Source organism: Vulpes vulpes, chromosome 13 (assembly GCF_048418805.1).
Source record: "Vulpes vulpes isolate BD-2025 chromosome 13, VulVul3, whole genome shotgun sequence".
Classification (NCBI taxonomy): Eukaryota; Metazoa; Chordata; class Mammalia; order Carnivora; family Canidae; genus Vulpes; species Vulpes vulpes.
In genome coordinates, this window is record NC_132792.1 from 100,800,654 (window position 1) to 100,944,832 (window position 144,179).

The following is a 144,179-nucleotide window of genomic DNA, read 5'->3' on the forward strand; positions in this document are numbered from 1 at the left end:
CAATAAGCACAGAGCACTATACAAGGCCCAAACGACATATCAGAGTTTCTGAACAAGATTCTTCCTCCAATTATTTTGAACATTAAACATTTACAAAAGAGTTGGAGATGTGATCAAACTATTTATTATTCATTCATGAAATATGTAATTGATTTTAAGGTGAGAAATTTCCGTTCAAATAGCTTTTGGAATATTCACTCTTCGACGAAGTGATATTATGTCTTCTACAATGCCTTGAATATTATCCAGATAATTAACATATTAAACATGCCTTATGAGCATTATATGAAATTGAAGTGAAACTTTTGAATGTACTCCCTAATTCACTTGAAATTTAATGATATAATGCATTGGGAAGTACTTTGCAAAAAGTTATCTTTATGTCTCATCTCTCTAGCATAGCTATTACACATGGCAAAGACAACACGTTTGTAGAACATTTTTATTTTTTAAATGTTGAGTACAATTCCATCATAAATGCATGCATTCAGAAATTGTAAATCCTCTTACATTAGTGAAATTCCCCTTCTCTCTCCATACCTATTCATGCTTCAGTTTTAGTGTGCACCAACTATGACCCTTCTACCTACTATTCTAGCCTCTCTGTCTCGTGTGTGTGTGTGTGTGTGTGTGTGTGTGTGTGTGAATATATAATATTCAAAGCACAACTTATGAAGCCTGGTACAACCAGATTTTAATAACAGATATGTACTTTAATAGTTGTATGTCCCTTAACAAGTCACTTTTCTGAATTTGAGTTTCTACATCTGGTACAAAGCAGATAATGATAATTATCAATATGATCTTTGTGAGGTTTAAGTTAGCTTTGCTAAGTGCACATCACATAATATAAGTAAATATTCAATAAATGTTTGGGATTATTTTTTCTATTGGCATCATCATGGTTTACCATAAAAGCCCAATTCAGAATGGAGAATGAAGAATGGAGAAGCCTGTAGGGAAGATATTATTTAGAAGAGTTTAACCTGAAGAGATTCACAGCCACTATTACTAGCAGGTGCTTGAGGGTGGCTGCAGACTATGAAAGGAAACCTAGTGAGAGGGATAACATATATTACTCTTATATTTAGTAGCAGTATATAGTGGCTGTCTTGATCACACGAAAGTATCACCAAAGTACTGCCCATGAGTCTAGTATCCCAGAATTTAAATTCTAGAGTACCAATCTAGAATATTGTTTGCCTACATGGGCCACAACAGTCTTCTGCCTTTTTCTTGTGGTAGTGTTCTGGCTCAAGGTGGGTTACTGTGGCCATGATGATAGAAATTTTTTAAAGATAGGTTGCAGGTAGAATTTTTAAAAGAAAATCAATTCTATTTACTTTTTTAAAAAGATTTTATTTATTGATTAGAGACACACAGAGAGGGGTAGAGACATAGACAGAGGGAGAAGCAGGCTCCCTGTGGGGAGCCCGATGTAGGACTCGATCCCAGGACTCCAGGATCACATCCTGAGTGAAAGGCAGACACTCAACCACTGAGCCACCCAGGTGCCTCAACCAATTCTATTTTAAAGGGTTTAGATTTCAACTAACTTAATGGAAATTCAATACAGTATTTTCAAATTGATAAAGGACCAGAAAGGATACAATTTTAGAATGATTTGTCTGGCAGTAGTGTGGAAAAAGACCAGAGGACAGAAGGAAGCGATGAATGGACTATATCAGCAATCTGAGTGAAAATTTTAGTTTGGATGGAATAAAAATATTTAAGGATAACAAGTATGTATTTAAGGATAACAAGAAGCTAGATTTACCAGGAGGTAGTCTGTTGAGGACTAGGGCTTCAAGCAGCAGGTTAGGATGGAGTGGGGAGGTGGCTTCAGATGTTAGGTGGATTAGGATAGGGCAAAACATCTGAATGTAATAGAATGGGCAACAGCAAATATGGAGCTCCAGCTAAAGACTAACTTGAATTTGTGCAGTAAATCAAGAGGGGACTTAGGCACAGTGCAACAAGATCAGGATGAAGTTAGGGTCCATTGTGGAATCTTAAACACTAAGATAAGGCCATAAGACCCAAGGCATAAATCACATTTATGGTTGCAGCAAGTGGTTTAATTACTACATTCTATGCTAATTAACAAAATTGATTGGGTGTCTATGTGCTTGGTCAAGTTACACACAGGTGTATATATAAGAAATGATACAGGGATCCCTGGGTGGCGCAGCAGTTTGGCGCCTGCCTTTGGCCCAGGGCGCGATCCTGGAGACCCAGGATCGAATCTCACATCGGGCTCCCGGTGCATGGAGCCTGCTTCTCCCTCTGCCTGTGTCTCTGCCTCTCTCTCTCTCTCTGTGACTATCATAAATAAATAAAAATTTAAAAAAAATTTAAAAAAAAAGAAATGATACAGAGGCACCTGGGTGGTTCAGTTGGTTAAGCATCCAACTCATGATTTCAGCTCAGGTCATCATCTCACAGTCATGGGATTGATTCTCATGATGTTGGGCTCAGTGCTCAGTGGGGGGGCTGCTTGAGATTCTCTCTCTCCTCTTTCTCCCCCTCTGCTCCTCCCCCTTGTTCCCCACTTGCATGCATAGGCGTAGCAACTTTGGAAATAGCCTGGTTGTTCTTCAAAAGGTTAAACTTAAATAGGCCTTATGATTCAGTGAACATTTTTCTTTTGTATATATCTAAGAGTAATTAAAACATTTTTCCACATAAAATCTTGAGCACAAATATTCAGAGCATTATTAGTCCTAATAGCCAAAAAGTAAAAAGAGCCTCAATGTCCATGAACCGATGAATAGATACATAAAATGCAGTATTATCTAAACCATGGACTATTGTTAAGCAATAAAAAGTAATAAAGTACTTATATTTGCTACAATCTGGATAAACCCTGAAAACATCCCACAAAATAAAAGAAGCCAGTAAGTAAATAACATACACTTCATAATTCCATTTATATGAAATGTCCAGAACTGACAAATATATAGAGACAGAAGATATATTCATGATTTTCTAGAACTGGGTTAGGGAGGATTCAGAAGAAATGGAGAGTGACTGCTAGTGGTCACAGGGTTTTTCTCTGGTATGTTGAAATTGTTCTAAAATTGATTGTTGTGATGCTCATACAAGTCTGTGAATATAGTAAAATATCCACTGAATTGTATACTTTGTGTGAGCTGTATAGTGAATTATATATCAATAAAATTGGTAAAAATAATCAACAGTAACCTATGTACTATACTATTGTATTGCTCTTAGTATGGACACTAAATCTGAACAAACTGGATTTTAAAGATATAGAAAATTCTCCATTTTTCTTTAGAAAGTATTACTTATTATAGTGATATTGGTCTGTTGAAGTACTCTTTATACCAAATTATCCTAATAAAATATTTCCCCTGAGACCCATATATATATTGGCAAGCTGCAAAAGGGGATTATGACTAAAAATTCATGTAGGAAAAAAAAAAGAGGAAACACGGCTTGAATAACTATCCTTATCCCTGACTTTCTTATGTTCAAAGGTACAAAAACACTGGCTCTCAGGACAGAAACTGGCCCTGGAGCTCCAGAGAGGGGAAGGGAATACATTATGAAACATGCCTGACTAAACAGAACAAAGCTGGCTGCGTTATGCCTAGCTGGATTTCAGTGATAACAATAGTGATAATTAATTACATGTGCAGTATTCAGTGCTTTCCTTCCTGAAGAGAGAACAGCAACATTATTATACCTTACAGAGAGAAATAAAGGCCAAGAAAGCTCACCCTTGAATCACCTCTGTAACAGATCATGTGTAGTCTGTGCTCTTTGTAATAAGGCCAACCAGAATAGGGCAGGGTTTCAACATAGAACAAATGTACACATAAACAAACTATAGAATACATTCAAATATATTTTAAAAAATAGACATAATCTTATAACCCTGATAATTATCTCTTTTCTAGGGAGGCTGTGTTGTGTTATTTAGATATGTATTTTCTCCTTGAATTCTGGGAGATTTTGTAAACTAGAAATGGCATTGTTGCATATCCTCAGGCCATTGAAAGATTAAAATATTTAAGATGAAATAAAACTGAAATAATTTTATACTAGAATACTTGGAATTAAATTCCTTAGACCTGTAACATTCTGATTTGCAAAATAATTATATATTATTTAAAACATAGTGAGAAATGAAATTCGCAAATTGTAGCTTTGAAGTTTTTAATAGTCATTATTATTATCAAAGACTTTCTTCTTTCTATGATGAACATAATGTAGTTCTAAATGTAAGTGCAATAGGTTAAAGCCAATAATTCTGATTTTGTATCCTTGTTCTGTCATTTACCTTTTTCACCAAGTTATGGCACCTCTGAGTTTTGGTTATTAATTTGGATATCATGTTCTAGTATCTAATTTATAAGGTTATCCTGAGGATCAAAAACATATTTCAAGTTTGAAATACTGCGATTTTGCATAAACTAGGAGGTATTATTTTCATTGGCATGAAAAAGCAAGGTTGGAAAGTAAGATTTTAATGACAAATTGACTAAATTAAATGTAAGTATTCTTTAAAAGATTATATTGATAAGAACATTACTGTAGCCCTGTTAGATGCTAATGATGACATTCACTCTAGGATTTGGCAAGGGCCAGTATGCTAATAAGTAAATATCAAGTTGTTTATTTTTGGCACCTGTGTTTCTCTCTTTTTACTTTCTATTCCTGAGACAGTACAACTGAAGGAAATCATTCAAGGATGTCAGCTGTACTCTTACTGCTCACCTAAGCCAGATGTTATTCTGGCCCATCTGTTCATGCTTTCTCTGCCACAATATGAAAAACAACTGGGGACTGTGAGGTGACACAGTAATTAACCTTGCAAATGACATTAGTATCACAAGTGAAACCAACACTTGGTTTTGTGACTTTTGTCAATTAGCAGCAATTAATCTTGGTTGTTTTGCCTAATCTCCCTGTAATATTTTATAATTTGTTTAATGGTGGATGCTATAAAATCATTGTGCTTTCCCCCCTTTTGTTGATATTTAGATTTTTCTTTGTATTATACTGAGCTTTGCAAATACTACTCTTCAAATTTGGAACAATTCTTTGTATTCCCTTATGAATTGTTGAGTTGCTTAAAAAGACATGATGGCTACTCAGGATCCAATAAATAATACTTTAAGATAGTTCATTTTTGATAGCAATATATTAATTTGAGTCCTTCAGAAAAACCTAGAAAAAATTCTTTAGAAAGAGCCTGGAATAATACTTAAGGGAAAGATTTAAGTTAAAGAAGTGAAAGAAAAATTTTAACTGAATGAAGACCCAAAGTGATTTAAGAACATATTAAACACAGAAGAGAAAATTAATGAATAAGAATTAGTAAATTTGAATATGAATCAGAGAAATTATGTTTGAAAATTCATAAAATAAAAATATAAATAAAAGATGAAAAGAAGTATTTCAGTTAAACCTCAAAAATAAGAAAAAAAAGGAAAAACAAAAATATGTTTAAAATACTAGGGAATTTTCTGATCAGGAGATCCATATCAAGAGAAACATTAAAAGCTGTTTTTCAGACTGAATAAGATATCTCAGATACAGAAAACAGGATTTTCTTTTAAAAAGAAAGAAATACATGTAAAAATGTGTAGGCATCAAGGTAATAAGGCAATATTGATGGTCTTCTTTATTTTATTTTTATTTTTTAATAAATTTATTTTTTATTGGTGTTCAATTTACCAACATACACAATAACACCCAGTGCTCATCCCGTCAATTGCCCCCCTCAGTGCCCGTCACCCATTCACCCCCACCCCCCGCCCTCCTCCCCTTCCACCACCCCTAGTTCGTTTCCCAGAGTAAGGAGTCATTATGTTGTCTCCCTTTCTGATATTTCCCACACATTTCTTCTCCCTTCCCTTATATTCCCTTTCACTATTATTTGTATTCCCCAAATGAATGAGAACATATAATGTTTGTCCTTCTCCGATTGACTTACTTCGCTCAGCATAATACCCTCTAGTTCCATCCACGTGGAAGCAAATGGTGGGTATTTGTCATTTCTAATGGCTGAGTAATATTCCATTGTATACATAAACCACATCTTTATCCATTCATCTTTCGATGGACACCGAGGCTCCTTCCACAGTTTGGCTATTGTGGCCATTGCTGCTATAAACATTGGGGTGTAGGTGTCGTGGCGTTTCATTCCATCTGTATCTTTGGGGTAAATCCCCAGCAGTGCAATTGCTGGGTCATAGGGCAGGTCTATTTTTAACTCTTTGAAGAACCTCCACACAGTTTTCCAGAGTGGCTGCACCAGTTCACATTCCCACCAACAATGTAAGAGGGTTCCCTTTTCTCTGCATCCTCTCCAACATTTGTGGTTTCCTGCCTTGTTAATTTTCCTCATTCTCACTGGTGTGAGGTGGTATCTCATTGAGGTTTTGATTTGTATTTCCCTGATGGCAAGTGATGCAGAGCATTTTCTCATGTGCATGTTGGCCATGTCTATGTCTTCCTCTGTGAGATTTCTCTTCATGTCTTTTGCCCATTTCATGATTGGATTGTTTGTTTCTTTGCTGTTGAGTTTAAGAAGTTCTTTTAAGATCTGGATACTAGCCCTTTCTCTGATATGTCATTTGCAAATATCTTCTCCCATTCTGTAGGTTGTCTTTAGTTTTGTTGACTGTATCCTTTGCTGTGCAAAAGCTTCTTATCTTGATGAAGTCCCAATAGTTCATTTTTGCTTTTGTTTCTTTTGCCTTCGTGGATGTTTCTTGCAAGAAGTTACTGTGGCTGAGTTCAAAAAGGGTGTTGCCTGTGTTCTCCTCTAGGATTTTGATGGAATCTTGTCTCATATTTAGATCTTTCATCCATTTTGAGTTTTTCTTTGTGTATGGTGAAAGAGAGTGGTCTAGTTTCATTCTTCTGCATGTGGATGTCCAATTTTCCCAGCACCATTTATTGAAGAGACTGTCTTTCTTCCAATGGATAGTCTTTCCTCCTTATCGAATATTAGTTGACCATAAAGTTCAGGGTCCACTTCTGGGTTCTCTATTCTGTTCCATTGATCTATGTGTCTGTTTTTGTGCCAGTACCACACTGTCTTGATGACCACAGCTTTGTAGTACAACCTGAAATCTGGCATTGTGAAGCCCCCAGATATGGTTTCCTTTTTTAAAATTCCCCTGGCTATTCGGGGTCTTTTCTGATTCCACACAAATCTTAAAATAATTTGTTCTAACTCTCTGAAGAAAGTCCATGGTATTTTGTTTTTTTTTTAATTAATTTTTATTGGTGTTCAATTTACCAACATACAGAAAAACACCCAGTGCTCATCCCGTCAAGTGTCTGCCTCAGTGCCCGTCACCCATTCCCCTCCAACACCCGCCCTCCTCCCCTTCCACCACCCCTAGTTCGTTTCCCAGAGTTAGGAGTCTTTATCTTTTGTCTCCCTTCCTGATATTTCCCAACATTTCTTTTCCCTTCCTTTATATTCCCTTTCACTATTATTTATATTCCCCAAATGAATGAGGACATACACTGTCCTTCTCCGATTGACTTATTTCACTCAGTATAATACCCTCCAGTTCCATCCACGTTGAAGCAAATGGTGGGTATTTGCTGAGTAATATTCCATTGTATACATAAACCACATCTTCTTTGATAGGGATTGCATTAAACATGTAAATTGCCCTGGGTAACATTGACATTTTCACAATATTAATTCTTCCAACCCATGAGCATGGAATATTTTTCCATCTCTTTGTGTCTTCCTCAATTTCTTTCAGAAGTGTTCTATAGTTTTTAGGGTATAGATCCTTAACCTCTTGGTTAGTTTTATTCCTAGGTATCTTATGCTTTGGGGTGCAATGGTAAATGGGATTGACTCCTTAATTTCTCTTTCTTCAGTCTCATTGTTAGTGTATAGAAATGCCACTGATTTCTGGGCATTGATTTTGTATCCTGCCATGCTACCAAATTGCTGTATGAGTTCTAGCAATCTTGGGGTGGAGGCTTTTGGGTTTTCTATGTAGAGTATCATGTCATCGGCGAAGAGGGAGAGTTTGACTTCTTCTTTGCCAATTTGAATGCCTTTAATGTCTTTTTGTTGTCTTAAGGATAAAAATATTAATTGTTCTAAGTAAAAGCAAAGGCAATAATATAGTATATAGTAAAATGTAGGATAACAAGAGAACAGAATATGGGAGGAGGAAATGTAAAATACTATTGTAAGATAATTACATGTTTATAACAGTATTTATTTCCATGCAGAATTATATAACCTAAAGATGAACATTTTAATTCCTAGAGCAACCAATGAAAATGAACAAAATGAGGCATAACCAAAAAGGGAAGGGCAGGGGATAAAATGAATTCCTAACACTACAAAATTAACAAAAATGAAATTAGGAAAAATGTGTAAAGGAACAAAATACTTAATACGAAATGGAACTTTAAACTGAAACATATCAATAAATATACTAAAAATAAATTAAATAAAAACTCCATTTAAAAGCTAGATAATCATAGTTGTACAGAAAAGCAAGCCACTATTTACACTCTTTTGATAAATACATTCTACATAACAGTGTAAAAATAAGTGTGTAAAAAAAGGATATAGCTGCAAAAACTAAATATAAAATAGAGTGGCTACATTAATGTCAGAAACAGTAGACTTCACCATGAAGAATTTTGAAGAGAGAAAAGGAAATATTGTAGAATTGTAAATATCAAAAAATTTATAATGATACTAATATGTATGAGCACCTAAAATTGCATTTAAATATATGAATTAAAAATTGACTGAGCTAAAGAGAATAGGCAAACTCAGAATGAAAATAGGAGATTTTAATATTTCTCTTCCAGCAACTGATAAATAAGAGAACAAAAACATCAAGAAAAAATGTCGAGTATTTGAATATAATTATCAAACAATTTTTTACTGATAATTGTACTTTTTAGAACATTTTACAAAAATTATTTTCAAGTACACATGGAACCTTTCCCAAAACAGACCAGATGCTGGACCATAAAACTAGTGGCACTAAAAACCAAATAATTAAATTCTTACAAAGCACAAAGGTCTGACCACAATGGTATTAAACTAGAGAACAATAAAAGTAAGAATCTAGAAAACTATAAGTATTTTGAAATTAAACAAGACAAATTTAAATAAACCACAGCTGGAAGGTAAAAATTAATAAGGGTTATAAAATATTTTGAGTTACATTATAATTAAAATATGAAAATGTATGATGCAACAAAAATTGTTCTTAGATTTAATTTTATTTATTTATTTATTTATTTTTAAATTTTTATTTATTTATGATAGTCACAGAGAGAGAGAGAGAGAGGCAGAGACACAGGCAGAGGGAGAAGCAGGCTCCATGCACCAGGAGCCTGATGTGGGATTCGATCCCGGGTCTCCAGGATCGCGCCCTGGGCCAAAGGCAAGCGCCAAACCACTGCGCCACCCAGGGATCCCTAGATTTAATTTTAAAGTTTTTTTTAAAGCTTTTCTTATTTACATAGGAGAGACACAGAGAGAAGGCAGAGACATAGGCAGAGGGAGAGGCAGGTTCCATGCAGGGAGCCTGATGTGGGACTCAATCCTGGAACTCCAGTATCATGCCCTGAGCCAAAAGCAGATGCTCAACTGCTGAGCCACCCAGGCACCCCTAATTTTAAAGTTTTTAATGTATATATTAGAAAACTAGATCTGTGATAAATAATCCAAACTTTCACCTTAGGGATCTAAAAAATAAAGAGCAAACTAAACACAAGGTAAGAAGAAAGGATATAATAATTATTAGATTGAAAATCAATGAGTAGAAAACAGAAAAAATCAATTAAATCAAAATCTGATTCTTTGAAAATTTATAATCCCTTATCTAGACTGACTTAAGGAAAGAAGATAAAAAAAAAAAAAAAACAGATCAATGGTTTGGGCAACCTATTGTTGTACACAAGGATGGCAAATTTCTTTTAAAAAAATATTGATTGAAAGAAGTTAGCTATAAAAGGAATATATATTATGATTCCAACTATAGTTTTAAAAATTAAAATTATTATTTCAAGAATGCATACTTAGGTGATAAATTTATAAAGAAATCCAATTGAGAATAGTTGTTATCTTTGTGGAAAGGAATAAAGAGTGACTAAAGTATGGAATGAGGGTCACATCAAGGGGTTCAATAATACTCTATTGTTGTTTTAGGTTATGATCACATGGATATTTACTTTTTGAAAAATCACTGGGCCATACATTTAAAAAACATTTCTTATCTATATATACAGATTTCATAATAATAAAAACATGATTTTAAAAGAAAGTCTATAGTTCTTATTAGACAAATACAAGTGGTCTTCCACAATAAATACTTTAAACAGGCTCTATAGTTGAAAAACCAATAACTGTTGTGTACATATTGACTCCAAATCATCAATCTCTTCCACCTAGCCACATTTAAAACAAAACCTGTAGTTGGAATGTGAACAAACATACGATATTTGATCAAAGTTAAGTTGTGTGTTTTTGTGCATGTATTTGGAACCAGTCTTGGTTCAATATTCTTTTCTAAACTAATGACTGTAGACAATTTGACCATTAAGAGAATACTTTAATGAATGGATTTGAACCTATAAATGTAATTATTTACAAGTATTAACTGTAGTGAGACCCTTACATGTGTGTGTTGGTATGTGTATATGAATAAATTATTGTCAGAAATCCAACAAAGTCTAAAGAGCTAAAGACTGCTTCTTACTGGAAGTGCAGTGTTACAGGAGGATAATTTAAAACAAACGAATAAAAAAAAGTAACTGGGGATCCCTGAGTGGCTCCGCGGGTTTAGCGCCCGCCTTCCGCCCAGGGCATGATCCTGGAGTCCCAGGATCGGGTCCCATGTCAGGCTCCCTGCATGGAGCCTGCTTCTCCCTCTGCCTCTGTCTCTGCCTCTCTCTCTCTCTCTCTGTGTCTCTCCTTAATAAATAAATTTAAAAAAAAATCTTTTTTTTAAAAAGTAACTGTTTACATTAAGGATAAATATGACCAATATTGCTGGAAATGCCTGAACGTTAGCTGAGTGCTTAGCTATCAGAATATAGAAAGCAAGCAAAATTACGCGAATAAATCTATTGAATAGTACACATCCTAACGTCTAGTACCTTCCACATACTGAGTGTCAGACACTATTCTTGGTGTTGAATGTTCACTATTATACAAAATTAAAATTTCACGAGAGAATTTGTAATCTTCCTTTAGATACAAGTTAACAAAGACTCAGAGGAAAGTTACCAAATCCATAATTCACATAAACTAAGAGTCAGAACTGAAATTTAAATTTAAGTCTAGGGCAGCCCGGGTGGCTCAGCGGTTTAGTGCTGCCTTCAGGCCAGGGCCTGATCCTGGAGACGGGGGATCGAGTCCCACATCAGGCTCCCTGCATGGAGCCTGCTTCTCCCTCTGCCTGTGTCTCTGCCTCTCTCTCTCTCTCTCTCTCTCTCTCTCTGTCTCTCATGAATAAATAAATAAAATCTTAAAAAAATAAATTTAAGTCTATATCCAAAGGCTTATTACTATCTATCCCACCTTTATCATTATTTTCCACACTATTTTTTTCATCTATATCTATATATAGTTGAGGCATTTTCACCCTTTGGGTTGACAGATATTTTGCAATATAAAATGGAAATCCACAGCAACCTCCAAGGTCCCAACATGCACTTAATTTCTTCTTCCATAAATATCTTGAATAAGGAAAAACACATTTCTCCTCCTCTTGAATAACCAGTGGAATAATTTATATCTGCACATCTATACTAGAACAGTCTGAGGTTATTATTATTTTTCTAGGGGTGACTTGATAATACTTCACTTGTATACTCAAGCCAACAGAGATTCGTGGAGCTCTGTATCCATTCTAGCATCTTCTACTTTTAACAATTGAATTGCCAGTTGGGTAAATCACTCTTATTCCTCAACAAGACAAAAGAAAAGAGAATTTGTTTAAAAAGCTCACAGCGTCCCTTGTCGTTTATAAAGACACTGCAGAATATAACACCTTTAATGGAGAAAAATGTAACTTAATTCACAATGAACCTCTTCTTGTGAAAGAAGAACTTGAATAGGAATAATCTGTTGTTTTCGTCTACTTTTTAAAAAAAAATAATTTTTGAAAAAATTTAGGAAATACACATCCAGCTGGACAACGTGGAGTTTGCAACAAGTTTTATTTTATAGTTATCTGAAAAATGCAATAACTATAAGATAGAAAATTCTCTAATTCACTTCCTTATTCCTTCACTTTAGTAAAGACTTAGTCTTCTTTAAGGGTATTGAAAAAATAGCTTATTTAAACTGCATTACACCTTTACTGGTCATCTTTGAGAATATAATATAATTCATCTAGTCTCCAATGATGGGAATGGCTTTCTTAGGCTCTATTTGGTTACCTGACCTTTCTCTCCTAAAAATAGCTCTTGGCTATCTTTCACATCATAGCTCTTAGCTCCGAGGCAGTCTTGGAAAGGCTTTATACATTGCTCCCTGACTTGGTCATGGCCATTTGCATCAAAAGAAAGAAAACTGGACCCAAAGACACCCAATTATGGACTCCATTAAGCAATCAAAGAAAAGGGTTATGTGAGAGTTTTGCCTCACAAATCTGATTCCCTATCTTGGTGAACTTGAATAATAGATAAACTACATACCATCAAATGGAGAAACAAAGACATTCAGAAACAAGGGAAGATGGAATTGACAGATGAGTCACATTATTGGTCACATATTATAGTTGGAAGAATGAGATAAAAGACCTCTGAAAGTTTTACCACTGAAATTTCAGTCAAATCATCAGTTACTGTTAAGTTACCAGAGCATTTGATTTGTCCAAAAGATATATTAAAACTTCATAAATTCTCTTCCCACAAGCAGATATAGAATGTCATATTATGTTTAGTGAAATGAAGGGAACACCAAGAGCAAAATTATGGAGAATGTGTAACTGGAGAGTTGGGGATTGGGCTAGTTTTGATACGACAGCAAAGGAAGCCTCTCTGCAGAGATGATTTTTGAGATTACATTGATAGGAAACACTGAGATATATGCTGGCAGAGGGAAGAAAAGTATAAACTCTAGGATTTGAGTCTGGAATATGCAAGGGACAATAAAAGAGAGCAATATGTCTGGAGAGTGGTGCTCAAAGGAGACAGTATCAAAGAAAGTTGAAATGGTGAGCAGAAGTTAGATAATACTGACCTCAGAAATCCATGCTAACATGAAATTGGCCACAAACTTCTTGCAAGATACATCCATGAAGGCAAGAGAAACAAAGGCAAAAATGAACTATTGGGACTTCATCAAGATAAGAAGCTTTTGCACAGCAAAGGATACAGTCAACAAAACTCAAAGACAACCTACAGAATGGGAGAAGATACTTGCAAATGACGTATCAGAGAAAGGGCTAGTTTCCAAGATCTACAAAGAACTTATTGAACTCAACACCAAAGAAACAAACAATCCAATCATGAAATGGGCAAAAGACATGAACAGAAATCTCACAGAGGAAGACATAGACATGGCCAACATGCACATAAGAAAATGCTCTGCATCACTTGCCATCAGGGAAATACAAATCAAAACCTCAATGAGATACCACCTCACACCAGTGAGAATGGGGAAAATTAACAAGGCAGGAAACCACAAATGTTGGAGAGGATGTGGAGAAAGGGGAACCCTCTTGCACTGTTGATGGGAATGTGAACTGGTGCAGCCACTCTGGAAAACTGTGGAGGTTCCTCAAAGAGTTAAAAATAGACCTGCCCTACGACCCAGCAATTGCTCTGCTGGGGATTTACCCCAAAGATACGGATGCAATGAAACGCCACGACACCTGCATCCCAATGTTTCTAGCAGCAATGTCCACAATAGCCAAACTGTGGAAGGAGCCTCGGTGTCCATCGAAAGATGGATGAATAAAAAGATGTGGTCTATGTATACAATGGAATATTACTCAGCCATTAGAAACGACAAATGCCCACCATTTGCTTCGACGTGGATGGAACTGGAGGGTATTATGCTGAGTGAAATAAGTCAATCGGAGAAGGACAAACATTATATGGTCTCATTCATTTGGGGAATAAAAAATAGTGAAAGGGAATAAAGGGGAAAGGAGAAAAAAGTGAATGGGAAATATCAGAAAGGGAGGCAGAACATGAGAGACTCGTAACTCTGGGAAACGAACTGGGGGGGTGGAAGGGGAGGTGGGTGGTGGGTGGGGGTGACTGGGTGACGGGCACTGAGGGGGGCACTTGATGGGATGAGCACTGGGTGTTATTGTTGGCAAATTTTTTGGCAAATTGAATACCAATAAAAAATAAATTTATATAAAAAGAAATCCATGCTAACAGGTTTCTATTTTATTTTAAGAACAATGAGAAGCCACTGAAAGATTTTAAGGAAAAAAAAGTAGCAAAAACACGTCTAGTTTCTATATATATGCTTAAAGACTTTCCCCCTCTATTTATATAGCTTCATTTCTATACCTAAATTGACTCTTTATAAACAAAATATACATAAAATAACAGTATGGCTCTGGCATTGTATTCTAATTTATTAGAGTATTGGTAAAACTTTTTGTTATAAGAGGCTTGGAAATAAGTCTGTTTTGGTTCTGGGAAAACTGTCTACAGAATCCAGAGCAGTAAAAACAGTTCTTAAATTCCATTGATCTATGCCCAATATATACCGAAGTGCTGCCATGGAACACAATATTTCCCTGGTCATTTTCTTTCCAGGATTCTGCTTGTGACAAATTCTCATTGTATCTGTACATTTTCAAATTTTAGTTTTTAAGTTTTAATCATTGCATTTCTAATGCTCTAAGTATTTATATTGTCATTTACCTTCTTGTAAAATTGTGAAATTGTTAAAATCTGGATATGTGATTATGGTCTAACTCAAATGCTCTCTCCCACTGTCTTCTGCAAAATTCTGATGTTAAAAGCTTTAGAACTAAAATACATCCAGAAATATACCATGAGAAAAATTCAATAAAAAGAAATATACTATGAACTCCAATCAAAAATTCCAGGGATTTTTGTAATAATATGGAAAAATCACTTTTATAAGTTATCTAGACAAATGAAGAAAGCAAACTTGAAAAAATTGGCAAGAAGATTACATTATTCTAATGGGATTGACAGGATAATATATGCCCACAAGAATGAAAATATAGTTGAATACCTGTCAGATTCATTGATGGAGAGAAATACTCTATTAGTTCACACAGCAAAAGAAGTCATAGGAAAAGAATAATACAAAATTTAACATTCATCCACAAATATTTATTGATCAACAGTTAAGTGTTGTTATCATTGCTTAGAATGCATCAATAAATAAGCTAGACAATGGTCACTACCCTTATGGAAACTACATTATGGAACAAATGGAGAGAGACAGATAAAATATTATTTTGTCTTTTACTGATGCCTTCTGGCTGAAACTTTCTCTGCTCCATATGCCCTAAATTGATCTGGGAGGACTGGAGAGGATGTTCTTGGTCTATGCCCCACCTATATCCCTTCATTCCCCAGGGCCTGCAGCCTCTCAATCCCTGGACCCTTCTCTGCCCTTCTGACCTCAGCTCACCCTCTTTTTATTGCCCAATTTACTAATTGTTTATATAGATGACTGAGAGGCCCTGCACCACACCTAGACTCCTGGTTCTTCTTTCCCTGGTTTCCTGTGCCTATGACCCACCCTGGAAAATTAACTCTATTTAGCAACACTTTATAGCAAAATCAGTACAAATAAAAATCCCTCAGTGGAAAAATACAGATATGGGATCCCTGGGTGGCGCAGCGGTTTGGCGCCTGCCTTTGGCCCGGGGCGCGATCCTGGAGACCCGGGATCGAATCCCACATCAGGCTCCCGGTGCATGGAGCCTGCTTCTTCCTCCGCCTGTGTCTCTGCCTCTCTCTCTCTCTCTCTGTGACTATCATAAAAAAAAAAAGGAAAAATACAGATATATATTTACATAATTATGTGAATTATATTGTATTTTTGATGATGATAAGCGCTATAGGGAAAAAGAAAAGGGTAAGAGTGTCAGATGTATCACAATGCAGAGTAGTATAGATTAGACTTGAAAAAAAGAGGTTTGAGTTAGGAATTGACAAAATGTGTACTAAAAACAATATGCATAAAATCAAAAGGCATCTGGAATTCTAAAAAAAATTATCACAAATAAAAATGTTTTGTTAATACCATAAAATTATATAATTTTACTAGACAGAGCTCTTGTAATATTTCATAATGTGTATTAGAATATACACATAAATAAAATAATGATGTTTTTAAACCTTAAAGCCTAACAAAATGGACATTCAATACTATGATATATTTTCTTATTGAATTTAGGACAATGCACATCACCATACTTTTTCTGGAAAACAAGTAATCAGTATATGCTAACATATATTTAAAATATCAATACTCTTTTACCAGTGATTTCACGTATAGAAGTTTATCCTAGAAAATAATCAGGCAGGTTGTCAAAGATTTATGTATACAGAGTTGCTGCGGTCTTAAGTAATAAAAGTAGAAATGTGGGGAAAAAAAAAACAAATATCTAAAAGCAAATAAATATTAAAATATTTTTGGAGATATCCTATTATTCTAACCTTCTCTGTAATCAATCATCACCATATGGATTCCATACTACTACCACCTTTTCCCATTGCCAGTATTTGATAACAAGTAATTATCTCCCAGATTTTCTTTTTGAATGTATTGTGCAAAAATCTTTCTGACCAATGTATTCTTAAGAGGGAGGAAGAGGAATCTTTACAAAAATTAAATCCCATATACATCCTTGTCTAAAATACGTAAGGGTTTTGTGTTACTTTTAGAATAAGGAGCAAGTCATTAATGTATCCAATAGTATCCTTAATATATCCTATAGCTCTTTGGAGGTCTGAGACCTAACCTAGTATTCAAACTTCACTCACACCAGGTTTCCTCCTCCTGTTATCAGTTCTGATCAACCCTACCTTATTTCAGTTTCTTTAAAGTACCATGCAGGGGCATCTGGATGGCTCAGTGGTTCATCATCTGCCTTTGTCTTAGGGTCCTGATCCTGGGGTCCTAGGATTGAGTCCCACATCAAGCTCCCTGCAGGGATTCTTCTTCTCCCTCTGTCTATGTCTCTGCCTCTCTCTCTCTGTCTCTTATGAATGAATAAATAAAATCTTTAAAAAAATAATAAATAAATTACCATGCATACCCTTGTAACATGGCCTTTGCACATACTGCTCACTCTGCCAAACAGCAGGCACTTAAATATTTGATGGTTGAAAGTAATCAAATTGATGTATGAGAAGTTAAAAGAATGAATAAAAAACAGTGTAATTTATAATGGAAAAATATACTCTCATATTTTAAACCATAGTCTCTGGGATAATATAACTGATTACTTAAAAGACTAGATTTAAAATGATGAGTAAATATTGTGGGAAATTATAGACATAATGAAATTGGTGAAACAATATGATACTCAATAGACACCACTTACCAGGTAATTTTTTAATAAAAAAAATAGGATTGAGGTATGAGATAAGGATTACATATACAGATGTTGGAGTTCTCTGCTCAGATGAGATTAAACTGTCAGCAGTTTAACTCAAGATGTCTTTTTTATGTACTGATTATGTTGAAAGCATTTTATTTGGTGATGAGAAAATAAAGAAGTCACATTTCCTAATATATTTTAGCCTTAATAAGGAGGTTACATCATAGTAAAAGAATATTAGAATACATAAAATGAGTGCAGTGCATGAACAAAGAAATAAGGTCTCTGAAAATAGAAACGGTTTTAAAAATAGGACCAGAAATACATATTTACTTTCCCAATTTAGGTACACTCAATTTACAGAAGTCTTGCTAAATGTAAGTAGTTTCCACCATATGGAAAAAAAAACCAACAAAATATAAGGGTTGTGAATATATAGCTATAGCTCTTAACTTGTTTTGAAAAGTCAAAATGAAGTGATGGTGATTTGACTGTAGAATTTTTTTTCTTTATGTATCTAGTCACCGGAGGGATTTCTTAAATGTAGATGACAAGGGTAAAATGAAAGCTAAGAAGTACCAAAGAAATTCTCTGTGCTTGATGTCAGAACACTTACTGATCCTTCTTGCCCAGATGAATATGTTGACACATTTCAGTGAGGTGCTAGAAGTCCAGGACTACAAATGAGGAAGAATGTGAAAGTTCTTTTAAGATTGATCTTTCCTTTAAGGCACAATCAATCTATCACATAGTTGACACCATTTTGTATTTTTGTGTCATTATCTGAAGCAATGATCTTATGAAAAACACATGGATCACTAGCCTAGTCAGTGAATGTGAACAGATTCACCAAAACTAGCTGAGTGACCTTGCACAGACCACTTAGCCTCTCTGTGCCTCAGTTAGCCAGCTGTGAAAAGCCGTTTCTATAAATGTCTTTGCAATTCATTCTGTCTCTACAAATAAATCTGGAATAGCACTTTAAAAGACATAAATAATGAAATATGCAACATATAAAATGACTAAATATGAAAATATTATATCCTAAAAATTGAGAAAACCAAATAGATATTCTGCGTAAGAAACTGGTTCCTCAAAAAGGTAAGAATAAGAATAAGAAAATCTAAAAGAACAAGAGCTATTATTGTTAAAATAGTAAAAAAAAAACCTAAATAAATATATATTCACTCATAAATATAACCTATAATTTTTCCCATTTGATTGCATTTGTAAATCACATTCACTTTAAGCATGTTAAACCTCTCTCCAACACATTACCATTGTAGAAAAGAAATCAAACACTAAAAAGAAAAAAAGGAAAAAAAAAAAAGAGGACCTGAATGAATAATGTTTCTTTAGACTAAGTCATTTATTTTTTAAAATATTTTATTTAGTTATTTTAGAGACAGTGAGAGAGAGGCAGAGGGGTGGATGGAGAGGGAAAGAAATCCAAACTGACTGCACTGAGCCTGATGTGAGGCTCAATCTCACAACCCTGAGATCATGACGTGAGCTAAAACCAAGAGTACAATGCTTAATTAACTAATACAGCCATCCAGGTGTCCCTAGACCAAGTCATTTAAGTCATTCTTTATTAATATTCAGATTTAAAAATTTATTTCTTTACAGTTTATAAAATATACCCACATATATTACAAAAGACAAACCTGAGATTCATAGTAGTCAAATGACTCTTCTACTATCAACTAGTAAGTGGAAAAACATAAATATTGAGTCCACATTTTCTAATTACAAATCTAAATTTTCTCTTGAATAAAGATTTTCACTTAATATTTGTATTTCCTAGAGGAAGGAAGGAAGGAAGTTTTGTGGTTATTAATATAGTCAAGGATGTTTGTTTTGAAACAAATATATATCCACTGATGTAGTAAGTCAAATAGAGAACTGTTAGCAACCACTGAAAGCTTTCATAAATTAATTCCATGTCCCATTAAGAGGAGCAGGACACTTAATCAAAGGCAGTGACCTTGGCATTTGCTTTACCACACATGCACAGACTGGTATCCTGTGCACTCTGCCCCTCATCCTGCAAAATGCAGCCTGGACTACTATATGATATTTGATCAGATTATAACATAATGTAATAATGCAACATTCTATGATTTTATTAGCTGTATCTTGAAATAAGATTCAATGGGCATTGTTGGTAAGGCTTACTACATAAATGAATGAAGAGAAACAAATCATAGAGTGTTGTGTGGCCTTCACGAAAGTAGGTTTCCTGTGCCATATAGCCCCACCCTCCACCTTGATGAAGTCAAGAATGTTTAGTTCTGTAAGATAGTGACAAAATGTATGATGCCACCTAAAAATGGCTGCCTAGAGCTGAAACACTGTTAAAATAGCTCTCTCTATATTTCAATCTAGTCAACACAAGAAAGGAAACAAATATCTTTGATAAGGGATTATAATATGAGAATCATCACTGGTCTATGAGTAAGTTATACACATCCCTGGAAACAATGGCAGTGACAATTAATCAATAGTTATTAGTTATGATTACTAGGGGATGTTGTGCCAACAACTTGCTAAACAATCATATGTAACCACTGTATTTCTGTTTTAGGTGCTTCCTCATACTATGTGATCAAATGGAGATTTGGTAACTCACTAGACTTTTTCAAATGTGCCATGTCATTAAGAGGAAACTGATATACTAAATATAAGATCACCCTGAAAATTATTATACTCTATATATTTCAATATGAATTACTACTATTATTTCTTCCTTCTAAGAACTCAACACTATTATGATTGCAAAATGGTATAGCCACTTTTTTATTTTTATTTTTATTTTTTTGGTATAACCACTTTAGAAGATGGTTTTGCAGTATCTAAAAAAACTAAACATACTCACAAAACTAAATATACAATCCAACAATTGCACTCCTTGGTATTTACCCAAAGAAGCTGAAAACCTGTCCACACAAAAACCTGAACTCAGATGTTTCTAGCACCTTATACATAATTTTCAAAAATTGCCAGCAACGAAGATATCCTTCAGTAAGTGAATGGATAAACTGTGGGTGATCCAGACAATGGAATATTATTCAGCACTTAAAGCAAATGAACTACCAAGCCATGAAAAGACATGGAGAAACCTCAAGTGCATATTAATAAATGAAAGAGGCCAATCTGAAAAGACTATGTACTGTTTGACATTCTGGGAAAGGAAAAACTATAGAGACAATAAAAAGATCAGTGGTTGCCAGGGGGATGGGGATGGGACAAGAATAATAAGCACATAAGATTATTAGGGCATAAAAATGTATGATTTTTAAATCATGAATATGTGTCGCTGTGTATTCATCCAAATTCATAGAGTATATAGCACCAGGAGTGAAACTTAATGTAAACTATGGACTTTGGATAATTATGATGCGTCAATGTATGTTTTATTCTGGGGAAAAAAGTTCCATTTTGATGAGCAATCTTGATAATGGAGAGGTTATGCAGGTGTAGAGCAGGCGGTATGTGGGAAATATCTATACTTTCCTCTCAATTTTATTATAAACCTAAAATTGCTATAAATAATAAAGTCTTTTAAAAAATACATTAAATGAATGAAAACACCATTGCAACATATGATTTGGGCACATTCTAAAAGTTCATCTTTTAAATGATAGAAGGTATACAAACAATTCTAGATCTAACCACTAATAATACAAATTTTTATAAAAGTCAACCAAAAGGGGCACCTGGGTGGGTCAGTTGGTGAAGAGTCTGCCTTTTGCTTATTAGGTCATGATCCCAGGGTTCTGGGATCAAGCCCCATGTCTGGCTTCCTGCTCATTAGGGAGTCTGCTTCTCCCTCTGCCCTACTGCCTACTCTCTCTTTCATTCTTCAATCAATCAATCAGTCAACTATAAGATTTATGAAAAAATCAAAAAACATTATCAAGTTCTACACTGGAATCAGAAAAACATATTTTCTTCCTTTCTCCTTACTCACCAGTCACTGTTGTTGAAGTCTGGTCTTCTCAAAGTCAGCAAGGATTCCTGTTATTTCATAAGGAGTAGGAAGGAGTTAGAGGCTGAGACTCAGAGGTTACAAAGTTTGGCTGATGTAAATCTTCAAAGACATTCTCATGTCCTGATCATCATTTTCTTAATTTATCTAGAATTTTCATCTCTGCTTTCTTATCCAAATATACCACTTGCTTATTTAAATGCTTAAATAAGATTTCCCTCCTCTTTCCTAATTCACTGTAGAATAGCCATAAATATGTAGGATAGAAATAAGATTTCCCTCCTCTTTCCTAATTCACTGTAGAATAGCCATAAATATGTAGGTTTTCTATCTTTTAACCTCCAAGACTTTGGAAATTTTCTTAGAGCTTAGTAACAAGAGGGGAAAGTGAAATAATTGTGTTTTAAAGGTGAAAAGATTCTCCTGCAAGGAAACTAGCAATACTGTATGCCTCTGGCATTTCCTGGAGTGTAAATGGAGTTAAGCTACCCTCCTTACATGATCATGTTTAATTTTGAGTGTTTCTCAAGTGTATGGATTTCAAAAATATCAACAATTTAGAACATTAATCCCTGAGTGAAATAAAGTGTAAAATGTCCTTTAATGATAAATCTTTGCCTAATACACAACAGAACACTGATTCATTCAAAAGAGTCCTTGTACTGCTTACTTCCTAAGCTCCTATGAATTGTTATGATGAGCATCCTTCAGTCATAAATACACCATTCATCAAATTTGATAAATGTGCCCTCACTGAACTGCTTCAGTAACATTTATTATTATTTCTGACATACATATAATTTTTAAATGGTCTTGCATTTTAATGATGAGAAAATAAGTATTTTTTCAGTATATAGACTGTTAAGAATGATCTTTTGCCTGTAGGAACTTCTAAATATTTTTTCACATTTTCCAGAAAAATAGTACACCTTTTGACTTAAAGCAAATATTTGTTTTGTGGCCAATTAAATAAACAATGGGAATATTATTTTCATTTAATGAATAGTGACATATTTAGATTCATATCTATCATTTTGTAACTGTTTTCTATTTTTTTTGTTTCGCTTTTCCCCTATTTTTCAATGGCATGTTTTTTTTTATAATAAATTTATTTTATATTGGTGTTCAATTTACCAACATACAGAATAACACACAGTGCTCATCCCGTCACCAATTCATCCCCACACCCCGCCCTCCTCCCCTTCCACCACCCCTAGTTCGTTTCTCAGAGTTAGGAGTCTTTATATTCTGTCTCCCTTTCTGATATTTCCCACACATTTCTTCTCCCTTCCCTTATATTCCCTTTCACTATTATTTATATTCCCCAAATGAATGAGAACATAGTGTTTGTCCTTCTCCGATTGACTTACTTCACTCAGCATACTACCCTCCACACGTTGAAGCAAATGGTGGGTATTTGTCGTTTCTAATGGCTGAGTAATATTCCATTGTATACATAGACCACAGCTTCTTTATCCATTCATCTTCCGATGGACACCGAGGCTCCTTCCACAGTTTGGCTATTGTGGACATTGCTGCTAGAAACATTGGGATGCAGGTGTCATGGCGTTTCATTGCATCTGTATCTTTAGGGTAAATCCCCAGCAGTGCAATTGCTGGGTCTTAGGGCAGGTCTATTTTTTAACTCTTTGAGGAACCTCCACAGTTTTCCAGAGTGGCTGCACCAGTTCACATTCCCATCAACAGTGCAAGAGGGTTCCCCTTTCTCCACATCCTCTCCAACATTTGTGGTTTCCTGCCTTGTTAATTTTCCCCATTCTCACTGGTGTGAGGTGGTATCTCATTGTGGTTTTGATTTGTATTTCCCTGATGGCAAGTGAAGCGGAGCATTTCCTCATGTGCATGTTGGCCATGTCTATGTCTTCCTCTGTGAGATTTCTCTTCATGTCTTTTGCCCATTTCATGATTGGATTGTTTGTTTCTTTGCTGTTGAGTTCAATAAGTTCTTTATAGATCTTAGAAAGTAGCCCTTTATCTGTTACGTCATTTGCAAATATCTTCTCCCATTCTGTGGTTGTCTTTTCGTTTTGTTGACTGTATCCTTTGCTGTGCAAAAGCTTCTTATCTTGATGAAGTCCCAATAGTTCATTTTTGCTTTTGTTTCTTTTGCTTTCGTGGATGTTTCTTGCAAGAAGTTACTGTGGCTGAGTTCAAAAGAGTGTTGCCTGTGTTCTCCTCTAGGATTTTGATGGAATCTTGTCTCACATTTAGATCTCTCATCCATTTTGAGTTTTTCTTTGTGTATGGTGAAAGAGAGTGGTCTAACTTCATTCTTCTGCATGTGGATGTCCAATTTTCCCAGCACCATTTATTGAAGAGACTGTCTTTCTTCCAATGGATAGTCTTTCCGCCTTTATCAAATATTAGTTGACCATAAAGTTGAGGGTCCAATTCTGGGTTCTCTATTCTGTTCCATTGATCTATGTGTCTGTTTTTGTGCCAGTACCACACTGTCTTGATGACCACAGCTTTGTAGTACAACCTGAAATCTGGCATTGTGGTGCCCCCAGCTATGGTTTTCTTTTTTAAGATTCCCCTGGCTATTCGGGGTCTTTTCTGATTCCACACAAATCTTAAAATAATTTGTTCTAACGCTCTGAAGAAAGTCCATGGTATTTTGATAGGGATTGCATTAAATGTGTAAATTGCCCTGGGTAACACTGACATTTTCACAATATTAATTCTGCCAATCCATGAGCATGGAATATTTTTCCATCTCTTTGTGTCTTCCTCAATTTCTTTCAGAAGTGTTCTATAGTTTTTATAGGGTATAGATCCTTTACTTCTTTGGTTAGGTTTATTCCTAGGTATCTTATGCTTTTGGGTGCAATTGTAATTGGGATTGACTCCGTAATTTCTCTTTCTTCAGTCTCATTGTTGGTGTATAGAAATGCCACTGATTTCTGGGCATTGATTTTGTATCCTGCCACGCTACCAAACTGCTGTATGAGTTCTAGCAATCTTGGGGTGGAGGCTTTTGGGTTTTCTATGTAGAGTATCATGTCATCGGCAAAAAGGGAGAGTTTGACTTCTTCTTTGCCAATTTGAATGCCTTTAATATCTTTCTGTTGTCTGCTGAGGCGAGGACTTCCAGTACTATGTTGAATAGCAGTGGTGAGAGTGGACATCCCTGTCTTGTTCCTGATCTTAGGGGAAAGGCTCCCAGTGCTTCCCCATTGAGAATAATATTTGTTGTGGGCTTTTCGTAGATGGCTTTTAAGATGTTGAGGAATGTTCCCTCTATTCCTACATTCTGAAGAGTTTTGATCAGGAATGGATGCTGTATTTTGTCAAATGCTTTCTCTGCATCTAATGAGAGGATCATATGGTTCTTGGTTTTTCTCTTGCTGATATGATGAATCACATTGATTGTTTTACGAGCATTGAACCAGCCTTGTGTCCCGGGGATAAATCCTACTTGGTCATGGTGAATAATTATCTTAATGTACTGTTGGATCCTATTGTCTAGTATCTTGTTGAGAATTTTTGCATCCATGTTCATCGGGGATATTGGTCTGTAATTCTCCTTTTTGGTGGAGTCTTTGTCTGGTTTCAGAATTAAGGTGATGCTGGCCTCATAGAACGAATTTGGAAGTACTCCATCTCTTTCTATCTTTCCAAACAGCTTTAGTAGACTAGGTATGATTTCTTCTTTAAACGTTTGATAGAATTCCCCTGGGAAGCCATCTGGCCCTGGACTCTTGTGTCTTGGGAGGTTTTTGATGACTGCTTCAATTTCCTCCCTGGTTATTGGCCTGTTCAGGTTTTCTATTTCTTCCTGCTCCAGTTTTGGTAGTTTGTGGCTTTCCAGGAATGCGTCCATTTCTTCTAGATTTCCTAATTTATTGGCGTACAGCTGTTCATAATATGTTTTTAAAATCGTTTGTATTTCCTTGGTGTTGGTAGTGATGTCCCCTTTCTCATTCATGATTTTATTAATTTGAGTCTTCTCTCCCTTCTTTTTAATAAGGCTGGCTAATTGTTTATCTATCTTATTAATTCTTTCAAAGAACCAACTCCTGGTTCTGTTGATCTGTTCCACAGTTCTTCTGGTCTCGATTTCGTTGAGTTCTGCTCGAATTTTTATTAATGCTCTTCTTCTGCTGGGTGTAGGATCTATTTGCTGTTGTTTCTCTAGTTCCTTTATGTGAAAGGTTTGCTTTTGTATTTGAGTTCTTTCCAGTTTTTGAATGGATGCTTGTATTGCGATGTATTTCCCCCTTAGGACTGCTTTTGCTGCATCCCAAAGATTTTGAACGGTTGTATCTTCATTCTCATTAGTTTCCATGAATCTTTTTAATTCTTCCTTAATTTCCTGGTTGACCCTTTCATCTTTTAGCAGGATGGTCCTTAACCTCCACGTGTTTGAGGTCCTTCCAAACTTCTCTTTGTGATTTAGTTCTAATTTCAAGGCATTATGGTCTGAGAATATGCAGGGGATGATCCCAATATTTTGGTATCTGTTCAGACCTGATTTGTGACCCAGTATGTGGTCTATTCTGGAGAACGTTCCATGTGCACTTGAGAAGAATGTGTATTCAGTTGAGTTTGGATGTAAAGTTCTGTAGATATCTGTGAAATCCATCTGGTCCAGTGTATCATTTAAAGCTCTTCTTTCTTTGTAGATGTTGTGCTTAGAAGACCTATCAAGGATAGAAAGAGCTAGATTGAAGTCACCAATTATAAGTGTCTTATTATCTAAGTATTTCTTCACTTTGGTTATTAATTGATTTATATATCTGGAAGCTCCCACATTTGGGGCATATATATTGAGGATTGTTAAGTCTTCTTGTTGGATAGATCCTTTAAGTATGATATAGTGTCCCTCTTCATCTCTCACTACAGTCTTCGGGGTAAATTTTAGTTTATCTGATATAAGGATGGCTACCCCTGCTTTCTTTTGAGGACCATTTGAATGGTAAATGGTTCTCCAACCTTTTATTTTCAGTCTGTAGGTGTCCTTCTGTCGAAAATGAGTCTCTTGTAGACAGCAAATCGACGGGTCCTGCTTTTTTACCCAGTCTGAAACCCTGTGCCTTTTGATGGGGTCATTAAGGCCGTTCACATTCAGAGTTACTATTGAAAGGTATGAGTTTCGTGTCATCATGATATCTATTCAGTCCTTGTTTTTGTGGATTGTTCCACTGGACTTCTTCTTAAAGGGGAATTTTAAGAGTCCCCCCTAAATATTCTTGCAGAGCTGGTTTGGAGGTCACATATTCTTTCAGTTCCTGCCTGTCTTGGAAGCTCTTTATCTCTCCTTCCATTTTGAATGAGAGCCTTGCTGGATATAGTGTTCTCGGCTGCAAACATATTCTTCTCATTTAGGATCCTGAATATATCCTGCCAGCCCTTTCTGGCCTGCCAGGTCTCTGTGGAGAGGTCTGCTGTTACCCTAATACTCCTCCCCATAAAAGTCAGGGTTTTCTTGTCTCTTGCTGTTTTAAGGATCTTCTCTTTATCTTTGGAATTTGCAAGCTTTACTATTAAATGTCGAGGTGTTGAACGGTTTTTATTGAGTTTGGGGAGGGGGGAATCTCTCTATTTCCTGGATCTGAATGCTTGTTTCTCTCCAAAGATGAGGAAAGTTTTCAGCTATGATTTGTTCAAATACATATTCTGGCCCTCTGTCCCTTTCGGCACCCTCGGGAACCCCAATTAAATGTAAGTTTTTCTTTCCCAGGCTGTCGTTTATTTCCCTTAATATATCTTCATGGTCTTTTAATTGTTTGTCTCTTTTTTCCTCAGTTTCCCTGTTTGCCATCAACTTGTCTTCTATGTCACTCATTGGTTCTTCCACCTCGTTAACCCTTGTCGTTAGGACTTCTAGTTTGGATTGCGTCTCATTCAATGGATTTTTAATTTCTGCCTGATTGGATCTGAATTCTGCAGTCATGAAGTCTCTTGAGTCCTTTATGCTTTTTTCTAGAGCCACCAGTAGCTGTATAATAGTGCTTCTGAATTGGCTTTCTGACAGTGAATTGTAATCCAGATTTTGTAACTCTGTGGGAGAGAGGACTGTTTCTGATTCTTTCTTTTGAGGTGAGGTTATCCTTCTAGTCGTTTTGTTCAGTGCAGAGTGGCCAAAAACCAGTTGTATTGGGAAAAGGAGAAAAAGAGAGTAGAGAAAGAAGGAAACAAAAGAGAAAAAGAAAAAAGAAAAAAAAGAGATGAGAAAGAAAGAAAGAAAGAAAGAAAGAAAGAAAGAAAGAAAGAAAGAAAAAAGGGTGGGGGAAGCAAACAGAAATCAGAAAGCAAACAAACAGACAAACAAACAATCAAAAAAACCATGGGAACACGGGGGAGTATCTTCTGTTTCTGTATACTTTAAGTCCCTTGACTTCCCCTGGAACTTGTCTGTCTAGTTGATCTTCTGGGGGAAGCACCAACTCTTGAATTAGGTTCTGGTCATGATCTCAGGGTCCTGAGACGGAGCCCCGAATTAGGTTCTGTACTCAGAAAGGAATCTGATTGAGATTCTCTCTCTCCTTCTCCATCTACCCCTCCCTCCAGCCCCCATGCTCTCTCCTCTCCCTCTCTCTCTATCAAATAAATAAATCTTAAAAAAAATTTTAGTCCACATCCAATTAACACAATATTACTTCATGTTTAGTGGGGCTCCGTTATTTAAAAAAGTATTCTCAATTCCTCCTTCTTGTCACTTGTTATACTTCTGTTATTCATTTTATGTGATATAATGGCCTAGTATCTTGTTACCATTATGCTTTAGTTATCTTTTAGATCAATAATGAACAAGATAAATAAATGATTTTGTCTTCCTTTTACAGATGCCCTCAGAGACAGTTTCTATGTAGATGCAAGTTTCTTGAGCTATCCTTTTCATTTCCTTCTGCTTGAAAACTTTCTATTAACACTAACTTTCTATTAACACTATTTTCAGGGCAGGTCTGCTAGCAAATAATCCCCTCATTTTTTTTCTTTCTAAGAAAGTGTTTATTTCTTCTTCACTTTTAAAGTATAATTTTGCTGGATACTCAATTCTGGGATGACAGTTTTGTTCTTTCCATTTTTAAAATATTTCATTCCACACTCTTTTTGCTTGTATGCTTTGTGAAAAGAAACACAGTGCAATTACTATTCTTGCTTCTCCATAGGATGTCCCCCTTTCCCCAACTCTGTCTGGTTTCATTGATATTTCTCATTGTCTTTGATTTTCTGTAGTTTAATGTGATATGCTTAGGGAAAGAAAGTTTGATATTTATCTGCTTAAGTGTTGTCTTACTTGCTGCATTTGGTTTGTGTCTAGCATTAATTTTGGAATGTTCTTTGCAATTACTACTTCAATTATTACTTCTGTTCTATGATGCTCCTTATCCATATGGTATCCCAGTTATGCATGCTATACCTTTTGAAATTGTCCTACAGTTGTTGGATTATTGGATATTCTAGGGGGTATTTTCCCCATTGTTCTCTTTTTTTTCTGCCTCATTACACTTCAGTTGTGGAGTTTCCATTGACATATCTTCAAGTTCACTGATTTTTTTTTTCAGCTGTGTTCATTCTACCAATGAGCCCATCAAAAATATCTTTTCTTTTTGTTACAGTACTTTTTATTTCTAACATTTTCTTTATATTTTTTAGAGTTTCAATCTCGTTTTATATTACCTATTTGTTCTTATACACATTGTCTCCTTTTCTTTTCTTTTTTTCCATTAGAGCCTTTAACCATCAGAAATATTTCTTCTGTATATAGCTTTTGAAGTCCTAACCCCTTTTGACTGTAATTTTTCTCTCTTGGTAAGACAAGGAAGCTGGAAGGCCTGAGGTGAGGAGAGATTACCTTCCATGAGCTGTGATAAAACTGCCAAAATTATTTCCCATAGACTGTAATCCTCTCTTATATGAGTGACTGGTGGGACTCCTGGAGGTAAATCTCATGAAAATAATGGGGTTTCCTTAAAACTATACCCCAGGATTTTTTACACTCATACTATGCCATAGTCAACCTCTACCAATTTATCAAAATGTCAGTTAAGTATTCATACCAATTTATGTCTCTAGCAGCTTTTGTTCGATGTAAGCACATATTAGTTTCATCTCTCTGAATGCCCCTGTCTCTTCCAATTTTTGGTGATGGTTTTTTCTATGACTTCAGTTTAATGACAGGCCCAAAGTAAAGTTGTAGATTTTTTCCGTTTTCTCATAGTAAGAACATGAGTGACCACTACCTATCTGTTTACATGTTAGAACTGAAATCAGAAGTCTTTGTTAATATTTTTTAGTGACTTTTAACACTATAAAGCCTATGCATTGCAATTACATCTTTATAATAAATAACTTCCTGTAGTACCATAGTTCTATAATAGGCAGTACATTTTCACTAGGTAATTCATATCATAAATTATTGCCTCATAGGTTAGATTTAATCTCCTATTGCTTGCTGCTTGTAGTAATGTCTAAAGTACTGGTCCAGCACTTTTTTTTTCATAATCTTAGACCAAGAGGCAGAATTAAAGGAAAATGCTACACATCATCTACTTTGCTGTGTAGTATATAACCAATACAGAATATAAGAAACTCTAGGTAGTCTCTTTTTGTAAATGTATCAACATTTCTGATATAAGCATGCTTGCATACATACATATATATAGTATATAGGCATGGTATATACATATATGTGTATGTGTATATAGGCATGCATATATGTTTGTGTCTGTGTGTAGGCATGTATATGTGTGTATGTGTGTATATATATATTTTTTGACATTATTCACCCAACTTCATATATATATATATATATATATATATATATATATATATATATATATATATGTTAATGAAAGATCCTGAGGTACATTCACTCTGTGATCTACCTCCCCAATTTTCTGGACAGTTTATACAAATGTTGATTCTTGGAAAACCTATAGGGAATCTATTTTGAGGTCCATTTTCATTCAATTATCGTGTCTTACCTTATAGACTGTAGCTCAAGTTATAATTCTCTGCAAAGGCCTATGAAGTTTTCCCTTCTGACCTTTCATGAAGCAAACATCTGGCTATAATTTCTGCCTATTTATTCAACTCTCCAGCCTAGACACTTAAGATACTATGACCTTATCAATGTCACTAGAGTAATGGAAATTAATCCATTAACTGACCAAAGCCATCCTGTCTCCATTTTTATTCTTTTATTTTTTTTTTTCTTATTTTCTCATCTCTCTTATTCATAGCATTTCTTCCCTTCACTATTTCCAAATTCAGTTATTTGGTTTACCTATGCTTCTGTCTCTCAGTATTTCCTTATAGAATGATAACATCAAGCATACATTATTCTTTGATATTCTATAACAGTAGCATATTAAAAAAAAAAAAAACAAGGAGAAACTGAGAGAAGATAAAGTGATTAAAAATAGAAAAGTTGGAAAGGGATCCCCTGAGTGGCTCTGCAGTTTGGCGCCTGCCTTAGGCCCAGGGCATGATCCTGGGGTCCTGGGATTGAGTCCCATATCAGGCTTCCTGAATGGAGCCAGCTTCTCCCTCTGCCTATGTCTTTGCCTCTCTCTGTGTGTGTGTCTCTCATGAGTAAATAAATAAAATCTTAAAAAAAAGAAAAAAGAAAAGTTGGAAAAGATAACTTTACAAATCTTGTACAAAAATGTCATTTAAATGAGAATTTTTCTATTTCCTGAAGTATTAATAATATATATGTATGCACACATACATATATATACATATAACTATTATTAGATGCAGCATTTTCTCATGTTTCACTCTTTGGTCTTCTCATTTAGTACTCTCTTCTGATATGATGTCATCATTATTCACAAATTTGAATATCATTTAGGAGTCATTATCCAAAAGATATAAACCAAGAATGCAGTTTGATATAATCTAAGTACCAGACATTCCAATAGCCTATTCAGTCCTATGTGGGTACTTCAAAAGCATGTTTAATTAAAATGTTAAAACCTGAATTTATCACATTTTCTAACCAAGAGAAAAAATACAAAACCATGTTACAACAATACAAAAGAGAAAGAGAGAAAATGAAAAAGGAAGGAAGGAAGGAGGGAAGGAAAGAAGGAAGGAAGGAAGGAAGGAAGGAAGAAAGGAAGCAAGCAAGCAAGCAAAGCAAGCAAAGTAAAGCAAAGCAAAGGCTGCTTTGGTAGCTTAGTCAGTTCAGTGGCTGCCTTCAGCTCAGGTGATCTCAGGGCCTTGGGATCAAGCTCTCAGTTGGGCTCCCTGCCAGGCTTCTCTCTCTTTCTGCTTTCACCCCTCCCCATGCTCGTGCTCTTTCTCTTGCTTGCTCTCTCTCTCTCAAATGAATAAATAAAATCTTTTATTTTAAAAAAAAAGGAAGAATACAAATATCCAAATACTGTGGATAGTGACATTATTCACCCAACTTCACAAGGCGGAAATCTCTAAGTTTTTCTTGAGTCCTTTCTCACAAACCTCCCTATCTGGCTATCCACTGTGTTTTATAGACTCAACTTCTAAATAAACCTCAACTTCATCCCATGTCAATGATCTCTACTCTACACCAAGCTTCCATCACATCTTGTCTAAAGAATCTCCAATAGTAGCTCATTGTTCTTTACCTAAATCCAAACCTTGTAACTTAGACATGAAGAACCAGAAGAATCTAAATATTGCCAATTTTGTGCCACTCATATTATACCATTTTCTCCTTTGCTTTCTTCTTTCTAATCAAACTCCCCATGTCTTTTTCTTTCAATTAATATGGTATTTTTTGTTTTGTATCCTTCTTAGAAGTCATTCCATCTTCCAGAATATTCTTTCTATTTTCTTTTTTTTTAGTTAAGACTAAATATTTACAACTTACCTAAAACAACTTTGTCTCATATGCCAGTATAGCACTCTACTATTATTCACAATTGCTTTAAATATCTAATTATGTAGTTATTTTATACCTGCATTCCCTATTAATATTCCTTTCCAATAAAACAGGGATTTTATATTTCTTTTTCATTGGCTTAATATTAGTAAGCAGCACAGTCTTGACTTATGGTAGATGCTGTGTTAATAGTTGTTAAACAAATAATGATTTTACTAAAAAGCCAAAGTAAAACATAGTTCAAAATTCATTTTTGCATAGACAATTTCCAACATATACCAAAATGTCATATATTCTATCCAGGATCCTAATAGTTAGATATAGAAAGATGAAACTTTAAGTTATTTAGGATGGCTATACAGGGTTTGCAATATGTCATTAATAATAAATAAAATAAGTTCTATTTACATGTATAGTCATTTTAACCAATATTAATAAGTATATTAATATTTACTTATGTTTGCACAGGAACATGTATGTTGAGAAACCTTTATTACAAATATATAATATGTATATTTATGCTTCTTGTAACCCAATGCCTTATATTTTACATAATACAATATAACATCTGCATACACTGTAATACATAAACATAGAAGTTAAACAAACTATACATATAAATATGCCATGTTAGTATTACATAACTAATATATATTTATATATAAATATGCATCACAATTTATATTATATGCTAATGCAGTTAATAGAATATGCTATAATATATTGCTATATATGACACACAAAATTTTATTATACAAATATATATGCTTAGTAGAACATATATGGTGGATTGAGAATATACTACATAAATTTAACATATTTTCCCATTTCCATGAGCTATGACTTATCCTAATTTTTTTGAGGATTTCCTTAAGACTTCTAACAAATTGCTGCTTTTCTCTAGTTCTTTTATTTCCATGTGCAAGTTTATTAAAAGATCTGATGTTTTAAAGATAATTATTAAAGCCATTTTATAACATCTACAGTAAATTTTAACTTGGCAAGAAAGAGTAAACCTATTTAATCCCACTGTTTCAAAATGTAGTGTGTTTCAACTATTATCGGCCCACTTAATTCTATTTTCAATCTTTAAGGTGACAAATGTACATGTATAAGGCATCCTGGACATTTAGCTGATGCCACTTCCAGAAATACTCCTTCAAAGTTTTTAAATCTCCCAGGATAAAAGTGACTTTCTCAAGAATCACCACTAAAAAATAACAAGGATTTTATCTTTTGAATTTTTAAATTAGGTTCCAATTGAACTTTCATAACTGCTTGATTTCAGGCCTCAGGTTCTGAATTCATTTTTTCTTGGGAAATGAAACACCATTGAACTGTCACTAGAACAGAACACCTGATCTTTTGGTTCCTTCTTACTGAAAGCAGAAGAGGTTAAATAATATTACATTTCTTTTGGATATCATTTGATCTTCTTCCTTCAGTCATCTCTGTGAAATTCTTAAATTATTATTATTTATTTCTCATTCTCTTATTTTGAATACAGATTTTAAATAAATAACTTGATTTTTTGAAGTTATTTTTTGAGATCTTTTGTTAATTTCAATGAAATGAGAAAGAGCAAACCTACATGAGCAAAAGGGGCATTCACTAATTTTAAATAATTGAGGAAAATATGATCTAAATTAGTTACACACAAGTCTAATCACAGCTTTTCTTTTAAAATATATGGTTTAATTTATGTTAACTGCAATTAGTAACAAATAATTTATTAACAAATTTTCAAATAAAGACACCATTCAGCCTGCTTTAATAAATGAGTATTTAAAAATGTCTGTCTTAATTCAAACACATGAGATTGATAAAATGATTTTAACTGTTATTAGAAATTGCTTTCTTAAGCAGCTTAATCAACCTTTTTCACAAGTTATCAGCTTTTTTGTTTTTGTTTAAATAAACGTAAGAGTAGATTGAAGATGCTAATTCTTGTCTACTCTTCCCATTGAGGAATTCTCTCTGCTGGAAATGAACCTGCATGTGAGGAATCCAGCTACACTGAAATGATAAATTTGTTGCTTAACAAGTACCTAGAAATATGGAAGTGGCTTTGGAGTAGGGTAGTGGGAGTGAGCTGGGCGAATTTTGAGAAGCCTAACAGTAAAAGGCTAGACTCCCCTGAACAGACTGTAAAAAAGAAATATGTTGATGGAAGTGGTATTAGAGAGAACTCAGAAAAAAAGTAAAGAAAATGCTACTGGACAAAGTAGGAGACAGGATTCTTGTTATGCAGCTTCAGAATGCTTAGCAAATTGTGTCCTGGAGTTATATGGAAAACAGACCTTGTAAGCAATGAATACGATTTTCAAAATGTTGAAGATACTGCTTATAGTAAAATAGGAGGAGGGGAAGATAAATTGAGGAGAAATCTACTAACCAAAAATGAACCAGAACTTGATGATAAGGAAAATTCTCAGCCTTTCCAGATGACAGAAGTCACTAAAATTAAGAGATTTCTCTGGGAAGTATAACATAGAGAAAGCCAGTAATGTGGTGAAATAATGATTTTTCAATAGATCAGAGTATTCAGTCACACAAAATCAAATCAGAGTCACTGAATCAATTCAGAGGCTCTCTAGACATTTTAAGGATATTGTCCATCACCCATCTCAGTAGAAGCCAAAAGTAAGGAAGGGATTATTTCAGAAAGATCTGTGGAAGAGCTTTGTTCCAATGGAGTGATCCCCTGATAAATCTACACAAAACCCACCAGTTTCTTGAGAATTTTATATCAGCATAAAATTAATGCCAACTTAGATTGAAAGGAAAGGGACAAGAAGAATATGAGAAGAAAGAAGGCTGCTAGACCCTTAAACTTCTACTGGTGGAAAGCAGTGTAAAAAATTACTTAGCTGCAAACCTGTACCCAGTTTTATGAAAACTGAAGCATGCCTCCTGGGAGTGTAGAACCACAGACCAAGAGGACTGAACACAGAATAGAGACAAGAGAGTGGAATGAGGAGAGACAGGAGGACTCTCCCCAGCTCTGGAAATTTAATGCAGGTTGCCTGGCTGATTTTCAGAATGGCTCTGAACCAGTGCTTCCTTCTTCCTTGCATTTTTCCCAGTTTTGAACTCGAATGTCTATTGTTATTTGATGCTTGTCTACCATTGTATGTTGGGAGTGTTATAGGCAGATCTTTTGTTCCATTACTTCACAGGCCTACAGAGGGTGAAAAGTTGTGATGGGGAAACTCATCTGCACTTGATTTCTATTACTGAGATGATGAGCTTTTGAACCTGTGAGCTGATGAAATTTATTTTTATTTTTTTAAACATTTCATTTATTTATTCTTGAGAGACACACAGAGAGAGGCAGAGGCATGGGCAGAGGAAGAAGCAGGGTCCCTGCAGGGAGCCTGATGTGGGACCAGATCCGGGACTCCTGGACCATGCCCTGAGCTGAAGGCAGATGCTCAACCACTGAGCCATCCAGGCATCCCTCGCTCATGAAATTTAGATGAGATTTGTTGGGATTAGGATGAAATTTTAGACTTTGAGTTAATGCTCTAATGAGGACTTGGGGAGGAATAAATATATACCTTGCATTTAAGAGGGATGTGGATTGTATGGCCCAATGATAGGCAAAATTTTGGCACCATAATCTTCAACCCCAGTGTCATGCTCATGAATATATTGTATTACATGGCAAATTAGATTGCAGATGTAATTAAGATTATCATATTAGTTTTCTAGATCTGATGTTACTAAATATAATAAACTTAGTAACTTAAAACATAAAACTTTATTCTCTCAAAATCCTAGAAGCTAGAAGTCTGAAGTCAAGGTTTTGGCAGGAACTTGTTGTCTCTGAAAGCTCTAGAGAACAATCCCTTCTTGTCTTCCTAGGTTCTGGTGGTTGCTGGCAATCCTTGGTATTCTTTGTCTTGTAGCTATATTCATCCAATTTCTGCCTTGGTTATCACATAACCTTCTCTTTTCTGCGTCTGGGTGCATCTTTATCTCCTCCACTTTTCTCTACCAGTCATGTTGGAATTAAAGCCCACCCTAATTCAGTATGACCTTGAATCTTAACCTTACTAATATATATCTGCAAAAGCCTTGTTTCCAAATAAGTTCACACTCGGAAGTTCTGGATAGACATGACACTTGGAGGGATACCATTCAATTTAATACAGTTACTGACCAGTTGACCTTAAAATAGGGAGGTTATGCTGGATTATCTGGGTGGGCCCAGTGTAATCACAGAAGCCCATAAAAGTAGAGCTTACTCTCAGGTGAGAACAGAAGACCGAGTCAGATTTATCAGATGGGAAAGTTGGAGATTCCAAGTGCATTTGCTAGTTTAGGGACAAGTGGAAAGCATGAGGAAAAGTATTCTTCCAAAAAAGCTGGAATAAGTATGAAAGTGAATTTCCCCTTCAGCCTCCAAATAAGAATCCAGGCCAAATGACACCTTGATTTTGGCCTTGTTAGACTGTAAACATAATTCTGATCAAGACTGCTTAGAGGTTTGGCTGACAGAACAGTGAGATAATATGTGTGTGATTATACTGCTAAATTTGTGAGATTTGTTATGGTAGCAATATAAAACAAATACACTCTTCTTCACAGAATTATTATTTTTGAAATAAACACTGCACTAGATTAAAAATGGCAACACATCCTTTGTTGTTCTTATTGAGAAACTCTCAGTGGAAGAGAGTTCTCATAGCTGAACCTTCCTGAATTTCTGACTTTAAAAATCCCAAGCAAAGCTAATCAGTTTTTTAGGGTACTAAATTTTGGAAGAGTTTGTTATGCTCTAATTGATAACTGAAACAAACTCTATTTTCAGGCAACTAATACTTATCTGAGGATGTGCTCATGGTCTTTATTACCATAAGCCATCCATGTCTGTCGTAAGCCATCCATGTCTCATGTCTGTCTTGCTCTTTCTCAGAGGTCTACATTATTTGAGATTACTCAAGTAAGCTTTCACTTATATAAATCTCTTTATCTAATTCCTGTTAGGAGAAAATTCTTCATAATTCTAGTAGTTTTGCAAATCTTCTGAGTAAAAGAGACCAAAAGAATAACTGCATAACAGGCAGCCTTCGAAGTTAAAGGTAGTGTTATCTCCATAAAGATAGAAACAGTGGGAACATTTTGAGCTATGAGACCTTATTTTTCTCTCCCTAGAAACATTTGCTTACTTTCCATAAGAAAATATATAAAGGAACTTCCTCTTTTTTTCTGTAAGAGATCTGCTTAATATGTAATTTCTCTGAGGAGAAGGATGAACAGAAGTGCTAGGTGACCTATAGCTACTCTGAGTCTTCTAAATTCAGCGTTCCTTTCCTGCACTACATGCAACCTACTGCACATGTGGGGTCATATCTGGCTCTCATCATGTTGCCCCATGAGCATTCTACGTGACCCATGTTGCCTCATTCCCACTTGGGGAATCCACACCAAGGTACTTTTCTAGCAGTGCATTTTGCCATGAGTAATAGACTGCATGCCTGTCTGATCCAGGAAGCCTCATGTCATCTGTCAGAAAAAAATCTATGAAACTGTGCAGGCTAACTTGTTAGCTTGCAGGAAGCTATGCCTTTCACAGTTTTTGACTTAATACCAACATAACCCAGACTATCATCACTGACAAAGTCAATATATTTTTAACTGCACTACCCCATCCATTCTGACCCCCATGAAATCTACTTTCCTCACAATAGAGTAAAACAAAGAAATAATAAAACAGACTACAATTTTTAACATCTTGTTTAATATTTTTAATAATGAACACCATGAGCCTGAACTGTACCTGCCTGTCAAAGATAATCTTCCAGAATACTTCTCCTCATCCTCCATTTAGATCATCACATGGATATTTTTCTAGTTCTTAGTGTACAGAATGCCCCTGCCCTCTACCCAAGACCAAGTCCTTTCATAAGCTAATAATATTTTGAAATATTCCCTCCTCCTCTCCCTTCTTATTTAATTTTACTCATCAAAAACTTCTTAAATTCTTCCATCATTATTTATGTTCTCCATCACTTTTTCAGGAAACCATTACTAATCCTTGCAAAAGTATACAGACTCTCATTATTTGTTCTCACTACTTTACATCCTTTCCAGAACCTACCATTGGTTAGGAGCTTACATTTAATTCTGTGATTACTTGGTCCCTGTCTCTCTGCAGTGGATACTCTCAGAGCCAGCACATTTTTCTTATGACATTTTACTTATATTCTACCAAAAATTTGACACCTTTAGATTCTTTTATATAAGTATGTTAAGTGAGTGAATAAATAAATTAATGAGTGGCAACTCTACCCTAATAATATAAATTGGAACTTCCATTTATGTCCACAATCAAGTAGATGAAAAATACAAAATAAAACTGATGTAACATATCAATATAAGAGAAAGGTACAACAAAATACGTACCCTGTCACTTTTTATTATATATTAGGTAATTAAAGTGCCCAGAAAACGACAAAGAAAGATATCAATGAAATGTGCCCTGATATCCTACCTCTCTACTCGATTAGGATTTCCAGAATAGGCCTCCTCTACCAGTGAATGCCAACAAACATACAGATAATAACAAAATAGCATGAAGATCATAAGGAAAAGTATCAAAAGACCTTCTTTCAAATTCTTTCCTGTAAGCTGTGTGACCTTCAAGCCTCTTCTTTATGACTCTATTTTCTCATTTATATATGGGGAGTAATTCCTTTACAAATCCATGGTAAGAATCAAGTTATATAACATATACTAATGTCACGAATACAGTGTCTCATGCCTACTAGGTATTCAACAAGAGTTCATACGTATAAAGTGAGAGTTATATGGTATACAGAGTAATTAGTTCTACCAGAGTTAAGCAAAGAAGTCCTCTCCTGGGACGCCTGGGTGGCTCAGCGGTTGAACGTCTGTCTTCGGCTCAGAGCATGATCCCGGAATCCCGGGATCAAATCCCACATCGGGATCCTTGCATGCAGCCTTGCTTCTCTCTCTGCCTAATTCTCTGCCTCTCCTTCTGTGTGTCTCATGAATAAATAAATAAAATCTTTAAAAATAAGGAAAAAAGAAGTTGTTTCCTAACAGAAGTTGGTAGGATTGATAAGCGACAAAAATGTTTCCCCCAGTCATGCAGGCCATCTCTCCAGAGTACTAGAAGCTAGGGTTCTATTTCTGTTACCAATGTGCTACTTGCCCCAGTTTCTTGACCTCCTAAGTAGAAATGAATGGCTGACACTAAAACCTTCTAAGTTCAATTCTATTGTGTTGAACTTGATTATCTCTCCTATCTCATGAGAAATTTACTGTTGAACAGAGACTCTGTAGTATTATTTTTAAAAAGTAACATTTGAATAGTAAATGACATTTTCAAGATATTATTATATTCTTGTATAAGACTTTGACATTGTAGTTATTTTTATTTTATTTTATTTAGTTTTTTGTAGCTATCTTCTTGAAAACCTTCTACTTTTTTTTTTTTTTTTTTTTTCTACTTTGGATTAGACTTGGGCTTTTAAGTTTCCTGAGATCTCTGTACATCAGAGTTGACAGAATATTAGATAGGTTAAATGAAGTCATGTTATAATCCAGTTTAGTTTCTTTTTTTTTTTTTAAGATTTTATTTATTGATTGAGAGAGAGAGAGAGAGAGAAAGAGAGAGAGAGAGCCTGCATGAACAGGGAAGGAGCAGAGGGAGAGGGACAAGCAGACTCGGTGCTGAGCATAGAGCCCTACGTGGGGCTGGATCTCATGACCCTGAGATCATGACCTGAGCTGAATTCAAGAGTCACTTAACTGACTGAGCCACCCAGGCACCCCTCCCGTTCAGTTTCTTATGATTCAATTCTGTAGGATGGATTTATGTCACATGTGCCTGAATGAAGGAATCTATCTTGTTTTTATTTCTTCATTTATTGACTCCCTTCATTTTCTGCTATTGTCATACATCTTGCCAAGGTGTAATTATTTTGTTTGCATGTAGTTTATAAAAATGTACATGCATGCAGTGAACACACACACAACTTAGGAATAAAATACAAACTGAATTTAAAAGAAGACAGATGTCTTAAAAATATTTTCTAAAGGTAGTAAGAAATATCAATAGAAAATGAATTTGGGGATCCCTGGGTGGCGCAGCGGTTTGGCGCCTGCCTTTGGCCCAGGGCGCGATCCTGGAGATCCGGGATCGAATCCCACGTCGGGCTCCCGGTGCATGGAGCTTGCTTCTCCCTCTGCCTGTGTCTCTGCCTCTCTCTCTCACTGTGTTCCTATCATAAATAAATAAAAATTTAAAAAAAAAAAAAAAGAAAATGAATTTGTATCCTTCTATATTTTTAATAATAACATTTCCCAATATTATTTGATATTGTATTCACTTATTTTGAGCCATAGTCTGAATCACTGATTCTAGGTTTCAGAAAGCATTAATAGGCAAAAATCTTCAACTAGTTGTAGAATATTTCCTTGTCAATCTATGCTTTCTAAACAATTTTATAAAAAATAAAGTCAGTTAATAGAAAATGCTTTAACAAACTCATATAATAATTTTCATATCTTTGCATAGTTTTAAAGTAAAAGGTAGCATACTACCATTCTTCATATTTATAATCGTTGTCTAAAGACTTCTAAAGGAAATATTTATTTATCAATATCAATATAATAAAAAATCTGAAACCTCAGGACATAATGAAAAGTTTCAGAAAGTACTTAGCCAATAACAATATGCATACTTCGCCATCCACCTTCATCTCTTTTCTTTGTGTCAATATATGCAAAGATTTTTTTAATGACATCTATGACATTTGTGAGTTTTGAATTGGATGAAAATTAAAAATTAAGACTGAGAAAATAAATACAACTAAATCAAAGAAATATAAGTCATATTTTAGAACCTAATACCTCATATTCAACTTCTGTCCATTTCTCTTTGCTTACTACTTATATAATGGGTGTCTGTCGAATTCTGTCTATAGTTTTTATCTGTTTTATGTTCTACCAGTCTCTCCTGGTGTTCACATGCACTCAATGACCTCCTTTCACATGTTGATGATGCTTAAATCTTCCTTTCTGAATCAGTCAAGCCTTGAGATTGAGCTGTTCCTTTCTAAAAGCCTATGGGAAATCACTCTATGAAACAACTTATAGATACCTCAAAGTCAATATATCAGTGTTCTGATTATCTTTCTCCTTCCTCAGTAGTTACCTTCCCTTTTTGTGCCCTCTTTAATGAAGAGTACAGCTTGTCTACCATTTGATCAATCTAGAAAGCAGAAAGTTTTATTGAATTGTGCCTCACTTTTATTATCTTCATAACAATTTTTCTTTGATGTTTTAACAAATGGGCAATTCAGTATCAATTATCTCATTCAGTAATTCATTTAATAAATATGCACCAATCACTTACCAAATCTGAGGCACTGTTCTACATTCTGAAGTTATAGCATCATGAGTTTACATTTAAGTGGGGGTAAAGAGACAATAAACAAATCTACAATATGTTAGAAAATTCTTTCCCCAAGTATAATCTTGAATGTTTTGTAAAATCCAGCTTGAAGAGAGCAACCATGGAATTTTCTGCAAAGAGGCTGGTGCTGTGAGGTCAAATAATAGGGAGACTGATGTACTTTTATGAGGATCAAGAAGATGTGCCAAAAAAAAGCTATGAAAGAATTCAGAATGAAGAAGATTTGAAGAGATTTTATTTATTTTTAAAGATTTTATTTATTTATTCATAGAGACACACACACAGAGAGAGAGAGGGAGAGGCAGAGACACAGTCAGAGGGAGAAGCAGGCTCCATGCAGGGAGCCTGATGTGGGACTCAATCCCCGGTCTCCAGGATCAGGCCCTGGACTGAAGGCGGCGCTAAACCGCTGAGCCATCCAGGCTGCCCATTGAAGAGATTTTAGATGAGTATTAGTTAAATCACTTAAGATGGGAGAAAGTAATTACTATCACTCAATTTCTTCATCTTTAAAATGGGCACATAATAATAACTGTGTAGTTAGGATAAAATGAATTAAAATATATTAAGTACACGAAAAATGTGTGGTATGTGTAAGCATTAGTTATTGTCAATTTAATATCAATATATTATTATTCAACATATAGTATGGGAAAGCCACTATGTAACATATAGTATGGGAAAGCCACTATCATGAAAAAATGTGCATGTGTGTGTAACTTCAGTAGTTCCTCTGCAAGGTAAATAGATTTACATATTTTTGAATGCTCTTTGAGTCAATCACAAAGGAGTTTTAATTTTAAGAGTGGAAAATTCTAATCTTTAGTCAAAGCCACAATAACCTAAAAAGTAGGGCAAGAAAATTTCTGAAAAGTTAATTTTTTTTTAAGATTCTAAACTGACATTTCTAAGACTTAAAGTTAAATCACACACACGCACACACACACACACACACACACACACACTTTTTTTTTTTTCCTATCTGGTATTACTTACAATTCTGCTTCTGAAATAAGATCTTACCCCAAGGCTTTCTTTTTAAATAATAGTTATGTTCTTGGCCTGTCCATCCATTGGTCTGCCTGTCTATTGTATTAAAGGCCTGGATGAATTTATTTATAGCCATAATCTTTTCTTTGGGTAATAGCTAAAGCTAATGGTTTATCATCTGTACAACCCCGACAGTCTATCTTCCCTGATTCCTTAGGGTAGCTATCCCCTCTACCTCATCACTCCATTAGATCTCTGAACAGACATCATCCTTAAAATCCCATTTGTACCATTTGGATCAGGTCAGGAAGAGTAATAGCTCTAATCTTCTTGGAGTGATATTATTAATCTTGAGCAGGTGAGCTCCAAGGTACTTTCTCTAACCTACACATTTAGAAAGCAGAAGCTTTAGGGCTGTAATGAATAAAGCTAAAATGGAAGCCTGCAGCATAAGGGGAAATGATTGTAAGATTAAGCTGTCCTTTAGGTTTGTAACTGAACCTTGTTTACTCTGTTAAATCAAGAGCTTTGAAAAAACTAAAGAGAAATACTAAATGGCTTCCCATGTGAAGTAACTCAGAATATTATTCTATTATTAAAGTTCTTTTTTAATGGAGACTATACAAAAATCATAGATTAAATTTAAGTAGTCTAATATTCTAAGATAATTGCAACAGCTTTCCAAAGCATCTGTTTTTAATCCGTTCATAAACCTGTTCCTATAACTGACCAATAAATAAATACATTTACAAGCCAAAAAAATATAAGTGACTCTTATATTCCCCCCTCTCCCCTTCTATTAAAAAAACCAAATGTTTGCTGATGCAAATCCATTTCTTCTGTATTTAACAGAAAAGAGAGTGTCCTTTTTCTGTTCTATACACTCACCTAGCTCTCCCATTTTCACTTGATAATAACTCAGATTGTTTTTCTTTGCAGATTGTATACATTAAATATTTTCTCTTTAAATTTCAGTTCTTATTTTTCAAATCCTATCTCCACCTTTGCTAAAAAGTCTTTATTTTTCCATCACCTTTCCGTGAGTCATAAGAGGATATGATGATGAAGCAGATCCAAGTAAATCAGGTGTTGTTCCAATGTTTAAAGGTTTCAAAGTACTTCTTTTTACTGGGTTTGTATATTTAAAGGTAATTGAAAATGAATCTTTTACCTTGCCTTTTTTTTCTTTTCATTGAAATGTCACACAATTATTTTGCTCACTGACAGAAATATATGTATATAGTGTTCCCATGATTCACTAATCCCATTACCATGTTTCCATATTTTATTAGCAACAGTTATTATGTATATTTTGTAAACTGTAAATAACAACTTTAAAACTTAAATTATTTATTTTGTTAGGCACAACTATCATGGATTATTTTAAGAAATGATAGAAGAATCTAATATGTGCCATCTTATATTAATTATAATGACCATAAACAATTTAATTATTCTCTCTGTGCCTTAAGTTTTCTCCACTGTAAAATATGAATATGTATCTCTTTTTACATATAGTTGACACACAATAGTACATTACTTTCAGGTGTACAGCCTAGTTAACACATATCTTTTAGGCAACAATACAACACATTAATGTTATAGGCATTGCTTTTAAAGTTCACATTAATCCCCCTATCAACTCTATCTGCACCATTTTACCTTTGAAGAAACTATGGCACAGAAAGGTTAAGTAATTTTCCACAATTATAAAGATTTTAAGTCATAGAGCCAATATTCAAACTTGACTGGGTAAAGTCTCAAGTATAACATAATGCTAGTTTTGCTCTATTACATAAGGTTTTACAGAGATAAAGTAATTCACAAAACGGTTCTTAGAACATTGAAGGGGTCTTTCTAGTATGAGCTGCCCTAATTCTGGTCATAATTAGTATAATCTTATTTAATCAATAGTTTTTTAATATCTACTCTGGTCAGGCATTATGCCAGTCATTGTTCACTATTATTATTATTATTATTATTATTATTAGTTATACTAGCTGCATTTTGCAGAGGAAAATATGGGGGTTCTATCATTTAAAGTGCTGTATTATACAAAGAACAGATGGTAGATCTAGAAAAGGATTTTTTATTAAAAAATGTAGATTTAAAAGTGTAAGGCTCGATTTTCTAATAACTTTATCAATGATCATGAATGAAGCTAATTAGTTTTTATTATTTTAGAAACATTACAACATAATTTCTAAATCCTCAAAGCAGAAAAGTGGTATGATTAAAGCTAAGGAAGTCCAGGAAGACCAAAAGAAAAAAAAAAAAAAAAGGAATGTTTTTTTCTAGAAAAATTAGGCCATAGAGATTATAAAAAAAGAAACTGGGGGAGGGGCAAGATGGCGGAGGAGTAGGGTCCCCAAGTCACCTGTCCCCAACAAATTACCTAGAAAACCATCCAATCATCCTGAAAATCTACGAATTCGGCCTGAGATTTAAAGAGAGACCAGCTGGAACGCTACAGTGAGAGGAGTTCGCGCTTCTATCAAGGTAGGAAGACGGGGGAAAAAGGAATAAAGACACAAAAGGCCTCCGAGGGGGAGGGGCCCGCGAGGAGCCGGGCTGAGGCCGGGGCGAGTGTCCCCAGGACAGGAGAGCCCCGTCCCGGAGGAGCAGGAGCTGCACCGACCTTCCCGGGCGGAAAGGGGCTCGCAGGGAGTTGGAGCAGGATCCCCAGAAAGGCGGGGATGCCCTCGGGCTCCCTGGGACAGTAACAGGCACCTGCGCCCCGGGAGATGCGCCGAGCTCCCTAAGGGCTGCAGCGCTCGGCGGGACCCGGAGCAGCTCGGAGGGGCTCGGGCGGCGGCTCCGCGGAGGGGGCTGCGCGGCTCCGGGAACAGCTCGGAGGGGCTCGGGCGGCGGCTCCGCGGAGGGGGCTGCGCGGCTCCGGGAACAGCTCGGCGGCAGCGGCTCGGGCGGAAGAAGAAGCTCCGCGGAGGGGGCGGCGCGGCTCCGGGAACAGCTCGGCGGAGGCGGCTCGGGCGGAGGAAGAAGCTCCGCGGAGGGGGCGGCGTGGCTCCGGGAGCAGCTCGGAGGGACTCGGGCGGCGGCTCCGCGGAGGGGGCTGCGGGGCGGGAGCGCGAATCCAACAGCGCAGGCCCCGGAGCACAGGGCGCCGGGACACAGCCCAGGATGCGGCCTCCCCGGGACAGGCAGAGGCCGGGAGGGCCCAGGACAGCGAGGACGCTCCTGCCTGGAACTGAGCAGATCAGCGGCCCCGCCCGGGAGCCCCCAGGCCCTGCAGACGGAGAGCCCCGGAGAAACTGCGGAGCTGACTCCAGGGTCCCAGAGCTGCCCCCGCCACTGTGGCTTCCTCCCAGGGCCTCACGGAGTGAACACCCCCCACTGAGCCCTGCACCAGGCAGGGGCAGAGCAGCTCCCCCAAGTGCTAACACCTGAGAATCAGCACAGCAGGCCCCTCCCCCAGAAGACCAGCGAGACGGACCAGTTCCAAGGGAAGTCAAGGGACTTAAAGTATACAGAATCAGAAGATACTCCCCGTGGTTTTTGGTTTTGGTTTTTTTTGTTTTTGTTTTTGGTTTTTTTTGTGGTTTTTTTTTGTTTGTTTGTTTGTTTTGTTTTGTGCTTTTTTTTTTCTTTCTTTCTTCTTGATTTCTGATTGCTTACCCCACCCCACCCCTTTTTTTTCTTTTTTCTCCTTTCTTTCTTTTTCTTCCTTTTTCTTCTCTTTCCCCCCTTTTTTTTCTTCTTTCTCTTTTTTCTTTTTCTCTTTTCTTTCCTTCTCTCTCTTTTTCTCCTTTTCCCAATACAACTTGTTTTTGGCCACTCTGCACTGAGCAAAATAACTAGAAGGAAAACCTCACCTCAAAAAAAAAGAATCAGAAACAGCCCTCTCTCCCACAGAGTTGCAAAATATGGATTACAATTCAATGTCAGAAAGCCAATTCAGAAGCACTATTTTACAGCTACTGGTGGCTCTAGAAAAAACCATAAAGGACTCAAGAGACTTCATGACTGCAGAATTTAGATCCAATCAGACAGAAATTAAAAATCAATTAAATGAGATGCAATCCAAGCTAGAAGTCCTAACGACGAGGGTTAACGAGGTGGAAGAACGAGTGAGTGACATAGAAGACAAGTTGATGGCAAAGAGGGAAACTGAGGAAAAAAGAGACAAGCAATTAAAAGACCATGAGGATAGATTAAGGGAAATAAATGACAGCCTGAGGAAGAAAAACCTACGTTTAATTGGGGTTCCTGAGGGCGCCGAAAGGGACAGAGGGCCAGAATATGTATTTGAAAAAATCCTAGCTGAAAACTTCCCGAATCTGGGAAGGGAAACAGGCATTCAGATCCAGGAAATAGAGAGATCCCCCCCTAAAATCAACAAAAACCGTTCAACACCTCGACATTTAATAGTGAAGCTTGCAAATTCCAAAGATAAGGAGAAGATCCTTAAAGCAGCAAGAGAAAAAAAGTCCCTGACTTTTATGGGGAGGAATATTAGGGTAACAGCAGACCTCTCCACAGAGACCTGGCAGGCCAGAAAGGGCTGGCAGGATATATTCAGGGTCCTAAATGAAAAGAACATGCAACCAAGAATACTTTATCCAGCAAGGCTTTCATTCAAAATGGAAGGAGAGATAAAGAGCTTCCAAGACAGGCAGCAACTGAAAGAATATGTGACCTCCAAACCAGCTCTGCAAGAAATTTTAAGGGGGACTCTTAAAATTCCCCTTTAAGAAGAAGTTCAGTGGACCAATCCACAAAAACAAGGACTGAATAGACATGATGACACTAAACTCATATCTATCAATAGTAATTCTGAACGTGAATGGGCTTAATGACCCCATCAAAAGGCGCAGGGTTTCAGACTGGATAAAAAAGCAGGACCCATCTATTTGCTGTCTACAAGAGACTCATTTTAGACAGAAGGACACCTACAACCTGAAAATAAAAGGTTGGAGAACCATTTACCATTCAAATGGCCCTCAAAAGAAAGCAGGGGTTGCCATCCTTATATCAGATAAACTAAAATTTACCCCAAAGACTATAGTGAGAGATGAAGAGGGACACTATCTCATACTCAAAGGATCTATCCAACAAGAGGACTTAACAATCCTCAATATATATGCCCCGAATGTGGGAGCTGCCAAATATTTAAACCAATTAATAACCAAACTGAAGAAATACCTTGATAATAATACACTTATACTTGGTGACTTCAATCTAGCTCTTTCTACCCTGGATAGGTCTTCTAAGCACAACATATCCAAAGAAACGAGAGCTTTAAATGATACACTGGACCAGATGGATTTCACAGATATCTACAGAACTTTACATCCAAACTCAACTGAATACACATTCTTCTCAAGTGCACATGGAACTTTCTCCAGAATAGACCACATACTGGGTCACAAATCGGGTCTGAACCGATACCAAAAGATCGGGATAGTCCCCTGTATATTCTCAGACCATAATGCCTTGAAATTAGAACTTAATCACAACAAGAAGTATGGAAGGACCACAAACACGTGGAGGTTAAGGACCATCCTGCTAAAAGATGAAAAGGTCAACCAGGAAATTAAGGAAGAATTAAAAAGATTCATGGAAACTAATGAGAATGAAGATACAACCATTCAAAATCTTTGGGATGCGGCAAAAGCAGTCCTGAGGGGGAAATACATCGCAATACAAGCATCCATTCAAAAACTGGAAAGATCTCAAATTCAAAAGCTCACCTTACACATAAAGGAACTAGAGAAAAAGCAACAAATAGACCCCACCCCCAGCAGAAGAAGACAGTTAATTAAAATTCGAGCAGAACTCAATGATATCGAGACCAAAAGAACTGTGGAACAGATCAACAGAACCAGGAGTTGGTTCTTTGAAAGAATTAATAAGATAGATAAACCATTAGCCAACCTTATTAAAAAGAAGAGAGAGAAGACTCAAATTAATAAAATCATCAATGAGAAAGGAGAGATCACTACCAAAACCAAGGAAATACAAACGATTTTAAAAACATATTATGAACAGCTGTACGCCAATAAATTAGACAATCTAGAAGAAATGGACGCATTCCTGGAAAGCCACAAACTACCAAAACTGGAGCAGGAAGAAATAGAAAACCTGAACAGGCCAATAACCAGGGAGGAAATTGAAGCAGTCATCAAAAACCTCCCAAGACACAAGAGTCCAGGGCCAGATGGCTTCCCAGGGGAATTCTATCAAACGTTTAAAGAAGAAATCATACCTATTCTACTAAAGCTGTTTGGAAAGATAGAAAGAGATGGAGTACTTCCAAATTCATTCTACGAGGCCAGCATCACCTTAATTCCGAAACCAGACAAAGACCCCACCAAAAAGGAGAATTACAGACCAATATCCCTGATGAACATGGATGCAAAAATTCTCAACAAGATACTAGACAATAGGATCCAACAACACATTAAGAAAATTATTCACCATGACCAAGTAGGATTTATCCCTGGGACACAAGGCTGGTTCAACACTCGTAAAACCATCAATGTGATTCATCATATCAGCAAGAGAAAAACCAAGAACCATATGATCCTCTCATTAGATGCAGAGAAAGCATTTGACAAAATACAGCATCCATTCCTGATCAAAACCCTTCAGAGTGTTGGGATAGAGGGAACTTTCCTCGACATCTTAAAAGCCATCTACGAAAAGCCCACAGCAAATATCATTCTCAATGGGGAAGCACTGGGAGCCTTTCCCCTAAGATCAGGAACAAGACAGGGATGTCCACTCTCACCACTGCTGTTCAACATAGTTCTGGAAGTCCTCACCTCAGCAATCAGACAACAAAAAGACATTAAAGGCATTCAAATTGGCAAAGAAGAAGTCAAACTCTCCCTTTTTGCTGATGACATGATACTCTACATAGAAAACCCAAAAGCCTCCACCCCAAGATTGCTAGAATTCATACAGCAATTTGGTAGCGTGGCAGGATACAAAATCAATGCCCAGAAATCAATGGCATTTCTATACACTAACAATGAGACTGAAGAAAGAGAAATTAAGGAGTCAATCCCATTTACAATTGCACCCAAAAGCATAAGATACCTAGGAATAAACCTAACCAAAGAGGTAAAAGATCTATACCCTAAAAACTATAGAACACTTCTGAAAGAAATTGAGGAAGACACAAAGAGATGGAAAAATATTCCATGCTCATGGATTGGCAGAATTAATATTGTAAAAATGTCAATGTTACCCAGGGCAATTTATACGTTTAATGCAATCCCTATCAAAATACCATGGACTTCTTCAGAGCGTTAGAACAAATTATTTTAAGATTTGTGTGGAATCAGAAAAGACCCCGAATAGCCAGGGGGATTTTAAAAAAGAAAGCCATAGCTGGGGGCATCACAATGCCAGATTTCAGGTTGTACTACAAAGCTGTGGTCATCAAGACAGTGTGGTACTGGCACAAAAACAGACACATAGATCAATGGAACAGAATAGAGAACCCAGAAGTGGACCCTGAAATGTACGGTCATCTAATATTCGATAAAGAAGGAAAGACTATCCATTGGAAGAAAGACAGTCTCTTCAATAAATGGTGCTGGGAAAATTGGACATCCACATGCAGAAGAATGAAACTGGACCACTCTCTTTCACCATACACAAAGATAAACTCAAAATGGATGAGAGATCTAAATGTGAGACAAGATTCCATCAAAATCCTAGAGGAGAACACAGGCAACACCCTTTTTGAACTTGGCCACAGTAATTTCTTGCAAGATACATCCACAAAGGCAAAAGAAACAAAAGCAAAAATGAACTATTGGGACTTCATCAAGATAAGAAGCTTTTGCACAGCAAAGGATACAGTCAACAAAACTAAAAGACAACCTACAGAATGGGAGAAGATATTTGCAAATGACATATCAGAGAAAGGGCTAGTTTCCAAGATCTATAAAGAACTTATTAAACTCAACAGCAAAGAAACAAACAATCCAATCATGAAATGGGCAAAAGACATGAAGAGAAATCTCACAGAGGAAGACATGGACATGGCCAACAAGCACATGAGAAAATGCTCTGCATCACTTGCCATCAGGGAAATACAAATCAAAACCTCAATGAGATACCACCTCACACCAGTGAGAATGGGGAAAATTAACAAGGCAGGAAACAACAAATGTTGGAGAGGATGCGGAGAAAAGGGAACCCTCTTACACTCTTGGTGGGAATGTGAACTGGTGCAGCCACTCTGGAAAACTGTGTGGAGGTTCCTCAAAGAGTTAAAAATAGACCTGCCCTACGACCCAGCAATTGCACTGTTGGGGATTTACCCCAAAGATTCAGATGCAATGAAACGTCGGGACACCTGCACCCCGATGTTTCTATCAGCAATGGCCACAATAGCCAAACTGTGGAAGGAGCCTCGGTGTCCATCGAAAGATGAATGGATAAAGAAGATGTGGTTTATGTATACAATGGAATATTACTCAGCAATTAGAAACGACAAATACCCACCATTTGCATCAACGTGGATGGAACTGGAGGGTAATATGCTGAGTGAAATAAGTCAATCGGAGAAGGACAAACAGTGTATGTTCTCATTCATTTGGGGAATATGAATAATAGTGAAAGGGAATATAAAGGAAGGGAGAAGAAATGTTGGGAAATATCAGGAAGGGAGACAGAACATAAAGACTCCTAACTCTGGGAAACGAACTAGGGGTGGTGGAAGGGGAGGAGGGCGGGTGTTGGAGGGGAATGGGTGACGGGCACTGAGGTGGACACTTGACGCGATGAGCACTGGGTGTTTTTCTGTATGTTGGTAAATTGAACACCAATAAAAATTAATTAAAAAAAAACTGGTCATAATTATTATCATAAATATTTTTAAAGTATGATTTATGCAATTAGTACATGAGCTGCAGTAAAGAAAACCTAAAATGATCCAAAGAAAGAAAGAAACATAAGATAAAATAAGGCAATCATTTATACCTTAAACTATTAATATGATAAATTATATAAATAACTTCTAATACTAAATATATTTTCCCTTCCTGGGATAACTCAAGTTGTTCATGATATTTCTTATTTTGTTTTATAAATTGCAAAGTTAATTTCCTCCAAAACATATGTAGCAGGACAAAAGAACAAGAACAGTCAAGGCACTAAAGGGAGAATAAAATATGGAAGTATTTTCTTTTTTTTTAATAATAAATTTATTTTTTATTGGTGTTCAACTTGCCAACATACAGTATAACACCCAGTGCACATCCCGTCAAGTGCCCCCCTCAGTGCCCGTCACCCATTCACCCCCACCCCCCGCCCTCCTCCCTTTCCACCACCCCTTGTTCATTTCCCAGAGTTAGGAGTCTTTATGTTCTGTCTCCCTTTCTGATATTTCCTACCCATTTCTTCTCCCTTCCCTTCTATTCCCTTTCACTATTATTTATATTCCCCAAATGAATGAGAACATACACTGTTTGTCCTTCTCTGATTGACTTATTTCACTCAGCATATTACCCTCCAGTTCCATCCACGTTGAAGCAAATGGTGGGTATTTGTCGTTTCTAATGGCTGAGTAATATTCCATTGTATACATAGACCACATCTTCTTTATCCACTCATCTTTCGATGGACACCGAGGCTCCTTCCAGTTTGGCTATTGTGGACATTGCTGCTAGAAACATTGATTTTCTAATAAACTAAGAAGGTATGTAGTACCCCGTTAAGACAATATAACATTTGCATAGAGATACTAAAACTACCAATGAAACTAAAGAGAAGAAAAAAGAGAGTCATCTATATTTACAAAAATGGTATCTAAATTCTGTTGGAAATGTATGACTCCTTTAGTTAATATTACTGGTAAAAGATTGTATGGAAAACTTCATTTTATTTTACATTGTAAAATACATTTCCAATGATTCACACAAAAAAATAGATCTTTATAAATTTAGAAAGATTAAATAAGAATATATTATTTTAGAGTAAATAGGTTTCTTTAAATATATTAAGAAAATATATTGAAGAAAATGTAGATAAATGGAATTAGTTTAAAAATAAGAAAAAGTACTTATCAAAAGACACTATAAGAGCAAAATATAAATCACAAAGAAGATTTTTGAGGAAAAATTGTTATATTTCTTTAGCTAGTTAGTAAATAGGTGTTTCTACTGTTCTTCTTACATATTTTATGCTATAAACATAATATTTAAAGTATGCCAAAATTATTTTTATATTTTAGGCATCTTTGATGTTAACTAATTAAAATATTCCATTAATATAAATATTATTTCTCTATTTTTTCAGGGAATATATTTTCATTATTCTACACTGGAAAATTTACCAAAACATCACAGATTCTTATTATCTGCATGAAAATTATGACTTTTTTGTTTAGACTATTTATCAATGGTCACACGTATTTTTTAAATAAATAATAACACTCTAAAAAGAGCATGATTTTAAATTAATCCCAATACAACTTATTTTTTTAAGGTTTTATTTATTTATTCATGAGAGACACAGATTGAGAGAGAGAGAGATTCGCAGAAACACAGGCAGAGGGAGAAGCAGGCTCCATGCAGGGAGACAACGTGGGTCTCTATCCCGGGTCAACAGGACGATGCCCTGGGCCGAAGGCAGTGCTAAACCCCTGCACCACCCAGGCTTCCCCCAATAACAATTTCTATATAGGATGTCTATCAAAATCTATTTCTAATCCATCCTTCCTGGATCAATAGAGTAAAAATCAAACATTTAAAACTATGTACAACTAATAAATACATATCAGAACAGACAACTTTCATAAATTGTCTAAATATAAGTGATTTATTTTTGTTGTACATTTTCATGATCCATTGCTTTTTATTATTTTTAATTATATAAAATTTCTTCTATCCTTTATGTTTCTTTATATCAATCTGAAGTATTTCCGTCTTTTGTATTTCAAAACTCTAAATCAGGTTGGGCCATATCACAACAAATTATCATGCTAGCATATAAAAGTTTACATTGGCAAGAAATACATTTTTGGAAATATTCTTTGTTCAAATATAATCTTTTTTAGAAAAATTGTTTCCACATATGAGGTCAAATAGTTTCTCTCTCCCCTATTTATTGTGTTATGAAAAATCTTTGATCCTCAGTGTTCTCATTTGTTAAATAGGATTATGTATCCCTCTATTGAATTCTTCAAAACAATCTAGTAAAATATGCCATAGAAATGTACAAATGATGTTTAGTATGTAATTTCAGGAAGCAGTAACATGGACAAATGCTTCAACCTTCTTACAGGTAAAATCTTATGGGTATGGAGCAGGCATGTTCCATGCTATAATAGTTTATTTTATTTAAATACATAATTCAAGGTAAAATGCCATAATTATTTAGAAAACTCTAGTGACAAGTATTCGTCAAACAAGCATAAATTTTTCTGGATTTGCTCATCCAGTCAAGTTCAGATTGATAAGGCTAAGCTCAAAAGCACTAAACCCTTTGATAATGGAAGACATTAATAGTATTGCATAGATATTTTTTTGAATCTAGATATAGAGTATGTTATTCTGTCTTCTTAGGTGGAGATCTTAACATATTTTATGCATTTATATTCAGCAAGAACTACAGCTAAGTGAAATTAGCAAAGAAATCCTAAGGTTATCCAGCAGAATGTCATTGGCTTAGTGTAATTGTTCTTCATTAAGTGTCAATACTTAGTGTGCTTTGGGGAACTATCAAGGCTAGGTGGTTATAACCACAGGATCAAGATATTCATACTACTCTAAACAGTTTAATCACTAGAGTTATAAAAGATGATATAAAACAGACCATATTACCTGGGAGGTAAAATCCCATTTAAGACACTTTGACACAATGTAAAAAAATCAAAATAAGTAGTAATATCAACCAGTCTAAAAATAGATGTATCTTAAAAATGCGTATTTCCATGTTTACATCATTTTTGTTCTTGCATTATTGGGAAAAATCTTGTATGCTCTTAGAGGAAACAAAAATAAGTCATTAATAAGTGGGATATAATTCTAGCCTATGGATAATTTTTAAAGGCAGTTAAACCACATTGATTCTAATGTGATTACAAAGGATTATCAAATGGCTATATACAATGCTGGTGAGAGTATTGTGACATGAGTTTTTTCATTCACTTTTGACAGAATCATGAAATGCTGTGAAAAACTTTGTAAATATTCATTATCTAAATTGGACATATTTCAAATCAATTTGAAATTCAAAAAAGGATGATTAATTCCTAAAGATGTTAATGTATTATTAACAAAGAAAAAATAATCTAAATGTCTATATGTGAGGGAAAGCTTATGCCAATTTTTTGCATATCTGTTAGAATATTATGTATCAGTCAAGATGTCTTCATATTATACAGAAGAAGGTGAGAATAATAACACTGGGTACACTGCATAATCTTAACCATGTAATACATGCACAAGATATCTGGAAATAAATTTAAAATAGTTTCCAAAAAAGCTGCCAGTATATATAGAAGATGAGAAGTATTCAATTTCTTCTTAAGCTTATTGGTTTTCTATGTTTACTACATTAAACAAAGGTTTAGAATCAGAATAAAAAAAAAAAAAGAATCGCCGCAAAAATACCTCTACACTTTTCCTCCTTCCCCATATTGAGTTACAGAGCCCATGCCCAAAGTCAGGAATTAGTCTTTATTCCTGTCTTTCCTTGAAACCCCATACCTAACCCAATAGTAAATTCTACACTCTCTGAAAGCCGTACTGCTAATTAAACTACCCTCTTCACATCTGTTGCCATTTTGTAGTCCAATCTACTTTTCTCTCAAGACAGTATGTTCTTTGGTCTCCCTGTTTTGAGTTTATTCACATCTAATTTTTTCTTTACACAGAAGTCAGAACTACAATAATATTGATGGAATAACAGCACTCCCTTGATTCAAATTCTATAATCCCTTCTTTAAAACTCAAAGCTTTTTATCTTGGTCTGGAAGTTCTGGAAGTTCTGGAATGTAAATCCAGCCTATTTCCTGTCATCATATCAGTAGTCTTCCTCACATGTACTACTGTTTGGTCCTGCCAGCCTTCTTTATGTTCCTAATATGTTATCTCCCTTTTTCCACTGCAATGCCATGTATCCTTTTTACCAAAAAATTCTGTCTCCTGGCTGGCTTTTGGGAGCAGCTATGAAAATTCATCTGTCATATAGCCAACCACGAAGAATGAAATTTATTTTATTATTCATTAAGATTTTATTTATTTATTCATGAGAGACAGAGACACAGAGACACAGGCAGAGGGAGAAGCAGGCTCCATGCAGTGAGCCATATGTGAGACTTGATCCCAGGACTCCGGGATCACACCCTGAGCTGAAGGCAGATGTGCAATCTGAATCACCTAGGTATCCCAAGAATGAAATTTATATTGGCCTCAGCTACTGTTCCCTGAAATTCATCTCTGGTTCCAACAAGGCCTATGCTTCCCACAGACTACTTCTGGTCGAGAGATGGACATGGCCAAGATACTAAGGCAGACTCCTCCTTAGGAAGTACAGTAATCCTCGGTTGGATGACTGGTCTTAGGACTCCTCTTGGCCTTAACAAACTTTTCTTAGACTGCAAGGACAGCAGAACAATTTTACTTTCAACCTTCCCTTCCCTCTCTGACTCAGGATCATACTTGTAATGCAGACCTAGGGCTCTTCTACACTTGCTCAGACTTGTCCTAGTTTCTCACAGATTTTCCCTAAGAAAATTATTTTTTTTTAAGATTTATTCATTTATTCATGAGAGACACAGACTGAGAGAGAAAGGCAGCAACATAGGTAGAGGCATAAGCTCCTCTCAGGGAGCCCGATGTGGGACTTTATCTCAATCCCGGGATCACGACCTGAGCCGAAGGCAGGTGCCCAACCACTGAGCCACTCAGGTGTCCCTCTCTAAGAAAATTCTTAAAAACAAGACCATCAGGGCATCTACTTCTAAGGGAATCTGGACACATGGATTCTCTCCTCCATGTCTTAATTTCTCTTCAGACAGAAGTTACCTAACGTATAACATCACTGGTTATTCTGTGTCTTGTTTTCTTGCTTATTATTATTATTATTATTATTATTATTAAAATAGCACTTTTCAAAATACAAAATTGTCAGGTTTATATATTTATTTTTCTATTGAATTTTCCACCACTACAATTTCAGTTCCATGAGAGTAGGAATCTTTCCATCTCAGTTACCATTACATCCCTTTAGTATCTGAGACATATTAGGCACTCAATAAAATTTGTTAAAATAATTTATCCCAAGCCTTTAACTAATCTGTAACCCAGGCTATAAAATGGACCAAATGAAAAAAAAAAGTGGACTAAATATAGTTAAAGATTACGGAGCAGTTGACTAGATCAACAAAATATCCCTATCCATTCTGCCATATTGTTGACTTGCTTATATCAACAAAGAATTGATCTCATGACACTGATTCATAGGAACATGTGTGAATGGTTTGGCAGTTTCTAAGCCATTTCTCCAAGCTAGAGTTACATTTTTAAAATGAAAAGGGAAAATTAAATTCTCTCAGGCTTCAGTTTTCTAACCTACCTGGAACATTTCACACTAATTACTGCTACTTTCTCCTTTAGAAAAGTGCCTCTCTTATCCTCATCGACTTTACATTTTCATCTATTCAGGTTTATAAACTCCATTACTGGCTCTGTTTCACTGTGTGCATGTGGCATAGTGAAACTTAGGTTTAGGTATTACTGATGAGCAACAGAAGCAGAAAAAATGTTCCCCTGTAACCCAGAAGGCTGACATAGGGCCTCCATAGTTTAAATAAAAATCAAATGCGTGCTGGTTTCTACATTCTTTTATTTTTTTTTTTAATTTTATTTATTTATTCATGAGAGATGCAGAGAGAGGTAGAGGCAAAGGCAGAGGGAGAAGCAGGCTCCCATGCAGGGAACCTGATGCGGGACTTGCTCCTGGAACTCCAGGATCACGACCTGAGCCAAAGGCAGACGCTCAACCACTGAGCCACCCAGGTGCCCCGGTTTGCTACATTCTTAAAAGATCTGATGACTGCCTATAAATCTCACTGATGTATAATATCAAACTGAATGATATCCATCAGAGAAGTCTTGAGAATGTAGTTTCATGAGTAGAAATTCAAAGACATTTATGATTTAATACTCCCTGCAAGTCCCCTCCCCCTTGGGCACTACCCATAGAATTTCCAGCTTCATACAACAAAAACAGAAGCTCTGTTTGCCCCCACATCCCAATCTGTGCTACTTAAATAAACTGACTAGCTTGCACCATAAAACGTTTCAAGAATTCTTTCTTGACCATTGTGCTCAGTGATTCTGCAAAATTTTCTCTCAGTTAGGTCATCGGTTCTTACAGCTTCTACTATCATATTTACACAGGTGATTACAAATTTTATATCCTGACAATATCTCACATCAACTAAATATAAATATTTAATATAAATATAAATATTTAATATAAATATAAATATTTAATATAAATATAAATATTTAATAAAATATATAGTGTTTGATATAATTTTTGAAATCATATTTTAATTTAAGTAATAATTAACAAATGACTTAATGTAATAATATTTAAGTACAAAATATGTAACATTTTCAGGTTTGTACTATAGAAAGAGTCTGAGCTCTTAAAGGTTATAAAGACTTCAGTAAAAATTATGTGTCTACAACTCATTCATTATAGAAATTTGGACAACTTATTTAAAGTTGTTTGAAGTGCTAGTTTAATCATTTAACAAATTGAGGAAATGAAAATTAAGTCATTAAAATGATTTCTGGCATGCGTTACAAGCTTATTAGTATGTTGTAGTTAATGATGTTTTAAAAAACACCAATACTTTCACCAATATTTGCCTAATTTTGTAATCTAAAATGTTAGATTTTTACTTTTAAATGCCAAATACATAAATGAAATAAATCATACTAAGTACATAAAAGGTCAAATATATGAGTTAATTTGTTAATAAAATTAGCTATTTTTTCATAATATGAAAAATATTACCAAAAGAAACTTAATAAATGGGGGTAGGGTGGGTGGCACCTAGGTGGCTCAGTCAGTTAAACATCTGTCTTCTGCTTACGTCATGATCTCCGGGTTCTGAGACCAAGTCTTGTACTTGGCCTCCTGCTCTGCGGGGAGTCTGCTTCTCTCTCAGCTCTGTCTCTCTGTCTTTCTGTCTCTGTCTCTCTCTCAGTCTCTCATGAATATATAAATAAAATATTAAAAAAAAGAAACAGTAAATTCACTATATTCGGGTCATAATCCAAATCCCTAGCAGTCTTACTGACATTTATCATAGAGTACCTCATAGTACCTCATAGTACCTCAAATGATACACAAATGGTTTGACCTGTTGAGGAAAAGTTGATGAAGTAACATTATAACAATTTTCATCAACAAAAGAACCAAAAGGTTTTCCAGGAACTGCATTTTTCCCTTGCCCTCTTTCTTTACTACTCTCTTCTTAGACTCCTAAAAGCATATAAACCACATGTTTCGTACAGAAAGAGTATAATATAGAGTTACTACTTAGCTCTGTTGTTACCTATTGTTGAAGGTTAGTAAAACCATGGTTTCCTCCACTCTTTTCTCTCTCCCTTTGGCCATCCCCTGGCACCAATGTGAGAGAAGTTGCTTTACAAAATAGCTAGAATAGAAAAGAGAAAGATAAATGTGCATAACTTCAATGAAACATTGTTTTTAAAAATATACAAAAGCTTTGCTAATTTAGTAAGCTATTAAAATGCATAAACAAACATATTTTATCATTTGATTTAAGCACACTTAATTAAACATTAAGTTACTTTAGAATATAAAGTGATTTATATTCCAGTGGCCCTTTCTTTAAAAGTAATCATATAGAACAAATTCTGGTCAATGTAGCTCTGAGAGAAATGCTCTAAAAACAGATTGCACTTTGTATACCATCCACAAATAGCACTAAGCATTATTAATAAATACAATTCTGTGTTCTCCCCTCTTTATTAATAAGGCAATGATGATGTTTCATAGGGTCAAGGTAAATGTATAATGCAATTATACTGTTAGGTTCCATATAAGAAATTTATTTAATATATTTAAATTAAAAATGATTTATTTTCAACATTTTCCCCCTTAGATCTTTATTTGAAGTATCCAGAATTTTCAAAACATAAGTAAAATGCCAGATTCAGAAAGGATACATTATTTTTTTCTAACCTGGATTATGTTGAAAGTTTGTTTTCTTTCCAATAAAAGGTTCAAGTTATATATGGGAATATTAGATGTATAATGTCATGCATATTGGACTGAAAAAAAGGAAGTTAATGTGATTCTTTTTGAGCACTATACATGAAGAAATCATTGAGGGGTAATAAAATTTTATTTCCGCATGTTTTTAAAATAGACCTAAGCATTTTTCTTCATTTAAATGTAATGATATAATCTTGCAAAATTAATATGCTATAAACACAAACTGGCTTAATTATTTTTATTGATGACCAGTCCCATAACTTTAAAAATGTGAAACACATAATTTTCACATACATGTGAAAATGCACAGTGAGAATGCATCAAAATTTTAGTTCATTGATAAGAGAACAGGAAGATGAAATAGCTGATCAAAAACAGTATGAAAAACTCTTTTGATTTAGATATATATAAAGATATACATATATGATTCCTGCAATGAAATTGCCAAATTAAATCTAAAACAGATTAGTGCACCATAAGATAATGAAACAAAAACTTTGTGATTATTTTGTCTAATACTAGACAAAAAATTGTGGATCTGATTAATATGCATAAGTCAATATCTAACTTTATAAATGCCAAGCCTTAGTAAATAATACATCATTACATTTTTCTAAATGGATTATTCTTGAATGGATCGATTCAAGAATTTTCGTGAATGTTCTACTATATATCACAGAGATATTTATGTATTTATTGCCTATTTAAAGATTGTGTACATTTTTTGATTATTTGGTTATTGATTATTTAATAAAGCTTAATTTACTAATTTATTTATAAGTAGCTACTTCTGTTGAGCTGTCTGTTGACAGTTTTACAGATAATAGTTTCACTACTGGTGTACATAGTTAAACATATCTAAATCCTAGTAGTAACATAACTTTTAACTCAATATTACAGTGATCATTAATAAACCAAAACTCTTTTAATCTTAAAGACTTCAAATTCTTCTGCAGAGATTAATTTCTACCTAGGATATATTTTCATGTTCTATGAAACATGGCTCCCATCATTTGAGCCATAATTTTATTAAATCACAATAAGTGAGTGATAATATATAGTGATAATATAATATATAGCTATGTATTAAATATACATGGTTTTAAATAAAACAGACAAGTATTAAAGTGAAATAAGTTTGTTGAATAAATGATCCTATACACCAAATGCTTAAAATCTATATATGAAAAACTTTAAGCATATAAATAATAAAAATTAAAAGTAATATATCAGAATGCTGATAAAAATAAAATTAGGATCATGAGTTTAAGGAATAAAATATCTCTTGCTAAGTTGAAAGGAAAAATCCTTAGCAAAAGTTAGGAAATAAACAGAAGCTTGAGAAAATAGTAGGTTACCGATGCTGTAGAAAAGAATAATTTCATTGCGCTTCGAATTATCGACATTGCATAGGTTGGCATTTAGCTCTGTTATTAGTTAACTAATACCCAGAGATCAGCAAAAACAAATAGGGAAAGACAAAATGGTAAAGACAAAAGGTTACATCTTTTAATTGAAGCCAGAATAAAAAGACAAAATTGAAGAAACTGATGACTGTTCATACTGATGCCCAGCTCATATTTAAACACTTGGGAATTTAAATGTTGCCTTGGGAAGGAAAGAAAAAGAAAAGAAAACCCTTGTCTTGTTCTAAGAGACAATCAAGAAAGTTCTGTAACTTAATTGGTATCCTACCTCCTGGTTTTAGGGAACAAAGAATCAAGCAACTAGATTGTTTTGGAAGGATTTGTCAGTATGTTGTACATTCTGCCCTTATCTACATGGAAGAGGGAGGAGGAGAGTGTTTCTTCTAACCATAAGTTAAAGATATATCCTTCAAGAAGGTCTACTACACAGAAAGTTTTAGTTTGGGGATCATAAAGATGACAGGGGAGGCTGTGGGTAAGCTGGACTGAGAGGCAAAGCAGAGAGTGAAGAGAGGTAATGCATTGGGAAAAAGCAATTATTTTCACCAACTTGGAGACACAGGTACCTGATTAAGGGGATCACATAGTCTGGAGTCATCTTGAGAGGAAATACTTCTAAGAATATCATCTGAGAATTTAAAAAAAAATGGAACAAATAACTGATTTCCAAGGAATAGTAGGTTCTTAGGAAATCATGGGACCATCTGGAGAAGACATATTTGGATCTGAGGAATTGCAATTGGAAGATACAAGAATTTCCAGGGGAAAAAAATTGTGTGTTCCAAGAGAGTGTTAGCTGTGTCTTAACACCAGATTATAAACATCACTAGCGAAAAGAGTGTTCCACTTTTTTTTCTCTTTAATGTTGCTTCCCTGTTATCCTGACAGAGAAGAGATCAGAAGCAGGAGCTAGGTAACAGCCTAGGAGTTGAGTAAGGGAAATTGAATTCATTCCCATTCTGCACTAAAGCTTCCAAGACTTGAAGATACCCAATCTGGAGAACAGATAAATCTTTTACTTAAGTGAAGTTTAGAGTTCTGATGGTTATACTGGACTCAAATTTAAGGGAAAAAAATTAAAAGAGAATATATGTTAAATGTATAAGCATTATGGAAAAAGTTATGGATCCTGCTCCAGTTTTGCCAAAGAGAGGTAAACAAGTAATTCACAAAATAGAATAGAGGTCCTATGGAAGGAAAAATGAACAAGGTTGAAATATAGTTTTGACTTACTGAGTTTAAATCATATAATAATAAGAAAAGGTTTATATCAGTTAGGAAACAGATGCATAACTACAGTTATTAGTCTCAAGAAAATAATTCTTACATTTCTCTCATTTTTTTCACCCTCTCAGAATCTGTTTTCTGAAAACCACAACTGGAAACAGATGTGCAACGTGGTCCTCTGAACAACAAAAATAAATTATTAGCACAGGTATTTAAATTTCTTTTTGGTCTAAATGTTGGAGGACATTACATTTCTCTAATTGTTAATATGCAGATTGTCACTGGTGCTCACACTCTTACTTATGGCTATGCATCATACAAAATATGAGAGATAACCTGAAAAAAGAATGAGGGTTCCAGACCTAGAAGGATTTTACTGAGGTCTTCACTCATTGGCAGGCTCTTAGCATTCTAGTACCGATTTTCCCCTATATGTTCCATGTTGAGTCAGTTTTTAGATTAAATTATATAGCTTTAGTTAAACAAATGCTTATAAAATGGAAAGATGACTAGCAAAGATACTTGTAAAGAAAATGAGCTGATAATCCTAGGAATGCAAGTAAAAGCAAATAATATTGAAGTCACAGAGATGTCATGTCTGACAACTCTTGCAGAAGTTTTTTATTTATTATTTTTTGACAGTAACATGGGTAAAAGAAAGTCTAAATAAATGTGTCGATAATTTAGGTGATTAAATAATACACTAATAAATAATCAATAAGTCAAAGAGAATATTTTAGTACTAGAAGTTCTTACATAATTATTCCCATACCAAACAACCATACGGAGAGTGTGGCAGATTCATTCTATGCAGTGACACACTAAGACTTTCATCATGTGACTTGCTCTTATTAATTGCTACTATGTTATGCCAACCTTAACAATGCTTCCTTGAAATTCCACCTTTAACTTTCACTCAAGAACCTGAGTAATTTATGTGCAGTTATTAGCAGGTTGCCTCAGAATCTCCATCAAGATTCCATTCTCGTAACTTCTGCCATTGATTTTTGTGAAGTTATAATTAATGCTCCCTTAAGCACTATTTTCATCATAATACTAAGGACAGAGAAGTAAATGCCCATATTACCTAACATAAAATCTAAAATTCCCAGTCCATACCACAAAGTTTCTCTACTTTAATCACTTACTATACAATTTAAATAAACATATTCCATCAACTAAGCTGACCATTTGCTTTTTATTTTACCCAGTTTCCAGCTCTTTATCCGATGTTTGCTTGATGTCTTAATATATAAATGTATTTATTTTTAGATTATACTCACCCTTCCCTAAGCCTTGATTATAAAATGTAGAATCATTGTATCTTTTCTTTCAAATAAAAATGTCATTTCAGAACAACCATTTCTAAAGCATTGAAAATATAAGGCCTTATTTTTGGTAGTAAAATGTAACCTACTTTGATCATCATTCCAAAAGTGAAAAATTCCTGAAATTATAGCTTCCAGTGGAAAAAATATATAAGAATTGCAGCATATTCAGCTATAAGTTTATGGGCAAACTTCATGACCATTTATTAGGCTCATATTGCTTCATAAATACATAGTTACTTGGAAGAGTGAAGTTGAGGAATTCTATACTTATTACTAATGTGCTATTTGAAGAGTATTGCACCCAATCAATAGTCATCAATATTAATTGCTTTTTGATATGAAAATTAAATATAGTTTAAATGTATATTTAAGAAAATATGTTGCATTAGAACAAAAAGTCCCTAAATATATAAAATAAAGTAATTAGAAAACTCATTTTAATAAAAATAAGAAATCAAAATGCACATCTTTAGACTTAGTTGGAAAAAAGTTAATTTTGATATGTGATTTTTTGTTTTGAATTTTTTTTAAAAAATAAGGGATGTATTCTACTTGTTTATACAAGTCATTATATTTTAATGTATAAAATATAAGCTCAAGGGTGTCTAAAAAAAGAAGTCTCGATATAGAAGCTTAACATTGGAAAGAGGCCTTCTAAGTCATGGTATTTCTATATTGCCATTAAGATAACATAAAGAAAATGGATTTTGATATATATTTTTAATAATCTTTTTATTGAAGTGAGAGACAGTATAAGAAAGTAACTTCTAGTTTCTTGTAACACTGTGTTCCCAGATTATTCTCTATGTAGACATTCTTGTTACTTTTAACATTCCCTTTACACCAAAAACCCTTTACTTGGGTCCATAAAGCAAATATTCAAAATCAGAGAGCAAAGAACAAATATTACCATGTTTTAATTAAATATTTCTTTCATTTTCACAAGTTAATATTTTTTAGATTTAGTGTAGTTACAGTATATTTATTCCTGAAAATAGAGGTTATGATTTAATAATTCAGTAGAAACAGATTTGAAGTAAATAAATATAAACTATATATATAAACTATCATAAAATCTACATAAAATTTTACTAATTAGGTATAGTATTTTATATCAAGTTGTAACATATTATGATAGTTTAGATTATTTTATTAGGTGTGCATTATCAAATTGAATTTAATTTAAAAGTCTCTCCTAGGACACAAAGTAGCCATTATATATGTTGTTAGCCAATATTTCTTCTAAAGTTTCATCTGTGTCATTTGCATTCTGATTATTCACTTTCCTTTTATCCATTTCTTAAATTTGTTGCATTTTTCAGTCAATCTCTGAGCACACACTTAGAAATGGGTTATCATATTTCATATCTAAGAAAAATGTATACATCTATATGTATTTATTTTTTAAAAGAGGGAGCTTGAGTGTAGGGGAGGAGCAGAAGGAGAGGGGGAATAAATCTTAAACCTCTGATACGGGGTCTGATCTTACCACCCTGAGATCATAACCTGAGATGAAATCAAGAGTTGGATATTTAACCCACTTAGCCACCCAGGTGCCTTAAGATAATATATTTTGATGTTAGGAAATATAAACTGCAGTATTGACAAATAACTTGTAAAATGTTATCATTTTTGTAAGACCACAAAAGATTTCTATTTTAATTTGTGTTTATAGTTTGGTTAATAATATGAGTATCATTAGCATTTTATTCCAAATGTTTTCAAAATCATTTAGTAATATTCTTTCCAGATGGTGTTGTGTTATAGAGCTGTTGTAGCTATGTTTCATTTTTTAATGTTAACATTCTTACAAAATAAGTTGATTATATTATTTCAGTGGTTTTGATATGTTCAGAGCAAGACATCTACCCAATCCCTTGATAAATTTTTAAAAGAGAGAGAGAATAAACCCATGACAACAATTATGTAATGTTGTTTGTTAATTTCAATATCTCATTCAAACAGGTTTTAGGATCTCTTCTGGTGCCTATGTTAGAGATTTGTAAATAACTTATCGTGATAGAGTTAGAAACAGAAAACCTAGATAAATTGGATAAAAGCATTTCAGTAATTAATCCCATCTTTGTCTTTTTAACACAATTACAGCATTAAATATGGGAAAATAATGTGCTTTTTTTTCTCGATGCCAAATTCATCAGACAGATATGTCTTCAGTTGTTTCTTTCCCCATATAAGCGCAGAATTGATTATTCAAATATATCTATATATATTTCTACACACACTATAGCTAGCGATACATATAGATTGACAATAGATGGATATCACTGACTACATTCTGCCTCTCAGAATCTAAAACGTCAAATCTCTATAGTCGTTTTATATATTAGCATAAATAAGTCAGAAATATAAATCTCTAATGAAAGAATACAAATGATATATGCTAAAACTCAATGAAAATAACTTGATTTTGCATTAGCCAGGATAATCACAAATTGTCATACACAATGTAAGATGATAATATATTTGTTTAAATATGTATGTAATATACTCACTTAAAAATATTTTGTAGTAGTCCAAAGCAGTCAATTTTGGAAAAAAGAGGGATCCCTGGGCGGCTCAGCGGTTTAGCACCACCTTCAGCCCAGGCTGTGATCCTGGAGTCCCAGGATCGAGTCCCACACGGGGCTCCCCACAGGGAGTCTGCTTCTCCCTCTGTCTGTGTCTCTGCCTCTCTCTCTCTGTGACTCTCATGAATAAATAAATAAAATCTTAAAAAATTTTTGGAAAAAAAATCCTCTCTATTGCATCAGTGTTAAGCATTTATTTTAGTAGTCTGTATTTTTCCAAAGGGTCTATGGAATCAATTTTCCAAAATAGAAAGGTTTTTCTTTCCTTCTTTTTTTGTTTGCTTGTTTTAATGGAATCTGAGACTAAAAGCATTTCCCTGTGATTCTTCCATTAAATGAACCCCGTTACTCATCTGTCCTCTCTTTGTTTATATATACGGATCCACAATTCTCTAGACAAACCCATTCTCCAATTCCTTTTCTTTTGTTAACATTAATTTTGGTATTTGATTTTTCTTGTAAAGATGGTTGTCCCAATCCCAGTCAGTATCTTTCTGTAAGCCTGAGATCCTACCAGTGTTCACATTTGTCTCTAGATTATTAACTCAGAAAATCATTTGTAAAAATATAGATCTCTAGAGATTAGTTCAGATAATCTCCTTTTGTGTTAGTTTCCTCAAGCAACTTGTCCACTGTGAGTCATTTCTGAGGCAGAGGTCTGGCTCTGGCTTCACTATCAAGTACACACACACGCACACATGCACACATGCACACACACTTGAAACACTCTGAACCACTTCAATGACATTTTTCCCTTTAGATAAAACACAATTCACTTCAGAGAATCAAGACCTCAAGATGGAAATTTCCATTTAAACTTAAAATCTGATAATCACTGAATGTCATTCATTAAAATGATATAATTTTAATCTTGTTCATCTGATGGAAACTTAGAAAATATTGCCCTATGCCAATGCAGGTATAAAATTTAAGTACACATATACACTTCATATAGTTTCCTTTGAATTCTTATTATAATACCAGCATCACAGAGAGACAATGAAAGCATTTTAGCTGTTTGAACTATTATCAGAAAGAGATGGAACACTATCTACAAGGTACTATTCTGGAATGAGAAGAACCAAGTTCTAGTTCTGACTGCCACTGATTAGTCTGGGATGTTGGAGAACTCAGTATTTTGGAGTGTCAGAGTCCAGATCTGTAAACTAGGGATTCTTTTTTTTTAAGATTTTATTTATTTATTCATGAAAGACACACAGAGAAAGAGACAGAGAGAGAGAGAGAGAGAGGCAGAGACACAGGCAGAGGAAGAAGCAAGCTCCATGCAGGGAGCCTGATGTGGGACTCAATCCTGGGTCTCCAGGATCACACACCCTGGGCTGAAGGTGCTGCTAAACCACTGAGCCACCAGGGCTGCCCTAACTAAACTAGGGATTTTAAAGAAAGATGATCTCTGAGGATTTTCTAAGTACCCTGTTCATGTGTTCTAAAACACGAATTTGCAAAAGGAGAAGGCCCAACAGTAAAGTAACTAGCTAAGCCTGTAATATAAATATTTTAATCATATTCTAGTTTAGACTTTTAATATCAACCACTTGCAGTTCCACCAAAGGTTAAAGATCTATCTTTTTCCAAAAATGCTTCAATGTCAAAAGCCTAATTATATTTGTTTCTCTTAATTTTAGATTCTGTCTTCTTAGAATATTTAAGCAAAAACAAAATATTACAGACTTCTGAAAATATTTATTTTATTAAGTACACTTGTGTGTTGATTCTTACTTTTGGACTTGTGCCTAAAGCAATTATTTTTTAAGCCAGAAATGATACCTATTGCCATTTTGATAAAGCTTGCTGCAGAATGATAAAATTTGGGTCTTCTTACTAATTGAAGTGTATATTCAATTAAAATTTATGGATTTATGGAAGTTCTAAGAAAGATTTTTTTATAGCCATGAATTGAAAGTATTTAAATATTAATAAACTAAAAATTCCTCTTAAAGCAATAATAGGTTTTACTAACAAGTTTGACTTAATACGTTCTCTGTCTCTGACGAGAAGTGACTACATATTTGTATTTAACAACTGAGTAGATGCCACATTACTTTGTGTCTTAATAAAAATACTTCTAAGGAATAATTTTCCCATTAATTTTGAAATTTAAATTGCATAACATTGCAAAAACTTAAGTACATTTTGTATAAGCATATAATTATATATTTATAAAGTGAATATTTTGAAATAAGAGATACAGTATTAAGTATGCATAGATAAGATATTCAAGAGAACTGACATATTCAGGTCTGAGAACAGTTTGGTAAATGTTTCAAATTACTTTTTTATTCCATTGGTAAGATATTAATGTAAACTTATTTTGAAGTATATTCAATTTTCTGGGTTAATTTTTATACAAATGATTATTGTTGGAAAAGCATAACGATAATATTGATAATATTTCTCCTTGAACCCTCTGCCTTATTTGTCTGCTGTAAGGAAGCAGAATAGACAATAGTTTTTTCTTCTCTTTGATTCATAAGGTAGGATCCACGGCCATCAAGAAGTTTCATTGGCCAAGTTTTTCTGAATCTTCTCACTTTTAGAGAAATTTTCGGTTAAATTCCAGAAAACTGTTTAAAGATAGCTCTTATCATCTCTTACTTTGGTATTCTGTATTATTTCGGTTTGGTCTTATATAATTTTCTGATGTAATTGAAAAGGGAATTCTGACCTACATGTTTTTATATTTGGTGGATTCAGCTGAGGTAGAAAAATGTACTTTTATTGTGTCATCTGTGATGCTATCATTCTCATCATTACTCTTAACGTCAAATAACTGAAAGATCAACTTTGAAGCTAGGAATAAGACCCAGAAGTCTATTAGCACTCCACTAACTCATCTAGTCATTCATATAACAAAAATGCATTGTGTGGAACATAGTTTCCTTATTCTTCAACACTGTTTTGGAATTCTAGAACGATACAACAAGGTAAGTAATTCATATTATAAGCTTAATTTTAGAAATTAGTTCCCAAAATATCATTTGTAAATGATTTAGTCATCTACCCACAAAACTCAAAAGAATTAATAAAACACTATTATAAATGTTTAGAAAATTTAAAATGGGAGCCCTTGGGTGGCTCAGTTGGTTAAGTGTTTGCCTTCCATTCAGGTCATGATCTCAGGGTCCTGGAATTGAGCCCCATAAAGGACTCCCTGCTCAGCAGGAAGTCTGCTTCCCCTCTCCCTCTGCCTCTCCCCCATGCTCGCACTCTCTCTCCCAAATGAATAAATAAAATCTTTTAAAAAGTTTAAAATGACAACTCAAAATAAGCACTATTAAAATTTTTTATTCCTAAAATTATGTTCTAATTATCCATTTTCTCTTTATTTTTATATATTTTTGAATCATTTATATAATGGAGAACTTCAAAATACAAAGTAGTAGTCAGACTATAGTAAATCCCTATTTGCATATATTAGTCTATTTTGTCCCACTTATACTCCCACATATCCTCCTCAATATTGCAAGGATGTTTTTCTGTTTATTCATGAAAATTTTAGTATGTATATTTAAAGAAGTACTCCTTTTAATTAGCTGAACTGCAAATAGCATTATCATATTTGGAGAAATAACAATAATTTCTCAATAGACCAAACAGTCAAATTCTCATTCTCATAAATATTCAAAATCAGAAAATATTTCAAACTTCTCTTTACCATAATGAACAAATTTTCATATTTATGTTTCACCTCCAGTTTTATTTATTTATCATCTATCTATCTATCTATCTATTCACCTACAAGTCTATTTGTTACTCAGTTATTTTCCTCCATAACTTAGTTTACAAATTGTAACTTAATTATTTAATATATAAAAAGTAGTAACTGACTACAATAGTATTACAAAAATTACAGGAGATACTTTGTAAAGAAAATATAATCAAGTTATAGATTTTAGCCCCTTTCTCTCTCTCTTTCTCTCTCTCTCTATATGTGTGTGTATATATATATACTATTTAATAGTATTTGTGATTGCTGTATATAACTTGGGGCAAGGCCTTCCAACTGACTTCAAGAGTATACTGTCCTAATTTACAGTTTCTTTGGCATCCATATAACTCCTTCTGAAACTTCTTCTGGAGGTTTTTGCTACTTCTTATTTCTAAAGTGATTTACACATTTTTTTTTCCTGGAGCTAGAAATGTATGACTATACTTGTATAGTACTTCCAAAAGTGGCATTCAGAGAAAGAAGATACTGATGCAACTAGAGATGTACATCTTGTGCTGAGCTTTGCAGCATTTAAGATTTGAAAATATGCTCCCTTATGGTGTCTGGTGATGTTAGATTTCAGATGCAGAAAACCCTGATACACAATGTTTCTTATAACCCATTTTCGGTTGCAATTGATACAGTGTTGTCCATCCCCCTAAATAGCTTGAATTACATTTTCTGAATATTTTTTCGTATTTCCTATCATGGGCAGACCATTTGTGAGTTGTTATTTTCCCCCCACACCTATAAACATAAGAACTAGATTTTATTTCGACCAAATGTATATTGAATATCGATAATTTATAAGGCACTCTTTTTTTTCTATACAGTTGTATGTGATACAGTCCTGTTAATGACATAAGAGACACTCATAAAGTGTATGATGATACAGGGCTCTGCATAATAAATGTATCTACACTGGGTTGATATTTCAAAAAATTTAAATAACTTTGGTATCATTTAACAAATTGAAGAGCTATATTTTAAAGTTAACATATAGAGTTCATTGATTTAATGAATTTTCAATAAATGTTATTAAAACATTGAGGTTTTTTTCATTAAAAAGTAACAATTCCTTGAAAGCAGAACAAATTCTAGTTTTGTTGCTCAAACTGACCATTATATGCAGCATTTAGTAGATGTAGCATCATCAGGTAATAATATAGCAGATATAAATCTTTTGAAGCATATTCTTCCATTCCTGTGCCTACTGAAAATCTGTTTTTCCTGTGGCAAACTGTAATTCATGCTCTTGTGAATCCCCTCTCTAGCAATGCTATATAGTGAAGAGCTCAAAAACTCTATGATTTTTTTCTTATTAATTCTCACACTCCCTTCTGGAGATGTAAGATTATTGTCTGCATTAAATAAACTGGTAAGCTAGGACAGTAAGTATTTAAATGGTGACTGAGACTACAAACCTACAAAGATCTTTGTAGTATTGAAGATATCCAGTCTGATAAATCTACCAACCACAGTAGTTCTAATTTTTTGATTTTATGTTGACTTTATTTTACTCTATCAAACTTGCCAGTAAATATCCACTGACGGACCAGATTTAAAACCTGCTTCTAACCCATTTTCTTTTCTTTCTCCATTTCCTTGATCCCCTGATATCCTCCAATCAATATCTTCTTATCCATTCCCACTGCCACTGCCTTCATAATTTCATACCCAAACTGCCATAACAATCTCCCAACCAATCTATGTTGTGACAGTCTCTATTCCCAATATTCCTATATGCACACATTAAATTTTCTTCAAAACTATCACATGAAGAATTTTACTAACATATGTACAAATAATTTCAATATATTTAGAATTTAAGGAATTTTCTCCTCTGATTCCAAGTACAGTGGTGCCACATTGTGCATATCTTTAATTTCCAGAAACCTAAGAGGTGTCTAGGTGGCTCAGTCATTTGGGTATCTGACTTAGACACAGGTCTGCACTCAGCAGAGAGTCTACTTGTCTCTCTACCCCTCCTCCTTGCCCTGTTTGGGCTCTCTCTTCCAAATAGATAGATAAAATCTAAAAAAAAAAAAAAAAAAAAAAAAAATTCTACTGAATGCTATGAAAAAAAAAAAAAAAAGGAAAATTAAATTACTAGCCCTGGGAAAACTCCTGCCATTCCGTTCACAGAGCTTATGCCTAATAGTGATACTAGGAGAATGATTTACATCTTTCTAATCTTCAGTGTTCTCAGTTCCATTGTACTTTTTATAGGCAAAAGCATATCTTAATAGTAAACCGAATTTCAAAGTTTTAATAGATGTGTTTGTAAAACATATCCTCTAAACACATGCCAGCCATATTTAGAAGCCTCATTGTAAAAATAGTTGTCGAAGATGATTTCTTTTAATAAAGTTTTTATAATAGTTTTAGATTTACAGAAAAGTTGTGGAGATGGCACAGAGTTTTCATATATGCCCTACCTCCTCCCCTCCCCAGAGTTGCCACTCTTGTTCACATCTTACAGTAGCATGGTACTTTCATCATAATTAATGAATCAAATTGGTATATTAGTATTAACTAAAGTCAATACAGGATTCATATTTCTTTAGTTCATACCCAATGTCTTTGTATTGGTCCAGAATCCCATCCAGAATACATTTATTTGTCATATCTCGTTAGGTTCCTCTTGGCTGTCAAAATTCCTCAGACTTCCCTTGCTTTTAATGACTTTGACAGTTCTGAGGAATACCAGTTAGGGATTTTGTGTAGTGTTCCTCAATTTAGACTTATCTGATAATTTTCTACAATTGGACTGGGGTTATTTTTTAAGGGCTTGGGGAAAAGTGTGAAGGAGACACAGAGGTAGAGTGTTATTCCCATTTCATTATGTTTTACTTTTTTTTTTTTTTTTGGTGAGAACAATTAAATTCTCTTAGAAAACTTAAATTACATAGTACGGTATTATTAATTGTAGTTTCTATGTTAAATATGAGATCGTCAGATAGTATTCATTTTATAACTGTAATTTTGCATAAAGGGTAATTTTTGATACACTATTTAACTCATGTTAGAAGACTAACATCAGTACAAGATGAAGCCACACTGTATTTCCAACTAATCATGCTGGAAATCTCATTTTAAGCCACTCTGGTTAGCATTTTTTTTTCCAGAAATATAGTGATAAAAATATAGTTGTTCATATGGAGAATACTATGGTTCAACACAATCTTTTTCATTTCATTTACATATAGGTGAAAGTGACAAGCTTATTGTTTAAAAAAGTAAAATATTTTGCAAATGAAAAATTGTCTTTTGTTTACTTAAAAAGAGGCCCTTATATGTAAATATTCATTAAAATATTATAGCTCTAAACTTACATAAGTATCTTCAGTTTCTAGTAAATGTTCATTCCTGGTTCCCACTCTCAAAGATTTTGATACATAATTAACAGTGTGGTTCTAAGGGACATACAATTTCACAAACATTCCATGGAATTCTGATGGTTCAGCATATCATATTTGAGAAACAATCTTGTGAAAAAGACAGCTAAGTCCACCCATTGTCTAACCTCCATTCTTCTAGTGATAGAATATCCCTGGAATGTCTGATGACTAGTCGACTATATCTGGCCATATGAGGAGCCTCTTGCTACTGAAGTGAAAGAAATAAGGTTACACAATCTTTTGTCACTTCCTTAAAAGCTATGTACTTTGTATCGCATTTCAGTCTGGAATATGGTCTTGCTGCTAGAAAGCTGCATTTAACCAAGCAAATCAGGGAAACTGAGGGGATGTTGAACAACAAAAACAAAAATAGATCCTCCTGGATATCCTGAACCAATTTCACATCTCTGTGCTGTTCTGTAAAAATCTCTTTATTTTTCTTTTTGACAGCTTTGTCATAAAAGCGTAGCTAATACTTTAGTAACAATTTTGAGGAATTGAACCAACTTCTACCAATAGTTATATAATGCATATTTGTTAATATTTCAGTTTCAGAGTGACCATATATCCTAGTCTGACCAGAGTTATTTTTCATCTTCAAAAGTGGCCTTGATGAAATAATAAACTAGATAGCCACCTTAGTTTTAAATGAATTGGATTGATCAGTAATAAATCAGAATAGTAAAAAGCTTCTACTGAAAGTTAAATTCCAATTCAGGTATAGTCCAAATTCATGGTGACTTTATAAACTTTGGTTAAACAGAAGGATAGGACAGTCTATACTAATGTTACATGTACATGTAATATTATAATACGTGTTTGATTAGAGGGTAAAAAAGATAAATAGGCAAATCTAATCTAGAATGATTTATTTCTTTTTATTTCTACTTAAATCATTTCACAGCCTCTCCAGTCTCTGGCATTTAAAAATCAATGAGCCAGGAATTCTACAGCCCATTGGCAAGTGCCTATCACTCTTCCAAATTTCTGAAAAAATGAAATGATTAATTCATTTAAATTTATTGCCCAGGGAATATCAGAGGTGACAGATACTTTTCTCAAAAGTGATTTACATTGAGAAGAAAATAAAAATCCTGACTATTTTAATTAAGTGAATGCACTACTAAGTCCAAGATCCTTTCCCTTGCAATTTCTTTAAGGAGCAAAAGTGCTCTTATCCTGTTTTGTTTGTTTGTTTGTTTGTTTCCGTTTGGTGGCATAAATTTTTGTCACTTATTTTCCTTGCCCTAATGGGATAGATATCCCTAAAGATTGCTGCCTCAGAAACTGATTAATTCTAGTCATTAAAGCTCTTTACTGACATTGCAGAAAATCTGTCGGGATCTCTTCATTAGCCTTGAGATGGGAAGGTTTAGATAAGCACAACTGAACAACTCTAACATCATCCTCAGGGCATATTAACAATACAAGCTTTTATAGCATTTCAGGACTAATATTTTCTTCATTCCAATGTGTTTTCATCACAGAGACTTACAGGACTGCATACATCTGTCTTAATAACACTCAAAACTACTAATATAGATCGTGGGAAACATATGCAATTGGAACTTGTTATCAGTAACTTCTTCCTATCATTGTCTGGTGATTGGAAGTGATGTGGCTTTAAGAGATCTACCAAGTTGATTCACTTTTTTTCCGCAAATCACACTCAAAGCAGAAGTATGCTCTATGACTTAAGAATTTTCATTTAAAATTTCATTTTCATTCTACATTCCAGTCTGGGTTTGTCTGTTTATTTCTTTTCTAAGCTTAAAACAAAAACAAAAACAAAAACCTCTTAGTATTCAATTTTTTTGTGTGAAACTTGTTAGTTACCAAGAAGGTATGCTAATGCCAGTCTTCTCACATAACTGCACCTATCCTACCAAGCAAAATTTGAGGCACTGAAATATTATTACAGTGGCCTGTAATTACATTGCTTACAACTTCACTTATATATAACATAAATATTATTGTATTTTCTCCAAATTAATAAAGTTAGATGTCTAAAAAGGGGGACAGAATAATAGTCTACAAAATTTTCACTGGTTCATTCTGTATGTATTATCACCCTACATCCCAATATCCACCTTTCCTTTTCCTCTTATTCAAATTGGAGAAATGACAGCAGTTTTATGTGCAATTACTATTCTTCTTCCAAAATGTGAAATTCAGTCACAACAAGGAAAAAAAAAGGTATTGACATATTAAATTTCTTTTTTTAAAGATTTATTTATTTATTTATTCATGAGCAACACAGAGACACAGGTAGAGGGAGAACCAGGCTCCCTCTGGGGAGCCAGATGCAGGACTCCCTCCCAGGACCCCTGGATCAGGACCTGAGCCAAAGGCAGGCGCTCAATCATTGATCCAGGCAGGTGTCCCTGACATAATTCAATTTCATTTCTACTCATCCTAATGTCTCATTAGGTTTAGGGTTTTTATATATTTTAAATCAAAATATGAAGTCAGAAGTTATTTCAGTGATTGTATTTACCTTATTTTCTTCTATGTCTATTTTTTAATGCAATTATATGATCAAGTGAATATTAGAAAATAAAAACTAAAATTTAGAAGACATGAATACATGAACATATATATCAGTTACTTTTCAAAGTAATTCAACATTTTTATTGAGTACCTACTAGTTCGAGGCACTAATTCTAGTAAAATAAGTAAGTTATTACAAGAGAAACTGTGACTAGCATATAAATGCATTTCCATGGAAATGCAGAAAAAGGGGAGAGTTAAATCATATTGGAATCTGTGAGAATATGTTCTGGAACACATTCCTGAACTTTCTAGTTTTGGAAGTATAAATATGCCAGATAAAAATGTGGAATTTGCTTGAAAAAGACCACTGATAACAGCAGGATGTCTCCAGAGAATGGTAAATGCTAAGCAGAGCTAGACTCAGGTAATGAACTGATAGGAGAAACAGGGGGCACCTGGGTGCCTCTGTGTTTGAGCATCTGCCTTCTGCTCGGGTCATAATCCTGGGGTCCTGGGATCAAGTCCCACATCACTCTCCCCACAGGGAGCCTACTTCTTCCTCTGCCTATGTCTCTGCATCTCTCTGTGTGTCTCTCATGAATAAATAAATGAAATCTTAAAAAATATATAGGAGAAGCAGCTGGGACTGGATTACAGCTGCAATGTTTTTCTGTAATACAATGCCTGGACTTAATTGCAGTGAGAATTCCATATTTTTTGAACAAAGTATAAACATTATCAGAGATGCAATGTGAAGATGTGTATTTGAAGATATAAGAAGTCTGGAATTCACCTAATCCAAACTATCATACTTGAGAAGATAAAGCAGATTAATTTACATACCCAGGAATTCACAGCTAATTAATGACAAATTTCTATTTCACCTCAAGCACCTTACACAGGGCAGATATGCTATACATGTCTAATCAATATTTTTTCACAAACCTAAATTCTGAATCTTTCCTTCCCATTTCAGTTGGAGGGGGGAATGATACAATTGTTGTTGTGGTAAAACATATATAACATAAAACTTTCCATTTTGACAAATTTAAAGAATACAGTTGAATGGAGTTAAGGTCATTCACATTGCTATGCACCATCACCACCATTCATCTGCAGAGTTTTTCATCTACTTAAACTGAAAATCCATACCCATTAAATAATAACTCTCCACTTGTTCCTCTTGTCATCCAAAACCCTGGAAACCACCATTCTATTTTCTGTCTCCATGAATTTGACAAATCTGAGTACCACACATAAATGAAATTATATACTGTTTGTCCTTTTGTAACTGCCTTGTTCAGTTCACTGTAGTATCTTCCACTTCGTCCATGTTGTAGCATATGTCAAAATTCTTTTCTTTTTTATGGTTTTATTTATTTATTAATGAGAGACACACAGAGAGAGGCAGAGACATAGGCAAAGGGAGAAGCACCCTCCTTGCAGGGAGCCTGATGTGAGACTCCATCCTAGGACCCTGGGATCACGACCTGAGCCAAAGGCAGATGCTCAACCACAGAGCCACCATGTGCCCCAATTATTTTCCTTTTTAAGGCCTAATAATATTGCATTATAGGAACATATTACATTTCATCTATCCTTTCATCCAACTACGGATCCTTAGGTATTAATAATACTGCTATGAACATGGGTGTACAAATATTGTTCAATCTCTGCTTTCAATTCATCCTATCTCATTTTGTTCATTGTCATCTTTTATGATCTTAGTTCATAGTTCTCATTATTCTTCTGCTCACCAAAGATCTTCACCATAATTCAGCTCCATCGTAACTATCAATGCATGAAGACTATTTTAACTATAATAGTTCTTAGACTGTCACACAAAAAAAGGTGATTGATATTCATATCATTTACCAGTTCCCTTACATCATCTTCTGTAGATAAAACTCTCTTGAAAACAGATGGACATTATTTTGCAAACATACAGCTCTATTGTCAACATAAGTATACTAAACCCTTCTTGGAAATCACAATCAGTAGTTACCTCAGACATGCATTAATTAATTTGATTCTATAGATTTATGTTCCAATGGTTGAACTCTTACAAATGGAAGTCAGAGACTAAAATGATCCACCAGGTAACCTGCCTAACCTTGATCTCTCTGATCAAATGTTCTTTCATAGTGATTCCATACAGTCTATGAAGTTTTCAAGTGTCCAATCAACAGAAAATGATTTCTTGAGAAGCTGCAAGCAACTCTAATATATTCTACCCTGTATTTGTTTTTCTCCTTTTTAGATTCACTGCTCTTTTTCCATCACCCTCACAGGCAATAAAAGCCTTCAAGGTGGTGGACAATAAGCTCCAAAATCCGACCCAGAATATCTACTTCAAGTCTACTTCAGGTACCAAATGTCGTAGACCTAAATTCCTGAAAAAATAGAGCCATAAGTAAGGTTTTATTTGAAGGGTTTATTATGCATTTTCTGTTGTTAATAAAATAAGGACATTTTTAAAATACATACTTTTCCAGATGTCTCCTGTGGTTTCCACAGTTTTACGATTCAGTTCTGAGATCTCCACACCCCCCCAAATGTTTTTTGAGGATTCAATAACTTGAGAATGGCTTACAGTTTTTAGTCAATATAGGCACTGCATCATTTCCTGGAATTTATCATGTAACCTCTCAATTTGCAACTCTCAAGATACCCATCCAGCTATGCTAATTTCTCTTCCAAGAGGCTCACTTGCAGAATGCATTTGTGTTGTAGCAGCCCTTGCAGAGACTTTAGAATGATGTAGATTTTACATTGCTATCCTGTTTGCTGTCATTGCTCTCTCTTAATAATCTGTGACTCCTGCTTTTTCAAATCTCTGTTTCTCTGGTTTTTGTCAAAAACACAAATTTCCTACTATTGTTTTACAGAAGTTTAGCTCTCCAAAAACCTTCTTGGTTCTAATCTATCTTCATGAACTGGGCCTTCTGGATGTGCTCTACTAATCAACATGTTACTTACCCATGTTGAGTGCAGTGAAGTGGCAGAGGTTTTTAAATTCTTCTATTCCTTCCTGCTTCTCATATCATTTTCAATAAATTTAAATTAGGAGAATATTAGTTGATTTCCACACTTATTTTAAATATGTTTCTTCTGTTATAAAGCAGAATTGGAAAAAAAAAACAGACAGTTTTGGTACATAATATAATGGGTTTTTTTCTCCCTTACACTCATGTATTTATGTATAGTTATAACTGATGTGGTCATTGTGAAATATCTATTAGTTTGGTTCATTCTGTTAATTAGTTTCCCTCTCTACACATATAGTCCACCATTATGGCTCCAGGGCAGAAAGGGAGAATGACAAGTTTGTGATCTCACAAAGGATAAGGATATGACACAGGATAATATTCAGATATGAAGGGAAGGGTGAAATCTCATATAATCAGGAAAAGAGACCTCCACTAAGAGTTTATCTCACTAAGGAGTCCTAAGGCGGGGGCACTGCCCCTTTTCCATTGCCCTTCATTCCTTCATTTTCAAAAGATCATGCAAGACTTACCCACAAACCCAGAAGTCATCTTAGGGAAGAAGGAGAGGAAAGTAATCTAAAAAGATATTTTATAATTTTGGAGATCAGACCAACATTTATCTGATAAAATTATTTTGTTTTATTTTACTTACTGTCCAGAAGATGACAGGTAGAAGGCATAAAATAAGTTTAAAAAAAGAAACAATATTATTTTTGCACAGGTATCAGTGGCTGTAATATAAATTACAATGTAATCCAGCTACATGTGCATTATGCTAAAGCCAGTTGCATATCTACACTTAACTCAGCTACATATGCATTTTGGATCTGTGAGAAAAAGGAGTAAATTCCAGTGTTGATGATACTTAACACATCCTATGGTTCCAAATTAACACTAATTTAAAAAATCTCTAGACCATAGCATTTACAAATAAGACATATCACCACTAAAATATTTAAATGCATGCTTACTTATTCAACCCACTTATTTTACTTTAATGCAATTATATTTTTCATGTAGTAAATATAAAATACATTGGAAACCAATAACAAGGTAAAAAGTCATAAAAAGTCATATTTAAGATGCCAGTACTATTCAGTTATCTGTTCTTTTCCTTTCTCTTTCTCTCTGTACAGCCACAAATATCACTTAAGTAGCTCCTGTAATAGTATATAGCAATCAAAATTGTTTGTATTTCTGTCAGGGAACTTTCTTTGGAATTTAACCTTATATATTTTTAAGAGAGGGGATCCCTGGGTGGCTCAGCAGTTTAACGCCTGCCTTTGGCCACGGGGCATGATCCTGGAACCCAGGATCAAGTCCCACATCGGGCTCCCTGTGTGGAGACTGCTTCTCCCTCTGCCTGTGTCTCTGCCTCTCGCTCTCTCCGTGTCTCTCATTAATAAATAAATAAAATCTAAAAAAAAATTAAGAGAAAATATCAATGGTTAATCCTAACATTTGATGAAGAAGTAAATTCTTAGGTTAACTAAAGAAACCATTCAAGAGGGAGAAAGTACTTGCAGTATGTTAACAAGAGTTTATTACAGGAATGAAATGAACTTATTATAAGTATTAAAAATAAAAACTATTCCTTAATTTGTATAATCCAACAACTTCGAGTGAACAAACCATTTGATATCATTACTAATTTCATTTCCATTGTCTTCTTTTTGACAAATAACTCCCAAGTCTCAAACATGGGCTATTTTGTGATGATAGACTACTAAATACATAAATAGCAATGTTTTTTGTTGTTGTTGTTTTTCTTAAAGAGGCCATAAGTAATTTTCTATGTAATAACCCATCCAATCCTGAGGTTTAACATTTCTAAATCAATCATGTTCTGAATAAAATTAGAGATTCTTAGTATCCAACCAAATTAAGCTTTCATTAAGCCACACAAGGAGAAAATACACAGTATTTTGTGAATTATTATTCCAATTCTGCCTTCTTAAATATTTTCTAATAAGCAAATATATGTTTTTAGAACTACTTAATGAAGGTGCTAATATGTACTAGCACTGTGCTTGAATACAACATTTATCCTTATAAGGTATCTTTAAGGTGTGTACCACACTCACTATTTTATTTTATTTTATTTTATTTTATTTTATTTGAGACAGAAGGAGGACATGATCAGCGGGAGGAACAGAGGACGAGGGACAAGAAGACTCCCCACTGAGGAGGGAGCCCAATGCAGGGCTCGAATCCAGGACCCTTAGATCATGACGTGAGCCAAAGTCAGACACTTAACTGACTGATCCACCCAGGTGTTGCACCATAACCACTATTTTATAGTTGAGAAAATTGAAGTTCATAGATGTTAAGAATTAGGCCGCAGGTTCATGAGGCTGGGAATAGTACAATAAAAAGGAAGATGAAATTTTCAGAGGCAAGACTATCTGTTTGTTTAAAAACATCAATTCTTAGATCAAGGAAGCCCAGAAAATCTAAAGTTGAAAAATAAAAATAATTCAACCTTAAGGCATAATAGTAAAACTATATGAAAATTATTGAATTAATTATATAACTATAGATAAGGTAAAACAAATCTTGGAAGCAATCTACAAGAAATCTCAGATTATGGGACATGAGAACAATAATAAACTAATACTTGATACTCAACCGAAGCAATTAGCATGAGAAAACAATGCATATTAAAGATATTAATATGTAGAGGGAAAAGAACAGTCATTTTGAATTCTATACTTAAAATTAATTTATTTTTCAAGTTATAGAATAAAGATTTTTTTAGACAAATCTTGAAAAGTTTTAATCAATAAATCCTATCTAGGGGAAATGATAAATGATGCTTAGTCTGCAGAAGAGAACAGTCTCTACTAAGAGATGTAAAATATAAGAAATGATGAGCAACACTATTGGTAAGTATTTCTAGTAATTAGTGTGTATACCAACACAATGATGGGCTGTATACAACAGTAATATAAAAATGTCTAATACACAGGAAGAAATAAGATAGATAATAGCTACTCAATGTAGCATATAATGTAGACGGTAGGTAATATGGTTCAAAAGTACATTAAGTAATTGATTAAAAAAATTAAATTAGCCTTTGCTAAAAGTGTTTGATAAACAAGATTATTATAGAGTATAAAACTTGCAAGAAAATATATTTGTAAAAAATGGCAAAAAAGAGAAACGTAATCCTTCCAAAAGTAGTTTAAAAAATGACAGCAATTAAATTTAAATATAAATAAAAGTAGCAAGAATATAGTAAAAGAGGCAAGGCATATGTCAATATTCCGAAAATATATAAATGGATTAAACTTAAAAAACTAGCTTAGAAAACAAAACAAAATTTAAATATATGTTATTTACAAGGACAATTTCTTTTTACTTTTTAAAGATTTTATTTATTTATTCATGAAAGACAGAGGGAGAGAGGCAGAGACACAGGCAGAGGGAGAAGCAGGCTTCATGCCAAGAGCCCGATATGGGACTCGATCCTGGGACTCCAGGATCACGCCTTGACCCAAAGGCAGGCACTAAACCGCTGAGCCACCCAGGGATCCCCACAAGGACAATTTCTGAAACAAGAATGTAGGAAGGTGGAAAGTTTAAAAAATGGAAAAATAAGCTGGTAAAAGATATTAAACAGTCAAAATGCCAAATAATTTAGCTTCATAATACCTAAAATAGGTAGAACTTTATAAATCTCACTGTAGTAGGAATTAGCTAATCTAAGAACATGCTGGAATGTTTGAGCACAATTTTCAGAAATTAATGGGTCAAATAAACCAAACTGACATTACAAACATAGAAAATTTGAATTAAGGAATTTATATGTTCAGTTTATCAGGAAAATTTTGGATACTATTGGAATATAATACTGAAAATTGGAGAACACTCTTTCAAGGACAAATAGAACAATTTATTTTTAAAAAGAACATTTATGATAACTCTCTCCACAGATACAATATAATTTAATAAAATTTATCTAATTACATACCATTGGTATGTAATTTCTGATGAAAATGCAATTAAGTTAGAAATCAATAGCAACACCACCACCAAAAACTAGAATCTCCATGCAATTGGGACTTAGAAAAAAAGATGTTTATGGCATGCCTGGCTGGCTCAGTGGGTTAAGCATCTGCCTTTGATTCAGGTCATGATGCCACGGTTCTGGATTTGAGTCCCGCAATTGGGATCCTTGCTCAGCAGGGAGTCTGCTTCTCCCTCTGCCTGCTGCTCCTCCTGCTTGTGTGCTCTTTCTCTCTGACAAATAGATAAAAATAAAATCTTTAAAGTAACTTGGTACAGAAGTTTCTTAAAAAAATAAAAATAAAAAAGATGTCTAAAATCACTGGGCAAGGAAGTAATTATAAAAACTACAAAATTTAACTAGACTAGATTTTCTAATAAAAATATTATATGAAAAAATAAATGTTACCACTGGAATAGAAAGTATATAAATTTAAATTAAATATTAAGCAAAAAAAAAGAATTATTAAACTACACGATGATCTGGGGTTTTTGTTTTTTGTTTTTGGTATATTTGACACACGTTACATTAATTTCAAGTGTACAACTTAATTTCATTCCACCTTTAAAAAAGGTCCATAACTGAGTTTTATCTACTTTTTAAAAAAAGATTTATTATTATTATTTATTTGATTGACAGAGAGAGAGATAGCAAGCAAGCACAAGCAGAGGGATCGGCAGGGAGAGGGAGAAGCAGGCTTGGACCTAGGACCCAGGGATCTGAGCCACCTAGATGCCTCAAGTTTTATCTACCTTTAAATAATTCTAGTTGCTTGCAATAGTTATTGAAACAAGGCTAAATTTTTTTAATAAAAATAAATTAAACAAGGCTATAGGAAATTAGAAAAGATTAAATTCAATGAATTTACTTTAGGAAACTAGTTAAGTTTTACTACCAAAATCTGTTAGTATTAAAAAAAGAGATTTGTCTAACTAATTCTATCTACCCTACTTATAAATATAGGTACAAATACTCACTGCTATACACAAGAAAACATATAGCAAATAAAGTTATGAAACAAAATCAAGCAATATACTGAAAGGATATTTACTTATACTCAATAAGAAGCAGATTTTATTTATGAAATGCATGGGGATTTTAATATAATAGAAAAGTAACTCAAATAGCTTAAAAACACATAAAAATACATTGAAATTCAGTTGTAAGATGTTCATGTAGGTTGTGAAATGAATCAAGGAAGTTAATTGCAGAGAAATCAGAAGAATTGGAGAGTCGAACAAAAAGGGATCAAAATATATACATATAGTAAACCAGAAAAAATTCATATTTATATTCAACAATAAAATGTATATATTAATAAAGCAACATATGTATGTATATTTAAAGAATTTGAACAATTACATAAAATGCAAATCATTGCAGAAATAAAATCTGTATGATTTATAAATATTAATTCTATATTAAATTTATAATAAAGAAAATCCAAAGTTTAAATTGTATTTCTTGATCCAGAAATTCCCATGAAAGTTAGTTTCACTCTGGTAACTACAATTACTCAAATTATGGTCAAGATAACTTTTTGAAAAAGCAAAAACCATTATTATATGAAAGTGAGACTTTTGATATATATTATAATTTTCTTTTTTTTAAAGATTTTATTTATTTATTCATGAGAAACAGAGAGAGAGAGACAGAGAGAGGGAGAGAGAGAGAGAGACAGGCAGAGGGAGAAGCAGGCTCCATGCAGGGAACTCGATGTGGGACTCGATCCTGGGACTCCAGGATCACTCCCTGGGCCAAAGGCAGGCACTAAACCGCTGAGCCACTCAGGGATCTCCCATATTCTAATTTTCAACTTATACCAAACTCCTACTTGATATCTACAAAGAAAAAATAAATACTAAATAAAGTAAAATATTCATAGAAAATTTAAGACAGGAACTATAGAACTAAATCTTTCTCTGTGACACAAAATCTTTGTCATATAGGTCTCAGCGTTTCAAAAATCTTTGTTATACACACCTTATGTATGAAGAAGGTATGTTTATAAAGTCAAATGTCTGTATTGGGAGCAAAATAATAAAATATATATGCAAACATGATATACAGTAAATAGCTAGAATTGAAGTCAGCCACTGCCATTTAAAAATACCAGAAATTTGAGATAGAAGGCTTCCAAGATAAACTTTTACCTTTTAGGCTGAGTTTTACACAGGTTCACAGAATCTATATTTAATATATTTTATACATCCAATCAATTAAGACAATACTTGATGCAATAAGCAATAAAACAATAGATTTTTATTAAGTAGTAAACTCTGTCCCCAAAGCATCAAAACAAGGACATAATTTGCTTACCTATACAAAATTAGGAATGTGAAGCAACCCACGGTCTTTAGGAAGATGTCTTCTCTAATACTGGCAAATCCACATACTGTGGATTTAAGATCCATATGATATATATATATACATATATCTTATGTATATGATATTGATATACATATATCTTATGTATATGATATATACATATATCATACATACATATATCTACATATTTGTAGATATACATAAGTATATTATATACATACATATATCATATGTATATCAATGTATATTATCAATCTATAAGAGGCTGACTGAAAGCACAATCACTCTGTTCCATATAAAGTCTACTGTGCCATGGGATGCCTGGGTGGCACAGTGGTTGGGCGCCTGCCTTCAGCTCAGGTCATAATCCCGGAATCCAGTATCAAATTCCACATCAGGCTCCCTGCAAGGAGCTTGCTTCTCCCTCTGCCTATGTCTCTGCCTCTCTCTCTGTCTGGGACTCTCATGAATAAATAAATAAATCTTTTTTAAAAATTTACTGTGCCAATAGAAGAGCAGTTTTATAAGACCAGTGGAATCAGGGGAAAAAAGTAAAAATCAGAAGCAAGTAAGCATGCAATTTATTAAGATATTGGAATAGATAATCAATGCTTCTCTTGATCTGTCATACTGAGATGTGTCAGTACTCTTTTCCCACGCTGATCAGCTAAATTGCTACTCAATTTAATTATCCCATAATATCCCAAAGTACTATTTTATCTGAGTTTACTTTCACCAATAATCTTTTGAATAGCAACATTTTTAAAAACTCTACCATCATACAAATGTGCTTCAGAGTACATTTACCTCCATCAAAGTTTCTTTATTTATTTATAAAAGGGAAAATAATACAAGTATCTTCCCTGTGAGTGTTAAAAGAAATAGTATTGTAAATAGGCCAGTACTACCCTGCAAATGTTAGTAATATATAATTCCATATACTTCTAACTTTAATTTTGATAATGGCTACATAGATTTTTATTAGTCAAGTCTATATTTCAAGACATGTGACAATTGCACATATTACTAAAAGTGGATGAATTACCTTGATGTCTTAGTAGTAGTCAGATTCATAAGCACTCAATTACAATAAGGAAAATTATAAATATTATTTTGGGCCCTGTCTAGTTGAGTAACAAATTTCATATTACAGATGATTGTTGCCAAGATTCAACAACTTCCTGACTTTTAAGCAAGACATCATGCTCATCTAATTATATTTTCCCCTGTTAATATGTATTTAATACCTTGGAGGATTGCTTTAATCACACTGATGTCAAGAAATAAACATAGGAGTTTCCTGTATTTCAAGATATGTATTATACTTTAAATTGTACATGTAACATATCCTCTGCCTTTAGAAAATTTTAGCTTATAGTGTATTAGACGATTTTTACTTTATACACTTTCCTTAGAAAAACTATTGAAAGTCTTTACATTAGTAGGAGTCATACAAGAATACCCTACTTCATTCTTATGCAGTCGTCATATTCCAGATATATGGCAGTAATATAGGTTAAGATGAAAAAAAGGAAGACCATATGTTATTCTTTCACATGAAACTCATATTTGATTCTAATTATCAGAGTTGATTTTTCAGTCTAGGGTAAAGATATAAACTCATTCATATAGGCCATAAACAGTCATTGGCGTTAACGATTTTTTGTTAGTATGTGGACTCAAATGTGAACTGGTCACCAAGAGGACATACCTAGAAGTAAATAACTGCAGGTGCCATTATAAATTATTTAATAGGTGTCTCTAGTTCATATTTTAAGTATTTTACTTGCAAGAAATTTTATACTGCATTTAAATTTTTTCATCTAAGGTATAATTATGTTTCATTTGTAGTTATTATTAATACATATTTCCCAGAATTTAAATGTATAAATATATAAATATATACATACCTATAATTTTCATGAATTTTCCCAAGAGTTTTTTGCAGAATCTCAATCATTTTTATGGCTCTACAAAATTATAATCACTATTGACACAGCATACAGATAAAGCCAGCATCTTCTTAAATAATACATAGGATGCTGACTGTATATAGCTGACATTTCTACTAGTGATTAGCTTTGGTTTGCTGCATTTTTCACTGTTGTGTGAAACCACTTCCTTCATCAGGTGAGTATTACAGACATAATTGTGTTCACTCCCACCAGTGCTATTGGTGATTAAGTACAGCTAAGTGTCACTCTGAGTATTTCTTTCAAGTTAAAAAAACACAGTTTCTAAACATAGATATATTTTGCTAACAATAGAAAGGCTGTTTAGAACTAATTTATTTCTGAAAAAAACTGTAATTTCAACAGAAATTATTTCAGAATTAGACTCTCCAGCACCCTCTATTTTGTAATGTTTAGAAGGGAACAGACTAGGTGTGCACCTTATTCCATAAACAAATGAAATAAAAGTCACCAAATACATAAACTACTCTTTCAAATACTGACTCTGGAATGGTACTTAGATACTTTCCCTTCCTCCTCCATGCCTTCCTTCTCTGCTCCTTTTCCTCTGCCTTCTTTTCCTCCCATGTACAATGGTGAGTAAAGTGCAATCACTCTCCCACTGAAATTATTTGGAATAAACAACTCAAAAGAGAACAGAGTCATTGTCATTAACAATGTATCTAACAATTTCTGGGATTCAGGCCCTTGTAGGATAATGTGTATGCATGTGTGTACATATGTGTGTGTACATATAAATAAATGTGTGTTTCTAGGTGTTGTGAATAGAGAAGGGTGCTGCTAGAAACTTTCCTTCCCATTCATAGAGCAACCATTCTAAATTAAATGTGTGATATATAGCTAAATTTAATATATTTCAAGTTTTCTTCAAAATAATTAAGTTTTTGGAACCTCTTATAAAATAATTACAGATACCTACAGTATAAGCAATTCTCCATATATGAGATTTTTCTTTTACTTAAAGAATTTAGGGCCATTATATCTTTATGACAGTACTGGCTAATAAGAATAAGGTTAAAAAGAGAAATTGTATCTTTTGGTATAATCCCAAGTACATATCTAACTCTTACAAAGATTGTTAGACCTACCTATCCCCCTCCTCGAAAAAAAACCATCCAGAATTCTAATAAAAATCAATAAATACTTTCTAATCTGGCTTGATTATCTTATGTACGATAGAGACAAATTAACAAACCAAGAACCATTGTCAAAGAATCAACAAAAACAAAAAGTGAATACAAATATTATATCTGCATATGCATGTGATAATATAGAGCAAAGCATAAAATTGAGTTCATGATTCTGTATATCTCTTTTTTTTGTTAACAGTATACATCTATATCCATTTCTGATGCTAGAAGTTATGTATCTGAAAGTTAAGGGAGAGGCTCATTATTAAAATTATAGTTAGCCCACTTTTGTGTATTCTGTTAAATTTAAAAAATGGCAATTCTTTTTTATGTATACAATGCCATAATGTATATACTGTGTGACATAAATTATTGAAAGTCCTTTAAAGACTCTTGGTATTTAGAATGAACTTTGCCTTCATAGAAAAACAACAACAAAGATATTCTGTCCCAAGCATGTGGAAGAAGAAATGGATGAGCTCAGAGAAAAATTATAGCATTATTATAGAGCACCTCAGGGCTAAAGTTGACTGAAGCAGAAATGATTATCTTTGGTATGATGAAAATAATAAATCTTTAATTAGGTTGAAGGGAAGCAGTAGCAATCAGCATAGCTGTCTGACAGTTGGGATTGTGTTAGAAGGTTGTCAAGTGTTCTATTACTTGAGAATGACATGGAATTGGAAACTGAATGACAGCAGTTGACATAAATATAATTTTTTCAAGAAACATATCTTTAAAGCTTTAATTAAGCATAATGAGAAGGAAAAACAAGGATAACCTGCTAAGAAACAGGGGATGTATGTTCTCGTTCCAAGTTCATCTTCTTTGGGATATTTAAATAAATTAGTAGTACTCTTTGAAATAAATTAGATGTTTATTCATGTTTTGCCTAAGCCTTAAATTGACAGAATTCTCAGCTAAAACTCTGCCAATAAAAAAAAAAATCTTCTGCCAATAACTGTTTTATAATTAAATTGTGTAGTATAATTGATAAATTTATGAAATCTTTAAACTGCAAGAAAGAAATATTTACTGGAATCAAGCATATGCATTATAAAAATCTTATGACTGTGTCTAGGACATTGTATATGATATAAAACTGCTGTGAAGACTACTACTACTACTGCTACTACTAAGATTATCATTCTGTCCTGATCACAATAAATCAAGAATAGTATCATCCTCATTTTGTAGAAATGGAAATTGAAGTTAGTGATAATGGAAGCATATCATTACTACACTCACTTATTTTAGTAGTCATATATTTTTTGTGCCTATGACTTTTCTTCAGAAGTCATGCTCTTACTTTTAAATGAAATAAGCACTAGTAGGTTCCTAGAGGACACTTGGAATGTTTCTTTTTTTATTCATGGATTTAAAAGATTTTCTAACATCCCATACTCACTTTTGATTTCTCTTGAACACAATGAATTCACCTGCATCATCAATTCAAATAACAAACTTAGAAAAATGGCAACAATAAAATGAAAATAAAGAAATACTAATGATGATAATAGTAAAATTGAATTAGCTTGTTGAATTCATTTCAGCTGACTTTTAAGGGAAAACCAAAAAGAAAATTATGAAAATGAGAGGCAATACATGCACACAAAATTGGAAATATACAACAAAATAAGAAATTTTTAGTTTGAGAGTAATCTGCTAAAATATATGGAAATATATTTTACTACTTAAAAATGGTAGTAACTGACTAAAGAATCATTCACTACAATTTGTCTAAAGAAATAGAAGCCTAAAATGGAATACTAAAAAGTATACAATCCAAATAAGCCAGAAAATGAGAAAAAGTGGGGAATAAATAAATAACATCTTAAAAAAAGAAAAGAAATCCTAAGATACTAGAACTTGTAAAGACATTCATCTAATTCATTTTGTACAAGGACAATATACAAAAAAGTTCCATTATATTTCTGTAAACTAGCAACAAATAACTGAAACACAAAATACTATATACAATATCCTGACAAACATGAAATAATGTTCAATTTAATAAAAGATGTTCAAGACTACTTTATAAAAAATAACAATGTCACAAACAAACAAAAAGCAGAAACAGACCCATAAATGTAGACAACAAACTAGTCATTGCCAGAAGAGGGGAAAAGGGTGGGAGACGGGGAGAAAAAGATCAAGTGCCACTGACAGCTATTTAAGAAGGAATAAATATTTGGACAAATATATCACTTTTATGCAATGGAAAGTTCTATATTAAGATGTTAATTCTATCAAAATTGTCCTATGGATTTAGCAAGATTCATTCAAATTACCAAGGGGTATTTTTGTAGAAATTAATGTGGTACCTTGTGCAAAGCATTATAACTCCCTAAACAATTTTTAAGATAAAGAATAATGTTAGGGGAGGAGGAGGGGCAAGAAGGCGGAAGAGTAGGGTCCCCAAGTCACCTGTCCCCACCAAATTACCTAGAAAACCTTCAAATCATCCTGAAAATCTACGAATTCAGTTGAGATTTAAAGAGAGACCAGCTGGACTGCTACAGTGAGAAGAGTTCGCGCTTCTATCAAGGTAGGAAGACGGGGAAAAAGAAATAAAGACACAAAAGGCCTCCAAGGGGGAGGGGCCCCGCGAGGAGCCGGGCTGAGGCCGGGGCGAGTGTCCCCAGGACAGGAGAGCCCCGTCCCGGAGGAGCAGGAGCTGCACCAACCTTCCCGGGCGGAAAGGGGCTCCCCGGGAATTGGAGCAGGATCCCCAGAAAGGCGGGGATGCCCTCGGGCTCCCTGGGACACTAACAGGCACCTGCGCCCCGGGAGAGTGCGCCGAGCTCCCTAAAGGCTGCAGCGCCCACGGCGGGACCCGGAGCAGCTCGGAGGGGCTCGGGCGGCGGCTCCGCGGAGGGGGCTGCGCGGCTCCGGGAACAGCTCAGCGGCGGCGGCTCGGGCGGAGGAAGAAGCTCCGCGGAGGGGGCGGCGCGGCTCCGGGAACAGCTCGGAGGGGCTCGGGCGGCGGCTCCGCGGAGGGGGCTGCGGGGCGGGAGCGCGAATCCAGCAGCGCAGGCCCCGGAGCACAGGGCGCCGGGACACAGCCCAGGATCCGGCCTCCCCCGGGAGAGGCAGAGGCCGGGAGGGCCCAGGACAGCGAGGACGCTCCTGCCCGAGCTGAGCAGATCAGCGGCCCCGCCCAGAGGGGCTTCCAGGCCCTGCAGACGGAGAGCCCCGGAGCTACTGCAGGGGCTGAATCCAGGGCTCCAGAGCTGCCGCCCCACTGTGGCTTCCTCCTGGGGCCTCACGGGGTGAACAACCTCACTGAGCCCTGCACCAGGCAGGGGCAGAGCAGCTCCCCCAAGTGCTAACACCTGAGAATCAGCACAGCAGGCCCCTCCCCCAGAGGACCAGGTAGACGGACCAGTTCCAGGGGAAGTCAAGGGACTTAAAGTATACAGAATCGGAAGATGCTCCCCCGTGGTTTGTGTTTCTGTTTTTGTTTTTTTTTTGTTTTTTGCTTTTTAATTTGTTTGCTTTCCCCAACCCCCATTTTTCCCTTTTTTTCTTCTCTCTTTTTTTCTTCCTTTTTTCTTCCTTTTTTTCTTTTTTCTTTTTCTCTTTTCTTTCCTTCTTTCTCTCCTCTCTTTTTCTCCTTTTCCCAATACAACTTGTTTTTGGCCACTCTGCACTGAGCAAAATGACTAGAAGGAAAATCTCACCTCAAAAAAAAAAAAAAAAAAAAAAAAAGAATCAGAAACAGTCCTCTCTCCCACAGAGTTACAAAATCTGGATTACAATTCAATGTCAGAAAGCCAATTCAGAAGCACCATTATACAGTTACTGGCAACTCTAGAAAAAAGCATAAAGGACTCAAGAGACTTCATGACTGCAGAATTTAGATCCAATCAGGCAAAAATTAAAAATCAATTGAATGAGATGCAATCCAAACTAAGTCCTAACAACGAGGATTAACAAGGTGGAAGAACGAGTGAGTGACAGAGAAGGCAAGTTGATGGCAAAGAGGGAAACTGAGGAAAAAAGAGACAAACAATTAAAAGACCATGAAGATAGATTAAGGGAAATGAACGACAGCCTGAGGAAGAAAAACCTACGTTTAATTGGGGTTCCCGAGGGCACCAAAAGGGCCATAGGGCCAGAATATGTATTTGAACAAATCATAGCTGAAAACTTTCCTAATCTGGGGAGAGAAACAGGCATTCAGATCCAGGAAATAGAGAGATTCCCCCCCTAAACTCAATAAAAACCGTTCAACACCTCGACATTTAATAGTTAAGCTTGCAAATTCCAAAGATAAAGAGAAGATCCTTAAAGCAGCAAGAGACAACAAATCCCTGACTTTTATGGGGAGGAGTATTAAGGTAACAGCAGACCTCTCCACAGAGACCTGGCAGGCCAGAAAGGGCTGGCAGGATATATTCAGGGTCCTAAATGAGAAGAACATGCAACCAAGAATACTTTATCCAGCAAGGCTCTCATTCAAAATGGAAGGAGAGATAAAGAGCTTCCAAGACAGGCAGGAACTGAAAGAATATGTGACCTCCAAACCACTCTGCAAGAATATTTAGGGGGGACTCTTAAAATTCCCCTTTAAGAAGAAGTCCAGTGGAACAATCCACAAAAACAAGGACTGAATAGATATCATGATGACACTAAACTCATACCTTTCAATAGTAACTCAAATGTGAACGGGCTTAATGATCCCATCAAAAGCCACAGGGTTTCAGACTGGATAAAAAAGCAGGACCCGTCTATATGCTGGCTACAAGAGACTCTTTTTAAACAGAAGGACACCTACAGCCTGAAAATAAAAGGTTGGAAAACCATTTACCATTCAAATGGTCCTCAAAGAAAGCAGGGGTAGCCTTCCTTATATCAGATAAACTAAAATTTACCCCGATGACTGTAGTGAGAGATGAAGAGGGACACTATATCATACTTAAAGGATCTATCCAACAAGAGGACTTAACAATCCTCAATATATATGCCCCGAATGTGGGAGCTGCCAGATATATAAATCAATTAATAACCAAAGTGAAGAAATACTTATATAATAATACACTTATACTCGGTGACTTCAATCTAGCTCTTTCTACCCTCGATAGGTCTTCTAAGCACAACATCTCCAAAGAAACGAGAGCTTTAAATGATACACTGGACCAGATGGATTTCACAGATATCTACAGAACTTTACATCCAAACTCAACTGAATACACATTCTTCTCAAGTGCACATGGAACTTTCTCCAGAATAACCACATACTGGGTCACAAATCGGGTCTGAACAGATACCAAAAGATTGGGATCCATCCCCTGCATACTTTCAGACCGTAATGCCTTGAAATTAGAACTAAATCACAACAAGAAGTTTGGAAGGACCTCAAACACAGGGAGGTTAAGGACCATCCTGCTAAAAGATGAAAGGGTCAACCAAGAAATTAAGGAAGAATTAAAAAGATTCATGGAAACTAATGGGAATGAAGATACAACCATTCAAAATCTTTGGGATGGAGCAAAAGCAGTCCTAAGGGGGAAATACATCGCAATACAAGCATCCATTCAAAAACTGGAAAGAACTCAAATACAAAAGCTCACCTTACACATAAAGGAGATAGAGAAAAAACAGCAAATAGATCCTAAATCCAGCAGGAGAAGAGAGTTAATAAAGATTCGAGCAGAACTCAATGAAATCGAGACCAAAAGAACTGTGAAACAGATCAACAGAACCATGGGTTGGTTCTTTGAAAGAATTAATAAGATAGATAAACCATTAGCCAGCCTTATTAAAAAGAAGGGAGAGAAGACTCCAATTAATAAAATCATGAATAAGAAAGGAGAGATCACTACCAACACCAAGGAAATACAAACGATTTTAAAAACATATTATGAACAGCTGCACGCCAATAAATTAGGCAATCTAGAAGAAATGGACGCATTCCTGGAAAGCCACAAACTACCAAAACTGGAACAGGAAGAAATAGAAAACCTGAACAGGCCACTAACCAGGGAGGAAACGGAAGCAGTCATCCAAAACCTCCCAAGACACAAAAGTCCAGGGCCAGATGGCTTCCCAGGGGAATTCTATCAAACGTTTAAAGAAGAAACAAACCTATTCTACTAAAGCTGTTTGGAAAGATAGAAAGAGATGGAGTACTTCCAAATTCGTTCTATGAGGCCAGCATCACCTTAAATCCAAAACCAGACAAAGACCCCACCAAAAGGAGAATTACAGACCAATATCCCTGATGAACATGGATGCAAAAATTCTCAACAAGATACTAGCCAATAGGATCCAACAGTACACTAAGATTATACACCATGACGAAGTAGGATTTATCCCCAGGAAACAAGGCTGGTTCAACGCTCGTAAAACAATCAATGTGGTTCATCACATCAGCAAGAGAAAAACCAAGAACCATATAATCCTCTCATTAGATGAAGAGAAATCATTTGACAAAATACAGCATCCATTCCTGATCAAAACTCTTCAGAGTGTAGGGATAGAGGGAACATTCCTCAACATCTTAAAAGCCATCTACGAAAAGCCCACAGCAAATATCATTCTCAATGGGGAAGCACTGGGAGCCTTTCCCCTAAGATCAGGAACAAGACAGGGATGTCCACTCTCACCACTGCTATTCAACATAGTATGGGAAGTCCTAGCCTCAGCAACCAGACAACAAAAAGATATTAAAGGCATTCAAATTGGCAAAGAAGAAGTCAAACTCTCCCTCTTCACCGATGACATGATACTCTACATAGAAAACCCTAAGGCCTCCACCCCAAGATTGCTAGAACTCATACAGCAATTTGGTAGCATGGCAGGATACAAAATCAATGCCCAGAAATCAGTGGCATTTCTATACACTAACAATGAGACTGAAGAAAGAGAAATTAAGGAGTCAATCCCATTTACAGTTGCACCCAAAAGCATAAGATACCTAGGAATAAACCTAACCAAAGAGGTAAAGGATCTATACCCTAAAAACTATAGAACACTTCTGAAAGAAATTGAGGAAGACACAAAGAGATGGAAAAATATTCCATGCTCATGGATTGGAAGAATTAATATTGTGAAAATGTCAATGTTACCCAGGGCAATATACCCGTTTAATGCAATCCCTATCAAAATACCATGGACTTTCTTCAGAGAGTTAGAACAAATTATTTTAAGATTTGTGTGGAATCAGAAAAGACCCCGAATAGCCAGGGGAATTTTAAAAAAGAAAACCATAGCTGGGCACATCACAATGCCAGATTTCAGGTTGTACTACAAAGCTGTGTTCATCAAGACAGTGTGGTACTGGCACAAAAACAGACACATAGATCAATGGAACAGAATAGAGAACCCAGAAGTGGACCCTGAACTTTATGGTCAACTAATATTCGATAAGGAGGAAAGACTATCCATTGGAAGAAAGACAGTCTTTTCAATAGATGGTGCTGGGAAAATTGGACATCCACATGCAGAAGGCAGAAGAATGAAGTTAGACCACTCTCTTTCACCATACACAAAGATAAACTCAAAATGGATGAAAGATCTAAATGTGAGACAAGATTTCATCAAAATCCTAGAGGAGAACACAGGCAACAGCCTTTTGGACTCAGCCACAGTGACTTCTTGCAAGAAACATCCATGAAAGCAAATGAAACAAAAGCAAAAATGAACTATTGGGACTTCATCAAGATAAGAAGCTTTTGCACAGCAAAGGATACAGTCAACAAAACTAAAAGACAACCACAGAATGGGAGAAGATATTTGCATATGACATATCAGATAAAGGGCCAGTTTCCAAGATCTATAAAGAACTTATTGAACTCAACACCAAAGAAACAAACAATCCAATCATGAAATAGGCAAAAGACATGAAGAGAAATCTCATGGAGGAAGACATAGACATGGCCAACATGCACATGAGAAAATGCTCTGCATCACTGGCCATCAGGGAAATACAAATCAAAACTTCAATGAGATACCACCTCACACCAGTGAGAATGGGGAACATTAACACGGCAGGAAACCACAAATGTTGGAGAGGATGTGGAGAAAGGGGAACCCTCTTACACTGTTGGTGGGAATGTGAACTGGTGCAGCCACTCTGGAAAACTGTGTGGAGGTTCCTCAAAGAGTTAAAAATAGACCTGCCCTACGACCCAGCAATTGCACTGTTGGGGATTTACCCCAAAGATACAGATGCAATGAAACGCCAGGACACCTGCACCCCGATGTTTCTAGCAGCAACGGCCACAATGGCCAAACTGTGGAAGGAGCCTCGGTGTCCATCGAAAGATGAATGGATAAAGAAGCTGTGGTCTATGTATACAATGGAATATTACTCAGCCATTAGAAACGACAAATACCCACCATTTGCTTCAACATGGATGGAACTGGAGGGTATTATGCTGAGTGAAGTCAGTCAATCGGTGAAGGACAAACATTATATGTTCTCATTCATTTGGGAAATATAAATAATAGTGAAAGGGAATATAAGGGAAGGGAGAAGAAATGTGTGGGAAATATCAGAAAGGGAGACAGAACATAAAGACTCCTAACTCTGGGAAACGAACTAGGGGTGGTGGAAGGGGAGGAGGGCGGGGCGTGGGGGTGTATGTGTGAGGGGCACTGAGGGGGGCACTTGACGGGATGAGCACTGGGTGTTATTCTGTATGTTGGTAAATTGAACACCAATAAAAAAATAAATGTATTTAAAAAAAGAATAATGTTAGAGGATTTCCACTACCTGATTTGAAGACATACTATGAAGCTACATTAATGAAGTGAATGTGGTGGCTGTTTTAGGACAGGCATTCAGATCAATAACGCAGAATAAAGAACACAGAAATAGAGTCAAGCACATATTTGTATTAAATTTTGAAAAAGGCACAACATCATTCAACAGAGGAAAATTTTTTCTCAAGAAATAATACTGCCTGAATGGAATAATCATATAAAAAATTAACATTAACTCTTATCTCACACTGTATATAAAAATAACTCTAACCGAATAATAGACTTACACATAAACCGTAAATAAAGGCTAAAGCCATAGATATTTTAAAGGGAAACTTTATAGAGTAAAAGTCTTTGAAATTTTGGGGTAAGTGAAAAGTTCTTAGGACAAGAAAACATGACATATAAAAGGAAAAAAAACAAATAAATTTGATTTTATTAAAACTAAAAATGCTCTTCAAATGTCACTATTTAGAAAATGAAAAGACACACAAGACTATGGAAAAAAATGTATATTTAAAAGGCTTGTATCTTAAATATAGAAAGAAGTCCTGTGACTCAATAGAAAGAAGACAAACCTTCTTAGAAGTGGACAAAATATCTGAAGAGAACTTCGTGAAAAAAGGTATGTATTTGACCTAAAGCACATAAAAAGGCACTCAATATCAATAGCAGGAAAATGCAAATTGAAACCACTATGTAATAGAATTATAGATAAATTAGATTGATTAAAATTTAAAAAGCCTGACAATAACAAGTTTTAGCATGGTTGTGAAGCAACTGGAATTTTCACACATTGGGAGGAGGAATGTAAAATGTCATACTCAACTTAGAATACATTTTGGTGATTTGTTACAAAGTCAAAATGTACATGTACTATACGACCCTAAATATTCTTTCCTTAGTATCTATCAAAGAAATATAAAAACATATCACAACAGTGATATATGTACAAGAATGCCCATAGAAACTTTGTTCACAATAGCCAAAAGTAAACAACCCAAGCATCTGTCACCATATAAATGGGCAACCAGATTGTGAAATGGCCATACAACGCAATTCATTAGATCACTGTAATGACATGAACCATAAACAAAGCACAGAAGTAACTAAAAAATATAACTGAAAAAAAACACAAAGCCATGCATAAACAGAATGCATACCTAATGTTTTCACTTGACTTTTGGAAATTCAAAAGTAACCCATGGTAACAGGAAGCACATCAGGGATAGTCTAAGACCAGAATTAGGGGAATTATCCTACAGAGGAATATGTGGAAACATTTTTGGGATGATAGAATTATTATATTTCTTCTTTGTGGTGATAGTTCCAAAGTATGTATCTTTGCCAAAACTTACCAAGCTCTATAATCCCAATAGACATAGTCTACCACACAGTTATAACTCCAAGGGTTCTTTAAAAATTGATGATATATGTGGAGCAGTAGACAATTTTAAGAGTGCTAACTTGGGTAGGTAAAAGCTGTTGGAATCCAAGTGATGGGTTTGGCTTTAGGGGGAAAAAAGCACAATTTATCCATTATAAACATAAACATAAGTAAGCTATGTGTTAAAATGAGACTATTACAGCATTTTCTAAATTACATTATCTTATTTATGAAATAAGATGACACTGACTTTGAGGAAGGAGTATAGGAAGATTGTGAAAAGAGGACACAGGAGAGTGGAAATATAAATTAACATGAGAAATGTAGAGTAGCCAATCAAAACAATGGTCCATTGTAAGTTTAGGAGTCATGGACTTAACATGAAATTAGTCAGTTGGTTCTACGTGTATTGTAGAGCCACACATAAGATTTTTTATGCACAGTTCTGGAGTAAGGAAACATTGAGAGGTAACCTGCATTAAGTTTATAGTTTAGTTATTATTTCTTTGTTTTTGTCAGGTGAACAAACAAAAGAGACAGATTGGCCTTCTGAAGGAAGCACAATTTGCTGCAACCAATGCAAGAGGTGAAGATGACTTCTTTGAGAAGAATTAAAACAGCGAAAGAAATGCAAGAATGGAAATCCAAAGGTGGTTTAAAAAACAAAACAAAACAGAGGCACCTGGGTGACTCAATGGTTGCCTGCCTTTGGCTCAAGGTGTGATCTTGGCGTCCTGGTGTAGAATCAAGTATCAGGCTCCCTTCTGGGGATCCTGCTTCTCCCTCTGCCTATGTCTCTTCCTCTCTCTATGTGTCTCTCATGAATAAGTAAATAAAATATTTAAGAAAAGGAAAAAAGAAAACAAAACAAAATGACCAGGAGACAGATTTATAACAGATTTAGGAATAAAAGGCACTGAAAGAGGAGTAAGGGGAAATCAAATTTTATTTTTTTATTTTATTATTTATTTATTTATTTTTTGGAAATCAAATTTTAAAGGAGAGTTCCTTGAAGGGCTGCGAGAAATCAAGTCAGCAAAAACATGTAGGAATCCTACTTCAATTTTCAGAAGTCTCAGAAGAGATGTTGGCCCGTTCTAAAGGTCCAGGACCAATCTCTTCACTTGTGCTCTGTATTTCCTCTAAATTTAAGGTCCTGAGCCACCTATAATTCCATTACTATCCTCTCCTTTTTTATCTTCTACTTTTCTCTCATCTCTAATTCCTTCCCACCAAAGTACTAGTGTGCTGATGTCTTTTTCATCTTAACAACAGAAACTTTCACTCCAGTTTACAACCTTCCCAACAATCAACTTATTTTTGTCCTTCCCTTCAAAAACAATTTCCACCCTAAAACAGTCCACAGTCCCTTCTATCCACATGGTGGTCCTCAGACCAGAAGTTATCATTACATAGAAGTTTATAAAAAATACAGAATACCAAGCCTTCTCCCATTTATCCCATCTTTCTGATTTCTCCCAGGCTTTGATCATGGAATTGATATCATTCCATAAATTTTCCCAGTCTAAAGTATAGTTCAGAGCTATCTACCTGGATTCACTTTACTACACATTGAATTTATTCTAAAAAATAAATTTCAAGATACCTAGGATCCAAAATTAAATCTAGAGTCCTTATAAAAAGAAGCACAGTTTATCTATAATTAAAATAAACTTAGGGTATAATCATGGGAGTCATTATAATTCTGAACTATAAACTGTAAAATCTAAGCTAACAGAGTGAAGAAATAATACACAAATGTGATTGGACAGCGAAAATTTGTTAGGATCTATAAGTGGTGCATCTCATTGCAGTCCAATTGGTAAATTAGCAAAAGTAGTTAAAAATATAGAAGATGACATAAAGTAGAATATTTGAATTTGAAAGGGATGAAATGACAAATGCATAAGTGCAAGGCTGTGGCTCCAACATTATTAGGCCAAATAAAAAGTAGTCCATCCTTTCTGTCCTTGAGATTTTTCATCTTCTCATTTTTCTCCTACTTTGCTCTGATCCTCAGTATCTTCATGTTATGAGCGTAATGACAGTACCTAAATTTTCACTTTGTTGTGATTATTAAGTGAGATGAGGAATACAGGGTACTTTGTACATTGTAGAAACTTTGTTATTCTTCAAATTGTTAGGTATTTTTTTTTATCCTTTTACTCCTCTGCCTCCTTCCCCACCTCATTCTCCTTCTTCTTTGTACCAGTACTAGTATTCTTAGACACTACTGTAGCTATCTTTACTATTCTTTTTATCATAATTATGCTACTCTTCCCCTTTGCTTAAAATTTGGCAGGACTTCTACTAAATTTATAGTATATGCCAATGTCATTATACAGAACACATGCTTGGGAGCAAGTAAATGTATTCCTAATGGTTTAGTATGCTGCAATTGCTCATTTATTAGCATTGCCATATGTGCACTATGTTTATACAAGGGAGACTTATTCTTACAACTGATAGGAAAACATCACATAATAATTAAGAGTGACAAGTGATATCGACTGACTATACTATGTTAATGGTTTGTCATTCTTGTTAATATAACATTCACAAAACTATATGACTTTAAAGAAACATTATTTAAGAAATATTTGAAGTGCATTGTAAATATTTGGAGTATCCCATGGTTTTTCCAATGCTAATTCTTACAATCAAAAATTACAATATGATAGATATCCTTTGGGGTGATTTCTATTCACAAACTAGTTATAAAGGTTGGCAAAGCCAATATATTAGTCAATATATTAGCATAAAACAGAATGCATACTAAGAAAAAACTAATATAGCAGATTTAATGGGGTGGCAAAGATAATTTAATGTAGCAAATATTTGCATAGGTGTGGTCAGGAATAAGTAAACTAATAAGGGACAGTGAGATGCAACAGCAGGGAGCCTTTAGAAGCCCTAGATCTGAAGTGGCAAAGGAAAAACAATAGTTATAAGAACCCAGCTGAAAAATGGTGCCATGGGAAAGACTTCCAAACAGGAGAGATACCTTTAGTGGAATGCAGTAACTGGCAGAACTGTGCTGCAGTAGATAAGGAAAGGAAATTATAAAATTCCTCACCTCTTTTCACTGCTTCTAATTTCCTCCCAAAGTCTTCCATTGGCCAAGTCAATCGAGGAAGACAAAGTACTATATTTAGAAGCAGAACCCATAACTGTCACCTCCAGCATAATAGAGCAAGGCAAAGAAAGAAGAGGAAGTTTCTGAGAGAAACAAACAAAAGAGACACATTAAGACAGGAACAGTCTATTATCAGTCAGGACGCGTGGGTGGCTCAGTGGTTGGGTGCCTACCCTGGGCTCAGGTCATGATCCCGAGATCCAGGATTGAGTCCCACATCGCGCTGTGAGGAGCCTGCTTCTCCCTCTGCCTCTGTCTCTGCCTCTGTCTCTGTCTCTGCCTCTCTCTCTTGCTCATAAATAAATAAATAAATATTTAAAAAATATTTTATCAATCAAAACTGGCATGTACAGAATTTTCCAGAGCAGGCCCATACTGTTATCATCTTTTACCTATGTTATCCTGGGAAGCACGCTATTTTTATTTGACCAAACTTACACAATGTTATATGTAAATTGTATCTCAATAAAGCAGGGAAGGATATATTTAACAAAACTAATATATAAATGTCTCTGCATGTAGCCAACCTAGGAAGAGTGGCTATGAAGGAAAATATGCACTATACAATATACCTAATTGTTATTTTTCTTTGTCAGTGGCTAAAGGGCTGGCTAGGTGCAAAGGGAAAGCAAGACAAAGGACTGAAAGAAGTATAACAGAAGGTCAATGATGCACATTTCAAAATAGACCCAACACATAAAAATATCCAAATCCATAAAAAAATGCACATCAGAGGTACCTTACTGAAAAATGTTAGACAGAATGACCACTCTGTAAATATCAGTTGTCCACTTTATTGCAACAACACAGTATGACATGACAGTATGTTGTTTACTTTGTTCATATATAAAGCAGTAATGGTGTAAGACTGGGGGTCATGCATAGTTTCAGCAGCACAGATATCACCTAATGAAGTTCTCCCTTTGAGTCCTCAATTTTCTTAAAACAGCAAACAACTCTATTCCTGGCCATGACACCATACAGAAAGAAATCTTGCTCTCTGGGGACAAATAAATTTAGTGCCATTACATCATGTTTTGGCCAGAAATTCATTCTTACAAAATAATATGTTAGAGGTTTCAACAAGTACAAAAAGATTTAGATCAGACTATGCATATTTTCCAAACATAATGTTATGAAACTTGAGGTCAATCATAAGAAAAAAATTGGAATGATCATATGGTTTTTATCCTTTTTCTTATTCATGTGATGTATCAAATTGATTTCAAATATTTAACAACCCTGTATACCAGGAATAAATCCCACTTGATCATGACAAATGAATTTTTAAATGTATTATTGGATTCTGTTTGCTAATATTTTGTTAAGAATTTTTGCATCTAGGAAACAAAAGCAAAAATGAACTATTGGGGCTTAATCAAGATAAAAAGCTTCTGCACAGCAAAAGAAACAGTCAACAAAACTAAAAGACAACCTACAGAATGGGAGAAGATACTTGCAAATGACATATCAGATAAAGGGTTAGTATCTAAGATCTATAAAGGACTTATCAAACTCAAAACCCAAGAAACAATCCAATCATGAAATGGGCAGAAGACATGAACAGACATTTCTCCAAAGGAGACATACACATTGCCAACAAGCACATGAAAAAATGCTCCACACTTGCCATCAGGAAAATAGAAATCAAAACCGCAATGATATAACACCTCATACCAGTGAGAATGGTGAAAATTAATAAGACAGGAAACAACAAAGGTTGGAGAGGATGTGGAGAAAGGGGAACCGTCTTGCACTGCTGGTGGGAATGTGAACTGGTGCAGCCACTCTGGAAAACAGCGTGGAGCTTCCTGAAGAAGTTAAAAATAGAGCTACCCTATGAAAAAATAGAGCTACCCTATGACCCAGCAATTGCACTACTGGGTATTTATCACAAAGATACTGAAGTAGTGAAATGCCAGGTCACCTCCACTCCAATGTTCATAGCAGCAATGTCCAGAATAGACAAACCATGGAAGGAGCCACGATGTCCCCTGACAGAAGAATGGATAAAGAAGATGTGGTCTATATATACAATGGAATATTACTCAGCCATCAGAAAAGATGAATACCCACCATTTGCTTCGACATGAATGGAACTGGAGGGTATTATGCTGAGTCAAATAAGTCAACGGAGAAGGACAATTATCATATGGTTTCACTCATATGTGGAATATAAGATAGAGTGAAAGGGATTATAAGGGAAAGGAGGGGAACTGAGTGAGAAAAATTAGAGAGGGAGACAAACCATGAGAGACTCCTAACTATGGGAAACAAACAAAGGGTTGAGGAAGGGGAAGTGGGTGGGTGGGTGGAGGGGGTGACTGGGTGAAGGGCATTTGGGAAGGCACTTGATGGGATGAGCCAGTGCTCACCCAGTGGTGTTATACTATATGTTGGCAAATTGAATTTGAATTTTAAAAATGTAAAAAAAAAATAACAGTTTTGCATTTATGCTCATTGGAGTTATTAATCTATAGCTTTCTCTCTCTTTTTTTAAGATTTTGTTTATTTATTCATGAGAAACACTGAGAGAGGCAGAGAAATAGGCAGAGGGAGAAGCAGGCTCCCTGTGGGGAGCCTGATGTGGACTCGATCCCAAGACCCCTGGATCATGACCTGAGCCAAAGGCAGACACAACCACTAAGCCACCCAGGTGTCCCCCTGTAGTTCTCTCTATAGCACCTTTATCTGGTAGTTTGAGAAGAACAGGTATTAACTCTCCCTTAAAGGTTTGGAAGAATTCACCAATGAAATCATCTGGTCTTAGACTTTTGCTTGTTGGGAGATTCTTAATTATTGACTCAACTTCATTGTTAGTAATCATCTGTTCAAATACTCCATTTCTTCCTGATTCAGTTTTCAGAGGTTATATGTTTCTAGGAATTTATCCATTTCTTCTATATTGTCCAATGTGTTGGCATATAATTTTTCATAATAGTCTCTTATAATCCTTTGTATTTCTGTGCTATTGTTTGTTATTTTTCCTCTTTCATCTCTGATTTTAAGTCCTTTTTTTCCTTTTGTTTTGGATGAGTCTGGCTAAAGGTTTATCAATTTTGCATATCTTTTCAGAGACCCAGCTCCTGGATACATTACTCTGTTCTATTGTGTTTTTTAGTTTAGTTCTTCATTTATTTCTGCTCTAATCTTTATTATTCTCTTCCTTTTACTTTTTTTGTATGTTTGTTTTTGTGGTCGTTGTTCTTCTTTTTCCTTTTCTAGATCCTTTATATGTAAGTTTAGGTTGTTCACTTGAAATTTTTCTTGTTTCTTGAGGGAGATCTCTGTTGCTAAAACTTACCTCTTAGAAGAGCTTTTGCCGAATCCAAATGATTTTGGACCACTGTATTTTCATTTTCACTTGTCTCCATGTATTTTTAAATTTTCTCTTTGATTTCTTGGTCAACCAATTCATCGTTTAGCAGCATGCTATTTAACTTCCACATATTTGTGTTCTTTCCAGATTTTTGCTTGTGGTTGATATCTGGTTTCATATCATTGTGGTCAGAAAAGAATGTGTATTGAAAAGAATACGTATCCCACTGTTTTAAGGTGGAATGTTCTGTATATATCTGTTGAATTCATTTGGTCCAATGCGTCATTCAAAGCCACTGTTTCCCTGTTGATTTTGTTTGGATGACCTATCCATTGATGTAAGTGTGGTGTAAAAGCTCCTTACTATCATGTAATATTATCATAATATCATAATAATATCATAACTTATGTTTATTATTAGCTGCTTTATGTATTTGAATGCTCCCGTGTTGAGTACATTAATATTTATAATTTTTATAACTTCCTATTGATTGTTCCACTTATGATTATGTGGTGTCCTTCTTTGGCTCTTGTTAGAGTATTTGGCTCTTGTTTTAAAGTCTATTTTGTGTGATATAAGTATTGCTACAATGACTTTATTTTCATTTCCCTTCTCTCTATTTTTTGCATATCTATTACCAGTTTTTGATTTATGGTTACTATTAGGTTTATATGTAATGTCTTATGCATATAACAGTCTGTATTAACTAGATGGTTGCTTAAGTTGCTGAAGTTTATTCTTCTCTCCACTATGTCTTAGGTATATGGTATCATAATTTACATCCCTTTATTTTGTGAATCTCAACTGATTTTTATAGATATACTTAACCTTACGGCCTTTTGTGCTTCCTATTTTTCCTTCTTTCTTTAGTGGTCATGAATTACTTTAACTTTTGTTTGTCTGAGAAACTTTCTATCTCTCCTCTTCTATTCTGAATGATAGTTTCTCTGGGTGGTCTTGGCTGTATTTTTTTCCCCTCTCTCTCTCTCTTTCAGTATTTTGACTATATCATGCCTTTCTCTTCTGGCCTGCAAAGTTTCGACCATCTGCTCTAAGCTATTGGAGGGTCCCTTCTATGTAACTGTCTTCTTTTCTCTTGCTGCTTTTAAAATTCTCTTTATAACTACCTTTATAACTACCTTTTATTCTCTTTATAACTACCTCCCATTTTAATTATTGTATGTCTTGGTATCATCTCCTTGTGTTGATTTTGTTGAGGACTCTCTGTGTCTCCTAAATTTTCATTTCTGTTTCTTATCCTGGTATTCAGTAAGTTTACAGCTATTATTTCTTCAAATAAATTTTCTGCCTCTTTTCTCTCTTTTCCTATTGGTATTCCTATAATGTGAATGTTATTATGGTTGATGGGATCACAGAGTTCCCTTAGTCTATTTTTATTTTTCATTATTTCTTTTTCTCTCTTCTGTTCAATATGGTTGCTTTCCATTCTTCTGTTCTCAAAGTCACTGATATGTTTTGTTCTGCTTCCTCTAGTCTTTTATTTATTTCTGTTAGTGTATCTTATATTTCAATTATTGAATTTTTATCTCTGATTAGTTCTTTTCTATGTTTTCTATCTTTTTGTTTAGGGTCATTACCATCCTCCATTCTTATTTCAGTCTAGTGAGTACATATACAACTTTTATGTGTGCTGTATATTCCCTCTTGCTGTGGCAGAGCCATATTTGCCTTCAGTCCAGTCATCTGCAGTGGCTCTCTTTGCCTTCATGGGCAGTATTTGGTCCCTGAGTTGTTAGTGGGGCAGTCTGAGGCTACCTTGGGCTTGAGTTGAGTCAGACTAAGCCTTTACCTGACCTATCATAGCACTGAACTCCAAGATGCTCTCTGTATTATCACTTAAGAGGTTTCATTGTACCTTGAGATGTCGTTCCCCAACCCACTGCAGGGTGCAGTTGGACCCTGCGGTTATCTTACCCTCTTCCTGGGGCAGGAGTCACTCTGGAGTAGTACTGGCTCCTGTGGCTACTTTAATGCTGCCAGGCTTGTGACATCACTTTGGATGGACTCCTGCCAAAAGTGTGTTAGAGACCATGTTTGTAGAAAGTGGGGATGGGATGAGTGTTGCCAGTAAAGTCTGAGCTGGTCCACTGTGGGAGGAAATCTATAGCCATCTGGGAAAACTCGGCCAGGCCAGGTTGAAGGAAGTGGATCTTCACAAGAGAAGGGTGGGTCTTGCTTTTAGCAAGCTAGATGCAAAGTGTTCCTGTTTTGCTGGTTCCTGCAGCTGTCTGTGTATCTCGGCTGAGGTGCAGGGGAAGTAAATGATGACAGCCATTTCCTTTGCTCTTGAAGAAATCTCCTTAATATCTCTGCTCCTCCAGCACAAGCTTTAAGATTACTAAATAAATCAACTTCTAGTACACCTTGGGTGTTTTTCAAACTGGTGCATCTGTGTTGTATTTCAGTGGAGTTGTTTGTTGTGTTTTCTCTTTAATGGCAGGGACTCAGTTTTCTATTGCCCTCTTCTCTCTCCAGAGTGAGTCTACTGATTCTTTAAGTTCCAAGTGTTAAACCCCATTGACAGTAAAAATTCATGAAGCCAGGACATCGTGGTTTTCAAAGCCAAATTCCTCTTCCCGTTATGGGTTTCCATCCCTGAGATGCCTGGCCTAGGGTCTGTTCCTCTCCCCTCTCCACACTTGCAGCATCCCTCCCTACTACAGACATTCCCTCAGGTCCATATGACTGCCATCTCTGTCCTTCTAGCCTCATAGTTGTGGCTTCTTCTCTACATTTAGCTATGAACAGTCTGTTCTGCCAGTTTGGGGATCATTTTTCTGGATTATTTGCATTGATGTGAGAATTATTTAGTTGTGTCCATGGGATAAGGTGAGCCTAGGATCCTCCATCTACTCCATCCTCCATCTCCTCCATCTTCCCCAGAAGCCTCTAAGAAGAACCTTTTTATACTTTCCCCTAGTTATTGCTGATTGATTAATGTGAGGAAATCAAACTCGAAATCTGAAACATTGATTCTTCATCCTGGAACTTGAAATTTGCACAATGTATTTTTTGCTACAAGAAAATCTGTAATTCTTTTATCTGCAACTAAAATAATTTTAGCTGATGATAAAATAAAGTACATCTATATTATTTCCATTTAACCAGCTCCCAAGTAGTCTATCAAATGAGATGATATTTGAAAAATATAAGTAATTTTGCCAAGTAGAAAAGTCTAATAAAGTGGTTTTTACTATATTTGTTTTATTATTACATCTGACAGAGAAACACGGTATTTGAAAAAAAATGCAAGAAAATGAAGAAAAAATAAAAAGAAAAAAAAGAAATGCTTTAATAGTGGTTATATTTAAAAGCCTGATGTTTGAAAACCAAAACAAAATAAGTATACTGACATTCCATATTGTTGTAACATGGGGTAATTTTATAGAAAATAACCTATAAATCTAACATAATCATATGCTAACTGTAGTAATTAAATTAAAAATATAGCACATTTGATGTTTTGGAGAATATGATTTTATGTATCAGGTTTAAATTACATCAGGATAAAATTAAGTTAGTTGAACTCTATGCTAAATGCAATTGCAAAATAGTTTGATCAAATGACAGCTATAAATAGGTGTTATTTAAAACTAAACTTCTTAAGAAAATTATTTGAAAATAACATTTAAAAATGACTTTTATATATTTATTTCTCAAATTAATAAAATGCCAGATAAAACTAAGAGTTATTGGTATATGTACTACATAGAATATAATATTTAAATTTTACACAATATCTTTATAGATAAGAGATAAAAGTATTAGTTTGATTTTAGTTTAATTTTCCACCAACTGGATACTAAATATAATATTGGGTACTTATCTTTCCTTCCTCATGTTAACACCAATATATCCATTAGTTGTACTTATTATATTACTGACATTTCATGTAACAAGCAGTTAAGGATGTGTATTATGCGATATTATAAACTAATACCTGACTAATACCTGCGATATTATAAACTAATACCTGACACAATACTAAATATTAACACAATATATATATAGATATAAACTAATATCTATATATAGATAAATCTATAAAAACATAATTTTTGTTTGCTAGTGTGACAGAAGTTAGCAGCATAATAAACAAGTTACAGAAGGAGCTCCTATAAGTAATGGAGAATAATGGAAAGATTTTGAGTAAGGGAGTATAAGGTACAATTTACCCTTTGGAAATATCTTCCTGCCAGTAGTGTAAACTGCAGATAAGAGGGCTACAAAATTGGACACAATAAAGAAGTGTGCAGACTCTAGGATTTTACTCTATTTACAAGATAAAATAAACTACCCTACTTAGTTTGTTACTGTCTCATGGATCACAGCATAAGACATGAGAGACCTGGATCAGAGGCAAAGAACTTTACAACTCATGTCAAAATCAATATACAGAATATCAAGTTCATTTGCAATGGTCCCCCATGCTCACTGCTCACCTCCTTTTCATCCTACAGAGAAGACATATAGGATTTACACATACGCTGCATTATAGGAGAGCTGAGAGATTCACCAGTGTAAATGGAAGCAAGCTATCTCATCTCTCAAACACAATAATTAGAAATGTCCTGGGTAGAGTGGTCAGAACTCTGTGTTGCTGGCTCATGCAACAAGAACATGAAAGGATATTCAGAGTCTGTGGCAGATTATCTCCTCCAAGAGAGCACATAGGAATGAGTTCTTTGTTCCTGAATTAGGACAGCAATGGTGAGGATGAGGATAACATATTAGTACTGACAAGGAGAAAAGTGCTAAGACTATGTATAAATATATACAAAATTATATTTACTCATACACATAAATGCATATATAGTGTTCATGTATGTGTCAAATTCCATTTAGTCTTCAAAATACATCTACTAAGAATATATCCACATCTCACAGTCAAGGAAATACCATTTGAACCCAGACTTGCCTGACTTTAAAAGTTGTCTTTTCTTACAAATGGAAAAGGTTTTTGGAGCAAACACCAAAAATGTGTAACACAATACTAAATATTAACACAAATTCATAGTGAATTTAATATAAATAAAAATAACAAAAAGAAAAGTTATCACTGATTAATGTTGGTAAGATTCAACTAAGAAATTTTGATTGTTTTCAAAGTCGATAAGGATTTCATAATTAAGTTTGCAGATGTTAAGAAGACAGCTAAATATGTGTTTAATGATTTAGTAGAGTTTATAGAGTTCACAACATATAACAGGGAGATATTAAAAGAAAAAGGTATCATAATCACAGGCTACTGTACCTGTACCCTATGATGGTTTATCTAAGCTTTCATTAGCAAATTTGATTCTCTCAAAATCTTGTAATTTTCTTTCATTCACAGAGCAAAATCCAACTTCAGAAATCTTTTTTCTCCATTACTTACCCAATCAGTTAAAAATGCTAGGGGGAAAAAAAAAGCTGAACATCATGAATTTGTGCTCCTAAAATTGTCTCCAACTTTAATGGATTGGATTACTCAGGACCAACCACCGTTTTGGTTATAGTTTGTGTGCTATTTTCACTCGTTCTGATCTTAACTATGCCTTTATGTATCCCACCTACTTATTCCTGTCTCACTTTTAGTAAATGTACATTAATATCTATTTTTGCAATTAAAGTTGACACTATTTTTTTACTGTCTTTACTCCCTTACATAAAGTCTTTTTAAAAAAATATTTATTTATTTTTAAAGATTTTATTCCTTTATTCATGTGAGAGAGAGAGAGAGAGAGAGAGAAGCAGAGACACATGCAGAGGAAGAAGCAGGCTCCACACAGGAAGCCCGACATGGGACTCGATCCTAGGTCTCCAGGATCAGGCCCTGAGCTGAAGGCGACTCTAAACTGCTGAGCCACCTGCCACCTGGGCTGCCCTCCCTTACATAAAGTCTTATCTAAAACTTCAAGTCCTTTCCTTCTTCCCATTTTAGAAAATGAAGGTGCCTATTCTTTTTAGGTGAAATTATCCATTTTTGCCCTTGGACTCATTTTCTTCTTACCTCCTCTAAAACCTCGCCGTATCAATCATTTCCTTTCTCTACTCTATTACTCAATTAAATAAATTGGTTTTTTCTCTTCATATATACGTAAATGTGTATGTGCATATGTATACATTTGCATATCTGTCTGTCCTAACCTCAAAACACCTACCAGATATATTTGTCTCTTATTTAACTTTTATACCTGCACTCCTTGAGATTAATCTACATTTCCCAGATTTACCACCACATAGTTTATTTGCTCCTCAACTCACTGCAGTCTGATGTTGAATCACCAGTCTACTAAACCTGTTCTCCTAAGGCCAACAATACAGAGTTTTATCCCTCCACATCTCACCCATCTTACAGTCCATTACACTTCAAGCATTTGTTAAATTTTGTCTCTGTAGCACTCAACAATGTTAAAAACAGTTTTTTTCCTGATATTGCTTTCTAACTGACTTCCATGACACCACACATTTTTGATTCCTTGCCTGCATTTCTGATGGTTTCTGCTCTGTCTCCTTCCTGAACCCAACTTCTCTGACAAGTTGCATACTCTTTCCAACTCGCATACTCCCTCTGGGAGACTACATCTACCACCATGGCTCCAACTCTTTTTATATATAAAGAACAACCAAATATAGGTTTGAAGCCAAGCACTTTTTTCTGAGCTCCAACTGCTAAAGGTTCACTGAATGACCATCCACTTGGATGGTCTACAGGAAACACAAACTCAGAAAATCCAAAGATGCCTCATTTTCCTTTCACACCTCCTCCTCCATTATAAAACCTTCCACAAATCTCATTTTATTTTTTGGCACTCTATGCAGTAAGTAGAAGAAGATAGAAACTTTGAAAAAAAAAAAAAAAAAAAGAAAGGAGTTACTCCTTCCCTATTTCCTTACCCACCATATTTTCTCTTTTATTATGTTCATATCCCTTCCACTGCCCTAGTTCAGGCACTCATCATTTCTTACTTTTAATCATGCAACAGCTTCTAACTCAGTTTTTTATATTTGGTCATAGTCTCAAACCCATCATCTGTACAATTGACTTAAATGTTACTCTAACCCTACTACCGCTCTTCTATGAATTCTTCAATGATTCCCACCACCAACAGGATTAACATTCAGACTCTAATATGCTCATTGAATAATTAGTCCTCTGACCGTGCTTCCTTCTACTGCTTTAATTTTTGCCACTTTTGCCAATCATGTTATAGATGATTCACCAAACTGAATTTCTTATATAACTTGCTTCCCTTTCTGTGTCATGTCCATTTGTCCTGGAATGTCTCCCCTGTTGTATTCATTAAGACCAAGCTCCCATGTCACCACCCATGAAAGAATTTCCCAAGCTATTCTTTCTAGTTTGAGTAAATGTCCTTTTCTAGTTGTTTCATAATACCTTGAATATTTTACAGCAACTGGTAAATTTATTCTGTTTCCAGTATATAATTTTACGATTATGTTCTCATGTGATTCTATGTCTGATCAGTGGTCTCCAATGTGTGGTATTTATCCCCTAAAAAACACAGAAGAAATGGGTGGAACATTTATAGAATCCTCTATTGCTTTTTGCTTTTTCCTTTGGTTTCTCAATTTCTATTTGTTTCCTTAAAATATACATTACCTGTTATATAAGGTGCTATGTATATTTTATAATTAATACACACATATTAAGGAACATAAACTCGAGATGTTCATACTAGAAATTATACCAATACATTTGGAGCCCTCTGCTCCCCTCCCACCACATTTTCCATGAGGCAGTGGTAACAGTGTTTAAACTTGGCATTTCTAAGCCTTTAGCTAAGGGATTACTTTCATTTAAGCCAGTGCTTCTTCAACTGTTATGCTTAGGCCACTTGGGAAAGTTTTCCCTGATATCCTGGCTAAAAATGTAACTTTTGGGGTCTCCTGAATCAAACCTGTGATTGTCTGGCTTACAAATTTCTTTTTAACCAGCAGTGTGAAATGATCTTTATGGATATTACAGTTTTAAATCAATCACAAGTGCTAAGTACTCAGTACACCCTTACCTAGAATTAAAAATTTGCATATGCAGAAGAGCTCATTTTGTAACAAGGGCTATTGCCGGCTGCACAGGTAAGTTTGGACTAGAGATGTGATGAGAACTGGGGAGAAAACAAGCAGAACCTTCCAAAATGGAAGTCTGGAAAAGTATATGCAGATGAAGATTTGGAATGTTTCTAAGGATGATAATAATGAGAAGAATAGATGAAATTAGTACTTTGCTAAAGTTTCTAAGTGAAAATCTGATTAAATTTGTAACAGTTAGTACTCTTCTAAATCTGTGCTCCAGATGCTCATATAACACAAAGAACATGCCAAAAACAACAAATATTTGTGCAATATGTATTATTATTAGCCATTATCATCAACTCTAAAAGTCATCACCTCTGAAAAATTAGTGAAAGGATTTATGTTGTATACTGCATTTGCTCTTAGGGAGATACATAGGAATTTGTCCCCCCAAATCTTTGCATTTCCAGGAGTCTTCACAGATGAGGTATTGGATCAATATCACTTGGAGCTACCAATTAATCCCTACTTGATTAAAATTTAAAATATGGGAGAGAATACAATTCTAGTGTGACATTAAAATCAATGACTTTACTGATGTGAAAACATGGAAAGTGAAGTTGGCATTACTTGTTCTTGCTTTGGGCTTTTTTAGAGCATGATGATAAGTTCTCTATGAGTATATTATCTCTTCGGATATCCACATATCTCTTGAATATGTTTTCCTTGGGAAAATGGATATCTCACTGTTTATTTTTTTAAAAGGTTTTATTTATTTACTCATGAGAGACACAGAGATTGAGAGGTAGAGACACAGGCAGAGGGAGAAGCAGGCACCATGCAGGGAGCCCAACATGGGACTCCATCCGGGGTCCCCAGTATCACCCTGGACTGAAGGTGGCGCTATACCGCTGAACCACCAGAGCTGCCTGGATATCGCACTGTTTAGAATCTAGTGTACATTTTGAATTAGAAAAGTAACTCTGACATAAAGGTTAAAAATTATTCAATATTTTGGGGGCTCCTAATATATGAGGTCCTATATCAGTCACAATCCAAACAGGAAACATAAAGCATCTCAAGCATTTAAAGCAGAAACAATTAAAGCCTTCAAATTGTTAACACAATTTGGCATCTATTTTTTTTCTTCTACTCATATGTAATCCCCATTTAATACATTTATGTATCTGCCTTCATAAAAATAATCTTAATCTCTCCTCAAAAAGGTGGATGCACAAAGTCTCACCAAGTGTTTGCATTCATCTCAGATCCTGGATTTCCTGAGAATAAGAAATTCTGGTTATCATTTTCTAATGTGTCTCCTCCACATTTGGTCAGGGTTCTTCAAATGTAAGATAACCAGACATTTTTATGCCTCTCATATATATATCCATGTATGGAGTATGTGTGTGTGCATATATAAATGTATATATATGCACATACACATACATTATACACATGCACATTATTTATATATATATCACATATATATTATACATATATGCATATATTACATATGATTATGCATACACATTAAATGCATGTGATTCTGCTATACTATCAAGATTGTTTTCCCAATACAATATAAATAAAACTGTCATTTTGAAATATAGCCAGCATTAAGCAAAACATTATTGGAGCTCTATATTCCACCTGGGATATAAATGAAGAACTTGGATAGCTCAGAAAAGAGATACAGAAAATACGTAAATTTGATGTAAGTTCTGTAAGATAGGTCAAAGTAATTGTATTATATATAATGTGTATAAAATTTATTTATATGAGGATACTGCATGATATTTAGTGGAACAGCTACTGTGATTTTACAGAGAAATAGAAGAAAAAAAGAGAATCTTACTTAAAAACATATAGACTAGATGCAGAAGCATACGTCTTCATGGTTTTTAAAAGGTGACCTAGATGAGCTCCCACTGACTTTCTTCAGGTAAGGAATTGTTCCCATGGAACAATGAGAGCACTGAGGCTCAGGGAACTAAACAATTCATTAAGGCCTTGCAGCTATTAAGTAACAAAGGAAAATACACTTCTGCTTCCTAAAGAACTGCTCTTAACTGTATTTTTTCTCTTGCTAAAAATATACAGTTTGTTTAAAAATGCAATTTCCCCCGTGCCATATATACATATGAGAGAGAGAGAGAGAGAGAGAGAGAGAGAGAGAATACAGAACATAAAAATAAATTAAAATCATCTGTCTAGTAATAAACTTGGTTACCATGTTTGTATAATGTCAGTAGTTTTGATTATGCCTACTTTACCTTAATGTGTTTTGGGTCATGGCACATGGATGGTTTCATATCAACGTTTATGGCTAAGCACAGTATTATGAGCTCTGACTGACTCAAGTCATTTATTGGTTTTATAAATATAATTTTAATAGGTACATGTATTAATTACAATAATTAATGTTACTGCTCAAATTGATAAACTTAAATCTTAATAATAAAAATGATTATTAACACAATAAAGATTTACTTATTTGTTGGTTAGATGTAGTCTGATGGTAGGCAGGGGCTCACTTGCTTGGTTTCTGTACCATATGGAAAACTTGGCCTGGAATTTATCATAGTGGGGATGAAAGCAAATGAGGAACATATTGTTTCTTATGTGCTTCAAACCAAGAATGCCACACTTCATTTATTCTCAGGGGAATTAGACCAAAACAGGCTTCATAACCCAACTTCATTACATGAGAAGATGGTAAATATAAGGGGACACATTAAACATTTGATGAATGCTAACAGTTTCTGCTAGTACATGACATTTAATTTTGGCAATACCAATCCTACTCTTAACTCTTTTCAAAGTGTGTGTGTGTGTGTGTGTGTGTGTGTGTGTGTATTTGGTTTACAAATTTTAGCTTCTTGGTCACCTTTTTTTTTTTTAAGTTGCCTCCTTCCTCCCTTGCTCCTTCAAATTCATTCTTCACAAAGTATCCATTTAAAAGGTGTAAGTCAGATCATGTCACTCTCCTATTTAAAAACAATCTAAGGAGGATCCCTGGGTGGTGCAGCTGTTTGGCGCCTGCCTTTGGCCCGGGGCGCGATCCTGGCGACCCAGGATCGAGTCCCACGTCGGGCTCCCGGTGCATGGAGCCTGCTTCTCCCTCTTCCTGTGTCTCTGCCTCTCTCTCTCTCTGTGACTATCATAAATAAATAAAAATAAATCTTTTAAAAAAAATAAAAACAATCTAAAGGTTTACCATAGCACTTTAAAAACTCAATTATCTTTTTTTAAGGGTCAACAACCATGACTAGTACCTCCTTACCTATGTGATTCCTTCTCATATTCCTACACATCACCTTCCTTGCTATAATCATGTTGACTTCTATTTTCTTCTCATATATACCTGTTAGTTACAGCCTTAAAGATTTATACTAGTTTGTCTGTTTATTTGATGTTCATCCTTGATTATTACAAGGCTCATTTTTTGGACACATCATACACAGAATATATTTTTCTGCCAAAACTCTCACTAATCAAACAAAAGCATTCTCTATAACCAATCACCTGCTATCACATCACCTTATTTTAATTCTTGGCATACATTTCCATATCTATTTATATTTAGATTTGTGATGCCAAGTTTTCTAAATTTCTCTTCTGCAGTGATTAATTATAAAAAGCATGCTCTTATTCTGTTGGTTTTTTTCAGTATGATTATTCTGTTTTCAAATTTTGTAGTATTAGATTTAATGCACCATATACACTTTTCTCTTATTGTCCTTGAAAATGTGAAGATTTAAAAAATAGATATAACCCTTACAGATATTGGAACCAAGGAGTCCTATCTCAGCAGTGAAGTAGTTTTGAGGAAACATAGTTTAGACTAATAAATCTAATCTATATTTTCTTTCACTGAAAAACATTAAAATTTATATAGTCCATAAAACCCAGTAACATTCATATTAACCCTCTTCAATTTGCCCAACCATCCTCTCTCTGATTTGTCTTTCTCATGTTTAATTCTCCAAATGTATTTTGTTTCTTTCTTGGCATCTTTTTATATATTCTTCCTTTGTTCTTCTCACTGTCTGCTGCAACTTCAATTTTGTGCTTTGAAAAAAATCTAAGAAACTATCTGGAAAAGGCAAAACCTCTTTATAATATGAAAGGATGGAGAAAATTTATCCTGCAAGTAGCTGAGTAGAGTTACCATCAATGTTGTTGTTTCTTTTACATCACACAGCAAATTATCTTGGTGAATCCTGTCATTACTTAAAACATTTTTTTAATTTAAAATAAATCTAGATTTACATAAAAGTTGATATATTTCTTGTATACCCATTCACCTAGTTCCCCAAATGTTAATATCTTACATTATGATGGTCCGTTTATCGATTTTATCAATACTAAAACCATCATTGGAATAATAACATTAATTAAACTACAGACTTGATATGATTATACCAGGTTTTGTAATAATGTAGTTTTTCCCTTCCAGGATCCAAATCAGGATCTCATATTGAATATAGTCATCATTTCTCCTTAGTTTTCTCAGGCTGGTGACAGTTTTTCAGTCTTTCCTTGTTTTTTAAAACCTTTGAGGAACACTTACCAAGGTTTTTTGTTTGTGTGTGTGTGTGTGTGTGTGTGTGTGTGTGTGTGTGCTTTTCAATGTTTTTCAATTTGGTTTGTCTGATGTTTTCTCATGGTCACACTGGGGTTCTGGGGTCACGGAAGTGAAGTGCCTCTCCCATTAAGTCATGTCCGATGGTGGCATGCAATTTTTTTTTTCAAAAGTACCTAGAATCAAATTTCTTCATCTCATCTCTTACTCTCAGGACTTTTGTCTGGGCTACTTTATTCTTTCTCCTGAATCATTAAACTATCCTCCTGATTGGTCCCCTTGCTGCCTCCTTTTTCCATTCATGGTGTATTAATAAAAGCAACCAAAAATCTCAATTTTAAAGGATGTTAGATCAGGTCATTCATCCTTTGACTCAAAATCCTTAGTTTGCCATCTGACTCAGTACTGTGTGTATAGGTGCTACATCACCAAAACTGTATTCCAAATTCCTACCTCTTTGAATGTATTTTCTTACTCCCCTTTTTCTCACTTTATTTCAGCCATGGTGAGCTACTTGCTTTTACAGACATGTTAAATAACCTCCCACTTTAGAACTCTGCATTTGCTCTTTTCTCAGTTGCAAACGTTACTTTTTAAGAAGTGTTCATGGTTTGTACTCTCACCATTTTATTTTATTTTATTTTTTTAAGATTTACTTTTGAGAGAGAGAGAGAGAGACAGGCAGAGGGAGAAGCAGGCTCCACGCCGGGAGCCCGACGCGGGACTCAGTCCCGGGTCTCCAGGATCACGCCCTGGGCCAAAGGCAGGCGCTAAACCGCTGAGCCACCCAGGGATCCCCTACTCTCACCATTTGAGGTCTATGCTTGATATTACTTTCTCAGTGATATCTTCTTTGACTCCTCCATTTAAAATAGTATTGTCCCCTCTACATTCACTGTGTACTTTTTCCTACTTTATTCTTTTATAACACTTATCACTTTCTTTGTTTACTTATTTATTTTGTATCATGTATGTCTCTCACCATTAAAGTGTAAACCTCATGGAAGTGTGAATTTTTGTTTGTGGTATCTTCAGTACCTGGTGTATAAGAAAACCTTGGTTAATATCCATTAAATGAATGGATGGCTTGGGAGTAAAGATGTTAAGTTTTGCTTTGTTTTGATTCTGTTCTCTGTTTATCTAATTTCCACTCATCTCTGTATCTGGTAGATGGTTTGATGTATATAGGTCCATATACAATTTCTATTATCTCCCTTACTGTAGTGTTACTATAATGATCTGGAATAGTCTCCTAGCCCCTCTCCCTGTCTCTTGGGACATTCCATGAGATGAACTAATGTGAAACTAAAAGCTTAGCCACAGAATGCTCTCTCTGTTATCCTTTCCTTCTCCAACTTCCCTCTACTTCTCTTAAGTCATCCACACACACTTCATTAAAAAATTTTGCAAAATCAAAGAATTAAATGTGTTACCTCCCATCCTCTTCTGTTTCTTCACTATTGTTTCCCAGAGTTATAGTCTGAACTTTGTATTTAAACTGGAGAGGATGGAAATTAGTACCAAGCCTGCCCTAAACACACCATGCCAACACTGCCCCACAACGATTTTCACAACGATGTGCAACTGGAGCCATTTATGTCTCCATGAAATGTGTATCTCTAAGCCACAAAACATGTAAGATTTAGGAGGTCTTAATATTCTCTGTGAAAATGAATTTTAACAAACACTCCCAAGTAAATCTGATGTTAAGAGGTTTACCAGTATATAACTGGAGGAAAGTTGACAGCAAGTTCCAAAAGAAAAAAACAATTTCCTATTTTTCAGACACATTATTGGTCATTTTTTTTTATTCACTTGGGTTCACAGTTGATATATTTCCTCCTCAATTAAAGTAATATAATTTCTTTCAGGCTTAGCTGCTGGTAGGGGTAATGTTGCGAATGTTCATTTTTTTTTAAACATTTTTTTAAATCTTTATTTATTTATGATAGTCACAGAGAGAGAGAGAGAGGCAGAGACACAGGCAGAGGGAGAAGCAGGCTCCATGCACCGGGAGCCCGATGTGGGATTCGATCCCGGGTCTCCAGGATCGCGCCCTGGGCCAAAGGCAGGCGCCAAACCGCTGCGCCACCCAGGGATCCCGCGAATGTTCATTTTAATATGTGTGTGCTTCTTTATACATGAGAATGCACACATATGTGAGTACATTTGTTTCCATGTGTTCTTATGTGTATGCATGTGCCTATACATTTCTTTGCATGCCTGTGTGTGCGTGTATGTCTGCATGTGTTTTTCATGTATAAGTATTTTCACAAACAGGAAAGAATATTAGAAATGTTATTTTAATCAAACTGTTCAAATATTTCAATTGAAAATGTTATAGGACATTCAGGAATAAACATAACATAGACGAATATCTAATCTGGCATTAAATCAAGCCACCGAGACTGCAATACAACTTCTTAGCATTTTTCTAATGACATGAAAGACATTCCTCCTCCCAACAGGCACCAATATAAAAAAAAGCCTCAAGTACACCATTTTGAAGATTAATTTTGCATGACAAAAATCTCCCTGATGAAATCATGTTAGGCTTAATGATATTGTATTGGAAAATATAATAAACAATTGTGTTCTGTATTAGGTAGGTTGTTCAAAATGACTTGACTTTTTATGACTTTTTAAATGACACTACAAATTAAAGTGAATTGACACAAAATGACACTGTATAATCATTAAATATAGTCATAACTTGACTGGTTTTTAATTTTAAGATTAGTGTTTTTTGGGCAGTCTGAGGAAACTTTATAAAATGATTTTAAAATGGAAGCTCAAGTAAAGAGTGTGAAAAAAGTCCAAAATAATGACATAGTTGACCAATTGGATTGCTACTTAAAATCCTCATCCTCCCTTCTCTTTTACCAGCATACACTGAAAGAGCAGACTGCCAAAGTCTAATGTGAGAGTCATTTTCATCTGCTCATTTTATTTCTATTGCCAATTATCCTTAATTATTGAAAACTTTTTTTCAGTGTGTAATGGATGCTGAAATGTTAGTATGCTCATTAAACTGAAAGTCTAGATAGAGCAATAGATTCTGATAAGCACTGGTTTGTTATAGTTCTGAAATTTCAAGTATTTCTTACTCTATTAACTTTGAATTCATACTCCACAAAACATTTACTCAGAATTAATAACTATTATTTTTTTTAAAGCCAAAGAACCCTCACAAAATGACTTAACTGATAAAAATGTAAGGAAAATTTAAATTGGTTTCCATGAAGGACAAACTGAATTTGCCCTCATCTGAGCAGAAGCCCTTTAAAATGAAGCAAAATCCTAACATGTTGCTACTAACTCTTTGTTAGTATGCCCTACTACGTAAGTATGCCCTGTCCATATTTCTGTAAATTTGCATCAGCTGATAAAACCATGATGAATGATAAATCTTTACACTGTCCCTGAAAGTTAAAGATTATAGTGTAGATGTGAATATATGTGTTTACCTCTACTATATTTAAAACCCAACTAAATATTTTCAGTATTTCCTATTCTGTATGGCATCAGGTTAATATTAGCCATGGGAAACATTCTGCATCAGATTTGGAAGGGTGAGCACATATGTATCTCTATGGTAATGGGCAATAATTTCTTCTGCAAGTCATCCACCACATCAAGGTAGGAAGTGACAGAAGACAGAGAAGACAGTTCTAGTATGCCCTTGCATGTTTCAGTTGTCTTCCTGGGTTCCAGTCTATCCTTGTTCTGTACATTCAGTTTTCCTTCTTAACTGCCAATCTAAAGACTGCAAATAGTGACTTTAGACTCAATGCAGAAGCTCCAGGTTACAGGTGTTATGCCATTGCCTCCAACTGTGGGAAGGCTGAGGCCTATAGAATATCTTTATGTTAAATACTAATAATAGTTTGGCTTGTCATACCAAAGTTTGTTTGATTCATCTGTCATCCCTTGCTCTGGAAGCTACTAAAAGGCACACCTTACCACAATGAGACAGTAAAGGTGAGGAGGATGTGGAGTCCATAAAATGAGGATCCAGTGATAAGAAAGTCCGTAATGTGGATAAGGTGAAATCACAAAAAAACAGCTCTCCAGAAAATCCACATAGCAAACAGTAAAGACTGAAATATAAGAGTAAAGGACTATAATTAGAAAGGTCTCCAGTATAAGAGTGGAGAGAGCAAGACCTCAATGAGAAAAAAAAAACAAAAAACAAAAAAACAGTAAAAACAGGACACATATAAATGGCAACAGCTTTATTCATTTGGCAAAAGCCCATTTTTCCTGCCATTGGTCAGTACTGAAAACAGGACATGCTAAAAATAGCAATGATGGTGGATAAATAGCCAGGCCTGCTGATGTCAATTTTCCCATCCCCTGGTGCCCCCTAGTTAATGCTCTGAGACTCATGTAGATAGTCACATCCACAGTTCCTGTTACCCCTCATGTGATTGGTTTCTTGAGTTGTCTTCTGCATACTTTATATTATATGGCAATAAAACCAAGGGTCAACCCAGATTCAGGTCTTCATCACCGCACCTGCAATTCTTGGTGGTGCCTGATGGTGTAGCCCCTTCCAGCTTCTCTTTGTTCCAAGATATTGAACTCTGAGTAATCACTTGTCTCTCATAGGGACATGCTGTGTGGCATAAAAGAATCAGATATATGATCTTACGTTGTTAAACACATTTAAGAGTGAAATCTTCTGTATTGGCAGGAAGAATTAGGATCAATTAGTAGTAAATACATTTAGAAAATTAAAGAAAAATGGGCAATAATTAATTCATGTACTTCCCACCTGCAAAATGCATTCCATCGTGATATCTCCAAAGTCTTAGCCTACTCCAGTATCCACTTAGTTCAAAAACCTTGCCTAAGAATAATTAATTCAAAAGCAAAATATCCCAAATCTCATATAATAAATCATATTAAGTTAGGTATGAGTGAGGTTACAGATATTCTTAATATCTGTAGCAAAATTTCCCTCTAGCCACGTACCTGTGAAATCTAAAAAATAAGTTATCTCCTTCCAAAAATTTGGAGCAAAATTTCCCTCTAGCCACGTACCTGTGAAATCTAAAAAATAAGTTATCTCCTTCCAAAATACAATGATAGGTCAAATATAGGATAAACAACCTCATGTCATAAGGGAGAAAAAGAAAGTAATAAGGGAGTCACGCATGTAGACCAAGTTGCAGCCCAGTAAGCAAATTTCCATTAGATTTCCAGACCTGAGAATAATCCTGGGCAGTTTGATCCTTCCTTCTCTGGGATTTTGGAGTGGCAGCTCTACCCTCTTGCACACCAGGTAGTGCAAGCCTGTATATTCATCACTCTACTTTGCAAGTAAATTGCCTTCTCATTTTGTCTCATTTCAGTCCCTTTCAGTACAGGCTAGTAATGCTTTTACGTATACAACATTCTCAAAAACCTTGTCATTCTCCCCTATAATTCATGGTGGTCTAAGCCATCAGACAAGAATCCTCCACAGACTTTTCCTGAGTAATGGCATCACTATTTCCAGCTTCTGTTGAGAAGATTTTTTGGATCCAGGAGCCACACACCTGATCTCTTTAGCAAATATCTGTCCAGCTATAATCTTGCCCCATTCCCAGAGCATGTTACCTAGATAGGCTAAGAATTTTCCAATAATAAAATGCTTGTTTCTTTTGTTTAACGCTTTCCTTATTTTATCTTTTTCCACTCACATTTTACTGTAAGCATAGTAAGGCAAAATAAGTTTGTACCTTCCACATTTTGCTTGGAAATACCCTCTGCTAAATATCCAAATACATTGCGTACATGTTATGCCTTTTGGCTAACACAAGAAGCCAATTCAGCTTCTTGATGAACCTTTCTCTGGTGTTCACTAACAGATACCTCAATACTTTGAGACTTCACCAGAAGTCTCTTTAAAGTTTATATTTGTAGCAATAACCTGTTCATAACAATATATGCATTCTCTAAGACAAGAAAATCTTTCTCCACTGCTCTTTGGTGTTTCTGAGTACTCACCAGAACTGCTGGTAACTACAACCCTTATTTCTACCAACATTTCTTTAAGACAGCCTAGAATTTTTCTATTAAACACCTCAAAAATTTTCCTGTCACTGTCCTTACCCAATTTCAAGTCACTTCCATATTTTTAGGTATTTCTTACAGCAGCACCTCACTTTCTGGTATCAAACTGTGTATTGGTTATAGTGAGCTATCTTAACAAAATACCACCATCTGAATGGCTTAAAATAACATGAATTGGGGCACCTGAGTGGCTCAGCAGTTGAACATCTGCCTTTGGCTCAGGGCGTGATCCTGGAGTCACAAGGTTGAGTCCTACATCAGCTCCTGGCATGGAGCCTACTTCCCTCTCTGCCTATGTCTCTGCCTCTCTCTTCTGTGTCTCTCGTGAATAAATAAAATCTTTTAAAAAATAACAGAAATTTATTACCTCACAGTTCAGGAAGCTCGAAGTCTGAAATCTCTGTTAGCAAGACCATGCTTCCTTTGGAACTTGTAGGAGAGAATCTTTCCTGGCCATTTCCTAGCTTCTGGTGGAAATCATGCATAATTGATATTCCTTGATTTATAGATGCATCACTCTAATCTTGGCCTCTTCCAGCAATGGCATCTTCTGTGTGTCTCTGTGCTCAAATTCCCTCTTCATATAAAAACCCCAGCCTACCCTAATGAACTCATCTTAATTTGACTATATCTTCAAAGACCCTCTTTCCAAATAAAATCAGTCACTGGAGGTTAAATGTCAATATATCTTGAAAAAAGCTAAAATTCAACCCATAAGATTGTTACAATAAACAACCCAAAACAAAGTAAATTTGGCTTAAATTAAAATTCTTTTTAATTCTAGTACCTTTCTGTTTCCATTTTTATCCTCATGTTGACTTTCATTCTGTCCTGTATGAAATGCAGTGGTAGAGTAGGTGCCATCTAATAACCCTCTATTTTATTATCATTTTATAGATCTCTGTAATAAGAGTGACTTAAAGCTAAAGATCTGTTGGAAGGAAGACAGCCTAACAACAATAGTAACAATAAATCCACCAGGATTGCAGATGCATGAAACATTTTGATCTAATTGTGTGATTTTTCTCACAACATACATACAGTTTTTATTTTTGTTCTTTTGTTAGTAAGATAAAACCTTCAATAAATGAAATCTATAAGCATCTCTTTAATTTGACCAAAATACAGGCATTTCTCCTTGGGAACTAATCTGCAAAGCAAATTACACTACAGACAATATGTCAGTAAAAATGCACTTTAAGTAAAAAATATATAATAAATTTATTTGGTAACTCTTTGGTTTCATAGGAACTTTAAAGTAATCAATGAATGCTACCAATGACTGATACATTTGTCCTATTAACAAAAGCACTAACTCTCAAAAGATAAAACGTAGTTTTGTAGGTTGAAACTGAGAAGAAAATGTAGTTTTGTGGGTTGAAACTAATGTTCTTCTCTTAAACATTAGATTTTAAACTTTTGTGAATTGAACTTAAAAATTCTCCTGTAATGCATGAAGCTCACCTTTAGAGATGGACAAGTGTTATGTCTTCCTACTTTTTCTCTTTTACTCCCTCCCCATATTTATCATCTTTCTTTCTCATGCAATTTACTATAAGCTCCAGCAAGTGTTTTCAGACTTGTGCCCTGATAAGCTAAAACTTTATCTCAAGTTTATCCCTGCCCACATTCCCAATACTCAACAAGACCAAATTTCACAGTATTTCATCTCCCAGCCTTTTCATGATGCTTAATTTTATTGTTTAAACCTTTCCCAAAAGGCAGATTGATTAGTAATAGTTTCCTTTCCATCCTCAGACTCTGTCTTCATCCTGAGGGAGCACACAAAAATTTGAGGAATTAAATCAGTTATTTTACTTTAGGAAATACTACTTGCTAGTCATCAACCTAAATGACAGAAATATCAAAAATTAGTTTTGAATTTGTGCCATAAATATTAACGAATGCATTAAAACAAATGCATCTTAATGTCTAACATTTCACATTTTATTCTTTCCTATTTTTCAGATTATTTTCTTTAAATATTTCCTGGAAAGTAATTAAGTCATGCCTCTTGTAGGCTCTTCTAATCCAGACGGATATCCTATAATTCTTCCTTTCCAGTAATTAGTCAAAGGTTTCTGATTTTTAAGGAATTTACAAATGAGAATAAACCAAATAAAGCAATTTTAGTGCTTTAGGAGCTGTTATTTGATATCTAACTGAAAATATGAAATTCCTTCTGCTTTTAAATAGCACAAAGGATTATTTGAGAAGATGGATGTCCCAAGAGAGACCATTCTTAGAGTAATTTTAGTCTCATTTTGAAAGATCAGAAAGCCACAGTTCTCCCTTCATGGTATTTAAAATCAGGTTTTTATATTCAAAAGGTTCTGATAGTATGGAATGAAACATTCAGAATTTGAATTTCTTTATTTTTTTCTTAAAGAAGAGTGTTCTCTTAATCCTTGTGACTTGACTAGCAATAAAAATTCAATATTTTTGAAACTCAAAACCCCAAAATGGTTTAAGTATTTTAAATTTAATCTCCATATAAATTCTTCCCAATTTCAGGTCATTTGACATAATGAGACTGTGTCAGAAAGTTGCCCTTGTTAATCAAGAGTAGCTGAAAATTTTAATATCTGAATGGCAGACAGCTGACAGCTTTTGATAAAATGGTTAGAGAATAGTGGTTACATTTTCAGTAATCATAAGTTAAAACAAACTTATATTCAAAATTACATCTTTAATTTGTTTTCAAAATTTGTTCAATGACTTCAGAAATATCCTTTATCTGTTTTTAGATATGCTACTTATTTATAATGTCCAAATAATATATTTTCAAGTAAGTAATCGAAAAAAATAAATCATAGCCACTCTCCACAGCTTGATGTGATGATTTTAGAGACTGATACTATAGTTATATTTCTATATTTATTGATATATGCACAAAATTATATAAATCATATTCCTTTTGAATACCCATGTATATTCATTAAAATACAGCATCTTTTTTTCTGGAATCTACTATTTTAATATTATTTTATAACTAGTTCAATGAATGAATTTTTCTATTTTCATAATTTTCATTTTCAAACTGTCATAGTTGGCCTTGTATCCTCTGTTTTCAACTCTCTTAATTTAGTACTCAGTTTGAGTACTAAAATTGAGCATTGAGCATCTAAAATTTGAACTCTTTGACCATTTTTTTTAAATTCAAAAAAGTTTAATAAGCTCTGGAATCATCACTTTGCTCATTTCTTTGGGAATATAAAATATGTGAAAAGATTATACTTGGCTTAAGTACTTACACTTGCTTATAAAATCAGTTTTTGCTTGAAATATGGCATCAGAAACAAACATGACTGATGGTAAAATTATATTAAAGATCAATATGCAATTGGAATTTGAACATTTGGAAATAGATTAATAAAATTAGCAAGAAAAAATGATACTTGTAAAATTTGATTCTTGAATTTTATTAAATGAGAAAATACATTTCAAAATGACAACTGAAGAGAAAAGGAAAGTGGAAAATTAATAGAAAACTTTTCTCTCTGAGATATGATATTTAAAGAATGATAGGATAAAAAGATAATGATGAATCAACTGCAGTATACTGACAAGGCCAAGTTATGGAGAATTTCGAATAATCAAATGAATTACTTGGACTATTTTACAAAGGGCAGACAATATCATTGTCATCTGTTCATTTTATTTTGCTCTTTATTTACATTAATATGTAAATTTTAATGTAATTTTTTAATCAAAATGCATGGAAATAATAAATGGACTTAGTAAAATCAATGCAAAATATGATAAATGTATGACTGATGTTCAAAACTAAACAAAAAATAAACTAAAGTAATACTTGATTTCATAGGCTAGGAAATAGCAAACTTTTTCTAAAAAGGGTCATAAAATAAATATTTTAGCCTTTATAGGTCATTCTCTGTCTCTATTATTCAACTCTGTCGTTGTAGCATGAATGCAGCCATGGGCAATATGTAAATGAATCAGCATTGCTGTATTCTAATAAACTTCATTAAAAAACAGTAACAACAACAATTAAAAACAGGTGGCAGACAGGATTTGGCCTGTGGACCAGTTTCCAAACTTTTTTGTTGTGGGCAGAAAGATTATGCATATTTGGAACACCAATGTTCATTAAACATTAAAAGACCAAGAGCTACTCCAAAAAATGGTAACTTTAAGAAAGATTTACTAGTTGTTACACATTTCAGTGGCAATTTCTCAAGCTCCAAAACATTTAAATTGAATGTGGCTAAAAATTTACTCATTAAGCGATGATTAAATTAGAAGAATTGGGACCTGGTCTGGAAATGGGAGTTTACTTAGAAAAAGATCTAAGTAATTTTAATTGGTAAGAAGATATAGGTGGGGCTATTTTCCATGCTAGCATGCTGCGAAGGCATTCCAGTTAAATGAACCAAGTATCTTGTGATTTTATACCTATCTGGTGATAAACCACATATACCTTAAAGTTAATGAATATTCTTCATATATAAGAATGTAGAAAAGATATTTAGTTGAAAGGTACATACTTAAATTGGATAGAGCCCCATTCAGTAAAATGTTTTAAACACAAATTCAAAAGTCAACTAAAAAGTGAATAAATGATCTATTGCTATGACTATGGTCAGTAAATCATTCCAAAGCTCAGTGTCCCAAATCAGTAAGTATTGATTTAGTCCACAAATCTGTAGCTTGACAATTTAGTCTGGGCTCATCTAGACTCACTAATATGTCTGAGGGCCTTATGTGGGTAGTTTTGTCTCTCCCATTTAACTCATTATTTAACTGGCCATCACTAGAATATGCTTATGGTGAAGGCAGAGGAGCACAAAAGCAAATGGAAAGGAAAAATTAAATGACAACTTGGATATAGAAACAGGTGAAGAATTAAGGCCTTTGACACAATTCCTTTATCTGTATATTTCTGTAGGTAGATGAATATTTTGCAAATTCTGTAAATATAACTGTTGGAGACTTTAATTTGCTTCAAAATCTGGTAGTCAATCTCTGAAATAAAACTAAAATAATTTTCTACCCTGGACTTCAGGCTTAATATAAGAATAAATTCAAAGTAATGGAACAATTTTGGATGGAAGTGATAATAAAAAATATTCTCTAGGAATAAAGGAGATACATTTTGAGGTAAAGAATTTATTTTGATATTTTAGACTAAACTTGAATTTTTTCATGTAGAATAAGAATACCTTGGAAATCCAACTATCTCAATCTTTGTTCTGGTATTTTTAATATATCCATTAAAGTACTTCTTATTAAAAAGTTTTGCATGTACCACCAGTTCATTGGCAGCTTTCTGATTGAAAGCTGACACGCTGATGATGTATTTAATAATCATGTTAATTATTAAATTTTAAAGAGAAAAACCTATGATTCTTTAAGTGAGTAAAAGATTACAATTTAATTTTGTCTTCTATTCATCATCATCTTGGTTTAAGGTTCATCATTAATGTTAAATACAGTGAAGTAGGAAACTTGTGGTATGTTTGAATGCTGTTAGGAAAATCAACACAGTGTGCCATATGCATTCACATTTATGTTTGATCCTCTATGCTGACAGCTAGAACAATCTGGCTTTGTCTGTAAAGTTAGCACATATAATTAAAGCACATGTGGGATAAATTTTCATAATGCTGCATGGGGCTTTAGCCTTGCATCTGTCATTAAAGTCATTAGAAGCAGAATTGCTAAAGCCTTTCGTGACTCTCTGACATTTTATTCCATCTGAAGCATAAAAAAGAAGCAACACACTGTTACTATTTTCTTTTTCAATTAAATAGTTTGTACGTGGGTTACATTTGAGTCTTGAAGATGACAGATCCTATTCTTACAGGTAACAGCATTCCAATTTGACTCATTATACACAAACACGCACATATACACTCTGCAGATTCAAAATTATATGCCTTCAAAAATAAACCTCTTTTATGTAAATGTCCAATTTATAGATATTCATTCAAGAATTCCAAACAACTTCCAATGCTTCCCCTAGAATCAGAAGCACTTAACATTTGAATTCAAATTATACTCTTTGTATACTTTGTTTTAAAAATGTCTGTGTAGATTGAATTTTAAAGAAGTAATAGAATATTTAACAATGAAATGACTTTTCTCATTTTAATGTTGATAGTAATTGGGCATGTTACATTCTTTGCAGGGTCTAAATTACATCCTGAGAATACATGAGTTATTTTGGTTTCGTAGGGTACCAGTTATTTCATTAACCTTATGTTTTATTACATTATTTAGAATTTGACAGAGCTGCACTCCAGTCTATCTACATGACCTTAACTATTTGAAGTTTCAGTTTGCTCATCAGTGAAATGGCAACCTCATTGGTTAGTCATGGGAATTAAAGGAAAGAATCCACAAGCACTCCACCTTATGTTTATCACAGAGCTAGCACTCAATGGGTAGTGATTAATATTAATATTTTTGTTAATTATAATTTACCATTATTATATGTTAATCTTAAATTCATATAACCCTTGATCCCCTGAAATTTGAAGGACTTCACTGGTATTGAGATGAAGAGGACAAAAGTGGGAACTGTCAGAAAGCTGTCTTCCTGGATTATACTAAAACTTGTTTCATGTGACCTAAACCACACTAGTAATCAAGCAAGTTCAGAGAATTTACAAAAAATGATGCTGGGTATCAATATAATGTTTTAGCAGAATTTAAGATGTGAAGACCTTTTCTAAGTGGTTTAGATACTTTGTCCATACAAAGAATTATAAAAAAAAAGTTACATTTCAGAATAAATGTGGATAATTATAACAAGTCAAGAATAATTTAGGGAGTGTGAGTAATCCATTAGGCTATAAAACTGAATAACATTTTAAGTGTCTGATTTAAAACCCCTCCACAGGGCAGCCCTGGTGGCGCAGCAGTTTAGCGCTGCCTGCAGCCTGGGGCATGATCCTGGAGACCCTGGATGGAGTCCCATGTCAGGCTCTCTGCATGGAGACTGCTTCTCCCTCTGCCTGTGTCTCTGCCTTTCTCTCTCTCTGCTATTCTATGAATAAATAAACAAAATATTTAAAACCCCTCCACAACGTGCCCCTCTTATAATCTGCCTCTTAAATAACTGCACAGCTTCATTTTTGGCTGTCTCCACTCTGCAAACAATTAAGTTGCTATTCTGCTTGTATATACTCATTTATTTTTCTAAAATGACCACTTTTTGTTTTTCTACCTGGAAAACATAAGGTCATTCTTGAAGATTCAGCTCAAATCTCATCTGTTAAGCTTTTTCTGAAAATAACTCAAGAAATACTAACCACTGTTTCCTTATGTCTCCCATTGTGCACTAAATACGGGACTGCCAAAGCACCTGTCAAATTTTACCAGACATACTCATTTATAAATTTTCTCCACCTTGAATTCAGCTTCTTTGACATAATGGTTTTTGTCATCATTTGTATGTTAACTTTCAAGGTGGAAAAAAATGCTCATTAATGAATGATGGTTTCCCAATTAATGTCTCTCTAATTTCATGATGAAGGACTGGTTCAGCCAAAAGTGTTATTTAGTTTGCAGTAGTCTAAGAGTTATGAGGGACAGAGTAAAATTACTATAATCTGACCAGATTGTTTAGATTGAGGGTGTTTAACAAGGCATAGATAATGGTTACAAATAAAGCAGGGTATATGCACAGTTTTGATTGTCAAATAGCAGTGCTGTTCTAAGGAGTTGAGATAAGGGGTAAATCATGTTTAATAATTGATTTAATTGAGTTAAACACTGAGAAATTCACTTGTCTCAATGAGATCAGGGACTAATTATTTAGCATACACTCTATAGCAGGCAACTTAAGCTCTCTGATTACAGGCTTTCCTCCCTGAAGATAGAGTTCCCAACCCATTTAAAAATATAACAGAGGGAAAAGGAGTCATAGCAATTGTCTATCACCTTCAATATTTCTTTTTTTTTAAAAATCAGTTTATTGATATGTTGACATATAATAGATCCGATATATTTAGAGTGTACAATTTGGTAAGTTTTAATAATCATATTATACCATGAAACCGTCACCAAAATAAAGATAATAAACATTTCCATTAGCTCCAAAAGCTTCAATATACCCTGCTGTCATTCTGTCCCCCTGCTTCTCATTTCCTTCATTTTGCTCAGGGACTACTAAGTTTCTTTGTCACTACAGATTCATTTGCATTTTCTAGAGTTTTATGTAATCATACTTCACTCAGTATAATTATTATGAGATTAATCCATATTTTGGCATGATGTAGTTCTTATCATGCATTCAATTTTAAACATGCATTGCATTTCGTGTTTAAGTAATCAGACATCAGGGTGCCCGGGTAGCTCTGTCAGTTAAGCATCTGCCTTTGCCTCAGATCATGATCTCAGGGTTCTGGAATCAAGCCCCTTGTTGGGCATACCTGTTCAGCAAGGAGTGTGCTTCTCCTTCTCCCTCTGCCTCTCTTCCTTGCCCCTCCTCTCTGCCCCTTCTCCCTGTTCATCCTCTATCCCTCAAATAAATAAAATCTTAAAAAAATAACCAAATATCTTTTTAAGAGATTTAAAAAAAAACAAGAAAATATGATATATTTATGAATGCAGTTAAATTTTGAGATCTGCATTTTCTATAGATCCTATCCTGCACCATTTTTATTCTACCCAACGGAGTACTTTTAATGTTTATTATACTGTGGGACTTCTGGTGAAGAAATTTTTCAAAGCTTGTGTGTCTGGAAAGAAGTCTTCATTTTTCTCCATGTAAAATATATGTTAACTGGGTATAGAGTTATAAATTTACATCTTCTTATCTGTCAGAACGTTTCTGTCAGAACTTTCATATAGAACTTATGTCTACTTTGTTGTATTGTTTCTGAATAAAAAAAATGTTTTATTTATCCATGAGACACACAGAGAGAGAGGCAGAGACACAGATAGAGGGAGAAGCAGGCTCCCTGTGGGGAGCCTAATGTGAGACTCCATCCCAGGACTCCAGGATCACAACCTGAGCTAAAGGCATATGCTCAACCATTGAGCCACACAGGCATCCCATTTCTGACATAAATTATGCTTTAATTGTTAAGTTTCTTCCTCTGAAGTTAACATTTCCCCCACTTTGTTGCTTTTCAGATTTAAGATTTTTTTCTTCATCATTCACTTGGACAGCTAGATTATAAGATGACTTGTGTTTGTTTTTAATGTTCCTTGTGGTTATAATTCATTGAGCCTTTTGCATTAATTTCTATCAAATTCAAAAGGTTTTCAGATATTGTTTCCTGAAATATGTTTTTGTTCTCTCCTTTTGGAGACTCAAATTATACATACATTGGGTTGTTTAGTTGTTCCTCAGTTCAGTTATAATTTTTAAATTATTGGTTAATTCTCTTTTCTCTGTATTTTACATATTATCTTCAAATTCAAAAATCTTTCTTTCATAATGAAATATTTTCAATGATCTCATCAAGTGTGTTTTACTGTTGAGATAATGTAATCTTCAATTTTACACATTTTAATGGGGTCATTTTTAAGGTTTCTATACCACCTGGAGCAGAGTCTGAATAACTATTTTTAATAGTCACCTGGCATACAGTCTCAATAACTATCTTTAATGGTCTTGTCTGCTAATTCTAACATGTGTGTCACTTCTTGGTTGGCTTTACCTGGTTGATTTTTCTCCTCTTATGGGTCATCATTTTTCTGCTTCTTATCACCCTCACCAATCTTTGTATAAGGCACTAAACATTGTGAATTTCACATGTTGAGTGCTGGGTACTTTATGCGTTCATAAATATACATGAAAATTTTTCTAGAATGCAGCTATATTACTTAGAAAGAATTTGCTGCATTTGTATCATGTGGTTAAGATTTATTAGATATCAACAGAAGAGCATTTAGTACAGGGTTTATTATTCTCTACTACTAAGGCAAGAACCAATACCCTAATTTTGATATTCTCCACACTGAGGACAGGCTTGGAACAGATATATCTCAGATATTTATTACCCAGCTTCAGGTAATTTCTGTAGTTTTCTCATGTGGATGGGCTTATAAGTACATCTTATATTATTAATAAGTAATATAAGATGAATATTCAAATGAAACTCTAATTTTTTAATTTATTTTTAAAAAGATTTTATTTATTTGAGAGAGTGAGCATGCACGAGCAGGGGGGAGGGGCAGAGGGAGAAGGAGAAGCAGACTCCCCGCTGAGCAGGGAGCATGATGTGGGACTTGATTCCAGAACCCTGGGATCATGATCTGACCTGAAAGCAGATGCTTAACCCACTGAGCCACCCGGGCACCCTCAAGGAGACCCTTTTAAAAGGTTTGGAGTTCTCTGTGCAGCTCTGTTCTGTATTTTTCTATCCTACAACCTCTAGTTGCCTTTGTTGCCCTAAATTTTCAGTTCTGTTTTACGAACTCTGGGGTCTGCCTGGCTCTACATGAATTCCCTATCACGATGGTATGGTCTGTAAACATTTTCAAGGCAGTAATCTTGAGAAGTCATAGAGTTGATCTTATTTCAAGAATTATTAATGGCCTCTTATTGTCTGATGCTCAGTATATTGAAAACCATTGTTTCAAATATTGTGAGTGTGAGTACAGATGTGTGTGTTTTAAGTGTGTAGGGATGGATATATCTAGTCCCTGTTAATCTATCTTGGCAGAAAGAGGAAGTCCAATAATAACCATTAAACTAGCTCATCACATGTATATTCAAAGTCCAGTAGGGCCAGCTGTAAATACATCAGTTCTATTGTTCACAATCATTCAAATATAATTGGTTTCATGCAAACTGCAGCATTATCTCTGATTTTCTGCTTTAATATTTATAGAATGATTGTCTAATCATACTCAGTTTCCACTTGATAAGATACAGCTCAAAGACTTTTGATTCTGTTGTCAAATGCTAGGCTCACGGTATCTAAGTGATAGAATTTATCATGATGTATTGAAGGGAAAAAAGTTAAGCATTCAAAGACAGAACCAATGCTCCTCAAAGAAATGGCTCTGAGGTCCTTAACCGTTCACAAATTAGAAATTGAGAGAAGAATAAAATGATAATATGTTAACTTCTGAGTAAAGATATTAAGGCACCTAAAAAATGTCAGTCTATCAGTATTACTGCTGCTCTTTGGACAAGAGCCATCCCTGTATCAAAATTCAACAGAGAATGTATATTAGAAGAAATCAATGTTTATTAAAAACCTGCTATATCCCTGGTATATTTCTATATTGTTTGCAGATATTTTTATTTATGCATAAATCATTATAGACAGTTAGTAGTTCTTACATTTTACTGATAAGGTTTAGAATTATGTATTCAACAAGTATTTATTTACTATCAAATTCAAGGCACTGTGTTAGACATTAGAAAATTTAGGTCACCTGATATAATTTGCAAGGTGCATAAATAATTCCTGAATTTGCACCCATATTTAACCTTTTGTGTAAAAAGGCCACATCATACATACTTTAGTCTTTGTGGGTAATGTAGTCTGTCACAACAATTTATCTCTGCCATTGTGATATGAAGGCAACCAGGGATTATATGCAACAAATGAGTGTGATCATTTTCTAGAAAAACTTTACTTAAACAAAACCAAAACAGGCAGTGGACTCTCATGAGTCATTGTTTGGTAAGCCCTGTACTTGAGAAAATTACAGTATGGCAGTTTTGAAATGGATATAAAGGAACAGGTAAATATCAACTGTTTGAGACTGTCCCCACTACGAATATTCTAAATAATTAAATGCTTTGTTTTGGGTTTGTTTGTTTTTTTTGGGGGGGGGGTTGTTTTGTTTTTTTGTTTGTTTGTTTTGTTTGGGGTTTTTTTTGCAGAATTTAAAAGAGCCTGTGAATAGTATTTTAATTTAAAATATTTTTCTCATAAAACTGATTTTATTTTTCCCCTGAATTTCATTTTAAAAACATTTATTTTGATAGTTATTTTACATTGTCTAATGAAAACATGAGTAATGTAGATATATAGGTACAGAGATAGAAATAGATGAGATAAACATATGGATACAGATGGATATAGATATATGTAGATAATATATTTCCTAGAAAATAACCAAGTTCAGAAATGATGAGGAAAAATTATTATGAAGTCCAAGGAAAGCTTCAGAAACAGAAAAAGTTTGGGCAGCCTGGGTGGCTCAGTAGTTTAGTGCTGCCTTCAGCCCAGGGCATGATCCTGCAGACCCGGGATTGAGTCCCATGTCGGGCTTCCTGTATGGAGCCTGCTTCTCCCTCTGCCTGTGTCTCTACCTCTCTCTCTCTCTCTCTGTGTGTGTCTCTCATGAATAAATAAATAAAATCTTAAAAAAAAAACAGAAAAAGTTTAAAAAATACTGTATTTGAGAACTCTGTTTCAGATCCACTCCACTCATTACTACTCATAAAAATTCCTCATTGCCGTATCTCTTCCCAGCCACACTTTTCATTTTTGTATGTGTTCTGTATGTGTTTGAAAATTCCAAAAATTATGTCAGAAGAATGTTCAGCTTATGAGTAATTTCCATTTCCTTAAATTACTTCTAAATTAAACTGTGTTTTCCAGATTTTTACATTTATACTTCCACAGACACACATATATTTTAACCTCACTACCACTGAAAGATTAAAGTGCTTAATTCATGTGTTTTTTTAAATATTTTAAGCCAAATCTCATGGTTAAAACTTTAGAGAAACATCCAACTATGAATTCACTCTTCCTCAAGGTTATGGTGCTGTTATTCCTTCAACATTTCTTCTTTTTTTTTTCTCTCTAAGCCTTAATGAGGCACTAAACAAAATGCTAGGGTACTGGCATAGTTCCACAAACTATTTAATTCTAGTTAGCAGTTTTAAGTTTAATTGGCAGAACAAATGTATATTAGAAAATAAAACATTGAAAAAAACTAAAATGTTGAAAAATTGTCTAGAAGTGTATAAAATATTGCTTGACAGTTAAAATTTAAAGATGTTAAAATAGATCCTGCAAGTAAACCTATTGATAATGATTAAAGAAAGAAATAGCATACTTCAGTTATGACCAAGACATGAACTGATTAACTAGATCTGGCATGTAGGCTTAGAAGTGTGCTGGTACTAAGAAATAGACATGCTCATGATATAGGTAAGTCTTACTAAATATATATTTATTTAATACATATTTAATGAATAGATGTTTTTCATGAAATTATGAACAGGGAACATATGTAGAACACAGGGAAAGCAGAGAAATAACCTCAGCTAGAAGGTGAACCCATGTGAGAAGCTATATTTAATTGAATATTTACTTTTGTCTTAAGGCTTATTGCTGTTAATTAACAGGGTAAAAAAGAATAAAAGAATAAAAAAGAAAACACTGCTAACAAGTTAATTACGGATTTACATCATGAAATATATGGGGGAGCAAGGCTCTAAAGCTATAGTGAGTGTTGAGATTACTCTGTATATATGTTCAGATGCATGATTTGTCAGCTTCTATTTTCTACAAATATTTCATACACATAAGAAATTATATAACCTGTAATTTCCTCTTGACCTTGGTAATTGGTGGCTCTGAGACTTTGTGTGTGCATCTTCCATGTCATGGCAAGGAAAGAGGTCAGCAGCTCTAGCAGCATTGAATACTCCTCCGACCACTATTAGAGCCTGGAAAGAGTAAGCCATTCCTAGCTGTTTCTGTCTGAGGACACATTTTTTTTTTTTTTTTTGAGTGGTAAGAATGATTTTTTTTTTTTGGTATATATTTTTTATTGGAGTTTGATTTGCCAATATATAGCATAACACCCAGTGCTCATCCCATCTAGTGCCCCCCTCAGTGCCTGTCACCCAGTCACCCCATCCCCCCAACCACCTCCCCTTCCACTACCCCTTGTTCGTTTCCCAGAGTTAGGTGTCTCTCATGTTCTGTCTCCCTCACTGATACTTCCCACCCATTTTTTCTCTATAATCACTTTCACTATTTTTTATATTCCCTGAATGAATGAGACCATATAATGTTTGTCCTTCTCCGATTGACTTACGTCACTTAGCATAATACCCTCCAGTTCCATCCATGTTAAAGCATATGGTGGGTATTCGTCATTTCTAATGGCTGAGTAATATTCCATTGTATACATAAACCACATCTTCTTTATCCATTCATCTTTTGATGGGACACCGAGGCTCCTTCCACAGTTCGGCTATTGTGGACATTGCTGCTGTAAACAATGGGGTGCAGGTGTCCAGGCATTTCACTGCATCTGTATTTTTGAGGTAAATCCCCAACAGTGCAATTGCTGGGTAATAGGGTAGTTCTATTTTTAACTCTTTGAGGAACCCCCACACAGTTTTCCAGAGTGGCTGCACCAGTTTGCATTCCCACCAACAGTGCAAGAGGGTTCCCCTTTCTCCACATCCTCTCCAACATTTGCTGTTTCCTGACTTGTTAATTTTCCCCATTCTCACTGGTGTGAGGTGGTATCTCATTGTGGTTTTGATTTGTAGTTCCCAGATGGCAAATGATGTGGACTATGTTCTCATGTGCTTGTCGGCCATGTATATGTCTCCTTTGGTGATATTTTTGTTCATGTCTCTTGCCTATTTCATGATTTGTTTGTTTCTTTGCTGTTGAGTTTAATAAGTTCTTTTTAGATCTTGGATACTAGCCTTTTATCTGATATGTCATTTGCAAATATCTTCTCCCATTATGTAGGTTGTCTTTTAGTTTTGTTGACTGTTTCTTTGGCTGTGCAGAAGCTTTTTATCTTGATGAAGTCTCAATAGTTCAGTTTTGCTTTTGTTTCCCTTGCCTTCATAAATGTATCTTGCAAGAATTTGCTGTGGCCAAGTTCAGAAAGGGTGTTGCTTGTGTTCTCCTCTAGGATTTTGATGGATTCTTGTCTCATTGACTTTAGAAATATCTAAAGAAACTTCAGATATTTCATCCATTTTGAGTTTATCTTTGTGTCTGGTATAAGAGAATGGTCTAGTTTCATTCTTCTGCACGTGGCTGTCCAATTTTCCCAGTACCGTTTATTGAAGAGACTGTCCTTTTTCCAGTGGATAGTCTTTCCTGCTTTGTTGAATATTAGTTGACCATAGAGTTGAGGGCCCATTTCTGGGTTCTCTATTCTGTTCCATTGATTATGTATCTGTTTTTTGCCAGTATCACACTGTCTTGAGGATCACAGCTTTGTAGTACAACTTGAAATCTGGCATTATGATGCTTTGGTTCATATGGTTCTTGTTTTTCTTCTTGTTGATATGATCTATCACGTTGATTGTTTCATGAGTGTTGAACCAGCCTTGCATCCCGGGGATAAATCCCACTTGGTCATGGTAAATAATTTTCTTAATGAACTGTTGGATCCTATTGGCTAGTATCTTGTTGAGAATTTTTGCATCTGTATTCATCAGGGATATTGGTCTATAATTCTCCTTTTTGGTGGGGTCTTTGTCTGGTTTTGGAATTAAGGTGATGCTGGCCTCATAGAACGAGTCAGGAAGTATTCCATCCCTTTCTATCTTTTGGAACAGCTTTAGTAGAATAGGTATTGTTTTTTCTTTAAACTTTTGATAGAATTCCCTCGGGAAACCATCTGGCCCTGTACTTTTGTGTCTTGGGGGTTTTTGATGACTGCTTCAATTTCCTTCCTGGTTATTGGCCTGTTCAGGTTTTCTATTCCTTCCTGTTCCAGTTTTAGTAGTTTGTGGTTTTCCAGAAATGCGTCCATTTCTTTTAGATTGCCTTATTTTTTGTATAGCTGCTCATAATAGGTTTTTAAAATCGTTTGTATTTCCTTGATATGGGTTGTGATCTCTCCTTTTTCATTCATGATTTTATTAATTTGAGTCTTTTCTCTCTCTCTCTCTCTCTCTTTTTTTTTAATAAGTCTGGCTATCGGTTTATCTGTCTTATTAATTCTTTCAAAGAACCAACTCCTGTTTTTGTTGATCTTTTCTACAGTTCTTCTGGTCTCTATTCTATTGAGTTCTGCTCGAATCTTCATTAACTCTCTTCTTCTGGTTGGTGTAAGTTTTATTTGCTGTTCTTTCTTCAGTTTCTTTAGGTGTGAGGTTAGCTTGTGTATTTGAGTTTTTTCCAATTTTTTGAGGGATGCTTGTATTGCGATGTATTTCCCTCTTAGGACTGCTCTTGCTGTATCCCAAAGATTTTGAACAGCTGTATCTTCATTCCCATTAGTTTCCATGAATCTTTTTAATTCTTCTCTAATTTCCTGGTTGACCCTTTTATCTTTTAGCAGGATGCTCTTTAACCTCCATGTGTTTGAGTTCCTTCCAAATTTCTTATTGTTATTGAGTCCTAGTTTCAAAGCTCTGTGGTCTGAAAATATGCAGGGACAATCCCAATCTTTTGATATTGGTTAAGACCCGATTTGTGACCCAGTATGTGGTCTATTCTGGAGAAAGTTCCATGTGCACTTGAGAAGAATGTGTATTCAGTTGCATTTGGATGTAAAGTTCTGTAAATATCTGTGAAAACCATCTGGTCCAGTGTATCATTTAAAGCTCTTGTTTCTTTGCAAATGTTGTGCTTAGAAGATCTGTCATTTGTGCCAGATTGTGGAAAATTGAAAGTGCCATGTTGAAGTCTCCCAGTATTAGTGTATTATTATCTAAGTATGTCTTTGGTTATTAATTGTTTGATATACTTGGCAGCTCCCACATTAGGGCATAAATATTCATGATTGTTAGATATTCTTCTTGGATAGATCCTTTAAGTATGATATAGTGTCCTCTTCATCTCTTACTACAGTCTTTGGGATAAACTTTAATTCATCTGATATGAGGATTGCTACCCCAGCTTTCTTTTGGAAGACCATTTGAATGGTAAATGGTTCTCCAGTCTTTCATTTTCAGGCTGTAGGTGTCCTTAGGTCTAAAATGAGTCTCTTGTAGACAGCAAATAGATGGGCTTTGCTTTTTTATCCAGTCTGAAACCCTGAGTCTTTTGATGGGACCATTTAGCCCATTCATGTTCAGAGTTACTATTGAAAGATATGAATTTAGTGTCATCGTAATACTATTCAGTCCCTGTCTTTGTGGATTATTTCTTTGGGCTTCCTCTTTTTTTTATAGAGACCCCTTTAGTAAGAGTCCCCATTAAAATTTCTTGCAGAGCTGGTTTGGTGGCCACATATTCTTTCAGTTCCTGCCTGTCTTGGAAGCTCTTTCCTTCCATTTTGAATGAGAGCCTTGCTGGATAAAGTATCCTTGGTTGCATGTTCTTCTCATTTAGGACCCTGAATATATCCTGCCAGCCCTTTCTGGCCTGCCAGGTCTCTGTTGAGAGGTCTGCTATTAATCTAATATTTCTCCCCAAATAAGTTAGGAATCTCTTGTCTCTTGCTGCTTTAAGGATATTCTCTTTATTTGGAACTTGCAAGTTTCACTATTAAATGTTGAGGTGTTGAGTGGTTTTTATTGATTTTTGGGGGGAACATCTCTATCTCCTGGATCTGAATGTCTGTTTCCCTCCCCAAATTAGGGAAGTTCTCAGCTATGATTTGTTCAAATATGCTTTCTGGCCCTCTGGCCCTCTCGGCATCCTCTGGAACCCCAATTATACATAGATTTTTCCTTTTGAGGCTGTCTTTTATTTCCCTTAACCTTTCTTCATGGTCTTTTAATTTTTTTTCTCTTTTTTCCTCAGCTTCCTTCCTTGCCATCAACTTGTCTTCTATGTCTCTCTCTCTTCTACCTCATTAACCCTCATCGTTAGGACCTCCAGTTTGGATTGCATCTCATTTAATTGATTTTTAATTTCAGCCTGATTAGATCTAAATTCTGCAGTGATGAAGTCTCTTGAGTCCTTTATGCTTTTTTTCCAGAGCCACCAGTAGCTTTATATTTGTGCTTCTGAATTGGCTTTCTGACATCAAATTGTAATCCAAATTCTGTAACTCTGTGGCAGAGAGTACTGTTTATGATTCTTTCTTTTATGGTGAGTTCTTTTTTCTAGTCATTTTGCTCAGTGCAGAGTGGCTGTATGAGTGGGCTGCATCAAGAATATCAACCACGACCTAAGTAATTTTCACCCTAGATGATTCTGCCGAGGTCAGAGACCAGAAATTAGAAACAAAGATCATAACGAAATAAAACAAAAGGACCACTACATTGAAAAACGAATTTTAAAACAATGTAGTAAAAAATAAAAGGCCAAGAAATCCTAAAGAAGAAGAGAAAAAAATAAAAAACAGAAAAAAGAAAAAAAAAGGAGAAGAGAAAAGGGGAAGGGGACTGGGTGATGGTGGTGGTGACAAAGTTTTAGTGGAGGGAGAATATAGTCTACCTTAGGGGTTCTAGAGGGTGATTCTCTTGTTTCTGAGTATATTAAGTTCTGTATTTTAGAATATTCTCAGTCCCAAATTTATATAAACCAGAAATACTTGTAGAGGGCCTCAACATTGACCATCAAAACATAAATGAGATAAAAGAGGGGGGCAGAATGGGAATGAGGAATCTCACAGAATGAAGCAGCACAGTATACCACTTGGTTCTCGGTGCACACTGGTTATATTTTAGAAGGTATTAACTTCTGCCATTGTAACAAAATGAGGAAGAGAAAAGAAAAAATACAAAACACACACACAAAAAAACATATCTGGTATATCTCCCAAAATTAGGTTGAGTATGTTGAAGGGAATCTAGAAGTGGAAAATATATCTAGGATTTGTAATTGTAGAAATATGAAAGTCAAAAAGGAAGATTCTTAAAAAAGAAGAGGTTGTAAAATATTGTAGTTAAGGTGGGAAAAGAGAAAAAAATTGAATATTCACAGTCTGATATAAAAACGAGTTGTACTGGAAAAAAAAGGAGGGGTACACTCTGGTTCTATATACTGTAAATCCCTCCACTTCCCCTGGAGCTTTCCAGCACTGCCCAGTCAAGAACGTGTTCTTCCCCTGTCCTTCCAGCTGGTCTTCTGGCTAGGGGTCCCCTGTGCTGATTCTCAGGTGTGTGCACCTGGGGGAGCTTCCCTGCCCCCCCGCCGTGTCCCGGGCTCAGTGGGAGCTGTTTACCCCGTAAGGCCTGTGTCCCCTGGTGGCTTCACTCTGTCCCAGGCACAGAGTGACACCAGGAGGAACAACAGTGAAGGTGGCCAGCTCTCCAGCCCTAGAGTCAGCTCCCTAGTAACTATCGCAGTCTCCCAATCTGCACTGGCTTGGATGCTCCAGGGTGGGGGGCACTGACCTGCACAGCTCGGGGGCACCCAGCAACAGGAGTGTCCTCGCTGTCCTGTGCCCTCCCGCCTCCGCCTGTGGGGGTTGGGGAGCGTAGGATCCTGGGCTGTGTCCACCCGGGCCCTGGGATCCCAGGCTTGCGCCACTGGAATTGTGCTCCCAGGGCCGTACCCCTCTGCCTGGAGCCACCGCCGAGCTGCTCCCGGGGCCACCGGGCATGGACTCCAGCCCTTTACCTAGATCGGCTTGCAGAGTGTGGGGAGCTCTCCCCTGGAGCGCACCTCCTCTGTTAGTGACCCTGGAACCTGGGGGCTCCACTGCCCCTCCTGGGATCCTGCCTGAGTTCCCTGCATGTGTCTTTCCATCCAGGAAGAATCCGGTGCAGATTTTTAAAGTTCCAGCTTCTCCCCACTGGACTTTCCTGTCCTGGAGGCTCTAGCCGCCCCCCTTAGCCCGGCTCCTCCCTGGGACCCCTCCCTCACTGGATTCTTTTTTATTTTTATTTTTTCCACCTTCCTACCTTGTTAGAAGTGAAAACCCTTCTCTCTGTAATGTTCCGGCTGTTCTCTCTTTAAATTTCAGGCTGAATTCGTAGGTTTTCAGGATGATTTGAAAGTTATCTAGGTAAGTTGGTGGGGCCAGGTGACTTGGGGACCCTACTTCTCCGCCACCTTGCCCCACCCCTGAGGACACATCTTTTATCAGAAACCACCTGCACACTGGGAGGTGTGAAATTACCTGAACACTGGGAGATATTCATTACACTGAGGGTGATAAAGAATGAATTTCAAACCATGGCACTTGAGAAGAGAAATAATTATAAATTTTTAACTCACTATAATTTAATTATATATAGTTCTGGTAAGAGAGTTCTATGTAATATATATGCAATTTATATAATATGTCTATGTATACTACATAACATATATGATAACACAATTTATAATTTAAACCATTCCTTCACAGAATGGTAATCTTGTTCCTTTTAAATATATCAAACTTAAATCACTTGAATATTCATAGCATTTTCGAGATAACTTTTGGTATAAGAAAAATTCCTAATGAAAAAGAAAAGTACTAGCAAGGTACATTC